Source organism: Macaca mulatta, chromosome 19, assembly GCF_049350105.2.
Source record: "Macaca mulatta isolate MMU2019108-1 chromosome 19, T2T-MMU8v2.0, whole genome shotgun sequence".
Taxonomy (NCBI): Eukaryota; Metazoa; Chordata; class Mammalia; order Primates; family Cercopithecidae; genus Macaca; species Macaca mulatta.
In genome coordinates, this window is record NC_133424.1 from 40,912,538 (window position 1) to 41,054,023 (window position 141,486).

The 141,486-nt window shown below is 50.6% G+C and overlaps 4 protein-coding genes and 2 long non-coding RNA genes across 31 annotated transcripts; 3 read left to right on the forward strand and 3 right to left on the reverse strand.

The window, feature by feature from the left end:
• Nucleotides 1-25,913: 25,913 nt before the first annotated feature.
• On the reverse strand, nt 25,914-32,753 carry LOC114673999 (uncharacterized). Its single transcript, XM_077978028.1, has 3 exons — nt 29,854-32,753; nt 28,875-29,722; nt 25,914-26,887 (listed from the first exon to the last, which is right to left on the reverse strand). Exons 1-2 carry the CDS (start codon nt 30,072-30,074, stop codon nt 29,257-29,259), a joined length of 687 nt encoding a protein of 228 aa, XP_077834154.1. The 5' UTR covers nt 30,075-32,753; the 3' UTR covers nt 25,914-26,887; nt 28,875-29,256.
• Nucleotides 29,426-39,626, forward strand: PLEKHF1 (pleckstrin homology and FYVE domain containing 1). 3 transcript variants are annotated; one of them, XM_077976058.1, is made up of 3 exons: nt 29,434-29,506; nt 33,963-34,083; nt 38,002-39,626. In XM_077976058.1, exon 3 carries the CDS (start codon nt 38,018-38,020, stop codon nt 38,855-38,857), a length of 840 nt encoding a protein of 279 aa, XP_077832184.1. In that variant the 5' UTR covers nt 29,434-29,506; nt 33,963-34,083; nt 38,002-38,017; the 3' UTR covers nt 38,858-39,626.
• A 14,578-nt stretch (nt 39,627-54,204) lies between these two features.
• Nucleotides 54,205-61,432, reverse strand: LOC144336784 (uncharacterized). The gene is made up of 2 exons (XR_013409106.1): nt 61,216-61,432; nt 54,205-55,065 (listed from the first exon to the last, which is right to left on the reverse strand). It is a non-coding gene; the product is annotated as an uncharacterized LOC144336784 (long non-coding RNA).
• Nucleotides 61,433-64,099: 2,667 nt separating this feature from the next.
• On the reverse strand, nt 64,100-78,969 carry C19H19orf12 (chromosome 19 C19orf12 homolog). Of its 24 annotated transcripts, none has more exons than XM_077978034.1 (6): nt 78,034-78,188; nt 75,460-75,563; nt 74,966-75,086; nt 70,988-71,157; nt 68,347-68,436; nt 64,100-66,219 (listed from the first exon to the last, which is right to left on the reverse strand). In XM_077978034.1, exons 4-6 carry the CDS (start codon nt 71,145-71,147, stop codon nt 65,954-65,956), a joined length of 516 nt encoding a protein of 171 aa, XP_077834160.1. In that variant the 5' UTR covers nt 71,148-71,157; nt 74,966-75,086; nt 75,460-75,563; nt 78,034-78,188; the 3' UTR covers nt 64,100-65,953. The 24 variants fall into 24 exon arrangements, with proteins under 24 accessions (XP_077834160.1, XP_077834159.1, XP_077834161.1 ...); XM_077978033.1 differs by having other exon boundaries at nt 75,460-75,866; XM_077978035.1 differs by having other exon boundaries at nt 78,028-78,188.
• On the forward strand, nt 69,044-69,959 carry LOC144336783 (uncharacterized). Its single transcript, XR_013409105.1, has 2 exons — nt 69,044-69,164; nt 69,302-69,959. It is a non-coding gene; the product is annotated as an uncharacterized LOC144336783 (long non-coding RNA).
• On the forward strand, nt 71,983-84,491 carry LOC144337085 (uncharacterized). Its single transcript, XM_077979908.1, has 4 exons — nt 71,983-72,007; nt 73,106-73,169; nt 77,955-80,360; nt 84,276-84,491. Exons 1-3 carry the CDS (start codon nt 71,983-71,985, stop codon nt 78,733-78,735), a joined length of 870 nt encoding a protein of 289 aa, XP_077836034.1. The 3' UTR covers nt 78,736-80,360; nt 84,276-84,491.
• The last annotated feature ends 56,995 nt before the right edge of the window (nt 84,492-141,486 follow it).

The window sequence follows — 141,486 nt, forward strand, 5'->3', positions numbered from 1 at the left end:
GGACGCGAGTGCCAGCTCGGCCACTTGGGAAAGTCCTTAAAACTCGTCTCATCTGCGAAATGAGATCAACCATAAGATTGGTCACAGAACTAACTTCACAGGGATGTTTTAAGGCTTGAGTGCACTGTCTATGAAAGCACTTAGCACGCTGCCTAGCACATCGCAAATGCTCAGTTAAGTCACTGGTATTGCTGCTTGAGTGGAAAAAACACAATTATTTTTCCTCTGCTCTCCCCCACGATAATCGACACAGAAAACTGGCCAAATATGATGGGGGTTTTCCCCACACACCCAGAAGGCAATCGGTCCTGCAGCGGATGCTAACAGAGTGTCCTTTACTTCAATTCTGACACCATCTACCCGGAGGTGGCATCAGATCCCACAGGTGAGGGCTCTGTCCTCAACACCACCCTCCACTTCTGGGACCAATCGCAAGCCCGTTATTTTTCCTGTGCGGCTGCTCTGCTGACTATAAACCAGGGTTCCCACAACCCCTTCCTGGGGTTCAGTTAATTTGCCAGAGCAGCTCACAGAACCCAGGGAAACACATTCACCAGTTTATCACACAGGCTATTTTCAAAGAATAAACAGCCAGATGAAGGGGTATGTACTGCCAGGCCAGGAAGGGTCCCAAGTCCAGGAGCTTCTGTTCCCGTGGAGTTGGGAGGCACCACCCTCCTGGCTCATGAATACACAGTATTAATGAATATATAGAATATCAGCTTTCAATTAAGATGACTTCTGACCACAGAGCTCTTTAAAAAAAAAAAAAAAAAAAACTTTTCAGAGCTCAGGCGCAGCGGCTCATGCCTGTAATCCCAGCACTTTGGGAGGCTGAGGCAGGTGGATTACTTGAGGTCAGGAGTTCTAGACCAGCCTGGCCAACGTGATGAAACCCCATTACTACTAAAAATACAAAAATTAGCTGGGCGTGGTAGCGGGTACCTGTAATCCCAGCTACCCGGGAGGCTGAGGCAGGAGAATCGCTTGAACCCGGGAGGCGCAGGTTGCGGTGAGCCGAGGTGGCGCCACTGCTCTCCAGCCTGGGTGACAGAGCAAGAGTATGTCTCAAAAAAAAAAAAAAAAGTTTCAGATCAGGCACCGTGGCTCACGCCTGTAATCCCAGTGTTAGCAGTGGAAGTTATCCGAGTTCCCCAAAATATGTTACCGGCAGCGAATCCGTACAGGTCCGCAGCAGCCTTAATTCCTGCCTCCCCAGCGGAAAGAATTTGACTGAGGGACAGAAGGCAGAAAAAAGACCAAAGCAAGTTTCAGAGCAGGAGTGGAAGTTTATTAGAGCAGGAACAAAAGTAAGGAAAGTACACTTGGAAGAGGCTCAAGCACGCGACTTAAAGGGCAAGTGCAGGGTTTGACCTTTTGACTTGGGGCATGCTTCTGGGGTCTTGCATCACTTCTCCCCCGATGCTGCCCGTGCGTTGGGCTGTCCACATGCGCAGTGGCCTGCTCGCGCTTGGGAGGGGAGCATGCGCAGTGTGTTTACTGGAGTTGTACGCATGCTCACTTGAGGGGGTCTCCCCTTACCAATCTAGCATTCCTTGAGGAAGGTCATAGACCAGTTAAAGGAAACCATTTTGTCTCTCAATGTGCGTGCTTGAGCCCATTTGCCCAACTCCTGAGATTTTTTGTTGTTGTTGTTTTGTTTTCTTTTGTTTTAATGATTGGGGATTTCCAATCCACACTGCCGACTCCTTTTTATTTCTTTTTCTTTTTCTTTTTCTTTTTTTCAAGAACAGAGTCTCGCCCTGTCCCCCAGGCTGGAGTGCAGTGGCACAATCTCGGCTCACTGCAACCTCCTCCTCCCGGCTTCAAGCCATTCTCTTGCCTCAGCATCCCGAGTTGCTGGGACTACAGGCACGCACCACCACGCCTGGCTAATTTTTTGTATTTTTAGTAGAGACGGGTTTCACCATGTTAGTCAGGATGGTCTCGATCTCCTGACCTCGTGATCTGTCCGCCTCTGCCTCCCAAAGTGCTGGGATTACAGACATGAGCCACTGCGCCCGGCCCCAACACCTGGGATTTTATCGGAATCTGCTGATCACCAGGTTCAGGTTTTTTCTATCTGTAGGGAGACTGCCTTTCCCTAGCTCTGGCTGCCACCAATTATTATTTTAGAGAGGCAGTGTAACAACTCCCTGACCATCACCTGATGATCGCCTGACATTCCTGGTGGGGTGGGGTCCTCTTCTGCCACGCTCGTGTCTGACTAGCCACTCACTGTAACACCAGCACTGTGGGATGCCAAGGTGGGAGGATCACTTGAGCCCAGGAGTTCAAGACAAGCCTGGGCAACAAGGTGAGACCCTGTCTCTTAAATAAAGAAAGAAAACTTTTCAAATTTCTAATTATCAGTTTTTAGCCAAGACAAATTCCTGGCTTTTTCACTTTTTTACCGAAGGTACCCTCCTATTTTGTAAGATCCAGAACCACCCCTAAAGACATCTCAAAGAAAAGAAAGGTCTGAGCACAGTGGCTAATGCCTGAAATCCCAGCACTTTGGGAGGCCGAAGTGGGAGGATTGCTTGAGCCCAGAAGTTCGAGACTAGCCTGAGCAACATAGGGAGACCTCATTTCTACAAAAAAAAATTAAAATTAGCTGGGCATGGTGGTGTACACCTTTGGTCCCAGCTACTCGGGAGGCTGAGGTGGGAGGATCACTTAAGCCCAAGAGATGGAGGCTGCAGTGAGCCATGATTCTGTCATTACACTCCAGACTGGGCAACAAAGCAAGACCCTGTCAGAAAAGGAAGAAAGAGAAGAAGAAGAGGAGGAGGAGGAGAAAGAAGCAGGAGGAGGAGAAGGAGGAGGAGGAGAAAAGAAGAAGGAGGGGAAGGAGGAGGAGAGAAGAAAAAGAGGAAGAATAGGAAGAGGAGGAAGAGGAGGATGCGGAAGAAGAAGAGGAAGGAGGAGGAGAAGGAAAAGGAGTGGGAAGGAAGGAGAGTTTTGGTTGCTGTTAGGGTCTCAGCTTCTCAGCTAACCATCTACACACAAAGGATGTAAAGTCTCCTATCTCCCCACAGACAGGAAATCAAAAGCTGTCTGTGGAAAAGGATCAATAACAAATGGATACTCCCAAAAGTCAAAGATCACACAAATATCAAACCAAAAAGGGACTTTCTGACTGGAAAGCAAATCCAAGCCATGGAAGAGGGAGCATGGAATTTTAGCTAAGCTACAAGGTGGATCAGCCTTCACTGTGAGTCCCACAGGGGACCTACAGTGGGCGGTTTAGCAGACAAAGGATTATAACTTTGTTTTCAAAGTGAGATTTTTTACTCTTTCATTTAGCTGAGAGTTGCTAAGGCTAGCCATGACACTATATGTGTCTTTCTTTCGTTTAATCTTCCCATAAATACAAATAAAGCAGTTGTTTAGAATGAGAGATCTCTAATTTTTTTTTAAGATTTAGGAGTTTTTCTCATTGAAAGGATTCATCTTTTGGCCACTAATGAGAATTTCCAAGGGTGTACTTCTTCCAATAGTGACTCAATTCAATAGCCTCTTCATGGAAACGCGGGGGTGTGATTTTTCAGGTTTAAAACAAGATGTTTCCTGGAGAAGGCAATATCAAAGATTTCCTCCAAAAAAATTCACTCCTAGGAATAGTCTAAGATAGAAAAAGACTTTTTTTTTCTCTTTTTTTTTTCCTTTGAGACAGCATCTTATTCTGTCACCAGGCTGGAGTACAGTGGCATGATCATAGCTCACTGCAGCCTCAAACTCCAGGGCTTAAGTGATCCTCCCACCTAAGCCTTCCAAGTAGCTGAGGCCACAAGTGTGTACCACTATGCCTGGCTAATTTTCTTTATATTTTGTAGAGACAGGATCTTGCTATGTTGCCCAGGCTAGTCTCAAACTCCTGGCCTCAAGTGATCCTCCCACCTCTGCCATCCAAAGTGCTGGGATTACAGGCATGAGCCACCATACGTAACCACAAAAGACTCTTGTTACCACAGATGGTTAAGGATGGTGTTTGCACGTAAGATGGCTCCAGTAACCCACAAATTTGTGGAGAGCCACCAGTCACAAACTCGTTAGTCTGTGACACCAGGCAGGCCCTCCTGGGATTGGATTTTCGCAGGACTAATGAAGCAACAAGGGTTGAGACAACAGAAGCCACCTAGGGATGGGATCTCTTTTTTGGGGGGTGGGGGGGAGTGGGGGGGAACAGGGTCTCCCTCTGTCACCCGGGCTGGAATGCGGTGGCTCAATGTCAGCTCACGGCAGCCTCCACCTCCCAGTTTCAAGTGATTCTCATCCCTCAGCCTCCCATGTAGCTGGGATCACAGGCGTGCACTACCACGCCCAGCTGATTTTTGTATTTTTAGTAGAAACGGGGTTTCACTATGTTGGCCAGGCTGGTCTCAAACTCTTGGCCTCCAGTGATCTGCCTGCCTCCACCTCCCAAAGTGCTAGAATTACAGGCATGGGCCACTGTGCCCAGCAATGCTGGGATCTCTTACGATAAACTTTCCTGAGAGATTGACACACTCAGAACAAGGTATGTGCTGCTTAAAATCTTACATGTCTTGTACTTCCAGCCATTGTCAGACTGGCCACCTGACATGATCTATGAATATCAGTCCTCAGTGGCAAAGACAAGAGAGTGTTCCCATTTGGTCACAAGTCAAGCTCTCAAGAACATAAAACAAGATGAGAAGGAACCTCATCTGGTTTTTATTTTGGGGACCCACAGTGAAGTTTATACTCCAGTCTGACCAGAACAACAAACTGACCAGTCTGCAGGGCTGGCTGGAACAATGAGCTTGAGAGGGTTCTGCCCCATGTCCCCCACATTGGCAGAGAGACATTTGAACCAGAGTGACTCCATCTTGAATAGACTCTGGGTAAAATAAGGTTGAGACCTACTGGGCTGCATTCCCAGGAGGTTAAGGCATTCTTAGTCACAGGATGAGATAGTAGGTCGGCATAAGATACAGGTCACAAAGACCTTGCTGACAAAACAGCATGCAGGCCAGGCACAGTGGCTCACGCCTGTAATCCCAGCACTTTGGGAGGCCAAGGTGGGCGGATCACCTGAGGTCAGGAGTTCGAGACCCGCCTGATCAACATGGTAAAACCCTGTCCCTACTAAAGCTACAAAAATCAGCTGGGCATCGTGGTGGGCGCCTGTAATCCCAGCTACTTGGGAGGCTGAGGCAGGAGAATCGCTTGAACCTGGGAGGCGGAGGTTGCAGTGAGCCGAGATTACGCCATTGCACTCCAGCCTGGGCCACAGAGCGAGACTCCATCTCAAAAACAAAACAAAACACCAGCATGCAGTAAAGAAGTGGCCAAATCCAACAAAACCAAGACGGCATGAAGGTGACCTCTGGTCTTCCTCACTGCTCATTATACGCTAGGTATAATGCATTAGCATGCTAAAAGACACTCCCACCAGCACCATGATGGTTTACAGATGCCATGGCAACGTCAGGAAGTTACCCTACATGGTCTAAAAAGGGGAGGAGCTCTCAGCTCTGGAACTGCCCAGGCCTTTCCCAGAAAATTCATGAATAATCCACCCCTTGTTTAGCATATAATCAAGAAATAACCATCAAAATAGGTAGCCAGCAGCCCTCAGAACTGCCCTGCCTATGGAGTAACCATTCTTTATTCCTTGACTTTCTTTTTCTTTCTTTTTTTTTTTTTTTGAGACAGAGTTTCGCTCTTGTCACCCAGGATGGAGTGCACTGGCGTGATCTCGGCTCACTGCAACCTCTACCTCCCAGGTTCGAGCGATTCTCCTGCCTCAGCCTCCTAACCAGCTAGGATTACAGGCACCTGCCACCACGCCCAGCTAATTTTTGTATTTTTAGTACAGATGGGGTCACCATGTTGGCCAGGCTGATCTTGAACTCCTGGCCTCAAGTGACCCACCCGCCTCCCAAAGTGCTGGGATTACAGGCATGAGCCACTGCTCCCAGCCTTATTCCTTTACTTTCTTTTTTTTTTTTTTTTTTTTTTTTGAGACGGAGTCTCGCTCTGTCGCCCAGGCTGGAGTGCAGTGGCGCGATCTCGGCTCACTGCAAGCTCCACCTCCCGGGTTCACGCCATTCTCCCGCCTCAGCCTCCGAGTAGCTGGGACTACAGGCGCCCGCCACCACGCCCGGCTAGTTTTTTGTATTTTTAGTAGAGACGGGGTTTCATCATGTTAGCCAGGATGGTCTCGATCTCCTGACCTCGTGATCCACCCGCCTCGGCCTCCCAAAGTGCTGGGATTACAGGCTTGAGCCACCGCGCCCGGCCATTCCTTTACTTTCTTAATAACTTTACTTTCTTAATAACTTTACTTTCACTTTACTCTATGGATTCGTCTTGAATTATTTCTTGCGTGAGATCCAATAATCCTCTCTTGGGGTCTGGATCGGGACTGCTTTCCAGTAACACTATGGAACCCCTTGTTACAACAGAACAACACAAAAAGACAAAAACAAAGAAAAGGACTATTTCTGGGAGGAAAAAAGATCAAACAATATTGATATTCCTACCAAAAAGTACACCAGAGTCACCACATCCAAGACTAGTCACACAAATCCTTTTCTCCCATCAATCAAATTTTGCAGAGGGAAAAATGACAGTAATTTTTACTATTTGCTTGACTGGATTTTACAGAGAGAGAGGCTGGGAGCCCGGCTGGTAAGAAATTCTTACCCTTCTGGCCCGGCGTGGTGGCTCAAGCCTGTAATCCCAGCACTTTGGGAGGCCGAGATGGGCGGATCACGAGGTCAGGAGATCGAGACCATCCTGGCTAACACGGTGAAACCCCGTCTCTACTAAAAAATACAAAAAACTAGCCGGGTGAGGTGGCGGGCGCCTGTGGTCCCGGCTGCTCGGGAGGCTGAGGCAGGAGAATGGCATAAACCCGGGAGGCGGAGCTTGCAGTGAGTTGAGATCTGGCCACTGCACTCCAACCTGGGCGACAGAGCGAGACTCCGTCTCAAAAAAAAAAGAAAGAAAGAAATTCCTACCCTTCTGCCAGTTTGTCAGGTCCTGAGTTTCCTTCACTGCGGCTCCCAGGAGAGCAGAATGCGGTCGGTCTCCTGCTCACAGTGCCAAAACTGTAAGGGCCAAGGGACAATTTCTCCTTCTTCTGAAGGTTTACTGGAAAATCAACTGAACAAGGCAGATTGATTAGAGAAAAGGCAGGCACATGTATTAACATGCATGCGGACGGGCGGATCACGAGGGCGGATCACGAGGTCAGCAGATCGAGACCATCCTGGCTAACACGGTGAAACCCCGTCTCTACTAAAAAATACAAAAAACTAGCCGGGCGAGGTGGCGGGCGCCTGTAGTCCCAGCTACTCGGGAGGCTGAGGCAGGAGAATGGCGTGAACCCGCGAGGCGGAGCTTGCAGTGAGCTGAGATCCGGCCACTGCACTCCAGCCGGGGCGACAGAGCGAGACTCCGCCTCAAAAAAAAAAAAAAAAAAACATGCATGCGGAGAACCACAGAGTGATTACCCTACCCCCCGTGCTGTACAGAAGCTTATATGCCATGTTGGGGTTACAGAAAGAACGGGCGGAGGGGGCGCTCAGAGCACGTCCCAAAACGGGTTATGGCAGCAAATCAGGTTATAGCGGCAAGGTGGAATTGAAGGGGAAGGAGTCCTGGCTAGCACAGGTGGGCTTGTTATGGAGATGAAGCCTCCCAGGTAGCAGCCCTCAGAGAGAATAGATGGTGTTTCCTAAAGATTTTTTTTTTTTTTTTTTTTTTTTTTTTGAGACGGAGTCTCACGCTGTTGCCCAGGCTGGAGTGCAGTGGCGCGATCTCGGCTCACTGCAAGCTCCGCCTCCCGGGTTCCCGCCATTCTCCTGCCTCAGCCTCCTGAGTAGCTGGGACTACAGGCGCCCGCCACCGCGCCCGGCTAATTTTTTGTATTTTTTAGTAGAGACGGGGTTTCACTGTGGTCTCGATCTCCTGACCTTGTGATCCGCCCGCCTCGGCCTCCCAAAGTGCTGGGATTACAGGCTTGAGCCACCGCGCCCGGCCATCCTAAAGATTTTTAAAGGTATCAGATTCTTTCCTAGATCTGGACAGGGAAGAGACTCAGAGAAAACCTGGCTGCATCAATGCAGATGTTTTTTCTACAGATGCCAATCTCCCTCGTAAAAGACAGCTTTGCCACTTCTATTCACAGGCCCTCTGAACAGCCATCTCAGAATATGTCAAAGAAGTGTATTTTGGGGTGAAATATTTTGATTTCCTTCACCCCTAAAGAAAGATTCAACCCAAATCAGCCAAAAACTGTATTGAGCCACTACTGTGGGTGTGCACAATGGGAACGGAGCCCAACTCCCTGTCCCCGGGCCTGATAGCCTCCAGGGAGCCAAAACCACAGAGAGAAATTGTATCGTGCCAAGAGATAGAGCAGGAACACGAAAGAGCATGGATGCTTTGAGACTGTGTGAAAAGAGTGAGAAGTGCACCCAGCTCGTGCAGCCTAGGAGATGCAGCTTGCCAAGTGGAGTGAAGGCTGCCTTTCAGTGCTCTCACCTCTGCTGGGCATGTTTGTGCAGTGACCAACTTGCTCAACCGTGTGCAATGACCTTGAAAAGAAATCTCCTCTCTGAGCTTAGAACTGAGTAATGTCTCAAACCGAAAGAGAATAAATACCTGCTGGACTCGAGTTTGATGAGACACTGACCATTGAGAAAGTCAGTTCTATGCATTATGGGATTAATTCAGGAATATGTAAATTGAGTAAAGAGATTTGAACTCCAGATATTCAAAGAGCCTTTGACAAGGTAAAACCCTGCCTCTGATTGACACTAGCGAGAGCCAGGGGTCCTGTGTGAGTCTGATGCTGATGTAGGGGATGTGAGGTAGAACAGGGAAATCAGGACAGTCTTAATACCACAGAAAGGAAACAAGGGATCTACTTTTTTTTTTTTTTTTTTTTTTTAGATGGAGTTTCACTCTTGTTGCCCAGTCTGGAGTGCAATGGTAGGATCTCAGCTCACTGCAACCTCTTTCTCCTGGGTTCAAGCAGTTCTCCCGCCTCAGCCTCTTGAGTAGCTGGGATTACAGGCATAGTGCCACCACGCCTGGCTAATTTTTTTTGTATTTTTAGTAGAGACAGGGTTTCACCATGTTGGTCAGGCTGATCTCGAACTCCTGACCTCAGGTGATCCACCTGCCTCAGCCTTCCAAAGTGCTGGTATTACAGGTGTGCACCACCATGCCCAGCCTGAGATTCACTTTTTTTTTTTTTTTTTTTTTGAGACAGAGTTTTGTTCTTGTTGCCCAGGTTGGAGTGCAATGGTGCAATATCAGCTCACTGCAACCTCTGCCTCCCGGGTTCAAGCAATTCTCCTGCCTCAGCCTCTCTAGTAGCTAGGATTACAGGAGCCCGCCACCATGCCCAGCTAATTTTTTGTATTTTTAGTAGAGACGGGGTTTCACCATGTTGGCCAGGCTGGTCTTGAACTCCTGACCTCAGGTGATCCACCCGCCTCGGCCTCCCAAAGTGCTGGGATTACAGGTGTGAGCCACTGCGCCCGGCCGGCATTCACTTTCTTAAACAGGATATAGATATTCCAAAATCACACCCTGATCGCAATGCAGGAAACAGTAATAAGAGTAACTGATCCTTACGCATGGTTGCTATGTGCGTATGCTGCCTTAGTCCACAGGCATTAATCCATCCACTCGGAGCTCTGCCCATCTCCACCTTGAAGAAGCTGCTGTTGTCTTTCACTTCATGCCCAGTCCCCTGGACCTCCAGATGCTCAGAAACCCTCAGTCCTGTCTGAGGCAGACTCCAGGCTTTTAAAAACCCTAGATGGCTAAAATGCAATGGCTAGAAGAAATAACAGTGCCTGCCTCAGGGACAAGAGGAGAGAAGAGGTGAAGGCAGGGAATTCACGATAAGTCTTTGGGGACTGTTGTTTCATCTGGTTTTTTAAACTGTGCAATTTAATTTGATGAAACTTCTGAGGATTCTTTGTTGCTGTTGTTTTTTTCTGTTGTTTGTTTAGAACAAGTGTTTTATTTATTTATTTATTTATTGAGACCAAGTCTTGCTCTGTTGCCCAGGCTGGAGGTGAGAGGTGGGGGCCGTGTTAAGAACTAGGCTTAGGCAAGTGCAGTGGCTCATGCTTGCAGTCCCAACACTTTGGGACGCCGAGGTGGGAGGATCTCTTGAGCCCAGGAATTCGAGACCAGCCTGGGCAAGATAGTGAGATCCTATCTCTACAAAAAAATAATAATAAAATTAGCTGGGCATGGCGGCACACACGTATGGTCCCAGTTACTTGGGAGGGAATCCCAACACTTTGGGAGGCCGGGGTGGAAGGACTGCTTGAGCCCAGGAGTTTGAGACCACACTGGGTAACATAATGAGACCTCATCTCTACAAAATATTAAAAATTAGCTAGGTATGGTGTGTGCCTGTAGTACCAGCTACTCGGGAATTTGAGTCAGGAAGATTCCTTGAGCCCAGGACTCAACCACGACTGCACCACAGCACTCCAGCCAGGGCAACAGAGTGAGACCCCACCTCTTTAAGAAAAGGTTTAAAAAAGAGGACAGGCACAGTGGCTCACGCCTGTAATCTCAGCACTTTGGGAGGCCGAGGCGGGCAAATCACGAAGTCAGGAGATTGAGACCACGGTGAAACTCTGTGTCTACTAAAAATAAAGAATTAGCCAGGCATGGTGGCGGGCACCTGTAGTCCCAGCTACTCGGGAGGATGAGGCAGGAGAACGACGTGAACCCCGCAAGGCAGAGCTTGCAGTGAGCTGAGATTGTGCTACTGAACTCCAGCCTGGGTGACAGAGTGAAACTCCATCTCAAAAAAACCCAAAAAGTTTGATAAAGGAAAAGAAAAGAGAACCAGGCCCATTTCTGGAATCTTGTTTCTCTTCATTCTAGTTGCCCCTTTTGAAAGATTTTTAGTAGGATAGTTTGTCCTCGCTTTGCAGGGCAATTTCTGTGCCTGAGTTGTTTCTTGTTTGGTTTGTTTTTTCCAGTTTCATTTTATTTCTTTTGCTATAAAAGGTTTGGGAGTTTTATTGTTTGGGTGGTTTATGTTTTTTTGTTTTTGTCTTTGATTTTGTGATTTACTTGTTTTTACTTATTCAGGGTCCTGTTTGGGAAGGTTTAGAGGAGGGAGGTCCGAGGTTGAGCTTCCTCCTCTGCCTTCTTAACCAGGAAGTTCCCTCTTGTGGCTTCAGAAAAGAGAAGGGAAGTTCTGACCCCCAATGTCGCAGGAAAGCTGAAGAATCCCTTAGGAGGGCATTAGAGGAACTTGCCCAAAAATATACTAGGAGAGAGGTTCAGACAATTAAAGACTGTGCTTCCTTTTTTTTTTTTTTTTTACACGGAGTCTCACTCTGTCACCAGGCTGGAGTGTAGTGGCGCTATCTCAGCTCACCGCAACCTCTGCCTTCTGGGTTCAAGCGATTCTCCTGCCTCAGCCTCCCGAGTAGCTGAGACCACAGGTGCACACCACCATGCCCAGCTAATATTTGTAATTTTAGTAGAGATGGAGTTTCACTATGTTGGCCAGGTTGGTTGAACTCCTGACCTCATGATCTGCCCACCTCGGCCTCCCAAAGTGCTGGCATTACAGGCATGAGCCACAGTGCCCGGCCTTGTGCTTGCTTTTTTTTCCCCTCTTGTAACAATAGGTAACTTGGAAGTTTTCCAGTGTGACCTTCATTCATGCCTAGATGGCCACCAAATCCCAACTCCAAGGCCTTGCCAGTCTTTTAAATTTCTAACACATTGAATGAAATAATGGCATTCCCAGCAACCTGGATGGAATTGGAGACCATTATTCTTTTATTCTTTTTTTTTTTTTTTTTTTTGAGACGGAGTCTTGCTCTGTCTCTGGGCTGGAGTGCAGTGGTGCGATCTCGACTCACTGCAACCTCCACCTCCCGGATTCAAGCGATTCTCCTGCCTTAGCCTACCAAATAGCTGGGATTACAGGTGTGCGCCACCACGCCCTGCTAATTTTGTATTTTTAGTAGAGAGGGGTTTCACCATGTTGGCCAGAATGGTCTCGATCTCTTGACCTCGTGATCCGCCCGCCTTGGCCTCCCAAAGCGCTGGGATTATAGGCGTCAGCCATTGCGCTCGGCCATTATTCAAAGTGGCGTAATTCAAGAATGGAAAAGCAATCATATGTTCTCATTCATAAGTGGGAGCAAAGCTATGAGCTTACAAAGGCATAAGAATAATTCAGTGGACTTTGGAGACTCATGAGAAAGAGCGGGATGGGGGTGAGGGATAAAAGACTACACATTGGGTACAGTGTACACGGCTTGGGTGAAAGGTGAACCAAAATCTCAGAAATCACACCAAAGAACTTATCCATGTAACCAAACACCACTCGTTCCCCAAAAATGATTGAAATTTTTGGCCGGGCGCCGTGGCTCACGCCTGTAATCCCAGCACTTTGGGAGGCCGAGGCGGGCGGATCACAAGGTCAGGAGATCGAGACCACGGTGAAACCCCGTCTCTACTAAAAATACAAAAAATTAGCCGGGCGTGGTGGCGGGCGCCTGTAGTCCCAGCTACTCAGGAGGCTGAGGCAGGAGAATGGCGTAAACCCAGGAGGCGGAGCTTGCAGTGAGCCGAGATCGGGCCACTGCACTCCAGCCTGGGCGACAGAGCGAGACTCCGTCTCAAAAAAAAAAAAAAAAAAACAAAAACAAAAAAAACCCTCAAATACTAAAAATAAAATACAAAATCCTAACCCATTAAACTTTTGAAACATGTGCACATACACACACACACACACAAATCCCAATTAATCAGCAACCATGTAAAGAACAAATGTGGGAAATGCTGTATATGCTATGAGAATTTCAATTACAAATGACAACATTATACATCTTACTAATATTTGCTTTAAAATTTTTTAAATTTACATTAAATGTAATTCTTTAGTGTACAATTCTATTTGTTTTGGCAAATACATAAAGTAGTGTAACTACTCTGTCAACAAAAAGAGTCAAATGACCGGGTGCGGTGGCTCACGCCTCTATCAGCACTTAGACAGGCCGAGGCAGGGGGATCACTTGAGGACAGGAGTTTGAGACCAGCCTGGCCAACATGATGAGACCCCGTGTCTACTAAAAATATAAAAAATTAGCTGGGTGTGGTGGTATGTGCCTGTAATCCCAGCTCCTCAGGAGGCTGAGGCAGGAGAATCACTGGAGCCAGGGAGGCAGAGGTTGCAGTAAGCCGAGATTGTGCCACTCTACTCCAGGCCTGGGTGACAGAGCAAGACTTCATCTCAAAAGAATTTTAAAAAGGAGTCAAACTCTGTAAAATATTTTAAGAGATTTATTCTGAGCCACATATGTGTGGCCAGTGGCCTGTGACACAGCCCTCAGGAGGTCTTGAGAATATGTGTCTAGGATGTTCAGGGCCCAGCCTAGTTTTGAACATTTTAAGGAGACAAGCAAGAGACACCATGCAGGATATACATCAGTTCAGTCCAGAAAAGTGGGACAACTGAAAGTAGGGGGACTCGAGGTTATAGGTAGATTTTTAAATTGTCTGATTTGCAATTGGTTGAAAGAGTTATTATCAATAGAAAGCAACGTCTGGGTTACAAAAAGGGGTGGTCAAGATCAAAGTTTTATCATGCAGATGAAACCTCCAGGTAGCAGGCTTTGGAGAAAAGAAATTGTAAATGTTTCTTAGCACACTTAAGGTCTGTGTTGATGCTATTAAGTTGGTACAAAAGTAATTTGCCATGACCTTTAATGGCAAAAACCACAATTACTTTTGTAGCAACCTAATAAATGCTGGTCAGCTTTTCCTGAATTCCAAGAGGGAGGAGGGTATAATGAGGCCTCTCATCATGGCCTGAACCTATTTTTCAGGTTAATTTCGGAGTATCCGGGCTGAGAGGAGGGGTCCATTTAGACTGTTAGGGGGCCTTTGAATTTTATTTTTGGTTTACAACTCCCACAACCAAAATACAAAAGAGTTTTCCATCATCCCAAACTACCCCCATGCTACCCCCTGTGGCTACCCTACTCCTAAAGAGAAGCTGCTGCTGATCAGTCATCCATCCTGACAGTTCTGCCTTTTGAGAATGCCATAGAAATGGTAACATAGAATATGTAGCCCTTGGAGTCTGACAGTTTTTCTCTTAGCATACTGTATTTGAGATTCATTCTTTTTGCTGGGTCAGTAGTTTGTTTCTTACTATGGTTGAGGTCCTTTTTATTTCATTGTTTAGATAACATATTTTATTCATCTATTCCACACTTGAAGGCTATTTGGGTCATTTCCAATTTTTGTGGGGGTTTTTTTTTGTTTTTTGTTTTGCCCAGGCTGGAGTGCAGTGGCATGATCTTGGCTCATGGCAACCTCTGCCTCCTGGGTCCAAATGATTCTCCTGCCTCAGCCTCCCTAGTAGCTGGGATTACAGGCATGTGCCACCATGCTTGCCTAACTTTTGTATTTTTAGTAGAGACGGGGTTTCACCACGTTGGCCAGGTTGGTTGGTCTTGAATCCTGACCTCAGGTGATCTACCCCCTTCAGCCTCCCAAAGTGCTGGGATGATAGGCATGAGCCACCGCACCTGGCCTAATTTTTGTTTTTTAGCCATAAAGCTATTATAAGCATTGGTTAACAGGATTTTTTGTGTGAACGGAAGTTTTTATTTATCTTCAGTAACCATCTAGATGTGAGATTGCTGAATTATCTGGGGAGAGTAGGTTTAACTTTGTAAGAAATTGACAAACTGTCTCTGAAGTGGTTGTGTCCTATTGTGTTCCCAGTAGCAATGTATGAAAGATACAGTTGCCTTGCATACTGTCTAGAACTTGCAATTTGCATTATGGGTTTGGTTTGGTTTTTATAGCCATTCAGATAGATATGTAGTATAATAGTATCTCATTGTGGTTTTAATTTTCATTTTCCTAATGTCTAATGATTTTGAGCATTTTTCATGCCTTTATTTGTCATTCATATATCTACATCACCCAGGCTGCTAGAATACAGTGGCACCATCTCGGCTCACTGGAACCTCTGCCTCCCAGGTTCAAGCAACTATAGACATGTGCCACCATGCCAAGCTAATTTTTGTAATTTCTGTAGAGACAGAAGTCTCCCTATAGTGCCAAAGCTGGTCTTGAACTCCTGGGCTCAAGCAATCTGCCTGCCTCGGTCACCCAAAATGTTGGGTTACAGATGTGAGCCACCGCACCTGGTCTCCCATAAATTTTAGAGTCACTTTGTCAATATCTGAAAAAAAAAAAAAAAAACCTGCTACACTTTTTATCGGGATTGTGTTGAATGTATATACACCAAGTTAGGGGAAGTGCAATTTTAACAATATCAAGTTTTCCAATCCACATATGTATTATATGTCTACATTTATTTAAGTTTTCTTTGATTTCTCTATTTTTTTTTTTTTGTCTTCTCTGGGTCAGAGTTGAATTATTTGATTTCTTTAGTTCATGTTTTGTAGTTTTCAGCATACAAATCCTGCATGTATTTTGTTAGACTTACATCAAAGCATTCCATCTTTTGGTGCTATTGGAGATGGTACTGTTTTTAAATTTTTTATTCTCAATTTTTTATTGCTATATATAGAAATATAATTGGGTTTTGTATATTGACCTTGTTCTTGTGAACTTGCTAAGCTCACTCATTAGTTATGGGAAGTTCTTGTAAATTCCTTGAGATTTTCTATGCAGACCAGCAAATCATATGAGAATAAAGAAAAATTTCTTTCTTTCTGACTTGTATGCCTTTTATTTCTTTTTCTTGCTTTATTGCACCGGCTAAGACTTCTTAACTTAAACAATGTTTATCCTATTGATATGGTGAATTACCTTAACTGATTATTTAAAATGTTGAATCAGCCTTGAATTCCTAGTATAAACCCAACTTGGTCACCTTGTGTTATCTTTGAAAATATTGCTAGATTTACTATGCTAATATTTTGTTGAGGATTTTTGCATCTAAGTTTATGAAGGATGTTGGTCTGTAGTTTTCTTGTACTGTCTCGTTCTGGCTTTGGCATTAGGGTAATGCGGGTCTCATAAAATTTTCTGGAAGAAATTTTGTAGCATCGTTGTTAATTTATTCCTTTAATGTTTAATAGCATTCACCAGTGAGACCATCTGGCATGGAGCTCTTTGTTGTTGTCGTTGTATGACTTTTCCATACAAAATAAACTTCTTTAATAGTTATAATGCTTTTCAAGGTATCTCTTGTTTCTTAAGAAAGTCTTAATGGTTTGTATTTTTCAAGGAATTGGTTCATTTCATCTAAGTTGTCAAATTCATGGACATAGATTTATTCATAGTATTTCTTTATTTTTTAAATGTCTGTAGGGTCTGTAGTGATATTCCCTCTTTCATTCCTGATATTAGTAATTTTTGTTTTCTCTCTTTTTTCTTCATCAGTCCAAGTAGAGGTATACCAATTTTATTAATCTCAAAAATCCTGATTTGGGATTTCTTTGTTCTTTTTCAGTTTTCCTATTTTATTGATTTCTACTCCAATTTTTATTATTTCCTTTCTTCTAAATACTTTGGGCTTAATTTGTTCTTTTTTCTCGCATTTTTTTAAGGTGGAAACTCAGATGATTGATTTGAGGCCTTTTTTTCCATTCATTGTGGAAGTGTTTACCTTCGCCTCCTGGAGAATGCTATAATCATGGGGACATTTGCTCCCAAGACAGAAGTTTGCTCTCTTTATCCATTTTCTCAGAATAAAAGACTTCCCTGCTTCAGCCTTCCAAGGATTGTAAGCAAGGAGGTTTTATGGGGCGTTCATGAAGATGCTGCTGGAGTTTGTCTTAAGAAACAGGAATAAAATTCATCATGAAAAAGATGGTGATTTTTACGTCTCAAGAAAACATCCCTAAGATGTGAAGAGAAAATGTGTGAAAGCTCTCTCATCACCTCAGCTGGAGAGGAGACAGTGAGGGTTGGGGAGACAGAAAGCAAAGTGGGGAAGAACAAAGGTGAGGAATCTAGAGGCTTAAAAGCTGGCTAGAGACTGGAGTCTTGAGTGGTGGGAGAAGGGCACCACTGGTGTCTGTGTCTTAGTCAAGGTCTTCCTAGAAGCAGACACCAAGACAGGATCAGATATGTAGACTGACTTGAGGACATCAGTGAAGGATAAAGAAGAAGTATTCAGAAAAGATGGAGAGACCCTTCAGATGACTTTGACAGCCTGACACCAGGAGAAAGGAAGAAGAGTCTCAAACTGCAGTACAGTTCCAAGAAAGTGTCAATCAGGCCAGTGGGGAATCTCTGAGCCAAGGTAGCCCAAGGTCCCACATCTCACATAGATGGACCAGTCTCAGCACCCATCATGCTCAGACATTGCCTGGGAGCAGCCTGGAGGAAGTTGGGCACTGGCACGAATGCAGGGGTAGGTCACCAAAGAGAGCACGTGGGGCTGTCAGTCAACCACGCTCCTACAGCAGAAGAGTGAGCTGTGCATTTTCATTGGCTGCCACCGCAGTATGGGGACAGTGTACAATGTGGGGGTGAAAAGCCCAGTTATGCATGCCCTCCTTTGTCCCAAGCTGCCCACCCCAACCCCAACACCAGGGGCACTCTGGAAAAGGCACCCAGGCCCCTGTTTGGAGAAAAAGAGGAAACATCATGAAAGGGCACCTCCTGCAGGAACCGAAAACGCAAGGCAAACTTGTCAGCCTCCAGAGGCCCCAGGGAGGGCAGCCAAGTGGGGTGACAGCAGGCAGCAGGGAGCTGTGCGGAAGCAGGATGGGCACGTCCTCTAAGAGAACTCAAGCTCAGCTTTTTAGGGAGGGGAGCTTTTATCCTATTTTATTTTCTTGAGGTATAATATCCGTACAATAAAGTGTACAAATCTTATGTGTACAGTTTGATAATTTTTTACACATAAACATACACACCTAGAATCATCAGAGGATCAAGATACAAAATCATGTACAACATGTTCAGCACCTCAAAGGGCTCCCTTCTATTCTCTCCCAATCAATACCAGACCCTTCTGAGGTAAGCACTATTCTAGTTCCTTCCTTCCTTCCTTTCTTCTTTCCTTCCTTCCTTCCTTCCCCCTTCCCCTTCCCCTTCCCCTTCCCCTCCCTACTTTCTTCCTTTTCTTTGAGATGGAGTTTCACTCTTGTTGCGCAGGCTGGAGCGCAATGGTGTGATCTTGGCTCACCACAACCTCTGCCTCCCAGGTTCAAGCTATTCTCCTGCCTCTGCCTCTTGAGTAGCTGGGATTACAGGCATGGGCCACCATGCCCAGCTAATTTTATATTTTTAGTAGAGACAGCGGTTTCTCCATGTTGGTCAGGCTGGTCTCAAACTCCTGACCTCGGGTAATCCTCCCACCTAGGCCTCCCGAAGTGCTAAGATTACAGGTGTCAGCCACTGCGCCCAGCCTCTTTTTTTGTGTGTGTAATGTATTTTTTTTTTTTTTTTTGTAGAGACAGGAGTCTTGCTATGTCGCCCAGGCTAGTCTCGAACTCTTGGGCTCGAGTGATCATCCCACCTCAGCCTCCCAAAGCGCTGGAATTACAGGCACCAGACACCACAACCGGCCCACTATTCCGATTTCTCTCACCATCAGTTGGTTTTGCTTTTTTTGAACTTCAAATAATACAGAACGTACTCTTCTGGGTCTCGCTTCTCTCACTGAACATTAGCTCTGCGATTCATTCATGCTCTTTTGTGTAGCAGCATTTTTTTTTTTTTTTGACAAAGTCTCACTCTGTCACCTAGGCTGGAGTGCAATGGTGCAATCTCGGCTCACTGCATGCAACCTTCGCCTCCCGGGTTCAAGCAATTCTCCTGCCTCAGCCTCCCGAGTAGCTGGGACTACAGTTGTGCACCACCACCCCTGGCTAATTTGTATATTTTTAGTAGAGGTAGGGTTTTACCATGTTGGCCAGGCTGGTCTTGAACTCCTGACCTCAGGTGATCCACCTGCTTGGCCTCCCAAAGCACTGGGATTACAGGCATAAGCCACTGCGCCTGGCCTAGCAGCACTCTTTTAATTGCTGAGGCGTATTCAATTGTAAGAATATAGCACTATTTATTTACTCATTATTACTATTGATGGGCATTCAGTCTGCGGCTATTACAAATAAAGCTCTTACAAACATTCTTGCACGTGTATTTTGGTGACTGTGTGCCCTCATTTCTCTTGGATACTTACTTAGGAGAACAATTTCTGGGCCATAAGATAGTGAATGCTGAGCATTCAAAGACACAACCAAATGGCTTTCCAAAGTGGTTGTCCCAGTGTATACTTCTCTCAGCAATGTTGAGAGTACAACTACTCTGTATCCTTGTCCACACATGATATTGTCAACATCATTTTAGCAATTCTGGTGAATGTCAAGTTCAGAATTTTTTTTTTTTTTTTTTTTTTTTTTTTTTTTTTTTTTTTTTGAGACGGAGGTTTGTTCTTGTTGCCCAAGCTGGAGTGCAATGGCGTGATGTCGGCTCACTGTAACCTCTGCCTCCTGGGTTCAAGCAATTCTCCTGTCTCAGCCCCTTGAGTAGCTGGGGTTACAGGCGCACACCACCACGCCCAGCTGATTTTATGTATTTTTAGTAGAAATGGGGTTTCAGGCCAGGTGCAGTGGCTCACACCTGTAATCCCAGCACTTTGGGAGGCCGAGGCGGGCAGATCACGAGATCAGGAGTTCGAGACCAGCCTGACCAACCTGGTGAAACCCCATCTCTACTAAAGATACAAAAACTTAACCAGGCATAGTGCTGCATGCCTGTAATCCCAGCTACTAGGGAGGCTGAGGCAGGAGAATCGCTTGAGCTCAGAGGCAGAGGTTTCAGTGAGCCGAGACTGAACCATTGCACTCCAGCCTGGGTGACAGGGTGAGACTCTGTCTCAAAAAAAAAAAAAAAAAAAGAAAAAGAAAAAGAAAAGAAAAGAAAAAAAAGAAAAGAAAAAGAGAAAAGAAAAGAAAAGAAAAGGGTTTTACCATGTTAGCCAGGCTGGTCTTGAACTCCTGACCTCAGGTGATCCACCCGCCTCGGCCCCCCGAAGTGTTAGGATTACGGGCTTGAGCCACCATGCCGGGCCCAAGTTTAGATTTTTTAAAACCAGCATGCTAGCCGAGCAAAACGGAACTGTGGGACCTGCAGGCAGCCAGTATGCAAACCTTGCACCTAGGAGTTTTTCATTGCCTGTACAGGTGCCCGCAGCACACACACATCTGGAAGTGAGGCTCCTCCTCCACTTCTCTGAATACTCAGGTGCAGTCCCTGCGGAGGGCAGGGCTCATTGCCCTTGCAGTGGATCCCATCTCTCCAGCCCACGTCTACCCAATTTTAATACTCCCAAATTATCAGTCACACAAGGTCATGGTGTGTATTAGGTTATTGTTATGATCATCATCATCACCACCACTGTTAGGATGCACAAATGCCAAAGGTACAAAATTCAAAAGACAGAACATGAGTTATCTGTTGCTGCCTAACAAATCACCTCAAAATGTAGTGTCTTGAAGCCTGGGCAACATAGCAAGAACTTGTCTCTACAAAAAATAAAATCAGCCAGGTGTAGGGGCATGGACCTGTCATCCCAGCTACTCAGGAAGCTGAGGTGGGAGGATCACTTGAACCCAAGATTTCGAGACTGCAGGTGAGCTATGATTGTACCACTACATTCCATCCTGGGTGACAGAGCAAGACCCTGTCTCTAAAAAGAAAAAAAAAAACTAGTTGGTGGCTTGAAACAAAACAGATTTACGGCATCATAGGGCTTCTGTGGGGCAGGAGCCAGGGAATGACCTAGCCGATGGCTCTGCCTCAAGGTCTCCCATGAGGTTGCAGCTAAGATGTTGGTCTAAGCCACAATCACCTCAAGGCTTTCTGGGGCTGAACAGTCTTCCAAGAGGCTTCCTCACCCCCAGCAAGGGGTTGGTAGCTGTTGGCTGGAGGTCTCAGTGTCTCCCATGGGCCTCTCTGTAGGGCTGCACGGACGTCTTCATGACTCAGTAGCCAGCTTCCCCTGGAGTGAGTGATCCTGGGAAGCAAGGCAGAGGCCATGATGTTCTTTGTGACCTAGCCCTGGAAGCTGTGCTCTGTCATTTCCACAGTACCCTGTTGGTTACATGGGTTAATCCTATTCCATGTAGAAGAGAACTATACCAGGGCGTGAATACCACAAGGGTGCCAGGCATAGTGGCTCACACGTGCAATCCCATCACTTTGGGAGGCTGAGGCGGGCAGATCTCTTGAGCCCAAGAGTTCCAGACTAGCCAGGACAACATGGTGAAACTCTGAATCTACTAAAAATACAAAAATTAGCCATGTGTGGTGGTATGCACCTGTAATCCCAGCTACTTGGGAGGCTGAGGTGGGAGGATCACTTGGGTCCAGGTGGTAGAGGTTGCAGTGAGCCATGATCGTACCACTGCACTCCAACCAAGGCAACAGAGCACGAATCAGTCTCAAAAAAAAAAAAAAAAAAAAAACCAGAAAAAAAACGCACACACAAAACAGTAACAACAAAATAAACAAGCAAAAAAAATACCACAAGGGTATACAGTAAATGGAAATATTTCTCTCACCCATCTAAGCCACCCATTTTCCCTTCCAGAGGTAAACCCAGGACCAGTTTATTGTTAATTCTGCCAGCAGTACACACACACACACACACACACACACACACTCACACTATACGTCCACTTGTATACCTTACTTTTTTTTACTCAATATATCCTAGAAATCCTTGCATTTCAGGACATAAAGCCCTGCCTTGCCGGGTGTGGTGGCTCACGCCTATAATCCCAGCACTTTAGGAGGCCGAGGCGAGCGGATCACCTGAGGTCAGGAGTTCGAGACCAGCCTCAACATGGAGAAACCCTGTCTCTACTAAAAATACAAAATTAGCCGGGTGTGATGGTGCACGCCTGTAATCCCAGCTACTCGGGAGGCTGAGGCAGGAGAATTGCTTGAACCTGGAAGGCGGAGGTTGTGGTGAGTCAAGATCATGCCATTGCACTCCAGCCTGGGCAACAAGAACGAAACTCTATCTCAAATAAAAACAGAAAACAAAACAAAACAAAACAAACAAACAAACAAAAGACCTGCCTTATTCCCTGTAACTGTGGAAAGCCATTCCATTGTACGAACAAATCATAATTTCTTTGGCCAGCCCCTGTCAATGGATGTTTGGGCTGTTCCCTGCACTTCCCTACTGTAAGCAATGCCACAATAAATGAATGAATGTTTATATCCTTTTGCACAAGGACATGAGTATTTAAGGATAAATTCTGGAAGTGGACCAGCTGGACAAAAAAGCCCTGTGCTTTTTTTTTTTTTTTTTTTTGACAGAGTCTCACTCTGTCACTCAGGGTGGAGTGCAGTGGCATGATCTCAGCTCACCGCAACCTCCATCTCCTGAGTTCAAGCAATTCTTCTGCCTCAGCCTCCCAAGTAGCTGGGACTACAGGCACCCATCTTCATGCCTGGCTAACCTTTTTTTTTTTTTCTTTTTAAGAAGTGTCTTGTTCTATTGCCCAGGCTGGAGTGCACTGGTGCGATCTCAGCTCACTGAAACCTCCGCCTCCCAGGGTCAAGCAATTTTCCTGTCTCAGCCTCCCAAGCAGCTGGGATTACAGGCATGCACCACCACGCCCAGCTAATTTTTGTATTCTTAGTAAAGACAGGGTTTCACCATGTTGGCCAGGTTGGTCTCGAACTCTTGACCTCATGATCCGCCTGCCCCGGCCTCCCAAAGTGCTGGGATTACAGGTGTGAGCCACCGCGCCTGGCCCTTGCCCAGCTAATTTTTGTATTTTTAGTAGAGACGAGGTTTCGCCATGTTGGCCAGGCTGGTCTCGAACTCCTGACCTCAGGTGACCCGCCTGCCTCAGCCTCCTGAAGTGCTGGAATTACAGGTGTGAGCCACTGTGCCTGGCCAAGTCTGTGCATTTTAAAATGTGATCGATGTTGCCACGTTGCCCCCCATGAAGGTTGGCTGTAAAAATTTATGCTCTCACCAGCAAGAAAATGGATTCATGAAGCCTTGGGTGGTAATGACCAAAATGTAGGGCATTCCCTGGGCAGCTCAGTAAGTAATTAAAAATGAAATATCACCTGTCCGGTGCAGTGGCTCATGTCTGTAATCCCAGCACTTTGGGAGGCTGAGGCAGGAGGATTGTTTGAGGCCAGGAATTTGAGACCAGTCTAGGCAACATAGCAAGACCTCTATCTCAACAAAAATTTTAAAAATTAGCTGGGAGTAGTGGCGTGCACCTAAAGTCCCAGCTACTCAAGAGGCTGAGGCAGGAGGATTACTTGAACCCAGGAGTTCAAGACTGTAGTGAGCTATGATTGCACCACTGTAAGCCAGCCTGAGCAACAGAGCGAGTCCCTGTCTCAATAAAAGAAATTTTTAAAAGAATAAAAAGTAACATGGACTAGCACCCAGCCCCATTCCACAACCAGAGAGCCTCCCTGGCCCTCTCCCACACCATGTGCTGGACTTTTTCTCCCTCTGGCTTGCTTGTTCTTGGCCCCTGGAATTTCTGTTCTTGCCTTAAATGCAGCAGGTGAGGAGGCATTTGCCAGCCAGGCCTCAAAGACTGACACTGAAATGCCAAATGGTTCTCCAAGATGTGTCATCCAACCAAGACAGCTCTCTCCTGCACGGACCTCGGCCCTCTACTCGGGGTGGGCAGCCTTCTCTCCTCATGGATAAATACGATGTGTTCATGGGTTTGCCCCAACTGGACTGTGAGCTCCCCAAGGGTAGAAGTAGCGCCATATTCATCCCTGGATCCACTGCCCGGGTAGTGGCACAAAGAGGGATCCAGTAATTGCTGAATGAATGAATGAATGAATGAATGAATGAATGACCCAGACAGAACTTTGTCAAACCAGTGCTGTCAAAAGCCTCTTGGATGTACTCCATTGACACTAGGTGGGTCTAATACACTCAAGATTATATTGGCATGCAACATTTATTTCACCCCTCGAAGGCATTTTTCAAAAAGGATCGCTTCTGTTTTATTTATGTTTAGATATATATATATAACGGTCTTGCTCTGTTGCCCAGGCTAGAGTGCAGTGGTGTGATCTCGGCTCACTGCAGCCTCAAACTCCCAGGCTCAAGCGATCCTCCCTTCTCAGCCTCCTGAGTAGCTGGGACTACAAACATGCACCACCATGCCCGGCTAATTTTTGGTATTTTTGTAGAGACGGGGTTTCACCATGTTGCCCAAACTGGTCTCAAATCCCTGGGCTGAAGTGACCCACCCGCCTCAACCTCCCATAGTGCTGGGATTCCAGGTGTGAGCCACCACACCCTGCCTGCTTCTGTTTTCTTATATTTCTCCTTTCCTCCTTTGGCCTGGTTGGAGCCTCTAGGAGAAAAATCCATGCTGGGAAACAAACACAGTAATGCCCATAAACATGAAGCAGATGTGCAGACAGCTGGAATGATAAATGCAGGGCATACACACGCAGAGAGAGAAAGGAATAAACAGGCAGACAGGCAGGGTGAGTGGGTGCGGGGTCGTCGCTGCCATCTCATGGTTCCCTGGAGTCCTGTTGTAGTCTCAGCTTCAAATCCAAGGCCACTGCAGCAAGCCCGCCCTCAAGATTTTCTTCTGAAGTCACGGTTTCCCAAACATCTCTGGGTTTTCTCCTTTAAAACTAATCTTCTTAATCATTTCAGTAGAAATCTTTTCAAAATGCCCCACATTGTATGACTTTGAGACTCAGTGTCTTTAGCATGTTACAGTATCTATAAAGAAAGCAAGGCCGGGCGCGGTGGCTCACGCCTGTAATCCCAGCACTTTGGGAGGCCGAGGCGGGTGGATCACGAGGTCAGGAGATCGAGACTATCCTGGCTGACATGGTGAAACCCCGTCTCTACTAAAAATATAAAAAAATTAGCCGGGCGTGGTGGCGGGCACCTGTAGTCCCAGCTACTCAGGAGGCTGAAGCAGGAGAATGGCGTGAACCCGGGAGGCGGAGCTTGCAGTGAGCGGAGATCGCGCCACTGAACTCCAGCCTGGCGGACAGAGCGAGACTCCATCTCAAAAAGAAAAAAAAAAAGAAAGCAGCATTTAGGCCAGGCGCGGTGGCTCACACCTTTGGGAGACTGAGACAGCAGGATCTTGAACCCGGGTGTTCGAAACCAGCCTGGCCAACATACTGAGACCTGGTCTCCACAAAAGATTTTTTTTTTTTTTTTTTTTGAGACGGAGTCTCGCTCTGTCACCCAGGCTGGAGTGCAGTGGCCGGATCTCAGCTCACTGCAAGCTCCGCCTCCCGGGTTCACGCCATTCTCCTGCCTCCGCCTCCCGAGTAGCTGGGACTACAGGTGTCCGCCACCTCGGCCGGCTAGTTTTTTGTATTTTTTAGTAGAGACGGGGTTTCACCGTGTTAACCAGGATGGTCTCGATCTCCTGACCTCGTGATCCGCCCGTCTCGGCCTCCCAAAGTGCTGGGATTACAGGCTTGAGCCACCGCGCCCGGCCAAAAGATTTTTAAAATTAGCCAGGTGTGATGGTGCCTGCCTTTAGTTCCAGCACTTTAGGAGGTAAAGGTGGGAGGATCATGAGGTCAGGTGTTCAAGACCAGCCTGAGTAACATAGACAGACCCCTCTCTCCCCCACATCTCTACTCAAAATTTAAAAAGTTAGTTGGGCACAGTCGCGTAGGCCCATAGTCCCAGTTACTCAGGAGGCTGAGGCAAGAGGATCACTTGAGCCCAGGAGGTCGAAGCTGCAGTGAGCCATGACTGCGCCACTGCACTCCAGCCTGAGTAACAGAGCAAGACCTCATCTCTAAGAAATAAATAAATTGAAATAAAATACAAATAATTTTTTAAAAAGAATGCAGCATGTAGTAGTTTGGGAATCGGACAAATTGAGAGTCAGTTTCAGGATCTGCCCAATCTAAACAGTAGGACCTCTGTTTCCTTTGTTTTTCTTTAATTTGTTTTCCCAATTTTTTGTTTTGAAAACTTTCAAACCAACGGAACAGTTATACGAAAAGTTCAACAAATAGTCAGAGATCAGGGATTGGTAAACTTCAGCCCACATCCTGATTTTGTATGAGCTAAGAATGGTTTTTAACTTTTTTAAATGGTTGGAAAAAAATTTTTAAAGAATTTTTCATAACACATGAAAATTACAGGAAATTCAAATATCAGTGTCCATGACGCTAACCCTCTTGTTTAAGTATTGTCTATGGCTGTTTTTGCTTTGCAGCGGTGAAGTTCAATAGTTGCCGTAGAGATCCCGGCTCTCAAAGCCCAAAGTACTTAACATTTGACCCTTTACAGAAAAAGATTGGAGACACCTGACCCCAATTTACCTATTGCTAATATTCTGCCTCCTTTGTTTTCTCTCTCTCTTGCTGCAACATTTGTTTTCATCCTTAAATACTTCAGTGCCTATTTCAGTTTCTTAAACTGAAAGCTGGGAATGACAGTTTTAGTGTGGGAAGAGATAAGATAACATAAAATGTTTAGCACACAGTGCTTGGCATGTAGACAGAACTTAATAAACGATCCAAAAAAAAAAAAAAAATTCCTGGCGTTGGGCGCAGAGGTGGTTGCCAGAATCCCTAACTTGAAAATCCCAAGCCCCGCTGCTTTCCTGAAACCCGGGTTCCCGCAGTCTGGAAGCCAGCTTCTCCGCCGAAAGGGCTTCTTTCCCGAGAAGTAGCAAACGCCTCGGAGAAACCTCATTCTTTCCACAGCTTGTGGCTTGGCTGACTCAACTTCTGCCTGCCCCTGAGTCACGAGTTTTTCCTCTCTTATTTGGAGGAGCGAGGCCCTCCACCCAGCTGTCCCCACGCACAGCCAGCCTCGCTGGGAAGTGGCTGGACATCTGGAAACCAGTGTGTGCTGCCTCTGGGGCGTTTCTCGGAACGTCACTCAGATCCATAGCTGGAAGGAAGGACAGAAGAGGAGACTAAGGTCCAAGTGAGTCCTGGACCACCAGCAGGACAAGGCTAGGAGGGGTCTCCTGATTGCAGGACCAACACATCCTCCCTCTAGTTTCCCAGAGTCATGAAAAGGCTTCCTTCTCCCGAGGCCTCCTCTCTACGGATAAGGTGTTAAATGCCAGGACACTGTCACAAACAAGACAGCCCTGTCTTTCCAGGGGACTTCCAAGTCTCATGGCCACCTCCACCCCAGCCAGGGACTACCCTCCCTGAGAAGCAGCCTCTTGCCGGGGAGGTGGTGGAGCTGGCACTGAGCAGTCATGGATCGCAGCCTTGAAGGCTCAGCTTGAAGTCGCCCTCCACCCGCTGGTGACAAGCAGTGTGTACACTGGAGACAGTGTTTCCCAGCATCCCAGTGGCCCCACTAACCCTCCTGGTTATTACTCAGCCTGTGGGATCTCAGACCTTGTGTTTTCTGCTCTCTGTGGTATAGAGGCCTGGCTGCCCCTTCAGGACTTGTAAACCCAAACGTATATTCAGTTGGAGGCGCGGAAGCAGATAAAGCGCCCCAAGGGGGAAACCAGAGGGAGTGTGGGGACCATAGTGGAGGGGAGAACACAGGGCCCCTCTAAAGAGGACCCACATTCTCAAATCTTCTGATTTGAGAGGAGCTGAATATCCTGATTTTTATGTGAACTCTCCCCATATGAAATGTTCACAGCAATGCATTTTAAAAATGCTTAAACACTTTGAAAGCAAACAGACATTATTCGGGTCTTGTGGGGTTCAGGGTTACTTACCAGGTGGTGGCTTCTGTTGAATGCTCATAAATGCTGACCTTGCTGATCAAGGCAATGGTATGGTGGGCGCCATAAGGTGGTAGTGGGGAGGGGTCTCCCCAAGGCCACAGCTGGTGGCCCTCTCACTTGCCTGTCCCCTCCCCCTCCCCCTCCCCCCATCCCCTTTCCCTTCCCTTTTCAGCTGGGAGAGGCCGGTCTCCAGCACTGGACCCACCTCACAGCCTCACCCATACCCCCCGCCAGGACAGCAGGCACCTCTTCTAGCTCCGGCCCCACAGCCCATCAGTCCTCCCGCTGCTCCCCTCTCGCCTGGTCCTGGCCCAGCAGGCACTGCCCCGGCCTGAGCCAGACCCTCTCAAGGTACCCAGGTGGAGTTCTATTTGGCAAGACAACCTGCATCTATGTGACAGGTACTGACTGCATTCCTCCTATGCACTACCCATTCTCAGCACTCGGGATGCAGGGGTGAATGAGAATAAAGTCCCGCCTGAACGAGAAGAAATTACCATCTGGCCCGTGGGGCTCACGGCCTGGGTGGGAGGCAAGCCACCAGCATGACTTGTTGATGAGCATTCCACAGAAGCCACAGCCTGCTAGGCAGCCCTGAACCCCACGAGTGGCCTCAGGAGAGGACTCTGGGTTGGGAGAGATGCTTTACAAAATGATAAACACGGGTGACTGTGGAGGGAGATGGGATGGAGACAGGGAACCACTTTGGGTGGCCAGGGCAGCCTCCCTGAGGAGGTGACAGTCTGAGGCCTGGTAGGTAGAAGCAAAGGCCTGGGGCTTTAAGAAATAGGAAGAAGCCCATTTGAGAGGACCTCTGGGAGGAGGCCAGGGAGGGCCAGGAAGGCCTCCCGGGCACTGAGGCCTGGGAATTTCCTTCTGAGTCACACAGGAGGCTCAGGTACAGTTGAGCCAGGGGTGACATAACTTGCTACTAGTGTTGGACTTGGGTGATGGGCACCAGGGTCCCCTGGACTGTTCTCTTTCCTTCAGTTTGAAATTCGCCACTATAAAAAGTTTAAAATAGGTCAGGCACGGTGGCTCACTACTGAAATCCCAGCACTTTAGGAGGTCAAGGCGAGAGGATCGCTCGAGCTCAGGGGTTCGAGACTAGCCTGGGCAACATAGTGAGACCCTACCCCCCCCCCGCCCCCCCGACAGTACAAAAATACAAAAACTAGCCTGTCCTGGTGGGCTAATTCTCCTGGGGTCAGGATGATTTCTGTGCAGGCTGCAGTGAGCTGTGATTGCGCCATTGCACTCCAGCCTGGGCATCAGAGGGAGATCCTATCTCAAGAAAAAAAAGGTTATAAAGTGCTGCTGCATTTTCATATTACGATTATTGACCACTGAGGGTGACTGTGCTGTGAGGCCCGCCGGAGGCACCAGAAGGCACAAGCCTCCCACTGCCCGTTTCCCCGCAGAGCCCCGCAGATCTCGCAGTCGCGGGCGCCCCCACCCCACCCCTGCCCAAGGCCAGGGTCGCAGTCCCAGCAGGTGACAGCAGTCGCGCTCCGCGTGGGGCAGCGGCGGGCGGAAAGGGAAGCCGGGCGGGGCCAGGGGGTCAAACAGGGGCGCCAGTCCCGCCCAGCCCCAGACCTGCGGCGCTCAGGAGCCCGGGCGCCCTCCCGGAGCCGCGCCCAGGCCCCGCCCCTCCCGCTTCCCGGGCTCCGATTGGCCGAGCCACCGTGGGGGCGTGTCCGGTGGAGCCGGCTGGGACCTGGGCGGAGCGGGTTGGGACCTGGGCGTAGCAGGCGGGGACCCTGGCGGCCGCGGTGCGAACTCGCGGGCTGGGCACCGGGCCGGCGCAGGAGGTGAGTCCCCCACCGTCCCCAGGCCGGGCTGCGGGTCGCGGGGCAGGCGCAGGAGGGGAGTCTCCCATCCCGACCCCCGGGGCAAGCGAGCTCCCTCGGGCCGCGCCGTCTTGGCGGCTCCTGGGCGGGCGGGGCGCAGTGCCGCGGACTCCAACCCGAGAAGAGGCCGTGGAAGGGCGCTCCTGGGCGGCTTGCTGGGTGAGCGCTGCAGGGAGCCTGGGGAGAGCGAGGGAGAGCGGTCAGGGGTCAGAGGGGCCGAGGCGGCGTCCTCGGGGAAACGCGCAGGTGTAAGGTGGTGGAGGCGAGGGGTTCGCGGGCCACCCGGGACTGCAGGGGTCTCAGCGCACCCGGTTGATGGTGGTGTTTCCAGGATCCTGGCCTCGTGTGGCCGCCGGGACCTCTCTCTCTTCTCGGTCCCAGTCTGCAGTCTGGAGGCCTGGATGGGACCACTGTCCCTCTGGGCAGGGGCGCGGCGGGGGGCGTTGGGGTCCCAGTTCCTCTGGAGCAGTTGAGTTTGTGAATCTTGGTGGGAGTTGTCAAGAAAAACAGGGTCGGGCACGGCTCCCATCTTAGAGAGGAAACTTGAGCAGGCCAGCAGAGAGAGGCTGCCTGGAATCTCCCTCCTTTCTCATTTCCCCAACTCTTGGCGGGCCGTTTAGGGCAGAGGTGTGGTCAGCCTCTTGGCAGGTGGGAAAGCAGAGGTTCCCAGCCGCCCTGAAAGTTGGTCTCTGCAGCCCAAGGGGAGCCCTCCTTTGGAATTTGAACACCTCTGGTATCTCCCACTCAGAGAGGGTCAGAGGCCAAGGAGGTGGAGAGATAGTCCCCTAATGCGCTGGGATCGCCCATCTGCACAGCGTCATTCCCACTGGAGTCTGTGTGAGCTGAGATGACTGTGACTTCGGCCTGCGTTCCTGCACAGGTCAGCCCTCAGGGCTGCCAAGGCACAAGTCAGGCGGCCCTGGGCGAGCTAGGGGACCTGCCCAATCCAGTACCCCCCGCCCCCCGAGGAAGGAAGGGGGATTGGCCAGTATGGCCTGGAGGGTGGGACAGCCCAGCCAAGCTGACGGACCTGCTCGGGATGGGGTGGGCATCAGGCATTTGGAGCGCCAAGCAACACCCGCTGGACTCTGACTTGTGGAGTTCTGATTTGGTCTCTGGTTGAGTGCAGCTTTCCACAATTCATGGTTATTTTGAAGCCGGGCTTCCTCATCACTCAGCAGGGACCTTGGGCAGTGACTTTGATGTGGTGGAAGTACCTTCCCCAAGGGGGGCTTTTGTGAGGATTAAGTGAAATAATGCACGTAATATGCTTAACGTTGTGCCTGGTGAGTTCTAAGTGCTCAGTCGGCGGCACTTCCAGTTTTGTTTTGCTTTGTTTTTCATTACTGGTCTCTTCCCGGAGGAGGGCCTTCCAGAAGTCAGAGGGCTGGACAGAGCCGAGGGGCGGCCCTCTGGAGGGAGAGGAGGCTTGGCACCTGGTGCTGCGGTCTCAGTGCACATGGAGAAAACCTCACATCCTCGCGCTGGCCTGGGAGCCTGCAGGATGGCCCCTTCCAGCACTGTGACCTCATCTGTCCCCCTTGCCCCATCCCCATCGCTCCTTACTCCACAGCCTGACTTCACCCTTTCCACCTTGAGCTGCTCCCCAGGACCGGAGCTCTGCCCCTAGATCTTTGCACAGCTGACTTCTTCAGGCTGGAGGGAGTTCACTTCCTCCCAAGGCCTTCCCTGATCTCCACCGTCCTCCCAGCCCCTGCCCTGCTGGGCGCACCAGTCTTTCTTCACAGTGCTTAGCACTGGCTCTCAGAAAAGACCCTGTGAATGTACTTCTAGTCTCACTGGAAAGAAGTGTGCATTCCTGAAGGGCCTGGTCTCCAGCTCCCGGCTTTAACCTCACACAGTGTCTGGCACACAGTGGGACTCATAAATATTTGGAAAATGAAATCAGGCAGGCATAGAAGCAGGGTGGGCCTGCGTGGGGTCCAGGTCCCTGCAGGGAAGGAGCAGCCCTGATCTGGAAGTCAAGGGAAAGTCCAAAGGGCTGAGCTGCCCCCAGAACTCTGATTTCCTTGGTGACCCTGGCCCTGCACATCCCTGAGCAGGTTCTCCACGTGTAAGCCGAGGCAGAGGAGTTACAGCTCCCACTCCACCCCCGACCGCTGCCCAGCTCCTACTTTCCAGGGCTACCATATTGGGGCCCCACACATCTCTCATTTATCCAAAATGCTGTGTCCCGAGTAGGGGAGAGGACAGGACAACTCCCATCAGGACAGTGCCCTGCGTGGCCTGTTCAGCGTGCCCTGCAGTGTGTGTGTTATGCATTTTACAATGTGGCGTGGTGTAGATCAGGAGTTGGCTAACCTTTTCTGTCAAGAGCTGGTAGCAAATAGTTTAGGTTTTGCCAGCCATACAGCCTCTGTCCCGCATGACTGTGTTTGAGTAAAATTGGATTTAGAAAAGCTGGCAGTGGCCCGGATTTGGTGTAGCTCTCCAGCCCCTGCTGTTGAGCACATATCACACCTGGGCTGTAACATACAGAACCTGGCTTCATGGCTTCTACAGCCACGCGGTGGCTCTCAGGATGTGGCTCCCAAGCCGCAGTGCTCACGTGAGCACCTCCAGCCCCTGTGCAGGCAGCAGGATTGCTGAGCCTGAGAGTCCCCACCCCTCTGAACCCTCAAAGAAAGATGCAGGTCTGTTCGTTGCCTGACTCCCAGGCTTACTGAGACTGCGCCGCGGTCACCCCTCTACCAGCAGCCCTGGGGCCAACACAGGCACTCTCTGAGTCCCAGAGGCTGCCCGGAAGCTCTGTCACCAACATCTTCCCGAGGCAGGCCAGCCCCAAATGAATAAGGACAGGACTCAGCTTTTTCCTCCCCTGTGCTAGGCAAGGGAGGTTCACTTCCCTGGTGAGAACAATAAAAAAAAAAAAAAGAGGATTCCCAGTTGGGCTCAGTAGCTCATACCTGCGATCTCAGCACTTTGGGAGGCTGAGGAGGGAGGATTGCTTAAGGCCAGGAGTTCAAGACCTATCTAAGCAACACAGCGAACCCTCGCCTCTACAACAAATTTAAAAATTAGCCAGGCATACTGGTGCATGCCCGTGGTCCCAGCTACTCAGGAGGCTGAGGCGGGAGGTTTTTTTGAGCCCTGGAGTTTGAGGCTGCAGTTAGCCCTCATTGCACCACCACTGTACTTCCGCCTAGGCAACAAAGCAAGACAATGTCTCAGGAAAAAAAAAAAAAAAAAAAAGCATTCCCCATCTAACTCAGGGCTGCTGTATTTGCCAAGAAAAACCTACAGACCAGGTCAAAGCGGGGTGTGAAGTTGTGGTCCTGTAGAGAGGGCGTGCATGCAGGGGCAGCCCCCAGGAGGATGTTGTCTGCCCTACCCCTTGCCCAATCTGGGACCCTCTGCAAGTTCACAAAGGGGGGCACATGTGAGCCCCTGGCAGCCCCAGTCAGTGTGTGGGGTCAACTCTCAGCCCAGCCCCCTTCATCGCCAGCAGATGCCCCTCCTTGCCCTTCCCGGTCCACATTTTACCATCAGCAGCTGGACACTGGCTGTAAGGGCCTAGAGGGGGTCTTCAAGTCACGGGCGGGGGCAGAGCAGCAAGGGGGTCCCATGTGGAGCGTTCTGTGCCTCCTCCAAGGGCTGTAGAGACAGTGTTATGGGCTCTGCCCTCTGCTGGCCGGGTCTGGGTGGATTGGGCACCCCTGCCTACGGCTCTCTTCCGCCTGGTGCTGTTCCTTCCCTTCCTCTGTGCCGTCCACTTGGCTGGCCCAGTATCCAGAGCTCAACAAGCCCCCAGGGTTGCGGGAGGGCTACCTGCCTTCTGGGCACAAAGCCCACCTGTCTCAGCTACTGAATATGGAGGCTTTGGTCTGCAGTCTCGGGACTGGGTTTGCATCCCGTTTCGCCAGCGGCCTGACTTCCCAGCACATAGGTGGGCTGGGGCCATACGTGGCCTTGCTTCTTCGGGTCTTGACATCCCCTGCAGGTGCCCAGGCCCGGATGCCATGCGGTCACCCTATCAGGCCCAGCCAGGTGTCCCATCGTGAGACATGCTCAGCGGCCCCCAGCCCATGGAGCCCAGGACTCAATCCATACACTGGCCTGTAATTCTTTTCTTTTTGAAGACCTTACATTAGAAGAAGCAACACGTGTTCCCATTTCTTGAAATTGGCAGATATTCGGATTTCGTCATGTTTGCTGCTACCTTTTTCTAATTAAAAACAAAAAAAATGAAACCTTACAGACGAAGATGGAATCCAATCTGAGCCCCCCATTCCTGGTCACATCTAGGTCCTCTCCCCAGACTACTTACTCCTGACTTTCTCCCTCCTGTCTTTTATTTTTACCATTCGAATCACTTTCAAGTGTACAGTTCAGTAGTGTTAAGTATATTCCCATTGTTGTGTAACAGATCTCCAAAACCTTTTTTTTTTTTTCCGAGATGGAGTCTCACTGTGCTGCCCAGGCTGGAGTGTGGTGGCATGATCTCAGTTCACTGCAACCTCTGTTTCCTAGGTCAAGTGATTCTCCTGCCTCAACCTCCCGAGTAGCTGGGACTATAGGTACGCGCCACCATCCCTGGCTAATTTTTGTATTTTTAGTAGAGACAGAGTTTCACCATATTGGCCAGGCTGGTGTCGAACTCCTAACCTCAAGTGATCCACCCGCCTTGGCCTCCCAAAATGCTGGGATTACAGGCATGAGCCACCACACCCAGCCTCTAAAACTTTTTAACCGTTTAAAACTGAAACTCCATACCCAGACAGCCTCCCCATACCCCTTCCAGCAGCCCCTGGCAACCACCATTCTATTTTTACCTCTATGAATTCGATCAGTTTGTGTATCTCATATAAGTTATTATTATTTGTCCTTTCGTGATGGGCCTGGTTCACTTAGCATGATGTCCTCAGGGCTCATTCATGTTGTAGCATGCGTCAGAATTTCCTTCCTTTTCGAGGCTGAATAGTATTCATGGTAAGTATGTTCCACATTTTGTTCATCCATTCTCCCATTGATAGATATTTGAGTTGCTTCCACCTCCTGGCTATTGTGAATGATGCTGATATGAACCTGGGAAAGCAGATATTTATTTTAGTCCCAGCTTTCAGTCTGGATATATATCCAGAAGTGGCATTGCTGGATCATATGGTAGTTCTGTTTTTAACCCTTTTTTTTTTTTTTTTTTTTTTGAGATGGAGTCTCTCTCTGTCGCCCAGGCTGGAGTGTAGTGGCTCGATCTCAGCTTACTGCAAGCTCCGCCTCCTGGGTTCACGCTGTTCTCCTGCCTCAGCCTTCCGAGTAGCTGGGACTACAGGCGGGGCCCACCACCACACCCGGCAAATTTTTTGTATTTTTAGTAGAGACGGAGTTTCACCGTGTTGGCCAGGATGATCTAGATCTCCTGACCTCATGATCCGCCCACCTCGGCCTCCCAAAGTGCTGGGATTACAGGTGTGAGTATTTTTAACTTTTTAAGGAACTTCCGTACTGTTTTCCTTAGGGCCTGCACCAGTTCATATTCTCATCAGCAGTGTACAGGTTCCAGTTTCTCCACACCCTCACCAACACCTATTATTTATTTTTTGTTTTGTTTTTTTTTCCCTCCTTTTTTTTTTTTTTTTGAGATGGAATCTCACTCTGTCACACAGGCTGGAGTGCAATGGCACAATCTTGGCTCACTGCAACCTCCACCTCCCGGGTTCAAGCGATTCTCCTGTCTCAGCCTCCCAAGTAGCTGGGATTACAGGCATACGCCACCACGCCCAGCTAATTTTTGTATTTTTAGTAAAGATGAGGTTTCACCATGTTGGCCAGGCTGGTCTCGAACTCCTGACCTCAGGTGATCTGCCCACCTCAGCCTCCCAAAGTGCTGGGATTACAGGCGTGAGACACTGTGCCCGGCCTTCCTGCTACCTATTTTTATTCATAGATATAGTTCTTGAACACTTTCAGAATGTTATGTAATTCCTGCATAAGTGGTGTCACTTTACATACAACATTCTACAGGTTGTGTTTTTCCACTCCGTGTTTGTTGTTTGCCATCAGACCACATTGATCTGTATCTCTCATTGCGTGAGTAGCCCTGGGTTTTTGTGGTTTTCCCTGCTGGTAGGCATTTTGGTTGTCTCTGCTGTGCGGTCACCGCTCTTTGTGGAATGCAGTTCTGGTTTTGTCAGATTGTCCATCAGCCAGGTACTCGGTGATCAGTCATGGAGAGACGGGTCAGATCTGTCACTGGTAATCCCCTAGGTTTGCAGTATACAGCCAAGATCAGCAACCTAAAAACAGCAGTTCTTACGTAAGGCGGTGTGGGCAGCTCTTCTCAGGACACTTGTGATCTACAGGGGCAAGTGGAACGGGACTCGAGGGCCCAGCATCTTCTCTTGTGCAATGCATCCAGCCGTCACACTGGGGCCCCACTGTGGCTTTCTACTGGTGGCCAGGCTCAGAACTGCAGCTCAGTGACCCAGAAACACTATGGGTGTGATCAGCTCAGCCCCAGGCGTGCCGTGTGTGCCTGAACGCATGTGTGCACGTGGTGGTGGTGGGGCCAGCTCTCACCTCTTCCTCTGTAGAAGTAAGAGCTGAGTCATGCATGGTGGGCCTTGGGACCTGCTTGGAACCGTGCCAAGCTACTTATGAAGCACCTAGTATGTGCTTGGCATGGCTCCGAGAACTGTGGACACAACAGGAAGAGGCTCGTGTTCTCACGGAGCTAAGAATTGAGTAGGGGAAGCAGAAAACACACAAGCAATGACTAGACGAGAAAACAGCAGGTCCTGTTAAATCCCGCAAAGAAAAAACAAAATAGGATTGAATCCCAGAGAAGGGGCCAGCAGACCCTTTCTACAAAGGGCCAGGTGGTAAATATTTTAGGCTTTGTCACCATGTAGTCCCTGTCACCAACACTCAACTCTCCCATTGCAGTGTGGAAGCCACCAGAGACAATAATAAATGAACGTTATCTGGCTGTGTCCCAATAAATCTTTACAAAAGCAGGCTGAGGGCCGGATTTGACTCAGACCATGCATTACCAATGCCTGTCCTGGGTATGGGGAGAGACTGCCTGAGCTGGGGTTGTCAGGGAGAACCCTTTTGAAAAGGAGACAGACGGGAACTGAGAACCTGTTGCAGGAAGGAGCCGACCCTGGGACAGCCTGTCTCAGGTGGGACGCAATGGCACCTTGCCGCCGATATGGTGGTGGAGTCGTGTGCTGAGAAGTGGGCGGGCTAGATTTGAGAGGAGGAAAAGATGATGAGATTTGCTCATGGCTTGAATGCTGGAGGTACAGGAAGAGGGAGATTCAAGGATGCATCCTAGATCTGGGTTTGAACTCTTGGGTGAATGGCGGTGTCACTGAAGGAGAGGAAGAGGCGCAGGTCTATGGGGACTGGGTTTAGCATTGGATGTGTTGCGTTTGAGGAGCTTGTTAGACAAGCAGGTGAATATCTATGCTGAGAGCCCTCTTAGAGCTTGGAGAGGCCAAGACCGGAGGCTTGGACTGGGAAATCTGTGGCATTTAGGGGGTCTTCAAGGTCGTGAGTCTGGTGGGCTGGTGCATGTGTGGACTGAGCAAGGGCGCCCAGCATGAGCTCTGAGTTAGTGCTTAGTGCTTAGGGCACCAGCAGAGGGGCCTGTGTGGCCTCCCACTCCACTCAGGAGGACAGCATAGTGCGAGCTCCAGGGCCCCTGCCTCCTAGCATCGCCTCAGTTCCCCTCCTGTAAAGTGGGGATTCTGCCTCCTGGGGTCAGGTGGGAACTAAATGAGATAGTCAGGCTTGGTTGAGAAGAAGCACTCAGCGCCTGTGCTTGTGATGGTGGTGGTGACTGCTGCACTCACTGGGTGGGTGCATGGGTTGCAGGGCCTGTGATGGCTTGGTTTGGTGAATGGCAGAGTCAGGGATGGGTTGGGGGTGGGGACACCCAGGTCTCCTGGCAAGGACCGTTCTGATGTCCCGTTGAGGCCTATTCCACCCTGTTTTTCAAGGCTCCCCAGCGCGGCTGGACCTCTGCTGCCCACAGTGGTAGCCCGTTTAGTAGAACATTTTTTTTTTTTTTTAGGAGATAGAATCCACTCAGTCACCTAGCTAGAGTGCAGTGGCGTGATCATAGCTCACTGTAGCCTCAAACTCCTGGGTTCAAGCTTCCTCCTGCCTCAGCCTTCCAAAGCGCTAGAACCACAGGCATGAATCGCTGCACCTGGCCTAAGTAGCACACTTTATCACTGCTTTCCCAGCCCTGTCTGGCCACCACCTCCCCTTTACTGGGGAATCTCCCTTCCCTCCCCGTAGTTCCCTATACTCCCGTGGAAGGGTCAGCTTCTGGGGTGATGCCGCTCAGTGCTGGCAGGCCTATGGGGTACTGTGGGTAGTCAGTGGGCTGCCTGGTGTGGTGGGTTAGTGAGTCGGGGATGGGCAGCCTGGTTCTGACACTCCCATGCCTGAGCCTGGACTTACTCCCCGTCTGTCTCCTCCTGCAGCCGGTGGCTGGAGACGATGGTGGACCACTTGGCCAACACGGAGATCAACAGCCAGCGCATCGCGGCCGTGGAGAGCTGCTTCGGGGCCTCGGGGCAGCCGCTGGCGCTGCCAGGCCGAGTGCTGCTTGGCGAGGGCGTGCTGACCAAGGAGTGCCGCAAGAAGGCCAAGCCGCGCATCTTCTTCCTCTTCAACGACATCCTGGTGTATGGCAGCATCGTGCTCAACAAGCGCAAGTACCGCAGCCAGCACATCATTCCCCTGGAGGAGGTCACGCTGGAGCTGCTGCCGGAGACGCTGCAGGCCAAGAACCGCTGGATGATCAAGACAGCCAAGAAGTCCTTCGTGGTGTCGGCCGCCTCCGCCACGGAGCGCCAGGAGTGGATCAGCCACATCGAGGAGTGTGTGCGGCGGCAACTGCGGGCCACGGGCCGCCCGCCCAGCACTGAGCACGCGGCGCCCTGGATCCCCGACAAGGCCACGGACATCTGCATGCGCTGCACGCAGACGCGCTTCTCCGCCCTCACGAGGCGCCACCACTGCCGCAAGTGCGGCTTCGTGGTCTGCGCTGAGTGCTCGCGCCAGCGCTTCTTGCTCCCGCGCCTGTCCCCCAAGCCTGTGCGCGTCTGCAGCCTCTGCTACCGCGAGCTGGCTGCCCAGCAGCGGCAGGAGGAGGCGGAGGAGCAGGGCGCGGGGTCCCCAAGGCAGCCGGCCCACCTGACCCGGCCCATCTGCGGAGCGTCCAGTGGAGATGATGATGACTCCGACGAGGACAAGGAGGGCAGCAGGGACGGCGATTGGCCCAGCCGCGTGGAGTTCTACGGCTCGGGCGTGGCCTGGTCTGCCTTTCACAGCTGACCCCCGGCCTGCAGAACATCTGTCCCCAAGCCAGCTCCACTGCCCACGCCCCCAAGAGGGCAGCTCCAGAAGCTGCCCAGGGCTCCGGGAGCCCACCCCATGGTGGCAGGGGCAACGGTGGGGAGTGGCTCTTTCTGGACTCCCAGTGCCTTTTTGCTGGACACTGTGTCCTTCTGACTTCACTGCAGGTAATGCCTTTCCCTTCAGGAAGCCCCAGAACACCCAGACCTCTTGGGAACCAATGCCAACTCCCGCTCTGCAGGCTGCTGCAGCAGCTCCAGATGGCCTCCTGAGCTGGACCACCCCACGTCTCCAGACACCTAGGGACCAGAGGGGGTTTTGGAACATAGACGGAAGACAGCAGGGGAATGTAGCTGAAAGCCACAGAACCCACCATCCCCCCGACAAGCACACCCCACTGAAGAGCCTGAATCCCAGGAGGCCTCCTGGAAGCTCAGGCCTGCCCACCCACCACGCTGGTGCCCACTGCCTGGCCGGCAAAGCCCTGCCAATCAGACATACGGGCTCCCTGAAGCCCAGCCAGAGATTGCCATGCTGTGGATGCCACCAGGCCCAGGGACTGCAGCCGCAACGCCCAGGGCAGGCGGGTGAGGACTCTGTCCTGTGTCACCTCTCTCCAGGTGTCCAGCTGTCTCGTGCCTTTTTGTCCTGTGAAACCAGTGTTTTCTGTTAGGACTAAGTTGTAAGAACAGAAACCCTGCCCACACTTAATAATAAAAAAGGAAGTTTATTGATGGATGGTTGCAAAGCCCAGGAGTGTCCTTGCTTCAGACATGGCTCTGTCCATGGTTGAAAATGTGCTAGGTGGCCAAAATCTACCACTGTCCCCCACACTGGGCGTTCTTGGGTATTTCAGCTGCCCGACGGAGACAGATGCTCATGCCGTGCCTTGGCCAGGCCTCCCCAGGACACAGGTCAGTCTGGGTGCCATGACTGTGGCCTGATGCCTGCTGCCCTATTCACTTTGGTGTGGGGGATCTCAGTGGATGGAACTGAGGAAACAAATAGCCATTTGTGTGGTTCTGCCAGGCCTCGCAGGCTGAGAGCTCCCCCGTGCCGTCCTGCCTGGCCCTGGGGCTCGTGTGTGGAGAGGAAAACTGGGCCCCAGGTGCACCAGCCCTGCTCAGAGTGAGTGTGCATTGGGCCTGGGGCCAGCCTCCTGACACTTGGCCACGGAGCTGGGGATCCTTTCACAGTGTCCCACGAGTGTTTCTGCACTGCTCTTTCCCAGCGCCTTGGCCTTGGCCAGACTGGGGCATGGACTGGTGTTGCTGTCAGCTAGAAGTGATGACCGTGGGGCTGGGAGTCTCCTGCCCGTGCAGCACAGCATCTGAAACCCCACTGACAGGGCGTCTCCCCGGCCTAGCGCCATCCTCCTGGGGCCAGTTATCGGAGGGTCACATGCAGACAGAACCCTGGAGGGTGCAGTTTGAGTGCAGATTCTGATTCAGCAGGTTGAGGCCCAGCTCCCAGGGCCTGCTGCCACCACCGCCCACGGACCACCCTTGAGGTGACAAGGCCTGCTGGTGGCCTGTGGGCACCCTGCAAGGGAGGCAGGAGGGGTCAGTATTTTTTTTTTTTTTTTTTTTGAGACAGAGTCTCGCTCTGTTGCCCAGGCTGGAATGCAGTAACGCGACCTTGGCTCGCTGCAACCTTGGCCTCCCAAGTTCAAGTGATTCTCCTGCCTCACCCTCCCAAGTAGCTAGGATTACAGGCGTTTGCCACCACACCTGGCTAATTTTTGTATTTTTAGTAGAGATGAGGTTTCACCATGTTGGCCAGGCTGGTCTTGAACTCCTGACCTCAGGTGATTTACCCACCTCGGCCTCCCAAAGTGCTGGGATGACAGGCATGAGCCACCACGCCTGGCTGAGGGGTCGGTATTGAAGCACCTTCGACCTGCTTCAATACCGAAAGTATTTGGCAGAGTAACCAGTGTGGGAGGCCCAGTGGCCTTCCAGGAAGGACCTATTTGTTTACAGTCCCTTTCTGTCCCTTGGCCTGTCTGAACCACGCAAACTGGTTCAGGCTGGTTCTGCCTGGGCAGAGGGCACAGAGTGAGACAGGTCACGGGGCTGGGGATGACTTCCTGGACAGATCTAGTGCCCTCTCCAAAACCTAGGCCGGGCGGCCACGTCCCTGCACCCTGGCACTGAAGCCAGACCAGGGTGTGCTGGCTGCTGCCGCTGGCCTCCCTTCACAGACCACTCCCCTGCCCGGAAACCCTCTGAGCCTAAAAGGCAGCATTCACTAGGATGGGAGAGGGGACCACGTGCAGCTGAGCCTGGCTACCACCAGCCTCCTCTACAGCTTCCTGCCAAAGGGGTCTGTGCACAGGACCCCAGGCTGACTGAGTGCAGTGTCGTCCTCTCCAGGGCATGGCGGGCAGCGCCCTGGGGTCTGGGGCTGACTAGGTGATTCTCAGCCCTCAGCCCAGGACTCAGGTCTGTGTCCCTCTCCCCTGCAGGGCTGGGACAGAGCTGCTACTGCCCTGAGTCCCAAGGTGTTAGGGCCTATAAGGACCCAAGGCTTGGGGTGGCCCAGGACCTTCGCAGAGCTCTCACACATGCAGCCTTGCTCCTGCAAGGCTGGGGACACAGCTGGGAGTGAGACGAACAAGGCCCGCACAGCATGGTGGGGAGACACAGGCGCAGAAGCCGGGTTGGAAGGTGCTGTGATGGGGGCATACTGAGAATAAGTGAGTGACACCTGCCGGGTGGGGAGAGGACATTGCAGAAGAGGTTAATAGGCAGTACAAAGGCAGGAAAGGAACCCCTGTGACCTGAGCAGCGTGGCTGGAGCTGAGCCCCCAGAGGCGCAGGGCAGCCACCCCGGGTGCCCCGGAGCTACGGGAACCTTCAGCACGCAGCAAGGCTGCTCTCGGCTTTTGAGAGCTTGCCCTGACTGCTGTGTGTGGGTGGCTGGTATGGGGAGAGGGGGTCGGGCAGCCATGGAGGCTGGCAGCTGTCCGCTTCCCTGGGATCCCCAAGGGCGGACCTGGGCTTCACTAAGGTCACATCTGCCTCTGATTCTGCCTCTGGCTGTGGACTGGAAGCCTTAGCTGCCCTCCTTCCCATCCTCAGCTCCTTCCAAGGGGCAGGCCCCTCCCCTGTTCTGCTGGGATGTTTTGTTTGTTTTTTTGAGACAGAGTCTTGTTCTGTTGCCCAGGCTTGGAGTACAGTGACACAATCACAGCTCACTGCAGCCTCGACCTCCCAGGCTCAAGCCATCCTCCCACCTCAGCCTCCCAAGTAGCTGGGACCACAGGCACACACCATGGCACCCAGCTAATTTCTTATTTATTTATTTATTTAAAGAGACAGGATTTCCCTATGTTGCCCAGGCTAGTCTCGAACTTTTGGGCTCAAGCAATCCTCCCACTTCAGCCTCCCAAAGTGCTGGGATTATAGGCGGCAATCACCGCACCCAGCTTATGCTGAGACGTTCTACAGGCACTGAGTCTCAGCTTCCAAGCTGACAGCAGGAAGCAGAACGCCCCCCCCCCAGACTGCATGGTGCTTGGGGCCGGTGTGAGTTTGAATGAATCAGGGCCCCTGGCCACTGAGGCACAGAGGGCAGTATGCTAGGAGACAGCAGAGTCACCCAAAATGGAAGATGCGGGCCTGGCCCGTGGGCCCACGAAGGGAAGGCGCTGCCCTGGAGGCCCTGTCTCCAACTCCTAACAGGTTTATTTTCCACCAGAGATGGCTCAGGTCGACAGGTGAAGCTAGGCTGGCTGCCTAGGCCGTTCCCAGAGAGGGCCCTGCCTTAAGGAGCAGGCACGGAAGGCCGGCCTGTAGAGCTCATGACCATCTCCCCTGCTTTGCCACGGTGCTGTTGCCAGTCCCCTTCTTGGGTGGGGAAGCTCCTTGGAGGCTCTGGGAGTTGTCCTCAGTCCCAGCCATGCAGCTGAGCTTTGCTCATGGCCTGCACTCCGCCCCCATGCCTGGGAAGGTCAGGAGGCCTCTGGCCAGGGCCTCTGCTGTTTGCAGATGCTCCCTTTCCCCAGAGCTGAGCCTGAGGTCTGGCAGGAGTATGGGGCTGCTGGGCCAGGGTCCAGCCTCACGCTCCTGCCTGGGGCTTTGCTTGCAAGGCCTGGCAAGGACACGGGAACCAACTGTTCTGCCAGCCGAGTGTTGCTGTCCACCTCTCAAATCTTCCTCCCAGCTGTGCCTGGACTCCATGTCCCTGCCAGAAGCCGGTCCTTCACACAGGCAGCATGGGATTCCTGGGAGGCGCCTGCCTCGTCCCCTGCCTCTTCCTAGGAGATGCAGAGGGGTGAGGAGAAGGGCATCAGAACCCCACCACCCCACCCACAGGGGCAGGACCAGAACTGCTCTTGCAGGAATCAGCCCAGAGCAGAGCAGCTCGAGATGGCAAGTACAGTCACAGCTGTGACCCCAGGGCTCTTTGGCACTGATGACAGCTCCTTTATTTATTTATTTACTTATTTATTTATTTATTTATTTTTGAGACAGAGTCTTGCTCTTGTCGCCAGGCTGGAGTACAGTGGCATGATCTTGGCTCACTGCAACCTCTGCCTCCCAGGTTCTAAGCGATTCTTCTGCCTCAGGCTCCCAAGTAGCTGGGATTACAGGCGCGCGCCACCACGCCCGGCTAATTTTTTTGTATTTTTGGTAGAGACGGGGTTTCACCATGTTGGCCAGGCTGGTTTCGAACTCCTGACCTCAGGTGATCCACCCACCTCAGCCTCCCAAAGTGCTGGGATGACAGGCGTGAACCACTGCACCCAGCCAGCTCTCCCTTTGGCTGCAGACACTAAGGCAACTTTCACAAAGGTCAAGTAGACCCTCCCTGTGAGCTTTGGTGGTTGGGATTTTTCGATGCCAAGTTTTCTCAAAGACGGGCCCACCAGCATGTATGCTGGCAACATTGGAGAACACTCCAATGTCTGCCAGAGGCCAGGGAGCCAGGCAAGGGGTTCACAGGACCCCCAGAATTTTGTCCCTCCTTGATGATGGTGGGGTGCAGGTGCTGATGGTGACAGCAACTACCACTTACTGAGGCCCATCTGTGTGCTGGTTCCAAGGAGACAGAGACAGGTCACATGAGGCCATCCTAAGGCTAAAGGAGATGTGTCATGAGCCCTGAGAGAGAGATAGACAAAGCCAGAGAAAGGAACTCCCAGGACAGCTAGGTGGGCTTCCTGGAGGAGGCTGTGTTTCGTTGAGCCTCAGAGGATGGTAGGACTTTATCAGAGGATTGTAGTCTCCACGAGGACTGGGACTCTGGGCCTTTTTGGTAACTGTCTTTTCCTGTCCTTGGCACGAAACATTTGTTGAATGAATGAGTCAGGTAGAAAATGGGCCTGGGGGTGTCGGGATAGAGAGGATGATAATGAAAGGAACTGAGCTTCACCCTGGAGCCTCCAGGCCAGGCTGTGGAGAGGAACCGGTGTTCCTGGTGTATTTCTACAGGAGCAGGGCCAGCAGGAGGGCTCAGCCTGGCCCAGGGTTTGGGGAACAGTCCCCCTCCCAAATGCTAAATGTGAGTGGCCTTCTCAGGTGGGGACAGGAATGCCCACCCCACCCCACCCAAGTAGTGCTTTCTGGAGCCAGGTCTGACTTGATCACAGGCCGGGCTCCAGGCTTCCGAGGGGCTCTCGTCCGGACTGGCACCAGACGGTTTCCGTCGGCCTGGCCACTTCCCTGCCCAGCCTGTTCTTTGAACAAGGCCAGAAAGAGGCCTAGGGGAAGGCAGAGCCGCTCTTGGGCTCAGCCCCTGGGATGGGGCCTGGAGGTACCTCGAAGGTTAACCCAGTTCCCAGCCAGGATCTGCTGCCACCCGGGCCACACGCGCAAACCAAGGCAACCACTTCCGCTGGGGCCGTCTCTGAGACATACAGGAAGTGAGCCTCCTGGGGCTGGGGGCAGGGGAGAGGCCGCCTTCTAACACCTCACGCCCACAGGCCCAGGGCTGCCCCTCAGCCCTTGCTGGCTGGGAGAAGAGGGGTCCTCTGCCTCTGTCTGCATCTAGGCTCTTCACCTGGGAGGCGCCCACGCCATCCATGCCCGTGCTCTGCCCCTGCCCTCAGCAGACTTGATGGAACCGGTGCCCAGGAGCAGAACCTCGGGCCATGCAGGGGCCCAGAGTGGGCAGGGGAGGGGTCTGCCTCGCTGGCCCAGCAGATCTGGGCTCTGGCCTGTCCTGGGCTGCTTGCTGACCCCACACCCATTTTCCCAGCTCTGCCTGTGAACTTTGGCCCGACCCTCCCTGTGAACCTGGCACAGATGCCACCTCCTCTCTGAAGCCTTCCTGGCTTGTCCCAGGTAGTGTGGATCGCCCATCTGTGCCCCCAGAGGCCCGGTGGCCCCTGCTCCAGCTCTCCCACCTCCACTTTTCACAAGGAGCCTCAGGCAGTGCATGCCTCCCAAACCTAGTCTTGGCATCTGAGCTCCTTGAAAGCGCAGGTGTTTCTCATTTGTTTTTGGCCTCCGTGGCCCCCAGCCCATGGTCCTGCACCCCTGGACATCACACAGATGCTTCCCTTGCAAGGAGAAATTATCACCTCCCCTAGCTCCTGGAGGACACTGGGAAGATGTCACAGGGGTCTCAAAGCCCATGTGTCCCAAACTGACACCATTGGCTTTGCCCAACCTGCTTGTCCTACCTCTGCCAACACCTACACCCGGGCATCCCAGCCAGACCCTAAGGTGTCTCTAGACCATTACTTGCCTCTTCCACCTCCTCCCGCATGCCTTCCAGGGCCCCAGGCCCAGAATGGAGGCATCTGTGGTACATTCAGGCACCCGAAGGAGTAGACCTGCAGGAGTAGCTCAGGTGAGGCCACAGAGGCAGGTGTGGGCCAGTGTAGAAGGGAGGAACAGGGAGTGACCCCAGGGAGACTCCAGCCTCCTCCCCATCATCCCCTTTGGCATCAGGGCTGGAAACTGGGCCCAGAGGGAGGGTGCGCCCTGCACTTGTGTATCAGGGTCGGGGCAGGAGCAGAGCTGCGGCCAGCTGTGTGGCCTCTGGCCTCCCAAGCCCCCTCTTCTGCTGGCTTCCGTCACCACCACCAAGTCCAGCTCCGACTGGAATGTTCCAGCGCTCAGAGCAGAGCAGCAGGCAGGGCAGGAATGGGGGTGTGGGCAGGCAGAGCCAGACATTTCTGGGCAACAACAAGGGGAAATTTCAATCCTTGGAACATCAGCTGAGGGTTCCTGCCAGACATTCTGACCCTGAAACACAGGCTTTCTGAAGAGGGCCTGCCTACTGTGGTCCTGGGCTGGGAGGGAGAGAGCCTGGGGCCTGGGGCTGGTCATCTGGGCTACCCAGAAGCGCCCCGAGGCGGTCCCCATCTCCCGCAGCAGCATGGCTATGCCCATTGTGCTTCCTCTAGCTGCCCATGGCAGCATACAGGCTATGGGGACCTGGAGTCCAGGATGCTGGAGCAGCACACTGGGATACTTCGTGCAGTTTGCAAATTACCAACACCCTTAAAATACCAAAATACCTTTGGATTTCAGCAGCCACCAGACCTCCTGGGGGCCCCCTCCAGGAAGCAGAGGCCTTTGAACCTTGCCTGCCCTGGCCATAGCCACTTGCTGGCACAACCCAACGCCTGAGGGTTCCTTTCCCCCACGCCAGAGCTGGAGTTGGTTCAGAGAGAGAGCGAGAGTCAAAGCGGAGCTGCTCAGCAAGTTGTTGGGGTGGGGGAAGGGTTGGGCTTCTGACAAGACCATTTTGTGGGGGCCGGGGGGTGCTGGTCATACACCCTGGGGCAGGCCACAGGCTCCCCAAGCCCCCTCTATTCTGCGTTCATGCTGTTTCTGCACCTTGAAACCTGGCACACTCACAGCTCCGTGCCCACGTGTGGCTGGGAGCGAGCTCCCAGGTTGGTGGCTGCCAGTGGCACAGCACTTCTCCACCCGGAGCCTCCTCTTCCTCACCTCCCGCTGCACAGCCTGATACAGCTGACCACCACCCCCACCACCCACATCCTGGCTCTAGAGATGGGCACAGGACAGTGGTCTAGGCAGCCAGCACACCCATCCCCCGACGATGGTCTTTGAGGGTCAAAAGCCTCTACTCCCACGGTGCAGAGGGAGGAATGTTCCCTGGGGCCACACCAGCAGGTGAGTCACGGTGCGGGGCGCTCAGGAAAGTCCAGGGAAAGGGATGGCGGTGAGGATCTTGGGGTCTAGATTCACTCCCAGAATGAGCCTGTCCACAGGCAGGTGTAGTTGGGGAGCACTGTGGGGTTTTAAATCAGTTACGGAGAAATCCACCCAGCAATGAGCAACTCCAAGATGTGAAGGCGAGCATTCAGTAGCACAATGGACACAGTGACTGGCGCCTTTGTGCAAACCCAAAACAATGGACTCTCACTCAGCAGGTCTCCTCCGCGTGGCTGAGGCTGATGATCACATGAGTCAAAGCTGGAGGAGGCAACAGAATTCAGAGGCAAACCTCAACTCAGGGGACACTGACGTGGAAGGACCCAGCGACTTCCAGTGCTTACTCTGTTAAAGCGCCCGTGTCCCTACTACTAGGTCCAAGGTATTTCTGCATATTGGTGTCCTCTCCAAAGGTCAAGGAGCAAGCAGTTAGGGAAATCAGTAAGTCCTCAAAGAGGTACTGGGAGAAATTAGCATGGGGGCTGGACAAACAGTTCAGAGCCGGGGGGACAGCCAGCCATGTGGCGATGGGTCATCGCTGCCTTGGGACTTTTGTTTTCTTTTCTTTTTGTTTTGTTTTGAGACAGAGTCTCGCTCTGTCACCCAGGCTGGAGTGCAGTGGTATGATCACAGCTCACTGCAGCCTCGACCTCCTGGGCTCAGGTGATCCTCCCAAGTAGCTGGGACTACAGGTGTGCGCCACTGTGCCTGGCTAACTTTTTAATTTTTGGAAAGCTGGGGTCTTGCTCTTGCCCAGACTGGCTTCAAACCATCCTCCCACCTCAGCCTCCCAACATGTTGGCATTACAGCCTTTTCTTTCTTTTTTAAATTGAGGTAAAACCTATATCCAGTAAAGTGCACAGATCTTAAGTGTGCACCTCAGTGAGATTTTGCACAAACACGTAAGTGTGTAAGGCACCATCTAGATCTCCAGCAGCCCCAGAAGGCTCCCTCTAGCCCCTCCCCATGGTACCTGCCTCCAAGGGTTACTTGGTGTTCTGATTTGTATCAGGAGTTTTTCCTGGTGTTTTGTTTTGTTTTGTTTAGAGACAAGGTCTTATCACCCAGGCTGGAGTGCAGTGGTGCAGTCTTGGCTCACTGTAGCCTCCCAGGCTCAAGGGATCCTCCCTACTCCCCCTAGAGTAGCTGGGACTACAGGCATGTGCTACTATGCCTGGCTAACTTTTTTTCTAAAGATGAGATTTCAATTTGTTGTTCAGGCTAGTCTCAAATTTCTGGCCTCAAGTGATCCTCCTGCCTTGGCCTCCCAAAGTGCTAGGATTACAGGTGTGAACCACCATGCCTGGCCCTGTTTTTTTGTTTACTTGTCTGGTTGGTTGTTGTTGTTTGTTTTGTTTTGTTGTTTTGTTTTTGAAATGAAGTTTCACTCTTGTTGCTGAGGCTGGAGTGCAATGGCGCTATCTTGGCTCATTACAACCTCCGCCTCCCAGGTTCAAGCAATTCTCCTGCCTCAGCCTCCTGAGTTCATGCCCGGCTAATTTTGTATTTTCAGTAGAGACCGGGTTTCTGTTGATCAGGCTGGTCTCAAACTTCCAACCTTAGGTGATCCACCTGCTTTGGCCTCCCAAAGTGCTGGGATTACAGGCATGAGCCACCACGACCAGCAACCTGGCCCTGTGTTTTAAAAACATCATATAAATAGAATCACACTGTGTGCATTGTGCTGTCTTCTTCTTCTTCTTTTTTTTTTTTTTTTTTTTTGAGGTGGGGTTTCGCTTTTGTCGCCCAGGTTGGAGTGCAATCTCGGCTCACTGCAACCTCTGCCTCCCGGGTTCAAGCGATTCTCCTGCCTTAGCCTCCCAAGTAGCTGGGACTACAGGCGCGTGCCACCACACCTGGCTAATTTTTGTATTTTTAGTAGAGACGGGGTTTCCCCATGTTGGCCAGGCTGGTCTCGAACTCCTGACCTCATGTGATCCACCGGCCTTGGCCTCCCAAAGTGCTGGGATTACAGGCGTGAGCCACTGTGCCCAGCTATGCTGACTTCTTTTACTCAAACTTATGCCTGTGAGATTCCTCCAAATTGTTGTGGGCGTCTGTCGTCCGTTCTTTTTTATCATGGTAAAGTATCCCGTTTTATGAACCTTCCACAGTTTCTTATCCACGCACTGTTGATGGACATCCAGGTGGTTTCCAGTTTGGGGTTGTCAAGAATAAAGCTGCTACAGGCATTTCTGTAGATGTCTTTTGGTGGGCAGAAACACTAGGTACATTAACTAGAAGTGGAACTGGCCAACGGGGTATTTGCGTGTTTGATTGAGTAGACGCTGCCAGTTTTCTGCGGTTGTTACAGGAATCCACACTCCACCGGTGTGTATGAGGGTTCCAGTTGCTCCACACCCTCAACAGCACTTGGTGCTATCCGTCCTTCCACTGTGGTCATTCTGGTGGCTTACTTGGAATACAGGTCTCAGACACTGTCCTGGAATCAGAGCTCGCCTCACCAGTTTCGTGAGGTCGGTCTGGGGATGGGGGAGGCAGATGTTCCTCCAGCACTCAGGCAGAGCGGGTGCCTGAGACTGACATCGTGTGGGTGTTAGGCCCAGGTCCAAACCAAAGAGGTAGTCAGCATATTTACGGCATGCACAGGTTAGCATTGATGCAAAAAATGAGAGAGGAGAAAACTGCCTGCCAGCTTTTAAATATTTTATTTATTCATTCAACAAATATTTGAGTACCTGCAAGCACTGGGGCTACAACTGTGAATAAGACAAAAATCTCTCCCCTCTGGGAGTCCACTCCAGTGAAGGGAGACAGACAGTAACTACAACTGAAAGTGTGTTAGAGTGGCCGGGCGCGGTGGCTCACGCCTGTAATCCCAGCACTTTGGGAGGCTGAGGTGGGTGGATCACAAGGTCAGGAGTTTGAGACCAGCCTGACCAACATGGTGAAACTGTCTCTACTAAAAATACAAAAATTAGTTGGGTGTGGTGGTGCATGTCTGTGAGCCACCACACCGGGCAGGAACTTTGTTTTTTAATGACAGGGTGGAGATTCCTACTAGATATGGAGACGCTGAGTGGGCCAGAGAAAAGTCCAGGCTGCCAAACACATTTGGGAGTTACCAGTGAGTAGGCAAATCAGGGGCTGGGTGAGTGTGGATAGGAAGAGAAGGCTCCAAGAAATGAGCCCTGGGACACCCCAGGGTCTGAAGGTCAGGCATCGGAGGTGGGAGCAGCAGAGGAGACGGAGAAGGAGCAGCCAGTCCTGCTGCAAGGGGAAGGCCGGGAGAGCCTGGGGCCAGAGGCGCAGCCAGGAGGGAGGGGCCAAGGAAGGGAAGGACTGGAAACTGACCTCGGGCTTAGGAACATGCAGGTCAGTGGTGCCCTTGAAGGATCTTGGTCGGGTGGTCGGAGCAGATGCCTGTGGGAAAGGAACGAGAGGACGGAAGAAACAGATTAGCAGCAGCGAGCACAGAAACTCACTGGAGGAATTCCGATGCAAACGGAGAGGGAAGTGGTGCCAAAGCGAGTTTGGGGTTTTTAAAAAATGGCATTTTTGAGATATTGTTCACATCCCATAAAATCCGCCCCCTCTTTGGAATATCCAACTCAGTGGTTTTTAGTAGTCACAAGATTGTGCAGCCATCACCACTATCCAATTTCAGAACATTTTCATCACCCCACAGAGAAACCCTACACCTATGACGAGTCACTCCCTGTTCCTCCCACCTCCCAGCCCCTGGCAACCGCGAACCTACTCTCCACCTCTGTGGATTTGCCTTTTCCACACATTTCACGTAAATGGAATTATATAATACATGGTCTTTTGTGACTAGTCTCTTTCACTCTCTGTGTGTGTGTGTGTGTGTGTATATAGTTTTTTTTTTAACGGAGTCTCACTCTGTCACCCAGGCTGGAGTACAGTGGCATGATCTCGGCTCACTGCAACCTCCACCTCCTGGGTTCAAGTGATTCTTCTGCCTCAGCCTCCCGAGGAGCTGGGATTACAGGCATGTGTCACCATACCCAGCTAATTTTTGTATTTTTAGTAGAGACAGAGTTTCACCATGTTGTCCAGGCTGGTCTTGAACTCCTGACCTCAAATGATTCACCCACCTTGGCCTCCCAAAGTGCTGGGGTAACAGGCGTGAGCCACCGCGCCTTGCCTCAGTATAATATTCAGGATTCATCCATGTTTAGTGTGGATCAGTATGTAATTCCTTTTTATGGCTGAGTAATAACCCATCGTATGTTATACACATTTTGTTATTATTCATCAGATGATGGACATTTAGGTTGTAACGCTTTTTGGCTGTTGTGAGTAATGTTGCTGGTGAACACTTGTGTGTGTTTTTGTCTGGACATATGTTTTTCACTCTCTTGGGTATATGCCTAGGAGTGGAATTGCTGGGTCACGTGGTCACTTTGTTTAACGTTTTGAGGAGTTGCCAAACTGTTTTCCAAAGCAGCTACATCATTTTACGTTCCCACCAGTAACATACAAAGGTTCTGATTTCTTCCCAACTTCATCAATACTTGTTATTCTCTTTATTTTAACCATCCTACTAGGGAAGAAGTGGTATATTGTTGTGGTTTTGATGGCTGATGGTGTTGAGCCTCTTCTCATGTGCTTAGTGTCCACTTTTAAATTAGGACATTTGCCTCTTTTTTGTAGTGATGGGGTGTCATTATGTTGCCCAGTCTGGTCTCAAACTCCTGGGCTCAAGCAATCTTCCTCCCTCTGCCACCCAAAATACTGGGATTATAGACATGAGCCACCAAGCCCCGCCACATTTGTCTTTTTATTGCTGAGTTGTGAGCATTCTTTACATGTTCTAGATACTAGTTCCTCATCAGATACATGATTTGCGGTTATTTTCTCCCATACCATGGTTTGTTTTTTTCACTTTCTTGATAGTGCCTGATGCACATAAGTTTTCAATTTTTGATGAAATCCCATTAACCTATTTTTTAGTTTGCCACTTGTGTTTTTATGTCATATCTAAGAAGCCATTGCCTAATCCAAGGTCATAAAGAGTTATTCCTAAGTTTTCATCTGAGAGTTTTATAGTTCTTACATTTAGGTCTGTTTAGACTTAATGTTGTTGTTTTGTTTTGTTTTTCTAACGGAAAAAAAAAAAGGAGGATTGCTGGATTCAAACAATCCTCTCGCCTCAGCCACTCAGGTTGCTGGGACTACAGATGCATGCCACCACACCTGGCTAATTTTTCTATTTTTTTGTAGAATCAGGGTCTCACTATGTTGCCCAGGCTGGTCTTGAACTCTTGGCCTCAAGTGATCCTCCCAACTTGGGGTCCCAAAATGCTGGGATTACAGGTGTCAGCCACTGCAACTGGCTTTGACATAGGTTTTTTTACATAGTATAAGGTAGGCGGTAGACTTCATTATTTTGCATGCAGTCACGCAGTAGTCCTAGCAGTACTGGTTGAAAAAACAATTATTCCCCAACAAAATTGTCCTAACACTCGTTGACATTTTGGTTTTTTTAATATTGGAGAACGAATGTGCATGTTCATGCTGTTGAACCTGTGGAGCCTGTGGAGAGGAGGAATCGGTGACACAGAGAGAAAGAGCAGAATGGCTGGAGTGGCGTCCCCTGGTGGTGGGAGAGGGGTGGACCCTGTGTCCAGTGGAGGAGGTGGCCTTAGACCAAGGTCAGTTCACAGTAACAGAAGAAAGATGGTTGCCTGCGAGCAGATGGAGGTGGTAGGCATTCTCTTCTGGCGGCTTCATTTTTCTTAGTGAAACGGGAAGCAAGTTCACCACCGGAGAGAAAGGACAGAAGAGGAAGCGTTGGGAGCCCAAGAGGGAAGAGGTTAGAGGGAGAGGAAATGAGCTCAGAGGGGGGCTGCCGTGTTGCTGGCAATTATCCTGTATTTTCTCAGGATAATTGCCAGCAACATGGCAGCCCCCCTCTGAGCTTAGTGATGAAGAACTGAAAGTGAGAGAAGGCCGGGCGCGGTGGCTCACACATGTAATCTCAGCACTTTGGGAGGCCGAGGCAGGCGGATCACCCGAGATCAGGAGTTCAAGACCAGCCTGGCAAACATGGTGAAACCCTGTCTCTACTAAAAATACAAAAATTAGTTGGGCGTGGTGGTGGGCACCTGTAATCCCAGCTAGCAGGGAAGCTGAGGCGGGAGAATCGCTTGAACCCGGGAGGCAGAGGTTGCAGTGAGCCGAGATCTTGCCACTACATTCCAGCCTGGGCAACAGAGAGAGACTCTGCTTCAAAAAAAAAAAAAAAATCCAGATGCAGTGGCTCATGCCTGTAATCTCAGGACTTTCGGAGGCTGAGGCGGGGGGATCACATGAGGTCAGGAGTTCAAGACCAGCCTGGCCAACATGATGAAACCCCGTTTCTACTAAAAATACAAAAATAAAAACCAAAAAATTAGTTGGGCATGGTGGCAGATACCTGTAATCCCAGATACTTGGGAGGCTAAGGCAGGAGAATCGCTTGAACCTGGGAGGTGGAGGTTACAGTGAGCTGAGATCACTCCACTGAAATCCAGCCTGGGTGACAGAGCGAGACGCTGTCTCAAAAAAAAAAAAAAAAGTGAGAGCAGTCAATGTGGTCAGGTGTTTTTCTTCAGCCATAATTGGCCAGGCAGTTGGAGGGAGAGGGGATAGGGACCTGGGGATGCCATCATCCAAGGCCTCCACAGCAGGGCTGTCTGTTCCTGGGGCAGGACAAGGCTGGTGCCCAGTGGCTGCAGTAGGTGACCCTCTCACTGGTGAGGCTTGGGGTCACTCAGGTAGGTGGTCTTCACCCACACACCAGGTCTATTTGACATCTCAAGGGAGGGGAAAATGCTCCTGTCTTAGGTCTGGTTAGAGACCACAGATTAGGGAAGCCACCAGTAAGCCCTCAACTCTCCCAACTCCCAACCTGTCAGCTTGGGCTGCCATGACAAAATGTCATAGACTGGGCAGCTTAAATTTATTTTCTCACAGTTCAGGAGGCTGGAAGTCCAAGATCTGGGAGCCAGCATGGTTGGGTTCTGGGGAGGGCTCTCTTCCTGGCTTACAGATGGCCACCTTCTTGCTGAGTCATCACATGAAGGAGAGAGCAACAGAGCCGTCTAGGACACTAATCCCAGGATGAAGGCCCCACCCTCATGGCTGTATCTGAACCCCCTTACCTCCTGTATCAAGTCCACTTTCACGCTGTTAATAAAGACACACCTGAGACTGGGCAATTTACAAAAGTAAGAGGTTTAATGCGCTTACAGTGTCACATGGCTAGGGACAATCATGGGGCAAAACAATCATGGGGCAAAACAAAGAAGAGCAAGTCACATCTTACTGGATGGCAGCAGGTACATAAAGAGACCCTGTGCAGGGAATTTCCCATTTTTAAAACCATCAGATAGGCCGGGCACGGTGGCTCATGCCTGTAATCCCACCAATTTTGGAGGCCGAGACGGGCGGATCACCCGAGGCCAGGAGTTCGAGACCAGCCTCGCCAACATGGTGAAACCCCCCTCTCTCCTAAAAATACAAAAAAGAAAAATTAGCCGGGCATGGTGGTGGGCACCTGTAATTGCAGCTACTTAGGAGGCTGAGGCAGGAGAATCATTTGAACCCAGAAGGCAGAGGTAGCAGTGAGCCAAGATCAGACCATTGCACTCCAGCCTGGGCAACAACAGTGAAATTCCATTAAAAAAAAAAAAAAATCTGATCTCGTGAGACTTATTCACTATCACGAAAACAGCACAGAGAAGATCACCCCACCCATGATTCAATTATTTCCCACCAGGTCCCTCCCGTAACACATGGGAATTATGGGAGCTACAAGATGAAATTTGGGTGGGGACGCAGAGCCAAACCGTATCACCTCCTAAGATCCCATCTCCAAACACAGTCACTCTGGGGGCTGGGGCTTCAACACAGGAATTCTAAGGGGGACACGATTCAGTCTATAGCACCTCCCAACCTGCTCTTGACCTCTAACAAGGATCTCAAACAAGCCCAGATGCCAAATTTCAGAACAGAGGAGAGACAGAAAAAAAAAAAAAAAAGTGTTTCCTGGTTCTTAGAGTGTCTGTATCACTGGCAACCTGAGTGGAAAAGAAAAAAGAAATCTTTCATTTTTATACTTTCTGCTGTGTATCTTATAGAGTTGTGATTCCCAATATGCTAGCCACTGGCCACATGTGACTAGTCAGAATTGAGATGTGCCAGCAAGTGTAAAATAGACACCAGGTTTCGAAGGCTTAATATGAAAAAAAAAATGGAAATCATCTCAATCATCTTTTATATTAATTACATGTTGAAATGATAATATGTTAGATATCAGGTTAAATAAATCATATTATTAAATTAATTTCTTCTATTTGTTCCTACTTTTTAAAAGTGTGGGTTACTAGAAAATCTCAAATTACACGTGTGACTCACTGTGGAGGCCAAAGCAGCTCCGTCTTGGATACTAATCTGCCAAGTTGGCTTCTGATGAACCCCCATTCCAGGAAAGCTTCTAAGATCCCCATTTCTCGATCGTTTCTTGTGTAATTGCAGATACTTACCATATATCCTTAAGTCAAACAACCTTGATGTTATCCTACTTCAACTGTCTACACATCCATTCTGAACCACCCTCCCCTCTGGTATACAAGTCCTGGGTCTTGGGAGTGATGGTGCGGGGTCCACCCTCTTGTCTTGCCACTGCCAAGACACAGACATGGCTTCTGTCCGTAAGTCCCTATTGAATGTTTGTTTCTAAGGAACTAGATATGCCAGCCTCTTTCTTTGGCCTCTTAGCTTCCTCAGATGTTGGAGCAGGTTTCTATACATCTGCCCATGGTAAGACACTCACGTTCGGCTTGTATTCTATTCATGTTGGATAGCGCTGACATAGAAGAATCTGAAACAGCCCGCAGCACAGCCGGCCCTCCTGCCCTGGTCAGTGGGCACAAGCACATCAGATCAAGCTTTCATGGGTCTCAGGATCTGGGATGGTGCTTTGGAACTGAATGTTGTGGTGGGACCACTCCTCTAAGGAGGGCAGGATCCAAGGTGGGCTGTGAGCCCTCTTCCTAAGTGACAGCCTTCAGTGGTCCCCAGAGGCAGCCCCAGGGAGATGAGGACCTGGCTGGCTCTCCAAAAATCTGAGCAGGCTGGCTCATGTTTGGTTTAGGGATACATAAATCACTCACATTTTAAACACTAGAACCCCTCAGGCACGAGATGCCCATGCCCTGAGATTCATGCCTGCCCGTCTGTTCCCTCTGAGTCATGCCTTCATTGGGTGGAAGACCACTAGGATCACAGCACGGTCTGCAGTCCCCCTTTTTTTTTGAGATGGAGTCTTGCTCTGTCTCCCAGGGTGGAGTGAAGTGGTGTGACCTTGGCTTACTGCAACCTCCGCCTCCCGGGTTCAAGCAATTCTCCTGCGTCAGCCTCCCAAGTAGCTGGGATTACAGGCACCCACCACCACGCCTGGCTAAGTTTTGTATTTTTAGTAGAGATGGGGTTTCACCATGTTGGCCAGGCTGGTCTCGAACTCCTGACCTCAGGTGATCCACCCGCCTCGGCCTACCAAAGTGGTGGCATTACAGATGTGAACCACGGCACCCAGCCTGCAATCCCTCTTTCTTTTTTATTCCCTCCAAGCACTGAAGCATGAATTTGTGGTAAGGTAAATAAACATGTGTGTGTTGGGGTGGGGGGGGTATATCCACAGAATGTCACGTGCCCAGCCCTGTTCTCTATTTGTTACAGTTGGCTATTAGGATTCCAGCCTCTTGCTCACACACATAGTCTAACTATTTCCCTTTTGTTCAGAATTGGAATTCTTTCCCTTTTTTTTTCCTGCTATTATAAACAGCAGTGCTATGAATATCTTTATTTTTTTCCACTTGAATTATTCTACTGGAATGTTTTCCCTGAAGTGAAATTGGTTGGCTGGAAGGTATATATAATTTTATAGTTCCTGTGATTTTTCACCAAATCATTGTCCTAAAAGACTGCATTGCTATGTATCGCCTTCTGCGTGTACGTGTGTGTGTATGCATGTGCGTGTGTGGACATACGTGTACACCGTTTTCCCTCAGCCCTGCCAGCTGTGGGTTTGATCCCTTGTATTTATTTTTACTAATTAACTGGTACATAACAGATATCTCCTGGATATTATACTTGCATTTGCTTACTTGCTAACAAGAATGAGTAAAGTCCTTCTCTTAACACCCAGAAGAATAAAATAAACAGCCACCACATCCATGGCTTAGAGAAACACCTCTCAGCTCCCTCCTTTGCCAGGACTCGGGGGCACCCACAGCTGACGCCGAGGCTGTGACGCGGCTGGCCAGGCTCGATCTCGGCCTGCTGACCTGTGGCTGTCATCGTGGTCCTAGAGGTCTCCTCCAGCTAATAAAGCCATTTCTCTCCTCCAGCCAACTGAAGGCACATGAGGCAATGCCCTCTTCTGCACGGTTTAGATGAGTCCTGCATTTTTTTTTTTTTTTTTTGAGACGGAGTCTCACTCTGTCGCCCAGGCTGGAGTGCAGTGGCGCGATCTCGGCTCACTGCAAGCTCCGCCTCCCGGGCCGACACCATTCTCCTGCCTCAGCCTCCTGAGTAGCTGGGACCACAGGCGCCCGCCTCCGCGCCCAGCTAATTTTTTGTATTTTTAATAGAGACGGGGTTTCACCGTGTTAGCCAGGATGGTCTCGATCTCCTGACCTTGTGATCCACCTGCCTCAGCCTCCCAAAGTGCTGGGATTACAGGCGTGAGCCACCGCGAGTCCTGCATTTCTTAATTCCCATATGTTCGTTGTTGGGATTGAGAGACATTCTGTTTTACATGCAAAAAAGGTTGCCGGAGATGCGGCTGATGTCCTGTCCACAGCTTATGAAAACCTCAGGGCAGTCTCCGCACCCTCCCCCTGGGGAAGTTACAAAACACTATCCTCTGATTGCCACTGTCTGGGCCTGGCCTGGCCCAGACCTGGGGAGAGGAGGAGGAAGGCCTTGACTCGCTGGCCCGCCAGAGGGCGCCTCCCACCGCAGATGCTAGGCCGTGTCCCCAGCCCTGCAGCCTCCTAGCTCTGCGCACCACAGCCAAGCCTGCATCCCTCCAGCCAGACATCTCAGCCCAGAGACACAAAGCAGTCATCCAGCTAAAATGTACCATCTGCCTGGGAATGGCAATGCTGAAGCAGGTTAATAGCTGGCCCTGAGCAGATGGTTTATTCCAATGATGACTGTGTCCCTGCACCCAGTCCTCTTCCTTAGCGCTGCCTCACCCATCGGCAGCCTACAGCTCTCCTTGGGCCAGGCCCCACTGGAAGGGCCAGCCCTGCTGCCCAGAAATCCTGCCACCCTGCCACCCAGGCACCAAACACCCAGACACCCAGACATCTAGCATGCAGTCACCTGACACCCAGACACCCGGACACCTGGACACTCAGTCACCCAGACACCTGATACCCAGATACCCGGACACCCAGACACCTGACACTCAGACACCGAGACACCTGACACCCAGACACCCAAACACCCAGACACCTGACACCTGGACACCTGACACCCAGACACCCAAACACCCAGACACCTGACACCCAGACACCTGACACCCGGACACTTGGACACCCAGACACCTGACACCTGGATACCTGACACCCAGACACCCAAACACCCAGATATCTGACACCCAGACACCTGACACCCAGATACCTGACACCCAGATACCCAAACACCCAGACACCTGACACCCAGACACCTGGACACCCAGACACCTGACACCCGGACACCAAGACACCTGACACTCAGACACCCAGACACCTAACACCCAGAAACCTGACACCCAGACATCTGACACCCAGACATCGAGACACCTGACACCTGGACACCCAACACCCAGAAACCTGATACCCAGACACCTGACACCCGGACACCTGACATATGGACACCTGACACCCAGACACACGGACACCTGGACAGGCAGACACCCAGACTCCTGGACACTCAGACACCTGACAGTGAGACATCCATACACCCAGACACCTGGAAACTCAAACACCAGACACCCAGACACCCAGATGCCCAGACACTGAGACACCTGACACCTGACACCCAGACAACTGACACCCTGACACCTGGACACCCAGACACCTGACACCCGACATCCAAACACTCGACACCCAGATACCCGACACCCAGACACTTGGATACCTGGACACCAAGATGCCTGACACCCAGACACCTTACACTCAGGCACCTGGACACCCAGACACCCAGACACCTGATACCTGGACACCCAGACAACCTGACATCCAGACACCTGGACACCCAGATACCCAGACATGCAGACACCTGACACCTAACACCCAGACACCCAGACACCCAGACACCCGGACACCCAGACACCTGACACCTGGACACTTGGACACCCAGACACCTGACAGCCAGACATCTGGACACCCAGACACCCAGACACCCAAACACTAGATACCCAGACACCCAGCCACTTGAGATCCAGACACTCAGACACCTGACACCCAGACACCCACACACCTGGTGGGGTGTCCGGGTGTCTTGGTATCAAGTGTCTGGGTGTCTGGGTGTCGGGTGTCTGGGTGTCCAGGTGTCAGGTTTCTGAGTGTCTGGGTGATAAGGTGTCTGAGTGGCTGGGTGTCTGGTTGTCCAGGTGTCCAGGTGGTGGGGTGTCTGGGTGGTGGAGGGCCTGGGTGTTTGGGTGCTCAGGTGTCCAGGTGGTGGGGTGTCCAGGTAGTGGAGTGTCTGGGTGTCTGGGGGTTGGGGTGTCTGGATATTCGAGTGGCAGGGTGTCTGGATGGTGGGGTGACTGAGTATCCAGGTGTCCAAGTGACCCTCAGACACCCAGACACCCGACACCCAGACACCTGACACCCAAACACCCAGACATCTGACACCTGGACACTCAGACACCCAGACACCAGACACCCAACACCCAGACACCCAGACGCCCAGAAACCTGACACTCAGACACCCAGAAACCCAGACACCCAGACACCTGACACCCAGACACCTGACACCCAGACACCTGACAGCCAGACACCTGACACCCAGACATCCGGACACCCAGACACTCGGACACCCAGACATCCAGACACCTGACACCCCACCACCTGGACACCCAGATACCCTGCCACCTGAACACGCTGCCACTCAGTCACTTGGACACCTGGATACTCAACCACCCCACCATCCAGACACCCTGCCACTCCAATACCCAGACACCCCAATCCCCAGACACCCAGACACTCCACTACCTGGACACCTGGACATTCAAACACCCAGACCCTCTGCCACCTAGACACCCTGCCACTCAGACACCGAGACACCCCACCACCTGGACACCTGGACACCCAGACACTCAGACACCTCACCACACAGATACCCAGAAACCTGACACCCAGAAACCTGGACACCCAGACACCCAGACACCTGACACCGAGACACCCAGACACTTGACACCAAGATACCTGGACACCCCACCACCCCACCACCTAGACACCCTGCCACTCAGATACCCAGATACCCTGTCCCCCAGACACCAAGACACCCAGATACCCCACCACCTGGAAAATGCTCCACCCAGACACCCTGCCACCTGGACACCTGGAGACCCCTCCACCCACAGACCCCACCACGAGGATACCCTATCACCCAGACACACAGACACTCAAATACCCTGCCACCCCACCACCCAGACACTCTGTCGCCTGGACACGCAGACACCCTGCTGTCCCACAACCCAGACACCCTGCCACCCTGCCACCTTGCCACCTGAACATGCCACCACCTGGACACACAGACATCCTGTGACTCAGCCACCTGGACACCATGCCACCCAGCCACCCGGACACCAAGCCACCCAGCTGCCCCGCCGGCCACATGTGGCTGACTCCCTGCTCACCCTCCCACTGCGTCAGCCACAGGGAACTGGGGTGGGGTCCCAGCACCCCTAGGCAGGCAGTTCCATAGGGGATTACCGCCAGCTGTCTTTCACAGAGAGACAGCCAAGCTACAGATCGATCAACCCCATTCATAATCAAACGAAAATGAACCAAACCAGATGTCAGTAGTCACCCATGAAATTAATCAAGGCGTAAGACAGTAGCACTCTGCTCCTTAGTAGGGATGTAATGAGATGTGTGCCCCCTTGTTGGGAGAGTAAGTTAATGATAACACCTCTCCAGAAAGGATTCTGACCTAATAAAACAACTCACCTTAAAAAATGTCGCATACGGCCGGGCGCGGTGGCTCACGCCTGTAATCCCAGCACTTTGGGAGGCCGAGGCGGGCGGATCACAAGGTCAGGAGATCGAGACCACGGTGAAACCCCGTCTCTACTAAAAATACAAAATAAAATTAGCCGGGCGCGGTTGTGGGCGCCTGTAGTCCCAGCTACTCGGGAGGCTGAGGCAGGAGAATGGCGTGAACCCGGGAGGCGGAGCTTGCAGTGAGCCAGAGATCGCGCCACTGCACTCCAGCCTGGGCGACAGAGCAAGACTCCGTCTCAAAAAAAAAAAAAAAAAATGTCGCATACTTGGCGGGGCATGGTGGCTCACGCCTGTAATCCCAACACTTTGGGAGGCCAAGGTGGGAGGATCACTTGAGGACAGGAGTTCGAGGCTAGTCTGGCCAACATGGCGAAACCTGGTCTCTACTAAAAAATACACAAATTAGCCAGGCGTGGTGGCAGGCACCTGTAATCTCGGGTACTTGGAAGGTTGAGGCAAGAGAATCATTTGAACCCAGGAGGCAGAGGTTGCAGTGGGCTGAGATCACACCACTGCACTCCAGACTGGGCGACACAGCAAGAATCCGTCTCAAAAAAAAAAAAAAAAAAAAAAGCTGCATACTTTTAAATCCAGCAATTTGACTTTGAGGAATGAATCCTAAAGACTAGAATGCAATAAAGAAAATATTAACACAGGAGTACTGTAATACTTCAGCATTACAGTAGTAAAAACCCACAAATGGAAATCACACCAGGCACATGGTTAGGCACAGTGGAATATTATGCAGCTATTACAAATATTTACAAGGAATTTAAAATTACATCAAAAATATTATTTAACATTCATTGATAAAGGTGTTCAAAGAGGTATACAGGAGAAGAAGACAAGTACGTTAGAAACATACATACATAGGCTGGGTGCGGTGGCTTACGCCTATAATCCCAGCACTTTGGGAGGCTGAGATGGGCAGATCATGAGGTCAGGAGATTGAGACCATCCTGGCTAACACAGTGAAACCCCATCTCTACTAAAAATACCAAAAAAAAAAAAAAAAAAAAAAAAATTAGCCGAGCATGGTGGTGGGCGCCCGCAGTCCCAGCTACTCGGGAGGCTGAGGCAGGAGAACGGCTTGAATCCAGGAGGCAGAGCTTGCAGTAAACCGAGATTGTGCCACTGCACTCCAGCCTGGGCGACAGTGCGAGACTCCATCTCAAAAAAAAAAAAAAAAAAGAAATATACATACATAGCATTAGAACAATTGCAGGAACGACACCAAATCTGTTACCAGCAGTTTTCTGGGCGGTGAATCTGTGGTTTTTATTTCATTATACTTTTCCGGGTTTTTCTAGGTTTTCAGCAAGAAATACTGACAAAAGGAAATGAACACTTTTCAGAGACTTAATTCAAAACAGAATTAAAGGAATACACATGAAATTGGTAATAGTGGCTGCCTCTGGGGTTGGTGTGGGAGAAGGCCTTCCTTTATAGCTTGCACCCTCCTGTACCTTTTAAATTTTGTACCAGGCAGGTATTACTTATTCAAAAATAAATACATTTCTACAAAGAAGATACAGATATATAAATACTAAAACCACAGGAGCCGAGAAGTAGCAGCTTGATTTCCTGAGGGAAATCAAGAAAAGTGTTTTCGGCTCCTGGGGGAGATGAGACTCCAGGTTCAGGCTGCCCTTTTAGGCCCAAAGCCTCCAAGTCACCCCAGGACCCAGCTAGTCCCAGTGTCTTCACTCAGCAAGGCCTGCTCCATCAGACACAAAACTGGTCAGGAGTTGAACCATCTCCTCCCTGGGCATTTTCCCCTGCAGTAGGGGTGGGCAGGCTGTGGGAGGGGCTGCAGAGGACACTGGGCCTCTGAGCTGGGACCATCTGTGTCCCCTAGGCCTGACACAGATCAGGACGTCATGCACGAGTACGAATGAGTGGGGCCCAATCGCCTAACAAAGGGAACTCGATTCCAGCCCTGATTGTTCCAGGAGGATTTGCTGTAAGCAACTGGAGAAGTTGGCATTTGTTCAACGTGGAAAAAGTGTCCCCCAACTTTGAAGCACTGAACCAAACATCTTTGTTGACGTTTCATTCTCGTGCTATCTGCAAATCAATGTCTTTTCCTTTACACTAAAAACAGGGCAACTTTAGAGCCCACTAAAGCTACACAAAATTGGGAGGGGCCATGCTCTGATTTCCCACTTTCAGTTCCAGGGACCGTATGAAGGACTTATTTGCGGGAAGAGCAGGAATGATCAGTTCAACAAGAAAGGCCACACTCAGTTTTCATAGACAGACAACCCCTCCTTCCCAATCCTACCCTGTGCCCCATCAACTTAAGTGGTACAAAAATGATTAAAGTGGCTTCATTAACTCCAGGAGTGTGGCTTGTGCTAGGGCACCTGATTTGTGCTAGACAAGGCCAGCGGAAGAGCAATCGCTCTGCAAGAGAAAGGCTTGGCCCTTCCTTAATCACCATGGGTTATAATTCACCCTGAAGTCCTTACACACATGGAGGTGCCAAGATACCGAGCTTTCCTCTAAGCGGGGCCTCAGAAGTGCCTCCCTCTGAGCCTCCAGGGGCTGAGAGCCCCAAGTCCCTGCCCTGCCCCAGGACCTGGGGACCAAGAAATAACATTTTTTTGTAGAGATGGAGGTCTCACTATATTGCCCAGGGTAGTTTCAAACTCTTGGCCTCCAGTGATCCTCCCACTGTGGCCCCCAAAAGCGCTGGGATTACAAGCATGAGCCACCTCTCCTGACCTACTCTTGCATTCTTTAAAGCCACAAATGTGGTACCTTCCCTCCCGTTCCATTTGTAAGACTTTGAATGTTAGAGATACCTTACACATAATATGTGGGAAAATGACTTTTTAGAAAAACATTTATTGTAATCGATCACACTCAAGTTGTAGTTCTGAAAGCAAAGTGAAAACACACAGTACAGCTATGCCTCAGTATCCATGGGGGATGGGTTCCAGGACTGCAACCCCAACCCTCCGGCACTAACATCTGAGGATGCTCAAGTCCCTGATGGGCAATGGCATAGTGTTTGCTTATAACCTATGCACACCTTCCTGTATAATTTAAATCATCTCTAGATTTCTTACAATACCAATACACTATAAATGCTATGTATGCTAAACCATATCGTTTAGGGAATAATGGCAAGGAAAAAAAGGTCTGTATGTGTTCAGTACAGACGCAATTTTTTTTTCAAATATTTTCTATCCGAGGCTGGTTGGATCCAGATGTTGAGTCCACAGTTATGGAAAGCTGATTGTTCTGGGGAAATCTTCAGGGGAGAAACATTTCTTAGAGATGGTTTATATCACACCACTTCAGTAAGAGCAATACAGGCATACCTCATTCTACGATGCCTCATGGATACTGTTTGTTTTTGTTTTTATTTTGGAGACAGAGTCTCACTCTGTCACCCAGGCTGGAGTGCAGTGGCTCCATCTTGGCTCACTGTAACCTCTGCCTCCCGGGTTCAAGCAATTCTCCTGCCTCAGTCTCCCAAGTAGCTGAGACTACAGGTGAGCACCACCACGCCCAGATGATTTTTTGTTTTTTTTAGTAGAGACGGGGTTTCACTATGTTAGCCAGGATGGTCTCGGATCTCCTGACCTCATGATCCGTCCGCCTCAGCCCCCCAAAGTACTGGGATTACAGGAGTGAGTCACCGCGCCTCGCCTGTGTTTTTTTTTTTTAATTGAAAGTTTGTAGCAGCCCGGCATCAGGCAAGTCTATTTGGCACCATTTTCCAACAGCCGTGTGCTCACTTTGTGTCTCTGTATCAGCATTCTGAACAATAAATATTTTTAAATTAAGGGTTGTACATTTTTTAAACATAATGTTATTGCACATTTAATGGACTGCAATATAGAGTAAACATGACTTTTATATGCACTGGGAAACCAAAAAAATGTGTTTCCTTGCTTTACTGTGATGTTGGCTTTCCTGAAGTGGTCTGGAACTGAACCCACAACATTTCCGAGATATGCCTGTACTTTTTACTAAAAATATTTCATTTGAGAAATAAACCTCAAGAACTACCATGACTTTTCAGATGGGAAGAGTGAGGCCCTGGCAGGGCGAGTCTAGGTGTGCAGCCTAGTGGGGGGTGAGGTCAGGTCCACTTGGTATTTGAGGCTTCACTCAGCAGGCCGCCCGTCCCCTCCACGGGGCAATTCAGCAGTCCCTGGGTAGTGGAGGGTTGCACTAGGAGGTAAACGTGATTCCAGCATGGGCTGCTCCAAGGCCCTGAGACCCCGGGGCCTACGGGGGCGTGGGATCCAGTACTGCAGCAGGTGCTTGGAAGCGGGGTCATCTCCCAAGATGAAAAGGCCCCTAGGGGAGGATGAGGTGCCGTCAGACCGTCGCTGAGCATGATCACTTCCCCAGACCCGTGTGGGTGAGAGGACTCAGCAGATGCCTCCAAAGCCTGCGGCAGGCAGGCCTTTACTCTTCACCGGCGGGCAGTCAGAGGGCTGTCATGGCACACCAGTGCACATGCCACCAACACACGCTGCTTCTTAAGTAATTTCTGAACGTGACACTGCACGGCGGTGGCCTCTCCAGCAGGACGTTGCTAGTAATACACTGACAACGTGGAGATTCCCCAGGGGCATCCACTGGGCTTCTCCCAACTCCCAAGCCACCTCTTCAGAGTCACAGAGTCATCTAAAGGGGCCCCCCACCTCCCCGGAGGCGCGGCCTAGTCATCGTACTGGATCTCGGCCCGCAGCTCCTTGGTGATGTAGTTCACCAGCATGGCCAGCAGCTGCTGCTGCAGGGCCTTGCTGCCCATGACCAGCGCGGTCAGCTGCACGGCATCCGTCCACTCTAGGTGCCTGATGATGGCCATGGCTTCCTTAAAGAGCTTCTGTTGCTCGGCAGGGGGCAGCTCCATTAGGATTTGAGGAATTGGCTTAAACTGTCCACTTGTCATCCAGGCACCTAACAGCCCCCCGACAGCCCCCCCTAGAAAACAAGGAATCGTTCAATTAGTGGGGTCTTATTCATAAGCGATGGCCTTTCTTAAGTTCCCACTGAGCACACATCACCATTACCATGAGCAGGCGCATTCATGAGCGAGCCAGAGCGGGCTTGGTGCCACGCCTGCTCCGCCAGCCAGCGTAGAGGGCAAAGGTTTATACAGTCTTCTGTCCATTTGGCTCAGATAATTGACACCCAACACACATTCCCTAAGCTCCACATTTTTAGGGATGCAAAATGATGCCTGCCTGCCCCATCTCCCACCTCAGTGCTGGGCCCACTAAGATCTTCTTCATGACCTGATGGAGGTTCCTGGGCTTACTGCAAAAATCCCTTTCTCATCACAAAGGAGAAGGCTGAGAAACAAACGTATTTTCTTTTTTTTTTTCTTTTTTTTTTAGACCGAGCCTCGTTCTGTTGCCCAGGGTGGAGTGCAATGACATGATCTCGGCTCACTGCAACCTCTGACTCCCGGGTTCAAGCCATTCTCCCACCTCAGCCTCCTGAGTAGCTGGGATTACAGGTGCACACCATCACACCTGGCTAATTTTTGTATTTTTAGTAGAGACTGGGTTTCACCACGTTGGCCAGGCTGGTCTTGAACTCCTGACCTCAGATGATCTGCCTACTTCAGGCCCCCACAGTGCTGGGATTACAGGCGTGAGCCACTGTGACCAGCCACAAATGCATTTTCAAGAGAAACCATCTCGGGCTGGGTGCAGTGGCTCATGCCTGTAATACCAGCGCTTTGGGAGGCCAAGGCAGGTAGATCACCTGAGGTCAGGAGTTTTGAGACCAGCATGGTCGATATGGTGAAACACCATCTCTACTAAAAATACAAAAATTACCTGGGCGTGGTGGCGCACACCTGTAATTCCAGCTACTCAGAAGCTGAGGCAGGAGAATCACTTGAACCTGGGAGGTGGAGGTTGCAGTGAGCCGAGATCACACCACTGCACTCCAACCATTGCACTGAAGACAGAACGAGACCCTGTCTTCAAAAACAAAACCATCTCAGTGGTGAGACTGAATTTCCTCCACTAGGCAGCTGATAAGCTCCTTGCCCCTGAACTTACGAAATATCCTGTGAGCCCACGTGGTTAAAGGGCCTGGGGACAGATAAGGAGGCTCTTTCCTCTTGAAGCAGTGCTTTTCATAGAACCCCTCCAAGTTGTACAATGATAAATAACAAATCTGGCCGGGTGCAGTGGCTCATGCCTGTAATCTCAGCACTTTGAGAGGCTGAGGTGGGCAAATCACGAGGTCAGGAGTTCGAGACCATCCTGGCCAACATGGTGAAATCCCGTCTCTACTAAAAATACAAAAAATTAGCCAGGCATCGTGGTGGGCGCCTGTAATCCCAGCTACTCAGGAGGCTGAGGCAGGAAAACACTTGAACCTGGGAGGCAGAGGTTGCAGTGAGCCGATATTGCACCACTGCACTCCAGCCCGGGCAACAGAGTGAGACTCCATCTCAAAAAAATAAAAAATAAAAATAAACAACAAATCTAAGGTAGTTTACTATTTCTCCTTCTGCCACCCTAAAAGGGCAGAAACAATATTTTTAAATGTAAACTCATTGCCAAGGTTAGGTCATGCTATTCTGGGACTTAAAGACCTTGTATCCATGGAAAGTTCTACCTGAAGAGGCCACGTGCAGGATATGGTGCGGAGGAAGGGAAGGTGCCCTAGGGAAGGGGTCCAAAGTCAAGTGCCTCCAAGAGCCAGGGAGGAACTAAGAAGAGTGAGGGGGCGGGTGGGCCTTACCTGGCCCCTCCTCTGCTGAGGTCGGATGGCTGGCAGGCTCTGATTTCATCCCAGCCTACTGTCTGGGCCAACCAAGCCTTGAACCGCATAGACCTTCTGAGGCCCAACACACAGAAGCAATCCTCCCACCTTGGCCTCCCAAGTAGCTGGGATTACAGGCTTGCACCACCATGCCTGGCTAATTTTTTTTTTTATTTTTTGTAGAGACAGGGTCTCATTATGTTGCCCAGTCTGGTCTCAAACTGCTGGGCTCAAGTGATCTTTCAGCCTCAAGCCTCCCAAAGTGCTGAGACTACAGAGGCATGAGCCACTGCACCCAGCTGGTTTTAGCTTTGACAAACATACCGTAATATACGTGAACGCCAGGAGAACCAAAACTGGGTTTGGAGGACATACGGGAATCCTTTGTACTATCTTCGCGACTTCTCTGTAAACCTAACATTATTGCGAAATGAAAAGTTTCTTTCAAAAATGCAGCCCAGGCCAGAGAGAACCCACTGGCTGGCTGGAAGCAAAACCAGTGCTTGCTGCTTCTGGAAGCCAAGCACCGAGGCCTCTGGAGCAGACACCACCCCGGGTATGCAGCTGGGGCCAGCCCCATAACCCAGAGGCTGAATGCGACATGCAGACAGCGTTCCTCTCCTCTGCAAAAGAAAGGTACATTCTGAGGAGGGAGAGCCAGCTAATTTACAAGTTTTACTGAACTTTTCCCCACGACACCAGTGAAATGCTCAGAGTCGACAAGAGTTGCACTCATGTGCACTAAACCTTTATGAGAACATCAATATTTGATTTAGAGCAGCACTTAATGCAAAAAGTCGCCAGGAATATCGACCAGCAAATTACTGGCTCTTTGGAGAGGAGAAAATTCCTTTGTTTTCAGGGTAAAATGATGCTCCCGCCCGTGAACAGGGGCTGGAAGCAGTGAATCCCCCCGGGCTCTCTTAGTGGACATCCTGTTCTCCACCAGCTTTTACTCAATCTGAATAAAATATGTGCTCCCAAAATAGCAGCTGGGCACAGCTACATGATAAAATGATCCCCAAAGCCTTCTCCTGAGCACTGATGGAGGTGGGGGCACAGATGCAGAGTGTCATAGAGGAAGAAGGAAACGGTCCTGTCTCCCCCATCTCCGGTTCCTTCTCAGATGGCAAGATGCTGAAGTCAGGCCTCACTAATTCATGGGGTTTGGAAAGGAAAATATGGAGAGGGAAGGTCTGGGGCCACCCACATATTTATTTTTCTCCCCAATGTGAGCCTCAGCTTAACGAAATGTCCTTGAATGTCAATCCCACTACAGAAGGGAAGAACAGAGCAGGAACCCCACCAGCGAGCTGGAGAACGGAAGGCAACCTCAGCAGAAAAGCGCTTCTCTCTCCCGCCTGTGAGCATGGAGACTACGGGCCACACAGCAGGGATCTCCACCAGATGGTAAGCTCTCCAGGCCCTGTGTCCCCAGCTCAGGCTGGCCAGCACAAAGCAGGCATGTGGCACATATCTGCCATGCCCGATGTGACAAATGCAGTCATCATAAGAATCCCTGTTAAACAGAAGCAGGTCCCTGAAGCCACCTAGAAGCCACCAGGAGGCCTTGCTTGGCCCCTGCCCAGCTCAGGTCTGAAGGAGGGTCAGCTCTCTGACTCCATCTATGGTTTGAGCCACAGCCCCAGGGCAGGTAGACCTTCTGAGGCTCAGGACACAGGAATTCTTCCTTCCCCAAGCCAAAGAAAGTCACTTCATCCTAGCTGCAAGGAACAGTGGAAAAATGAGCCAAACTTTCATTCATTGCCAGAAATTGATTTTCAAATAAAAGCAGGTGGTAAATGGCCAGGCACAGTGGCTCATGCCTGTAATCCTAGCACTTTGGGAGGCCAAGGCGGGTGGATCATTTGTGGCCAGGAGTTTGAGACCAGCCTGGCCAACAGGGCAAAACTCCGTCTCTACTAAAAATACAAAAATTAGCTGGGTGTGGTGGCGCACACCTGTAGTCCCAGCTACTCAAGAGGCTGAGGCAGGAGAATCACTTGAACCCGCAAGGCAGAGGTTGCAGTGAGCCGAGATCATGCCACTGCACTCCAGTCTGGGCGACAGAGTGAGACTCCGTCTCAAAAAAGAAAGAAAAAAAGCAGGTGGTAGAGGTGGGCAGGCCCTCTAGGGGTGAAAGGCCGTTCTTTGGGTAGTCTCTTTCAGAACAGGGGAGCTCTCTCAGAACGAGCCCGCTCACATGAAATGGCCACACCGCATGTGCTGAGAAGGTGCATGGCCCCTCCCAGCCTCCTCCCCGGTTTCCTTTCTGCAGGGACCTTGCAGTCATGATCAGGGTGAGGGAGGCCACCATGGGACCCAGGACACCCTGGGATCTTCAGAGGCCTGCTGCTCTGATACTTATTCGGGGATCCTAGCACTGGGGAAAAGGTGCCTCTAGGCCCAAATGACACAGATGCCATTTTCAAGAGTGCCCCACACTTCTGAGACATTCACACAGAAGCTTGCATTTCCAACGGACGAATTATATCTGCAAAGAACATTTCTCAGAGGCAAACTTAACTCCACCAACTCCTCCCACGAGATGCATGCCACCACTTGTACGAGTTCATTTCTCCCTGTGTTTATTTTCTTTTTTCCTTTTCTGAGATGGAATCTCGTTCTGTCGCCCAGGCTGGAGTGCAATGGCACGATCTTGGTTCACCGCAACTTTTGCCTCCCGGGTTTAAGCGATTCTCCTGCCTCAGCCTCCCGAGTAGCTGGGATTATAGGCATGCGCCACCACGCCCAGCTATTTTTTGTATTTTTAGTAGAGACAGCGTTTCACCATGTTGGCCAGGCTGGTCTCGAACTCCTGACCTCAGGTGATCCACCCGCCTCCGCCTCCCAAAGTCCTGGGATTACAGGTGTGAGCCACCGCGCCTGGCCTTCTCCCTGTGTTTCAACAGCCCTTTTATGACATCCCCGAGGCTGGCTGTCTCTGTGAGACACCTGCACTTACCAACAGCGAGTCCCGGCGGGCCGCCCACCAAACCCCCGACGAAGGCCACGGCCCCTGTGACCAGGGCACCCTTCCCAGAGTGTTTGACAGCCGCCTTCATCTTCCTCTCCCCAGAAAGGGAGCACAGCAGCTTCATGATGTCCTCCACCATGATGGTCATCGTGGCGGGCCTTCAAGGGAGAAGTTCAGAGGGACAGTTTTAATGAGCGTAAGAGTATTAATGCCACTCTAGTTCCTAGAGTTGTAAGGAAGGGTCCCCCTTTTCAGGAGAGCACAGCAGCTCCAAGCGCCTGTATGAGACAGCATCCAGACGGTGGAAAGTTCCCACAGACAGGGCAGGCGGCAGTTAGTGAATAAGCAAACAGCAGCGGCTGAGTGGGTGAAAGGTCTTATTTGCCCTCTGATTAACTTCTGACTTAGGACAGATTAAGGAGCAACCCGGCCACATGTTCTGCTGGTTCATCACGAGGGAGGTGGTCTGACCCTTCTGGTATCAGTGGCCTTTGCACTGGCCCGGGGAATGCCCTGCACACAAAGTCCAGCAGAGACCGGGAAATCCTGGCATGAGGCATCTGAGCTGAGGCCAAGCCAGAGCCGGGGAAGGGATGGGACTCTGTGACTACACGGGAACTCACCTCCGGTGGGCCCTGAGCAGAGGATCAGATACCTTCCTTCTAAGACCGAGACAGTCCCTGTAGGCTGGACTCTCAGATGGTGCCAGCAGGATGGGCAGGAAGCGCCTGGCATAAGTCTGGAAGCCTGCAGGCTCCCGACCCAGGATGGCTCTGAACGAACACTGTTACTAACGCACACACTGGGCTGCCTTAAGCAACTGCTCTTAAAAGTCAACACAGTTGTACCCATGGGACACTAAAAGCAGGGACAAGACAAAGCAGGGAGACAAAGCAACTGCAGAATAAAATACATGAAAGCATTCCCAGGCTTTGCGATATGTATGGACAGAAAGATGGACGGGCAAGTGGACCTTCGGCACAATGACCTTTAGCACAATCCTCCAGGGTAGGGAAAACGTGTGCCACGCTGGAGCCAGAGCAGGGAGGGATGGGCTCTAGAGAGCCCAAGGGCTGAGAAAATCAAAGGGGCCACGAGTTGGGGGATCTCCTCAGAGCTCTGGCTGAGCCCAACGCTCCAGCAGTACTTCCCTTTCTCACCGGCACTTCCCATTTCATTCTAGGTGGAAATATTGAAACAGGTGCTACAGCAACTCGACTGAGGAAGTTATGGATAGATTCTATTGTTTATTATCTTTTTTTGTTTTTTGAGATGGGGTCTTGCTTTGTTGCCCAGGCTGGAGTGCAGTGGCACAATCACAACTCACTGCAGCCTTGACCTCTTGGGCTCAAGCGATCCTCCCACCTCAGCCTCCTGAGTAGATGGGACTACAGGTGTGCAATCACCACGCCCAGCTAATTTTATTTTTATTCTTAGTAGAAATGCCTACTATGTTGCCCAGGCTGGTCTTGAACTCCTGGGCTTAAGGGATCCTGCCTTAGCCTCTCAAAGTGTTAGGATTACAGGCGTGAGCCACTACATTTGACCTTAATATCTTTGGGTTATATGTTATATGAGGGTTTTTTGTTTGTTTGTTTGTTTTTTCAGAGACAGTATCTCTTGTTGCCCAAGCTGGTGTGCAGTGGTGCGATCATGGCTCACTGCAGCCTTGAACTCTTGGGCTACAGTGATCCTCCCACCTCAGTCTCCTGAGTAGCGGGGGCTAAAGGCATGCAACACCACGCTCAGTTAATTTTTTGTTTTCATACAGACAGGGTCTCGCAGTGTTGCCCGGCCTGGTCTTGACTTCCTGAGCTCAAGCAATCTTCCTGCCTCAGCCTCCCAGAGTGCTGGGATTACAGGCATGGGCCACCACACCCAGACATGTGTGCTTTTCTGACCCAAGGAAGATCCAGAAGCAGGAGTCCCTACTGTACAATTGCTCTCCCAATCCTAGGATATAATTTTGAGCCCAGAGAACAAACCCATGAATCCATGAGAAGACCACAAAGTCAGGTTCTCAGAACTTCTCTGCAGTCCCAGGAGAGCATCCTGCGCTCCTGCCCCTGTCCATTTCCCTTCTTTTTCCCCTTTGGTACACATTAGACCTGTTCTCCACAAGTGCACAGGAATCACTGAAAACCTTGTTAGATGCAGCCAGTATGGGAGGGTAAGATTCTGCATGTCCAACAAGCCCCCAGAGTGCTCCTCTGATCTCACTGTGGGCAGCAAGACCCCAAGAGGGCAAACCCCAGGACTCTGACATTCGTTACTCAGTCTTCCAATTCAGAAACTGCAAACAAGCACCCCTAGATATGTCTTTTTGGCCCCGTGAAGTATAAGAGGCAGTGGGAGGGCAGGCCTTGTAAGCCCTGCTCATATAAGGGACTGGGGGAGCACTCAGGCCTGTGGGTCCCTGCTCTGACTACCCTGTGCTCTGGGTCTCCCAAAACCTGGTCTCCTGGTTTCCAGGTCCTGCCCAGCTCCTTTGCTTGCTGACAGGTCAAATGCCTCCTCCTTCTCCCCAGAGGAGAACCCCCTTCCACTATTCCAGTGTCAAGATTTGTTTACACACAAATGTCTAAACGATAAAATGGCATTATAACAGCGTCCCGACTGAACAGGCAGAAGCCACTCGGAAATGCGGAGACAGAAGGCAGAACCTGATTTATCCAGTCACCATGGTCCTGAAACAGAATGACATAGATAGATAGAGATATTGACAAAGATATTTTTATTTTTATTTTTTTTTGAGACAGAGCCTGCTCCGTCACCTAGGTCACCTAGGCTGCAGTGTAGTGGCACGATCTTGGCTCACTGCAGCCTCCACCTCCCAGGTTCAAGCGATTCTCCTGCCTCAGCCTCCCGAATAGCTGGGATTACAGACATGCACCACCACACCTAGCTAATTTTTGTATTTTTAGTAGAGATGGGGTTTCACCATGTTGGCCAGGCTGGTCTAGAACTCCTGACCTCAGGTGATCTGCCTGCCTTGGCCTCTCAAAGTGCTAGGATTACAGGCGTTGAGCCACCACGTCCAGCACAAAATGAGATATATTTCAAGTACATATTAAGGTAACCAAAGAAAATAATTTTACAGTAAAATCTTACAAAAAGCTCAAAATCCTGGTGTAAAACATCTAATCACCTTTGAGCTTAGTTCTGGTTTATATCCAGCTTTTCATCTGTCAATTATATTGGAAAAAGGGAAGGCCCCTTTGGAGGCTGCAAGGAACCTCCCTTTCCCAGGGTGTGAAGACCCCGAGCCCTGCCATGCTTGGTCTGCAAGACCGGCTTCCAGGTCAGTGCCTGGACACCACTCCCACAACAGGTTTTCTGCAGTTTGGGGAGTGGTGTTTTGGGTCTGCACTCTCAAAACAGTTTCTGCACAGCAAGAAAATGCATGTAGAGGTGGAAAGAAGGCAGGCAGGAAACAGATACATAAACACTTTAGCTCTACTGGCTACCCCAAAAAAAAAACCTAGCTTCCGACCTGCTCCGAATGACTTGACTTTAAGAGGCTCAAGAGATGTCCTTGCAAAAATGCTACTTCCAACCCTACCTGGCCCAGCCAGGCCGGCATCAATGTGAGAGGAGAGAGAGCAATCAATTAGGCAAATAGTTAGGGCAAGGGTCCTTGGCAGAATTCCCTTCTAACACAAAGCAGCCTAAGAGGTTGTTTCCCTTTCAGAAAACACAGATAAGGAAGGCAAGCTCTAATACAGAAACGGGTCCCCTGTGTGACATACAGACATACGGTGGGCCCCAGTATGCACAGTCCTCTCCCTACTTATAAATACTCAGACACAGCTGGGCACGGTGGCTCATGCCTCTAATCCCAGCATTTTGGGAGGCCAAGGTGGGCGGATCACGAGGTCAACAGACTGAGACCATCCTGGCCAACATGGTGAAATCCCGTCTCTACTAAAAAAAATACAAAAATTAACCAGGTGTGGTGGTGCTCACCTGTAATCCCAGCTACTCGGGAGGCTGAGGCAGGAGAATCGCTTGAACCCGGAAGGCAGAGGTTGCAGTGAGCCGAGATCACGCCACTGCACTCCAGCCTGGCAGCAGAGCAAGACTCCGTCTCAAAAAAACAAAGAAATACTCAGACACAGAGGCTTGCATGGCACGGATAAGAAGAGCTACCCTGGACCAGGCATGTCCATCTTGGAGTGTTCTACCCCCCCGCCCCCCAACCTTTTTTCATACATGCACAGTAAAGAAATAAGCAACATGGAGTAGTAGTAACTCAGGCTAAGAAGCCGGCATGTGCACTAGAAAGGGTGGGGTGGAGGACTCAGAAATTCACACCTTATGTAAATGAAGCACCCCTCCCACCAGCTTGTCTATAAAAACCCTTGCATTTCACTGTAAAATGGCAGCCCATCTTTCTGGGACCCCTCTCTGATCCAGAGAGCTTTCTTTATTTCGTTTATTAAACTTCTCCTCTAACCTACCCTCTGGAGTGTCTGCGTCCTTGATTTCCTTGGCCGTGAGACCAAGAACTTCCGTGACATCTCAGACAATGAGGCAGGTTTCACTGAGACACAAGCCCAGGGCTCTGCAGAATGGGAGGGCCAGCAGCTATCACTGCGTGTGTGAGGGCAGGTGGAGGAAGTCACTGCGTTGTAATAGCTCTGCACCATGGGTAGAGACGTTGTGGCTGACTCCATCCAAGGTTTAATTTATTTGCAATCATCATTTCAGAAGTTAGAGCATTAACAGGCTCTTGTTGAGGAAGAAAGGTTAGTAACTCCACCTCCTGAGCCCTTGCTAAAAAGCTCAGCTTCCTGAATTCTCCAGGCTCGCCAGATTGAGAGGGAAGCCCACCCTGCTCCTTCTCCCACCGCAAGACTGTCTTTGTCTGTAAATGACAGGGAAGTGGGTGAGGAGGGAGGATGGGGACAGACCTCAGGGGGTGGGAGTGTGGCTCCCCCCTCTCCACTGTATCACACCTATTTCACACTCAGATTTGCCCACATACCAGGCCCTGATCACAGGAAGCCCATCTGCCAGCCACAGGGAAGGCAAATGACAACTTGAAGCCCCGCTTTCTTGCAGGTGCCCAGGCTGCTCTGAGAGGTACAGAAAGATGGAGACAAGCCCATCCCACCGACAGCAGCCTAGCTTTCTGAGTTTGGACCAGATTGTAAGAGATGAGGGAGAGGAAGACTCTCTCTACTCCAAGTACCCTGTTCTTTAACAAAAAATTAGGTCTGGCTCTTGTCAACATTGACCTCCCACCTCTCCATACCCCAGCGCAAAGGCAGTAGGTGGATCCCACTAGCAAACATTTTTAGATTAGCTCATAGTTGTTTTTTAAAAACAAATTAGTTGCCAATATTTTAAAATCAGGAGATTTTGCGTGCACCTCTGATTCCTGATTTCTCCTGAAAAACCAGAAGACCAGATCACATTGGACCTGCCATTCTGTGTAGCAATGGAGGCCAGGGCTGAGCAGGGGCCATCCGCTGCCCACCCCCATACAGCAGGGCCCTGCCCTCTCTACCCCAGCCCCTCCTGGCAGCATGCACCTTACCTACCTACTTGATCCATAAACAGGTCACTTCAAAGCTTCTCCAAGTATCCCTATTTCTTTCTTTCTCTTTCTCTCTCTCTTTCCTTTCCTTTCTTTCTTTCCTTTTCTTTTCTTTCCTTCTTTTCCTTTCTCTTTCTCTCTCTTTCGTTCTCTTTCTTTCCATCTTTCCCTCCCCCCTTCCTTCCTGCATTTTTTTTTCTCCCTAGAAACGCAGTCTCCCTATGTTGCCTAGGCTGGTCGGGAACTGGCCTCAAGCAATTCTTCAGCCTGGGCCTCCTGAGTAGCTGGAACTACAGGTGCTATTTCAAGATGGTGAAACCCCAACTCTACTAAAAAATACAAAAATTGGTCAGGCGCGGTGGCTCACGTCTGTAATCCCAGCACTGTAGAAGGCCGAGGCAGGTGGATCACAAGGTCAGGAGTTTGAGACTAGCCCGGCCAAGATGGTGAAACCCCGTCTCTACTAAAAAAAAAAAAAAAAAAATAGCCAGGCATGGTGGTGTCGCCTGTAATCCCAGCTACTCAGGAGGCTCAGAGGCAGGGGAATTGCTTGAACGAGGGAGGTGGAAGTTGCAGTGAGCTGAGATGGCGCCACTGCACTCCAGCCTGGGTAACAGAGCGAGACTCTGTCTCAAAAAAAAAAAGAAATTAGCCGGGTGTGGGGGCGGGTGTCTGTAATCCCAGTTACTCGAGAGGCTGAGGCAGGAGAATCGTTTAAACCCGGGAGGTGGAGGTTGCCGTGAACCGAGATCGCGCCATTGCACTCCAGCCTGGACAACAGAGCAAGACTGTCACAAACAGACAAACTCAACAAACTACCTGTCACCCCCAAAACTAATCTCACCTCCTAAATCATTAATGGCCCTTCCTGACCAAATCTAAACTAGCGCCCAGATCTTCTTCCCATATGGCTCAGCCAGCTCTGCTGCCCCACAGGTGTCCTGTCAGGATCCACTTCATATTTATAATACCTAGTACCCCACCCCCAGCCCCGCCCCTGCCCCACCAGCCACCACCTCTCTACCCCACGGCTACCCATCACATTCTGCACCCCACCCCCGCCTTCTCCGCCCCCCACCCATCACATCCTCCACCCCACCCCCGCCAAACCCACATCCCCCACTCCACCCACCACCCCACCCAACCTCACCCACTCCCACCACGTCCACCACTCGCACCCCACCCCCACCCACCACACCCACGCCTACGCCACTACTGGGTGACACCAAGCCAGGGCCTGGGACTCTAGTCCCAGCTCTGCTGCTTACTTGTGTCACTTCAGCCTCTCCATGCCTCAGTTTCTCCATAGGGACAATGACTACAATAACAGTGTCCATCCCGGCACTGGGAGGGCCGGGCTCCTGGCAGGGCGGGGACCCCCCCCGCGACCCCTAGACGCTCCCGGGCCTCCAGGCCTGTTCTTGGGGTGCCCCCTCCCCTCGCGGGGCGCGGCCTGGAAGGCGCCCCGCCCCGGCTCCGGGCGCACCTTTACCTGGGGGAGCCGAGGCCTGCGGGGCGCGCTCGGCGATCAGAGGCGGCTGCGGACCGGGCCTGGTTGGCCCCCGGCTCCCCGCCCGGCTCCCCGGCCCCGGCCCCGGCCCCGCGGAGGGTCGCGCAGGCCTTGGTGGCGGCCCCGGCGCTGGCCCCGCCCTGCCTCCCGCCTTCCGGCTGCGCCGGGCCTTCCGGGAAGCCACGCGCCGGGCCGGCTTCTGGCTACGAGTTGCGCACGGCCTTAGGGGGACCCAGGGGTCGCGGCTGGGCACCCCCTCCCCGGTCCCGGCCCACCCCGCCGCTGACACCGGGGCCCTGGCTTGGGTTACGGGTGAAGCACCGAGACGAGGCGCCCGGAGAGGAGTCCCGGGGACTGCAAGGCCGCGCTCCCGCAGGCCCAGCCCTGCCCTTCTCCCTTGCGCACGCACGATCAGATCCGGGCCCCGCGCACCTGCCTCCAGGACCGCGGGGACCTCCCGGAGACCTCCCTCCCTTTGGCCTGGAGGACCCCTTCCTCCCCGCAGTCTGGGCGCGGAAGAGAGCTCAGGGGCATCTGGAGGTCAAGGGTGCTGTGTCAATATTTGGTGAATGTGTGGGCCGAAGCCAGATTTCCGCTGTTCCAGAGCTGCTCTGGAGCCTCTGGGTCTGGGGGTTGCACAAGGAGAAGCAGGCTAGGCGGGACCGTAATTCCAGCTGCCAGTGAGGCTGAGGAGGGAGGATTGCTTGAGCCCAGCAGTCCGAGCGTGGGCAACACAGTGACATCCCATCTCTACAAATAATAATAAAAGTTAGGCCGGGTGGGTGACTCATACCTGTGATCTCAGCATTTTGGGAAGCTGAAGCAGGAGGATTGCTTGAGCCCGGGAGTTCGAGGCTGCAGTGAACCATGATTGCACCCCTGCACTCCAGTCTGGGAGACAGAGTGAGACCGTCTCTTAAAAAAAGAAAAAAGGAAAAGAACTGCCTTTGCTCCTAGGATTCTTGGATGGGGGCCAAAGCTGAGGCTAGGCAGCCTCTTAGGAAGGTGCAAAGGGCATGAGGCTGGGGTTGCAGAACTGCCCAGGAATACTACTGTATTGAGACCTATGGAAAGCTGTCCCCACTCTTGTCATGCAAGGTCTGGTCTTGAAACATCTCAAATCCAAAAGCGGCTTCTGGGGGGCTCTCTATAGAGAATTAATCCTAACAGGAACCCTGCAAAGCAGGCATGGTTGTCATTGCTGTATTACAGACGGGAAGCTCTAAACACAGGCTGCTCTGCCCAAGGCCACCCTGGTTAGAAAATTTCAGGGCCCAGACTCCAGCCGGGGTCTCGGTAGCTCAAAGCCTCTGTCTGTGACCAGCACTCTGCCTGCTTTCCAGGGTGCTGTGGGCACCCAGAGGACGGACCCTTTTCCATTCTTAAAAGAATGGAACAAAGGCTGTTAATAGCAAGCTTCCCCAGGCCTTGGCTGGGGTAAAACAACGCCATTTATTCCTGAATCAGAGCTTTTGCTTGAGTTTGGGTGACCTTCAAGAAGGAAAGTGAACTGAGGCCAGGGGAACTCAGCCTGCTGCCTTCCTGGGACCTGAGTGCGGCGCTCCCGTTTCTCTGCAGGCAGCTCCCTCTGGCGGCACATTGCAGAACTGGCCTGCAGACTCCTCCCCCAGAGATAGTGGGGAGAGGGCCCGAGCAGCGAAAGATGCTGGGAGTGAAAGAAGCTTCAAAGTCCAGGCCCTCCAGAGAAGGCACGCATGTAAGAAGTTCATGCAGCCGAGCGCGGTGGCTCACACCTGTAATCACAGCACTTTGGGAGGCCGAGGCGGGCAGATCACCTGAGGCCAGGACTTTGAGACCAGCCTGGGCAACATGGTGAAACCCCATCTGCACTAAACATGGAAAAATGAGCCAGACATGGTGGTGCACGCCTGTAGTCCCAGCTACTCGGGAGGTTGAGGCAGGAGAATCGCTTGGACCCGGGAGATGGAGGTTGCAGTGCGCCGAGATCGCGCCATTGCATGCAAGTCTGCAACCCATCAGCCTCCTGGGCCTCATTCTGATACGAATACAGGCATAACATGACCGCACACTCTGAACCCCAGAGATGGAGCACACGGTGCCTCATGCTCCTAAAGGCAGCTGGGGCCTCCTGCACAGTAAGCAAGGCGTGCAGTGGGGTGACCATGATGGCGCAGAAATGACACTGGCCCAGCACACAGCGATGCTTTAGGCTGCTTACAGTGACCGAGGGAAAGTTCTTCCACGTCTCCGTGCCTCAGTTTCCTCATCTGGGAAATGGCAACAAGAGTAGTGCTTATCCTATAGGATTGTTCTGAACATAAAAGGAGGTAATATGTATGAATCTAGATTATTCTTGTTTACATTACAGAATGTGAAAATGAGCGGCTTCTCCAAAGTCCCAAATATGAGCCTCGTGGGCCCAAGGTAGTGGGAAATCCAGTTCTATCCCCACCTTGACAAAACACTGTCTTGCCGATGGGCCCAGTGATGCCCTAGGGTGCTAGGTGGTGTTCACACAGCCAGCCAGAGTCAAAACTCAGACGGGGCCCCTGAGGCCAGCGTTCTATGCCCTCACTTTCTCCCAAGGCTGAGTACACCAGCTCCTAAAAATTCCATGGCTCCTTCAGGTTAAAGCCACCTACCTAGACCAGGGCTGGATGATCCACCATGTGGGCCACACCCAAAAACCCTGTAGCTTCTTTTGTTGTTTCTTTTGGTTGTTATTCTGAGACAGGAGTCTCCTCTGTTGCCTAGGCTGGAGTATAGTGGTGTAATCTCAGCTCACTGCAACCCCCACCTCCCGGGTTCAAGTGATTCTCATGCCTTAGTCACCCGAATAGCTGGGATTACAGGTGTGCACCACCATGCCTAGCTAATTTTTATGTTTTCAGTAGAGACAGGGTTTCACCATGTTGGTAAGGCTGGTCTCGAACTCCTGACCTCAGGTGATCCGCCCACCTTAGCCTCCCAAAGTGTTGGGATTATAGGCGTGAGCTACTGCACCCAGCCCAAACTTCTCTCTTCTAATAGTCATATTGGATTAAGAGCCCTCCCTAATAACTTCATTTTAACTTGATTACATCTGCAAAGACCCTATTTCCAAATAAGGTCACGTTCCCAGTGATGGGGTTAGGACTTCAACACATCTTTATACAATTCAAACCTTAATACCAGCTGTCTTAATCTGTTTTCTGCTGCTATAACAGAATGCCACTGACTGAGTAATTTTTAAAGAGAATATATTTATTTGGCTCATAGTTCTGGAGGCTGGAAGTTCCAAGATCCAGCGGACACATCTGGTGTGGGCCTTCTTGTTACATGATAAGATGGCAGAAGGTATCACATAAAGAGGGAGCATGAGAGAGGGAAGAGGGCTGCCCTAATCCCTTTATCAAGAGCCCACTTCTGTGATCACAGCATTAATCCATGCATGAGGGCAAAGCCCTCATGACTTCACGACTGCTGAAAGGTTCTCCTAGCAATTTGGGAGGCCAAGGCCAGCAGATCACCTGAGGTCAGGACTTTGAGACCAGCCAGGCCAACATGGCAAAACCCCATCTCTATTAAAAATTAAAAAATTAGCTGGCCATGGAGGCACATGCCTGTAATCCTGCCTACTCAGGAGGCTGAGGCAGGAGAATCTTTTGAACTCTGGAGGCGGAGGTTGCAGTGAACCAAGAAAGCGCCATTGCACCACAGCCTGGGTAACAGAGTGAGATTCCATCTCAAAATATATATATAGAGAGAGCATATAATATCTTATATGTTATATAATATATAACATATTATATATAATGTATATATTATATAACATTATGTTATATATTTTATATAACATGTTGTATTATATATAATATAATTATATATAACATGTTATATATAACATATAATATATAACATGTTATATGTAACATTATATAATATAATATATAACATGTTATATATTATGTGATATATATTATATATGTGATGTATAACATATATGTGATATATGACATATATGTGATATATAACATATAATATATAAATTTGGGCAATATAATATAATATATTATATATAATTCTTATCTTAAGAATTATATATAATTCTTATCTTAAGAATTATATATAATTCTTATAGCAGTAGAAAACAGATAAAGACAGCTGGTATTAAGGTTTGAATTGTATAAAGATGTGTTGAAGTCCTAACCCCATCACTGGGAATGTGACCTTATTTGGAAATAGGGTCTTTGCAGATGTAATCAAGTTAAAATGAAGTTATTAGGGAGGGCTTTTAATTAAGGGCTCTCTATATCTTATTACATATTATATATATTATTATAAATTATATATAATATATAATTATATATAATATATAATAAAATAAATATATAATATATAATAAATAAAAATATATATATATATATATAACCACAATGGCCATTGACTTTCAATATGAGTTTTAAAGGAAACATGCAAACCCTAGCACGAAGTATTCACCAGATGCCAGCTGTGATTATTATAATCTGAGCATGTGTATAGTACATACATGTCCACCCATGGCACAATAAAAATAACAGCCTTGGGCTGAGCGTGGTGGCTCATGCCTGTAATCCCAGCACTTCAGGAGGCTGAGGCAGGCGGATCACGAGTTCAAGAGATCGAGACCATTCTGGCCAACATGATGAAATCCCGTCTCTTCTAAAAATACAAAAATTAGCTGGGTGTGCTGTCGCACGCCTGTAGTCTCAGCTACTCGGGAAGCTGAGGCAGGAGAATCGCTTGAATCTGGGAGGCGGAGGTTGCAGTAAGCTGAGATGGCACCACTGTACTCCGCACACCAGCCTGGGTGACAGAGCGAGACCTCGTCTCAAAAAATAAAAATAACAGCTCGGGTTAGGCGCGGTGGCTCACGAGTGTAATTCCAGCACTTTGGGAAGTCAAGGTGGTAGAATTACTTCAGACTAGGAGTTCAAGACCAGCCTGGGCAACATAGCAATACCTCATCTTTACAAAACATTAAAATTAGTCGGGCATGGTGGCATGCGTCTGTAGTCCCAGCTACTTGGGAGGCTGAGGTGGAAGGATGGCTTGACCCAGGAGACTGAGGCTGTAGTGAGCTGTGATAGTAATGCTGCACTTTGGCTGGGCGACAGAGTGAGATCCTGTCTCAAAAAAATAATAACAGCCTTGGGCCATGCCTATGTCAAGACTGTTGTGTGCAGGGGAACCATCCTGCCACCTCCCTTCGGTCTTGGGAGAGCTTAATCCTGAAAGGGCTGTGGAAGGACAAGGTGGCTTGGGGACTGGTAATGATCTCCTCCCAGGCTTCATCACTGTTCTTTTAAATAATTAATTCATCTTCTTCCTTGGTGTTTACATCCTTCAAATATTTGTAGATGGTTATCATGTCCCTTTAGTCACCATTTAGCACCACTCTGCATATTTGCTGTCATGTTGAATGTGTGTTATCATCATTGTCATTATTATTATTATTTCCTCCCAGCTCCCTCCCTCAGTCCCTCAGCCACCATCATCACTCAGTGAATTTCTTACAGGTTCCCAACCTTTCAAGTACCAGGTTACCCAAGATGGAACACTAAAAGTCAGTAGTGGTGACAAGCCCTACTTGTCACAGAGGGCTTGCAGGCCCTCTGGTTCCTCACTAATTCTCATCAGTTTCTCCAAAGCCACAGGGGGGGAAAAAATAGACAAACTAAGTGAAAAAAGCGTGCTTATGCTGCAAACACAGCTTCCAGATAAATCCCCCCAGTCCCTGCTCCCAAACAGATAATCCTTAATTTCCTCAAATACAAAAGCAGGATGAGAATCCCTGCTCTCAACAACCTGGGATTATTGTGAGAACTCAAAGAGGAAAAAAAAAACCTGAAAGGTGCTTTGTAAACTAAAAAACAGGGAGGGTGGTAGTACCAGCAATGCCTTCCACACAGGATGGGATTTCTACAAAATGTTCCAGAGGTCAACTGTTCTAAAAAGCTAAAAATTCTACGTTAGAATTTACAAATGAACTCGATAGAGCCAAGATTCACCCTAAAATCTGTCTATTGAAAGACTATAAAGAGATGCCCTACTTAAAAATCTACTCATAGATGTTAGTATTCCAAATAAAGTGTGGAACTCAGAGTTGGATGCTGGTGAGGCCTTGGATAAGTTTACAGATGGCCCTGACGAGACTTTAGAAGGTCACGCTGCTATAAAAGACTTAAAAAAAAAAAAAAATTCCACCTTGTCTTGCATTTCAGATCTCACTGAAGAGTTCTTCTGTGCCTGGAAGACTTATTTTCAGTCTGAGAAGAATGATTTTTCAATGGTTCTGTTGAACATGCAATTCTCACGCAAGTATTTCTATAATTATCCTGTTTCAGTTATAATAGAGTTTCTGGAACAATAGGACTTTTATTGTATTGCCATATCTGTTATAATAGATGTTTTATTACAGAAAGTTATGGTAGAGTCACTATTATGATTCTGAAGTTTTTATTTCAAATTGCTCAGAGGATGGAAATTCTTTCTCCCACTAGTTTTACTTTAAGGCAGCTTTGAATTTGGGGTGGGGGTGGTTAGTCTTTTCTTCTATTGGAGCTTTGGTCTGTTTGAGATTTTGTTCTTTAGCAGAACGTTCTCTTTCGCTCCAGTGTACATAAATGAAGCCACCCTTGGTATCTGTTTGTTTGTTAGCCTGTGGTGCACACAAGTTTAAAAATAATGTCACCTAGATTGTCTCTATATATCTGCAAAATTTATTTCATTATTGCTGAAACGATCTCCATAACCCTGGTATTAATATTTTTTGAGACAGAGTCTCACTTTGTCTCCCAGGCTGGAGTGCAGTGGTGCAGTCTCGGCTCACTGCGACCTCTGCCTCCCAGGTTCAAGCAATTCTCTTGCCTCAGCCTCCCTAGTAGCTGGGACTACAGGTGTGTACCACCATGCCTGGCTAACTTTTTATTTTTTATTTTTTTAGACGAAGTCTCACTCTGTCACCCAGGCTGGAATGCAGTGGCGCAGTCTTGGCTCACTGCAACCTCTGCCTCCCAAGTACAAGCCATTTCTGGCTAATTTTTGTATTTTTAGTAGAGACGGGGGGTTTCGCCATGTTGGCCAGGCTGATCTTGAACTCCTGACCTCAAGCGATTTGCCCTCAAGTGATACACCCGCCTTGGCCTCCCAAAGTGCTGGGATTACAGGCATGAGCCACCGCACCTGGCCGATAAACTATATTTTGAGAAGGTAAATACTAGTGATCATGAAACACTAATACTAGTGATCATGAAAACAGGGGAGCTGAAACTTCTAGGTGCATTCAGGCTAGGTCATATCCTATTTCAGGTGGTAGCTCCACCTCGAAGAGCAGGGGGCTGGAGATTTTCTTAGTTAAATCAGACGCTGCAGAAACCCCAGCTGCTAGAGGCAGAGCTGGGATTCAGGAGTGGGTTTGCTGACTCCAACAGTGAAGGTCTTCCCTTCCAAGAAAACCCCACCCGTGGGGAAGGGTGACCCTCAAATCTTGAACATCAGGTCCAGCTTTTGGCCCAGTTGACTTTTCCACAATGAAAGGATTCAGGTCTCCGAGAAGTCGCAGAATATCTGCCCACAGCAGTCTAGCCTCATCAGAACCCACCTTCATGTGTAGCCACCCTGTCTCCATGTTCCTGGTAATGCGCGCTCCCAGGCTCAGAGTCTGGAACTGCTGATGGAGCGGCAGGTCCTGGACCCTGCGAAGAATCGAGGTTCCCCAGTCACAGTCTTAGATTAGACAGAGCTCCTCCAGTTCTCAGAGGATTTCTTAGGCTACCCTGAAAATAGAGAGAGGAAGGGACCTGCCCTTGGTCACACTGTCAGTAACAGAATCAGAACAGAAATCCAGGGCTCTTGGTCTTCCAGCCTCTGTTCTTCCCTTAACCCAAGGCTGGCAGAGATGGGGAGACTGCAGAGGGCCCTGAAGGTGGGGGCATTTGCACTGAGTGTAGAGTGCCTTTGGAAGGCAGGGAAGCCCAGGAAGGTAAACACACACACAACGTTGCAAATGTGGAGAAAATCAGAGAGGAGGAAATGTCAGGGACTCTCCAGCACGGAAAACATCCTGATAGTTTGGAGCGCCCGGAAGGAAGAGTAGGGAGCGCCCGGAAGGAAGAGTGGGCACCTTGGAATCTGGAAGGCGTTCTTTTGCGTTTCACCTGCAGTGGGGTGGGGTCTCTGAGGTCTGCCCTCCCTCCTACTCTACATGCATTACCCATCCTATAGCCGGGCCGTCCCTGCAAAATTCCAGCCGCACTGGGGAACCACACTTCTGACTTCAGAATGAAACCAGTGTTTTGCACACATTCGTTCCTCAGTTCCCTTGCTGGGACCCTCCTGTTATGAAAGCAGAGATCCCACCCGAATAGGGTGACTTTGGGGCGATAGATTACCTTTGGCAGTTCCTGTGGGTCAGGAATTTAGGGGTGCAACGTGGGCCCACAGCATACCCAGTAGCCAGGGAAGCCCCTCCCCTACCTGAGGCTTAAGCTGGCGCCAGGCCCCAAACCCTCGCTCTTCTCTGGTCTAAATCCCCGCCGTAGGATTTTATTTTTCGGTGCTGCGGTGCTTCGCTGGAGGAGCTGCCAGGGGGAGCTGCGCGGGGCAGGCCCGGGGGACCAGAGTCCCTTGCTTTAGCGGCGGCCCTGCGGGTGCCAGAGGCTTGCAGAGTGATCTGAGCGCGCCAAGAGATTGCTGTCAAGTAAGCTCCTCCACAAATCTGCAGAAACCTCAAAGATTACAGAGCTCGCGCGGCGGGAGCGCAGCGGCTTCCCATACCCCGGCAGACAATGGGGCGCGGGAAGGAAGGGGACGGCGGCCTGGAGACCCCCGCGCCCGCAGCACGTGCACCGTGCCTGCGGCGTCCGCTTTACAGATCGTGTCGCTCCACCCCCAAAACAAAGGCCCCGGGGCCCCATCTGTGCCGGGCGCGGGGGAGGGCGCCGCACTTGCTGCCCGCCGCGTGCAAAGAGAGCCAGACAAAGGGCTCAGCCCTGCAGACGCGAGCAGTGGGGAAATAATTAAGCACTAAGGAAATATTGCATGTGGATTTGAGACCAACGGGAGACGCGCTCCCAAACAATGCCCGTTGTTTGCACCGATCCGCTTTTCTGCTAAGTTTCCTCAAGTAATTTGCATGCCATTTCAATAAAACTAACGAATTATGGTCGAGTTTTCTGTTTTATTGACATAAAATTAAAATCTTCCTTTCCTTTATTATTGAAATAATTCTCTCCGCCCCCGCCGGCCCCACTCCCCGGGCAGGCTGCACAGAGCGCCAAGGAAATCCGTCCTCCCAGCCAGACGCCAGCGGCCTTCTGCTGCGCTCCATAACTAACTCCCCGGAAACCCTGCGTTTGTTCTGGCTGCCCCCTTTGACTGTGATAATAACTAGAACTTCAACCCTCTCACTTTCTTACGCCTCCTTTTGTGACAGTGAAAGCACCAAAATTTCCGCGTAGGAGGGACTCAGGGACAACGATGCAATTGGAAGGCGCTGGAAGGTAAGGGGCTTCTCTTAAAGCTGCATTTTCAAAGTGAGCACACTGTTTGCTAAGGTTTTATATTGTACCTTTTAAAAAAGGTAATGTGGGGCCTGGCGTGGTGGCTCACACCTATAATCCCAGCACTTTGGAAGGCCTAGAAGTTCAAGACCAACCTAGGTAACATAGTGAGACTTCCTCTTTACAAAAAATTTTAAAAAATTAGCCGGGTGTGGTAGCCTGTGCCTGTAGTCCCAGCTACTTGGGAGGCTGAGGCAGGAGGATCACTTGAGCCCAGGAGCTTGAGGCTGCAGTGAGCTATGATTGCATCACTGCCCTCCAGCCTAGGAGACATAGCAAGACCCCATTTCTTAAAAAAAAAAAAAAAAAAAAAAGACTAAGACTAAGAAATCATCACTAGCTGGTATTATTAAGGAACAACATCAGCATCACTGTAGTTGTTATTTATTGCTGCATATCAAATACAAAACTTAGTGGCTTAAGACCAATGTCCTCTCTCACAGCTCCTAAGGGCCAGGAATTTGGGAGTGCTGTAGCGGGGCGGTTCTAGATTGGGCCCTCTCTCGAGGCTGTAGTCATCTGAAGGGGTGCTTGGGCCTGGTGATGTGCTTCCGAGAGGACCAGTTTCTGATGTGTCTGGGCTCTTGACCATGAGGCCTGCGTGCCTCAGCAGATGGGGCTCTCCACAGGCTGTTCCAATGTCCTCTTGATGAGGAAGCTGGTGTCCTCCAGAGGGAAGGATCCAAGCAATGAAGCAGAAGGCACAGCATCTTCATGATCTAACTGAAAGGTTGCACACCATCACTGCAACACCCCTACACATTCGTCCATGTGGCTGGGAATGCACAGAGGCATGGAGGCTGGTAGGCATGGATTACTGGAGGCCAACTCAGAGACTGGTTACCACAAGTGATTATCACTAATATGACTTGGTAGGGCTGTTTCAAGTGCCCGGAGGAGAGTATTATACAGCTAAAGCAATAATTTCTTGTTTATCTTTGTGGTTAACGTAAGCGAAAGTGGTCAGTTACCTTTAATGGTACTCCCAGACAACAAACATGGACTCAGGGCCTTCCCAGTGCCGGCTCCCCTTTCAGACTGGGGAATAGAACAGTAGCCAAGAGAGATAAGGCGCCCCTCTGGCGTCCCTGACTTTCCAGAGAAAGAAAACATAAGTGTCCGCATGAACATAGCAACCAGGGCTACAAAACTATCAAGACAGTGCTGCCAAATGGGAAGTACAGGCCAGGTGTGGTGGCTTACGCCTGTAATCCCACCACTTTGGGAAGCTGGGGTGGGAGGATCGCTTGAGGCCAGGAGTTCAAGACCAGCCTGGGCAACACAGAGAGCCCTCGTCATTACAAAAATAAAAAGTTAGCTGGGTGTGGTGGTGCATGTCTGTAGTCCCAGCTACTCAGGAGGCTGGGGCAGGCGGATCGCTTAAATCCAGGAGCTCAAGGGTGTGATGAGGTATGATCATGCCACTGCACTCCAGCCTGGATGACAAAGCAATTTCAAAAAAATGAGGGAATTTCAGGGAGGAGACTAAGCTCTGAGTGCCAAGGTTGGAGGTCTGTACACCCTGTTCCTCCCTAAATCGCAGATCTGAAATGTCCCAGGCATTGCAGATTTCCTGCAAGCCAAACCTTTTAGTAGAACAAGAGACTAGATAAGACAATTGTTTTTTGTTTTTGTTTTTTTGAGATGGAGTCTCGCTCTGTCGCCTAGCCTGGAGTGCAGTGGCGCGATCTCGGCTCACTGCAATCTCCGCCTCCCAGGTTCATGCCATTCTCCTGCCTCAGCTTCCCGAGTAGCTGGAACTACAGGCACCCGCCACCACGCCCAGCTAATTTTTTGTATTCCTAGTAGAGACTAGGTTTCACCGTATTAGCCAGAATGGTCTTGATCTCCTGACCTCGAGTGATCCACTCTCCTCGGCCTCCCAAAGTGTAGAGATTACAGGCGTGAGCCACCGCGCCCGGCCTAAGAGGGATTTTTTTTTTTTTTTTTGAGACGGAGTCTCGCTCTGCCGCCCAAGCTGGAGTGCAGTGGCCGGATCTCAGCTCACTGCAAGCTCCGCCTCCCGGGTTCCCGCCATTCTCCCGCCTCAGCCTCTCGAGTAGCTGGGACTACAGGAGCCCGCCACGTCGCCCGGCTTGTTTTTTGTATTTTTAGTAGAGATGGGGTTTCACCGTGTTAGCCAGGATGGTCTCGATCTCCTGGCCTCGTGATCCGCCCGTCTCGGCCTCCCAAAGTGCTGGGATTACAGGCTTGAGCCACCGCGCCCGGCAAGACGGATTCTTGATATTGTCACACCTTCATGGAACACCAACACTCCCGCTTCCCAGAAGGCAGGCTCCACAAGGGAGGAGGCTAATATGTCTTATTTATCCCTATAGCTCTCATGCCTGGAACTATTGGTACATAATTGGTACATAATTGGTATCACTAATGACTGTCATTAATAATAATTATCTAATGGCTATCAGCCTCGTTGGTGTCCCCAAGTCTTTCAGGTTTAATGGACGTCCCCCTTAACATTAATAAATAAAAGTAATTTAAGCCCTCAGTCTACTTACAGTGAAACATGAGAACTAAAAATGAAATCCTCAGCGCCCCCCCCCCCCACTCAACCAACTGGACAGACCCCCTCTTGGCCAAGGGAACCCCAGAGGAACCTTAACAACAGAGTTCCCAGCCATGACGGGAAGGGAAGTCAGACACACCCCGCTCTACCCTCTCCTTTTTGTGGCTTAAACACAAATGAGCAGCATTCATGTTAAAATAGAGGTCATGGCAGGCACAGTGGCTCACACCTGTAGTCCCAGCACTTTGGGAGGCTGAGGCGAGACTGAGGTCAGGAGTGCGAGACCAGCCTGGCCAACATGGTGAAACCACTTCTCTACTAAAAATACAAAAATTAGCCGGGTGCATGGGTGCCTGTAATCCCAGCTACTCAGGGGGCTAAGGCAGGAGAGCTGCTTGAACCTGGGAGGTGGAGGTTGCAGTGAGCCAAGATCACACCACTGCACTCCAGCTTGGGTGATGGACCGAGAACCTGTCTCTAAAAAATAAAAATAAAATAGAGGTCATAAGACTGGCAGAATGGACTCTGTGACAGTAAGATACCAAATCATAACCAGGACCTAAGGGTCATATCAGGGAAGGGTTAAGTCACATACACTTATACATAAAGAATAGTTTCTAGCTGCCACAAGTGGTTTCTTTTTCTCTGGTAGCTAAACAAACCAATGGCTTGGAGATAGGTGTTATTAAAATAATTGCAGCTCGTTCACTGCTGGACACTAACTGACCCTCCTTCTGCCAGCCAGAACTGCAGCTTTGATTGGACAAGAGACTGATTCAGTAACTTTCTCCTGATAAGAGACCACCAAGCATGGCCTGGTTCTGCCCATTTACAGAGACTGTGCAATTGCATGCCCTCACATCCCTTCTTCACCTTTTGACGTCTACAGCCAGATTATAATACACTTAAATGTGTAGTCTCCACCCCAAGGTGAACATGGGATGCATGTAACATGCATGTTTGCTTATCACACATGTGCATGGCCTCATTCCATGAATATTCATAGCTATTCCTATCTCATGTTGAATACGTACACCTGGCCAACCCATTCAGCTTGAATTCCTGTCTTATCCCCTCCCACCCTTTCTTAAAGTGCTTGCCTGTTGGCTTCTACCGGAGACTAAACTTCTTAGCCGGTCAGGGTGGCTGCCTTCCAGGTTGTAACCCTGTATGAGAAATAAAGCCCTACTTTTCTAAATGTATATATTGGGTGATTTTTAAGCTAGCAAACACCAGCCCAGAATCTCTAAAGGTTGCTGAGAGAGGTTGTAAGAGCCACCTGTGCGTTTCTCCTGATCAGGAGCCTCTAAACCCTGACTCTCTGGGGTTCGCCTCCTCGCCTCCCTTCTCAGCTCCTCCAGCCCTCCCTCTGTTCAGTGTGCCTAGCCCAGATGAACTGGGAGCTCCAGATCTTCTCGGGAACTTCCCCGGAGCCTCTCTAACACAAGGTGTTGGTGCCACAGACTTTGACTGTTGGGTCTGCAGTGGCCAGTGAGGGTTCAGTGTAGCAGCGTGGGGAGGGAATATTGAGACCGCCTGGTTCTTGAGAGTTACTTGGACCCAGCCAGGCTCTCACCGTCTTACAGGGTCTCCTGCTACTCTCTTATCTGTGGACCAGCCTCCAACTCACTCTTCTGCTCTTCCTGGACTCCTTTTCCCATATCAGGGCCAATAAAACACTCACCCACTCCAGGCAGCAGTGTTTGGGGTCCAGAGCTCTGAACTAACACCTTATGTTGAGTGTGGTCGAATTTTTAGGCTTAGTGCCCATCTTTCTTCTGTTTAGTTTTATTTTAAATTATTTTTTAGAGACAGGGTCCCACTCTGTCACCCAGGCTGTAGTGCAATAGCATGATCTTGTCTTACTGCAACCTCCACTTCCTGGGTTCAAGTGATTCTCCTACCTCAGCCTCCTGAGTAGCTGGGACTACAGGTGTGCGACACCACACCCGGCTAATTTTTAAATTATTTTTAGAGACAGAGTCCTCCCTATATTGCCCAGGCTAGTCTTGAACTCCTGGCCTACTGCCTTGGCCTCCTAAATTGCTGGACTACAGGCACGAGCCACCACCCCCAGCCCCACTCTTCTAAGTGGAGGGAAGGTTTAGTCCGCTCCCATAATGAATTATGCAACACCCCTTCCCTCTTAGAACATACAAGCACTCTAGTCAAAGTTTCTGAGTTTTTTATTTTAGGACCGTTTTTCATTTTGGCTAAACATAGACATATGTGCCCACAAGAATGCCGGTTAAAACAAAGAAAAAATCATCTTGAGGAAGCAAGCACATCTTGAGTAAGTTTCTTTCAAGATGTTTTGGTGCATTCTATGCTATCACTTTGCAGAACAATTTGTGGTCCGTGCGGTAACTTTAGGGGCTGTCTGAGATGGTCTGTTCCCGAAAGACTGTGGATCAGAGAAGTGGCAGTGAATCCCGGAGAGTGGAGTGAATCCCAGCCATTCTGTGGACAGGTGGGCTGAGGGAGAAGTTCAGAGGGCACCCTAGAGTGATTTGCAACGTCTCATACAGAAATATAACATCTTCTTTCATCCTCTGCAGAGTCTGGAGCTAAATTCACACCTTTTTTTTTTTTCCTTCCCTCACTTAAAATCAAATTCTCACCCTTAATACTTCCTTTCAGAACTGCACCGCAAATGACAATGTCTTCTCATGCATATGAATTACCCAAAATGTAGGAAGATGAGCCCCCATTGGAGTGCGCTAAAGCCTTTAACCCAAGTACATCTAATGCTGTGAAGCCCTGAGTAAAGCAAAGTTGTCTTTTTATTTTAGAAGACATTTAGGACAGTTCATGTCATCCTGCACAGATGCACTGAAATTGATCACGGGGCAAACTATAAAGAGAGCAGATGCTCCCCAAATCTGTTTCCGAGCCAGGTAGGATGATGAATTCTGAGGTGAGACTGATGGGGAACGGTGGCAGCTGTCTCCCCTGCACGCACCGGGCAACTACTTCCCCGTTTGGACACTGGCATGACACCCTCCTTCCCTGTTCATCTGTGAAAATGTGCAGCGTTTTCATTTAAAACTTCCTGCTCCAACTTGGGGCCTTCTGCAGACCGCAGGGATCCCTAACAATTACTTGTTGGAAGAACAAATGAAACATAAAGCATGATACTTTATTTTAAACACACGGGTGGCACAAATTTATTTCCAAAGATTTAAGCACCTGATGACTTCTCCTTAGAGAAAAAACAATAAAAGGGGCCTCTCCTATCACAGATTTCCACTAACCATAGTTTGTGCAGAGGCAGAATTTCAGGCTTTTACCACTGAGTTCTGGACATGAAGCAAAGCTAACACTAGAGGGTGCTATAGATCAGGAAATCCAGGGACCACGGGCACTGGCTCGCGTTCAAGACGCTGCGCTCCCGATTGTAACCTAACAAACTAAGCGTGTCACTTTGCCAGAATTTACCCCTTCACCATTTCTGCTATGATGAAATTATCCAGATACGCTTAATTTGAAATTTTGGCTTAGCCTGTGATTATATGGAATTTCAAGACTGGCTGTGGCCAGGTGCAGTGGCTCACGCCTGTAATCCCAGTGCTTTGGGAGGCCAAGGCCTGTGGATGATTTGCGGTCAGGAGTTCAAGACCAGCCTGGCCAACATGGTGAAACTCTGTCTCTCCTAAAAATACAAAAATTAGCCGGGTGCCTGTAATCCCAGCTACTCGGGAGGCTGAGGCAGGAGAATCGCTTGAACCCTCAGGAGGCAGAGGTTGCAGTGAGCCGAGATCGCGCCACTGCACTCCAGCCTGTCTCAAAAAATAAAAATAAAAATAAAAAGGCCTGGCTATGGGTTTCAGAGCCCAGGTCTGTAGGACAGACACTTCATATTTGTATCTTAAGTACTTTGCGATCTCACCCTTACAAACCTGATACTAAATCCCACTCACCTACTTCAGTCCTTCTCTGAGGGAAGGTGGAGTTTGGGGTCAATTTTAGGAAGCAGGGATGAGGAACCAGGGAAGGTGACACACTGAAGGACAAGCCAACACAAGGGTGCATTATCAAGGCTGGTCCCCTCTACAGGCACCCTGGACTCGGTCCCATGCGGACTGCTGAGTAGACAGAAGACCTTTCAGAATCTTCTGCCTCTCCCCCATTGGCTGAGAGCTCCCTGGGAAGGGTAACCCCGTACCTTCGGGGGGAACATATGTTTGCATGCTGAAAGGGCTGTTTCTGCCGTCCCATGCCACAGCACTCAGGAAGCCCTAGGGCCAAAGCAAACAGCATGCTTGAGGCAAGGTGCTGTGAGGCCCAAATGAGCTGAAGCTTCGCACAAAACTGCTCACCACTGCCATAGCTGAATCAGCAGAGGCCAAGATGATGCGAGGCAGTACCCGCGACTGTCTCATCATCTCCCTCTTGGACCACTCAGACTTAGGCATGCCCTGCATCAAATCCAACCTGTCACCAGGTCTTCAAGGGGAGGCCTGCGGAAACCCTACTGTGAATGAAGCTACAGTTGCTATCCATCGTCTCCCTCCTGCACTGACCACTCCAGATGTCCCTTACTCATGGCCAGCACTTTGACTTGTTTAAGTTGTGTGCCAGGTGAGGTGACCACACCTTCCCCCCTGCAGTTTCTGAGTCTTTCCTGAGCTTGTCTTGGTTGGCCTTTGGCTGCTCTGACTGCCTATTTTGTCTAGTTGCAGGTTCAAGATTCACCAAGAAGGCAGGGCACAGTGGCTCACATCTGTAATCCCAGCACTTTGGGAGGCCGAGGCAGGTAGATCACTTGAGCCCAGGAGTTTGAGACCAGCCTGGGCAACACAGCAAGACCCCATCTCTAAAGAAAAAAAATTATTCAGGTGTGGTGGCACATGCCTGTAGTCCCAGCTACTCAGGAGGCGGAGGTGGGAGGATCGCTTGAGTCCAGAAGGTCGAGGCTGCAGTGAGCCGTGATTGTGCCATTGCATTCTAGCTGGGCAACAGAGCAAGACCCTGTCTCAAAAAATAATAAATAAATAAATAAATAAGATACTAAGAGCCATCCCAGTGACTCTCCTGAGTCCCAAACATACTCATCCATCTCTCACGGAGAAACAATTCTATCTCCTTGCAATAATCAGAACTAGTTTCTCCTGCCAGTTTAATCAGTACCTTTTTTATTGCAGTAAAATACACACAACATAAAATGTGCCACTTTAACCCTTTTTATTTATTATTATTATTATTATTATTATTATTATTATTATTATTATCATCATCATTATTGAGACAGAGTTTCGCTCTTGTTGCCCAGGTTAGAGTGCAGTGGCGCAATCTTGGCTCACTGCAACTTCCACCTTCTGGGTTCAAGCGATTCTCTTGCCTCAGCCTCCAGAGTAGCTGAGATTACAGGCGCACGCAGCCATGCCCGGCTAATTTTTGTATTTTTAGTAGAGATGGGGTTTCACCATATTGGTCAGGCTGCTCTCAAGCTCCTGGCCTCAGGTGATCCACCCCCACTTGGCCTCCCAAAGTGCTGGGATTACAGGCGTGAACCACCACCCCCAGCCCATTTTAACCATTTTTAAATGTTCATTCAGTGACCTGAATTATATGAACATCGCTGGACAACCATCGCTACTATGTATTTCCAAAGCTTTGTAATTGCCTTGAACAGAAACCTTGTAACCATTAAGCAACGGCTCCCCATCCCCTCTCCCCTCAGCCCCTAGTAACCACTAGCCTACTTTCTCTGTGACTTTGTCTCTTGTAGATGTTTCAAACAAGTAGACTGATATGATATTTTTCCTTTTGAAACTGACTTACTTTACATAGTATAGTGTTTTCAAGGTCCATCCATGTGGTAGCAGGTATTAAAGCTTCATGCATTTTTATGGCTGAATAATGTTCCATTGTATGTACAAGACGTGCCACATTCTGTATTCATTCACCTGTTGATGGCAGCTTGGCTTGTTTCCACCTTTGGGCCCTCATGGATAATGCTGCAGTGAAATAGGCACGGATATCTCCGTCTGAGTCTTGCTTTCAGTTCTTCAGGATATATGCCTAGCAGTGGAGTTGCTGATTCTGTGTTAATTCCATGTTTAATTTTTTGAGAAACTGCCATATTGTTCTCCAGGCTGACTGTACCATTTCACATTCCCACTAACCGTGCACAAAGATTCCAATTTCTCACCAACACGCTCTCATCAATACTTGTTATTTTGCTTTAGTTTATCATGTTTTCATTTTTCTTTTATTATCTATAGCAGGCATTCTAATGGGTGTGGGGTGGTATCTCATTTTGGTTTTGATCTGCATTTTCCTAATGTTTAGTGATGTAGAGTACACTTTCCTGTGGTCATTTGTATATTTTCTTTGGATGTATACCTGTTCAAGTCCTTTACTCATTTTTAATTGAGTTGTCTTTTTGTTATTGAGTTGTAGGAGCTCCTTATATAGTCTTGATTTTAAAACTTTATCAGATATATGATTTGCAAATATTTTCTCCCATTCCGTAGGTTGTTTTTTCACTTTCTTGGTAATGTCCTTCCATGCACAAAAGTGTCTAGTTTTGACGAATTCCAATTTATCTATTTTTCTTTCTTTGCTCATGTTTTTGGTGTTGTATCTGAGAATCCATTACCAAATCCAAGGTCATGAAGATTTACCTATAGGTTTTCTTCTAAGAGTTTTGTGGTTTTAGCGCTGATGTTTGCCATTGATCCATGTTGAGTTAACATTTATATTGTAGCCGGGCGCGGTGTCTCACGCCTGTAATCCCAGCACTTTGGGAGGCCGAGGTGGGCGGATCACAAGGTCAGGAGATCGAGACCATGGTGAAACCCCATCTCTATTAAAAATACAAAAAATTATCTGGGCACGGTGGCGGGCGCCTGTAGTCCCAGCTACTCAGGAGGCTGAGGCAGGAAAATGGCGTGAACCCGGGAGGCGGAGCTTGCAGTGAGCCGAGATCGCGCCACTGCACTCCAGCCGGGGATACAGAGCAAGACTCTGTCTCAAAAAAAAAAATAAATAAATAAATAAAATTAAATTAAAAAAACATTTATATTGTATAATGTAGAGGCTACCTCTTCATTCTTTTGCATGTAGAAACTGGCCCACTGACTTGAGAAGCCTAAGAGGACCAGGCAGTATTTATATTTTCAAGTTCCGTGGAATTGGTGATTCCCTGGTGGAGGAGTCCACTCTCCGCCGCTTCTCTTCCATCAACAACTAAGACGTCGAATTTGCTAGAGCCCCACCCAAAGCTGTGGACACAGGGAGCACACATTTCTCAAGGTGGTCTCTGAGAGTGATGGTGAGAACATCCGATTTCACTACTCCGCCCTCAACCCCCTGGGTTTCCAGCCCCATGTCTTTCTGCTGTTGGGAACATAGCGCCATGTGTCTGCTCTTCATAAGGCACACACACCGCAGTTTCAAGGATAGCATCCTAACTATACAGGGTGTGGGCCCACACTTTCACCCTGGCATAGCCTTGGCACAGGTCATCCTGATGTTCTCGTAGGCCTGCTGCTTCCAGAGGAATCTTGAAGCCATAGCCTCTTTGTTGTAAAACAGACCCCTTGGCTTGAGGCAATGTTGTTCAAATCCCTTGCCAATAAATCAGAGATGTCTGTAAGGGCTCTGTTGGTGACGCCAGTGAAGGCAATGTTGCAAGGAAGGAAAAATTCATACCCATAGTAGGTGTTGACTCTGGTAGGACTCATCACTGTCTCATCAATGACAGAAGGGGCCTGATATAATGAACTTGGCACCGTGGCTGCCTGATCTCCTTGTGAAATGGCGCCATCTTGAGGGCTCATTATTAGTCCCTGTGGTTGGCAGGTAGGGCGTTCAGTAGTGGCAGCAGCCAGGTCATCCCTAGCAGGAGGGAACTTGTGGTGCTGGGCTCATGCCTCCCTTGACTTTTGCCACCATGGCCACACCATTCATGGAACTATCTATTGCTCCTGCCGTAGGATGGCTGATGCCGGCTGATGCCCAGAGGCTGAACCATCCTATCCACCCACTTGCTGGGTGCCTCCTCTGCAGGAAAGGCTTTCTGGCAGACTTTAACGGAAGTCCAACGATTGGCACACTAGTGCCATTTCCATAGGTCAGTAGTGCTGGTTTTTCTTTTGTCTCAGATTCCAATATGGCTCGGCACAACAGTTACAAGCTGGTACCCCTTTGGCCCCACCAAGTGTCAAAGCCTTCATGTCTGCTCATCAACACACCCGATCCCAGGGCTCCTGTCCCTCCACAGCCTCCGTGTCCCGTCCCCAGGGCCTTTGGAGCTGCTGATGCTCTTCTACACCCCCTTCAGAGGACTGCAGGGAACTGGGGTGGGCGTGCCCCACCTTTGAATTTCAGCCCCCATCTGAAATTTTAACATTTTGCTCATCATGGATTTTTGTATTAACTCTTTAAAATACTGCATTAGCATATTATGCATCTTGACTACTGAAAAATTTTCACCTAAGGGGAGTGCCACCTTTGTCCCTGTCCTGAGGGCAGCAGTTTATTTTTAGTTCACGCCATCATGTTGAACATGTTAAACACAGTCTATCCGCCTGTGAACCGGATCCAAGTTTTCTCGTCTAACAGCTCATCCTAGGGGCGCCCTCCCCCACCATATGTCCATAAGGCCATAGGTGTGCGCCGAGAGAGAAGGGTCACTGCATCAGAAGGAGGTGATGTGGGGGTCGAGGCCACCTGTTCATGTAACTTACATGTTCCCACTGAACTTCCTGGGCCTGATCCCAAATGCATCATTTTATTTTATTATTATTATTATTATTATTTTGAGACAGAGTTTCACTCTTGTTGCCCAGGCTGGAGTGCAATGGCACAGTCTAGGCTCACTGCAACCTCCGCCTCCCAGGTTCAAGCAGTTCTCCTGCCTTCGCCTCCCAAGTAGCTGGGATTACAGGCACCTGCCATCATGCCTGGATAATTTTCATATTTTTAATAGAGTCAGGGTTTCGCCATATTGGCCAGTCTGGTCTCAAACTCCTGACCTCAGGTGAGCTGCCCTCTTCAGCCTCCCAAAGTTCTGGGATTACAGGCTGAGCCACCACGCCCCGCTCAAATGCATCATTTTCTCTGCTGATGGGTTGCCAATCTACGACTTGATGGGTCTCACTGTAGTCAGTTCCAGGAACAAAGTCACTCACTGTCCTGTGGGTAGTCTCCAAGTCTCTGCCAGGACCCATTGCACAGCAGGAGCTAGTCTCAGACTGAGAAGAGTTCTCGGCAGCAGAAGGCACCACCGCACTCCCAAGGGCTAAAGGTTTACACTGCACCTCTCCTACTGAAGCTTGCAGAGAGTTGGCATGGCAGCCTTCTTCATCATAGGAGACTCTAAGACTGTTACCTTTGGCTCCTCTGGGTCGTGCAGCTTGAGTGGAAGAGCAGATCCTCTCACAGCCTAGACCTCCTGGCCAGCCGTCTCTTGCCCTAGACTCCGTTATGAGTGGCAGTCTCCCAAGTTGTCTGATAGGCGGATGGGAGAAGTATCAGCAAGTATGCTACTTCTAATGTCCCGGGGGTGCACCCAGCACTGTACCTCTTCCCTAGTGCAGCTGAAGGAAAGCTGCCACTGCCTGTGCCTTCCTTTACAAGGGTTGTCCTGGCATGTCTCAGACCACTGGGTCTCCTAACAACCTTGCCAATGTGCCAGTCCCCTGAATGTCTCTGGGCTTTAGCCCCTGCCCTTGGCTTGCACGTGTCTTCTTCCTAGGACATCCAGGGTGCTTATGTCATATGCTGGTAGCATAATGTCATCAACAGTGCACCAGCGTGCCATGCAAACTATCCTGAGACAGCATGTGTGCATGCAAAGTATGCTCAAAAGCGCCCAAGGCTGAGGCGCGGCAGCTCATGCCTTTAATTCCAGCACTTTGGGAGGCTGAGACTGGTGGATCACTTGAGTCTAGGAGTTTGAGACCAGCCTGAGCAAAATAGTGAGACCCTATCTCAACTAATAAAAAAAAAAAAAAAAAGAAAAAGAAAAAGAAATTAACTAGGTGTGGTGATATGCGCCTGTGGTCCCAGTTACTGGCAGGCTGAGGTGGAAGGATTCATTGAGCCCGGAGGTTGAAGCTGCAATGAGCTGTGACTGCATTACTGCACTCCAGCCTGGATGACACAGAGACTCTGTCTCAAAATAAATAAACTTATTTATTAATACCGCATCAATCGGTATTTCCCGATTTTCATAATTGAACGGTGGTTGTATAAGAGAATGCCCGTGGCCAGGCGCAGTAGTCCCTGCTACTCGGGGGCGGAGACAGGTGAAACCCCGTCTCTCTAATAATATAAAAATTAGCAGGTCATGGTGGCACATGCCTGTAATTCCATCTACTCAGGAGGCTAAGGCAGGAGGATCGTTTGAACCTGGTAGGTGGAGGTTGCAGTGAGCCAAGATTGCGCCACTGCACTCCAGCCTGGACTGTTGAGTGAGACTGCATCTCAAACAAAAATAAAACTAAAAGAAGTTGCCTGGCTTAGTTGTGCTTACTGGACTCAGAGCCCCACATGGAGGTTGCTGACGTGTCTTGGGATTGAAGGGTGATGGGTGAGAAGGATGGAGAATTTGTAAAGGGCCGGCAGTCTCCCTGATCTATCTCTTCTAGTTTTGTAGTCAGACTCCTATTTGGTTCCTGGGCAACCTTCAATTCTTGAATTTTAGGGTTCAAAACAACAAGTGTGAAGTGAAGCTTGGGGCCTTTTAAAAGGTTTCAGTGCTTGAAATTTGAGACAATATTAATAGCTGCCATCTTAAGGTGAGTTTGTCAACTCTGGGTTGTGAATTTTATGTCTGTGACTGTGTCTCATCTCATTGATGTAAAAAGTAAAATTGCTTCCTTTTGCCAAGTACTGCCTTCAGTCATTGGATGTTGAATTTCCCTGTTCCCATCCCTTAAGGAGTCTCTATGGGGCCAATGTGTCAGCATCTCCTTGGCCCCTTCTACACCTTAATGCCCTTGCTGAGGGGCAAGCTGGGACGCCTTTGGCCCCACCAAGTTTCAAAGTCTTCATGTCCTTTCATCAGCACTCCCCATTCCAGGGCTCCTGTGCCTCCCCAGCCTCCACTTACCGTCCCCGGGGCCTCCAGAGCTGCTGATGCTTCTCTACACCCCCTCAGAGGGCTGCAGGGAACTGGGGTGGGCGTGCCCCTGTCTTTCCTCCCCAGGCTAATCCGCCTCACGCTCTCTTCCAGCCTCCTGACTTGGGACATTCCAGTGTCCTCCACCTTTATACCAAAGACTGTGCCCCTGTCACTGTATCCATGTCAGCCTCTAAGGCCCCGGCTCCCAGGATCACACGCCAGGCCCTCTGACAAGGTCCCCAGCCACCCTCCTGTAAGGGTCTGCAGGTCCTGAGCGCAGCAGGCACCCAGGCTGGAATGAGGTATGAAGCACCGCTTCCCAACGGCACCCCCAGTCTCTGCGTGTGGCTCTCTGTACTGGAGTTTGGGAGGCCAGGGCAAGCATCTCCCTCAGGCTCCCCCGACAGTGTGGGGAGACCTCATCACTCCCACCAGCCTGAGTGGTCCCAAACTCAGCCCCCGGCCACAAGCCCCAGGTTTGCTGCCCAGGCCCAAGCTACCCACGGGCAGTGAGAAAGGTACCATCTCCCAGAACGGGGCCCTCTTGCCTGTGTGGTCAGCGCCCTTTCTCCTGGATACAGACCTTCCTGAGCAGCCAAAACTTCCTTCTCGCCCGATGGGCAAAGAGACCTGAGGATTAACTGCATGCTTAGCAGCTTCCTGGAGGCCCCCCTTGGAACTGGAAATAGTCCTGGATGCAATGATTGAAGCAACTCAGTCTGCACCGAGCCCACGCCTGGCTCTGGGGTTGCCCTCCTCTGCACCTCCTGTCTGGCCACCTCTTGCTTTTCCTATGCTATGCAGCCAAGCAGGTGACCAGGAAGGCCTCTCACCCAGAAGCCCCCCGGCTCCTGCTACCCACTGTGAACCTGTTCCAGGTGGATTCCCAAGGGCCGACTTCCTTGGCTCATTTTGACAAACTTTGAGGTTGCTCGTCATAGCCCTTAAGAATGGAGACAAACATTCTCACTCATAGGTGGGAAGTGAACAATGAGATCACTTGGACTCGGGAAGGGGAACATCACACACAGGGGCCTATTATGGGGAGGGGGGAGGGGGAGGGATGGCACTGGGAGTTCTACCTGATGTAAATGACGAGTTGATGGGTGCTGACGAGTTGATGGGTGCAGCACACCAACATGGCACAAGTATACATATGTAACAAACCTGCACGTTGTGCACATGTACCCTAGAACTTAAAGTATAATAAAAAAATAAAAATAATTTTTAAAAATGGAGACAAACACCCGCCCTCCCGCATTTTCCAACCCCTGATATACACAGGCAAAAACCAGAAGCTCAGAGAGGGTGAGGAATTTCCACAGGGTCACACAGCTGGTGAAGTCGCTGGTCTAAGCCCTTAACTAGGGCCAACCTGACCCTTCACCTGCCTACCTTTTCCCACCCCCACCCTCCCTACAGGTGCTGTCTGCATGTAGAATCCCTCAGGCCCAGATTCATGATGTCCAGACAAGTGTGAGAAGAGTGGCGTGATATGGGCCCAGCCACATGGCAGCTGATAGGCTCTGGGACCAGGGGGTCCTAGCTCCCAGCCCTCCCCCTTAGAGCCCCACCAGGGACTGAGTCTATTGACACAAGGGCCAGCACCTGTCACGACGTCATCTTCCCTAATATATACTTTCGTTTAGGGGCAAAGAAGTTCTCTTTTTGTTATTTTGCGTTAAAATAACCAAGATCCAGCCAGACATGGTGGCTCACACCTGTAATCACAGCACTTTGGGAGGCCAAGGCAGGCAGATCACTTGAGGTTAGGAGTTCGAGACCAGCCTGGCCAACATGGTGAAACTCTGTCTCTACTAAAAATACAAAAATTAGCAGGACATCGTGGCGTGTGCCTGTAATCCCATTTGCTTGGGAGACTGAGGCAGGAGAATCACTTGAACCTGGGAGGCAGAGGTTGCAGTGAGCCGAGATAACACCACTGCACTCCAACTTGGGTGACAGAGTGAGACTGCGTCTCAAAAATATAATAATAATAATAAATAAAATAAAATAATCAAGATCACTGGGTGTGATGGCTCACACCGGTAATCCTAGCACTTTGGGAAGCTAAGGTTGGAGGATTGCCTGAGTCCAGGAGTTAGAGACCAGCTCGAGCAACATAGTGAGACCCCATCTCTACACAGAATTTTAAAAACCTCCAAAGAATTTTAGAAAAAATTAGCCAGGTGTGGTAGCATGTGCCTGTAGTCCCAGCTACCGGGAGGCTGAGGATCGCTTGAGCCTGGGAGTTTGAGGCTACAGTGAGCTGTGACTGCACTACTGCACTCTAGCCTGGGAGACAGAGCGAGACCCTGTCTGAAAATAGTCAAGATCAACCCTGGACAGAAAGGAGTTGCTAGAGAAATACCCTTTCACTGGAAATGCTGTCACCACCAGCAGCCTGGTGGGGTCTGAGGAGCTGTCTCCCCCTCCACCCTGTGTGCTAGTCCTTTCATGTTAAAACTCAGTAGTTCCCATATCCCAGTCAAAAGGCAGTGGGAGGATGATGGGTACACGAAAATCCCAGTCTCAGGCCGGGCGCGGTGGCTCAAGCCTGTAATCCCAGCACTTTGGGAGGCCGAGACGGGCAGATCACGAGGTCAGGAGATCGAGACCATCCTGGCTAACACAATGAAACCCCGTCTCCACTAAAAATACAAAAAAAATTAGCCGGGCGTGGTGGCGGCGCCTGTAGTCCCAGCTACTCGGGAGGCTGAGGCAGGAGAATGGCGGGAACCCGGGAGGCGGAGCTTGCAGTGAGCCGAGATCGCGCCACTGCACTCCAGCCTGGGCGACAGAGCGAGACTCCGCCTCAAAAAAAAAAAAAAAAAAAAAAAAAAGGAAATCGCAGTCTCCACCAGTACACAATATACTCAGGTGACAAACATGCACGTGTACCCCTTGAATCTAAACTAAATTAAAATTTAAACAAAGGCAAGGGTGTGACCTGGATGGAGTGGTACAGTCACCCCCTGGCACTGAGCAGCCCATTAGCTCAGAATGGTTATCTGATCAGATGCCTGTCTCCTAGGGACCTATGGGAGCTGGACACAGGGAAGGCGGCTTTGATGCTGTGGAACGAGGTGGGGGAATTGCCCATGCGAAGTGGCCCCTGAAGAACTGGTACAAAGGGGTTGGCTGCAGTGGTTTGAGAGTCAGGGACTGGGGCTGGGGGGCCTGGGCCCAGAAGGCCTTCTAAACCCTCTAGGACTGAGGACTTTGTCCTAGATGCTATGGGAGGCCACTGAGTGGGAGAAGGGACAGGAAGGATGGGTCCATAAGAAAACTGATCAGATTGACTTTCTTTTTTTTTTTTTTTTTTTTTTGACATGGAGTCTCCCTCTGTTGCCAGGCTGGAGTGCAGTGGTGCGATCTCAGCTCACTGCAATCTCCAACTCCCCGGTTCAAGTGATTCTCCTGCCTCAGCCTCCTGAGTAGCTGGGACTACAGGTGTGCGCCACCATGCCCAACTAATTTTTGTGTTTTCAATAGATACAGGGTTTCATCATGTTGGCCAGAATGGTCTCGATCACTTGACCTTGTGATACACCGGCCTTGGCCTCCCAAAGTACTGGGATTACAGACCTGAGCATGGCAGCCAGCCCAGATTGACTTTTAAAGGCAGGACCCAGGGCTGGGCTCAGTGGCTTACACCTATAATCCCAGCACTTTGGGAGGCTGAGGCGGGCAGATCACTTGAGGTCAGGAGTTTGAGACCAGCCTGGCAAACATGGTAAAACCCCACCTCTACTAAAAATACAAAACTTGGCCGGGCGTGGTGGCTCAAGCCTGTAATCCCAGCACTTTGGGAGGCCGAGATGGGTGGATCACGAGGTCAGGAGATCAAGACCATCCTGGCTAACACAGTGAAACCCCATCTCTACTAAAAAATACAAAATATTAGCCGGGCGTGGTGGCGGGCGCCTGTAGTCCCAGCTACTCGGGAGGCTGATGGAGGAGAATGGCGTGAACCCGGGAGTCGGAGCTTGCAGTGAGCTGAGATCCGGTCACTGCACTCCAGCCTGGGCGACAGAGTGAGACTCCGTCTCAAAAGAAAAAAAAATACAAAACTTAGCTGGGTTTGGTGGTGTGTGCCTATAGTCTCAGCTACTCAGGAGGCTGAGGCAGGAGAATCGTTTGAGCCTGGGAGGTGGAGACTGCAGTGAGCCAAAATCCTACCACTGCACTCCAGCCTGTGCGAGAGTGAGGCTTCATCTCAAAAAATAAAAATAAATATAAAAATAAAAAATAAAATAGTACAAAAAATCCTGGCCAACAAAACAACAACAAAAAAGATCCTGGAACCCTTCTTTCTCCCTCTTGCTCCCTCTCTTGCCACATGACATGCCTGCTTCTCCTTCACCTCTGCCACGACTGGAAGCTTCCTGAGGCCTCACCAGGAGCAGGTGCTAGCGTCACGCTTCTTGTACAGCCTGCAGAACCGTGAACTAAACCAACCTCTTTTCTTTTTAAATCACTCAGCCTCTCGTATTTCTTTATGGCAATACAAAATGGACTCAGACCCTCCTTGATCTCAAACGTCCCAGCTTTCAGAACGATGAAGCGTAACTGTTCATTGTTGAAGCCCCGGCTCACGGTATTTTGTTATGGTGGCCTGAACTAACACAAGAGGCTGGCTGGGCGCCTGGCCCTATGAGAGATGGGGGCGGCTTGGAGCACAGGTGCAGGGGAGTGGGGAAGAAGCAGATAGGCTAGAAGATACATTCTGTAGTGACAGACCCACTCACCGGTCGTGGTCTGGAGACTGAGATGGAAGCAAAAGGACCTCAGGAATGACTGTCAGGTCTCTGTGCTTGAGCTGCAGGGGACGTGGAGACACTGTGTCCTGGGCAAGGAGTTTTGTTGTGAAAGTTCCAGCTCTGGAGCACTCCAGCCTTTAGAGATCTGGTTAAGGAGGGGCCCAAGAGGTGGGAGGAAGACAGGAGGGTGGAGAGTCACTGAGACTGGTACAGAGTGTCTCCAGAAGCAGGGAGCAGCCCCTTTCGATGGCAACCTGGCTTTGCAGGACTTTTGACGCACTTAACCCCACCGGCTTTTCCCGCACCTGCATGGCCGCTCTGACCATCCATACTCATGGTGAGGGTCCCTCCCTTGCCCGCCATCGCTCCATCCACCCAGTCCCCGACTCAGCAGATTCATATTGTGTCCACCCTTTGAGGCTCTCCTCCACTCCCCCAGCTCCTGTCTCAGAGTCCCCCAGCCTCTTGGGTCCCCCTCTGTGTCTCGTGTAAGAGCTGAGCGTGCTCTTGTCTGTTTCCCAGGAGGTGAGCTCCTCGCGTACAGGGGTCCCGCTGCCTCCTCCTCTGACTCCCTGGCTCTGAGCGAAGGCTCTGGCGTCGCTAGCCATGAGAGGAATATTTGCCGAGTGACCCTAGGAGCGAGTGGTGTCAGCATAAAGGCCAGTGCACCCAACGCTGGCCCAAAACATCCTCTGGAGACCAGAGCTGCCCAGCTGCGGGATGCATTCTGCCTTTGAAGGTAGTGAGTAGCACATCCTTAGAAGTACCCAAGACAAGAAGGATTGGACACTATTCAGGGTGGGAAATGGATGAGAGGACTCCTGCAATGGGGGAGAGGGTCTGACTATCCATCCCCTAAGGACAGCCCCCGCTCTGGGGCCTCCCAGCCTGAGAACGAGGCAGGAGCCACCATCATCGGAAGCTGTCAGATTCACAGTCATAATTCCAGAGTGTGACACTTAGTTAATCTGAAAATATTTGCTAACCTATTATGAATAACAATATTTGCAGCTTAAAATGCTTACCCTCCATAGCTCCAGAGTGTGAAGATGTGCTCCCACCCAGACAAAGATGTACTCACTACCATCCAAGCAAATTGACACAGGGAGCTTATGAGCCTAATTGTTGGCATCTCAGGCTGATTTGCATCCCCCGGGGCCACTCTGATAACTTGGCTAAACAAATACAGGAGGTGCTGTAGGGACAGGCTCACAGGGCCACAGGGTTCCGTGGAGCCGGAAAACGGATGACGGGGAAGTTTTTCAGGCCCCTCACCAGAACTCCTGCTATGCTCTGAATGTCTGTGTCCTCCCAACATTCATATGTTGAAATCCTAATTCCCTACGTGAGAGTATTAGGAGGTGGGGCCTTTGAAGGTGATTAGTTCATGAGAGCAGAGCCCGCAGAAATGGGGTGAGTGCTCTTAGAAAAAGGACCCCAGGCTGCGTGTGGTGGTTCATGCCTGTAATCCCAGCACTTTGGGAGGCTGAGGCGGGAGGATCACTTGAGGCCAGGAGTTCAAGACCAGCCTGAGCAACATAGCAAGATCCCATCTTTACAAAAAAAAAATAAATATAAATAAGTAAGTAAAAGGGATCCCACAGAGCTCTTTGCCCCTTTTCTGCCAAGTGAAGATGCATATGAAGTCTGCAATCTGTAACCTGAAGGAGAATCCTCACAGAACCTGGCTGCCAGCCTCCAGATCAGTGGGAATCTGATTTTTTTGTTTTGTTTTTTGAGGCAGAATCTGGCTCTGTCACCCAGGCTGGAGTGCAGTGGCGTGATCTCGGCTCACTGCAGCCTCCACCTCCCCGGTTCAAGTGATTCTCCTGCCTCAGCCTCCCGAGTAGCTGGGATTATGGTGTGCACCTCCATGCCAGGCTAATTTTTGTATTTTTAGTAGAGATGGGGTTTCACCATGTTGGCCAGGCTGGTCTCAAACTCCTGACCTCAGGTGATCCACCCGCCTTGTCCTCACAAAGTGCTGGGATTACAGGCCTGAGCCACCACTAAATTTCTATTTCTGATAAGCCACTCAGTCTATGGTGCTTTGTCAAAGCAGTCTGAACAGACTAAAGTACTCCCCTCACCCCATCTCATCATGGTGTCTCTGGACTTTTTTTCTTGGCTGCCCATATGGTTCTTAGGGTCATCTTCACAGTCAGCTATGGGGTGTGGCCAGGCCCTGTGGGTATGTGGTTAAGGTCATTGGCTAACATGGATGACCAAGGCCATTCCAGTTCCCAGACACTGAGAGGCTCCACACATCTGTGGATGGGGGTCTGTCTTTCCTGAGGAAGGATCAATGGCCAGCTTGAGCTTGTGTCCACAGATAAAGATGCTGGCACGGAATGTGGAGCCCAGAGAAGACAAAGATCTATCAAGGGCCTCCCGGGAGCTTGTGCCAGAATGTGCAACTCAAACCAGTGTCGGCAGGAAGGAAACTTGTTGGCATAACTGCAGAGACCACGTCTTGCTTCAGAGCCTCGCGTCTCCTGTGTTGGTGCCATTGCAGCTGCACAGCCTCCAGCCCCGACACCCAGGACGGCCGAAGCAAGAGCACCTTCCTGTGGCTCCAGTTGAAATCCAGGGGCCTCTCCTTTCTCTCCCTGGCCCATTTCATGCCTCCTCTAAACCTTTGCTGTGACCAGGGTTTAGAGGGGGCATTGCTGGCCCCACCCAAGATGCAAGGTCTGAAAACGGAGAAAGACGGCTTCCCCAAGACAAGCTGGGATGCTCTTACAAGAAAGACAGAAAAGAGATGCTGGGGCTGGATGCAGTGGCTCACACCTGTAATCCCAGCATTTTGGGAGCCAAAGATGGGCGGATCACCTGAGGTCAGGAGTTCGAGGCCAGCCTGGTCAACATGGTGAAACCCCATCTCTACTAAAAATACAAAAATTAGTCGGGTCTGATGGTGGGCGCCTGTAATCACAGCTACTTAAGAGGCTGAGGCACGAGAATCACTTGAACCCGGGAAGTGGAGGTTGCAGTGAGCTGAGATAGTGCCACTGTACTCCCACTGGGGCAACAGAGTAAGACTCCGTCAAACAAAGAAAAGAAAAAAAAGAGAAAAGAGATGCTGGGCAGGAGAAAAGGTTCCCTTGAGGGAAAAGGGAAGGAAAGGACCAGCTGCCTTGGCCCATTCAGTGATCTGGCCATGAAACCAGGGGCTGGCTGAAATGTCATTGTCCAAGAAAAGGTGCTGGCTGTGCACGGTAGCTCATGCCCATAATCTCTGCACTTTGGGAGATTGAGGCAGGCAGATTGCTTAAGCCCAGGAGTTTGAGACAAGCCTGGGCAACATAACAAGACTCTTGTCTCTACAAAAAATAACAAAAATTAGCTGGGTGTGATGGTGCACACCTGTAGTCCCAGCTACTCAAAAGACTGGGGTAGGAAGATCACTTGAGCCCAGAACTTGAGGCTGCAGTGAGCTATGACTGCACCACTGCACTCCAGCCTGGGCAATACAGCAAGACCCTGACTCTTAAAAAAAAATTTTTTTTTTAAAAGAGAGGTGCTGGCGACCATGATAGATAGCAGCTCAGAGCAGAGAGAGAGGAGGCCCAAATAGCTTAGTCCTGTCCATAGTGGCAGAGGAAATGGGAGAATTAAGGCAATTACAATGAAAACAACAATTAAAAAAGAAAAAAGAAAAAAAACTCATGCCCCACCCAGTGCTTATACCTCAATTATCTAGATTTGCTCGGACCGGAATTATCAGAATAACTTAGGAAAAGCTTCTTTTGGGAGTAAGGACAAGAGGACAATTGTGGCCGGGCGTGGCAGCTCACACCTGTAATCCCAGCGCTTTGGGAGGCCAAGGTGGGTGGATCACTTGAGATCAGGAGTTTGAGACCAGCCTGGGCAATAGGGTGAGACATTGTCTCTACTAAAAACACAAACAACTCTCCAGGCATGGTGGCGTATCCCTGTAGTCCCAGCTACTGGGGAGCCCGAGGCAGGAGAATCACTTGAATCCAGCAGCCTAGATGGCGCCATTGCACTCCAGCCTGGGTGACAGAGCAAGCTCTGTCTCAAACAAACAAACAAACAAACAAACAAACAAACCAAAGGGCAGTCACCTGTGTCAACATCCAGAGTTCCTGTCTCAGCTACGTGCACAAGAAGAGCTGATCTTTCCTTTACTCTCATTCACTCTACAGATGCCTACCGGGTGCCTGCCAGGAGGGCCGGGCCCTGTTCTCACCACTGCTCTGAATGGTCGCCACAGAGAATGGTCCCTGCTCTAAGGGAGCCCATGTCCCGCTTGGGGAAGGCAACCAGCAAGATCTAAAGCAGTCACGCATCACTGAGTGACAGGGACATGTCCTGTGAAATGCATGGTGAGGTGATGTTGTCATTGTGTGGACGTCCCAGAGTGCACTACACAAACCTGGATGGGGTCGCCTACTGCACATCTAGGCTGCATGTAGCCCGTGGCTCCTAGACTGCAGACCCAGACAGCATGTTACTGCACCGAATGCCGCAGGCAGCTGGAACCCAGTGGTTAAGTATCCGTGTACCTAAACACATCTCAACTTAGAAAAGGTACAGTAAAAATATAGTATTATCATTGATGGGACCACTGTCACCACTGCACACTGCCTTGGACCGAAACATTATACAGTGCATGGTTGTCGATGATGGAGATTGAGATTTGTGCACTGGAGAAAATAAAGCAAGGTGGGCTGAGAGTGGGAGGCCCGCAGGGCAGGGCACTTTGGAGCAGGTTGTCAGGAAATGCCTCCCTGAAGAGGGCGCATTTGCACTGAAAGCCAAGTGACAAGAAGAAACTGCCATGCACGGATCTGGGGGCTAGAGGGTGGGACAGGAGGGACAGCAAGAGCAAAGGCACTGGGGACGGAGGGGCTTCATGGGCAGCGGGGAGCTCCGCAGGAGCCCGCTGGGTCTGGCTTGCAAGCTCTCTGGCCCTTTGCTGGACACCCCAGAGCAAGCCAGCCCCTGCCTGGGACTCCCTGAACACACTGCCCCCAGAGAACCAGAGGCAGAGGGGCTGGCTCGCCTGAGTTCCACAGGAAAGACAGACTGTCCTGAGAACAGACAGTGGCTCATTTTCATCACTGTTCCTCAAACAAGTAGATTTTGTTTTAAAGCAAACAAATAAACAGAGTTGTCAAGTTGGTCAAGTTTGTTGCTTCTTACCCACACTTCCCCTTTAAATCTTCGGCAGGACAGAGAAGGATCCCGGGCCTCTTGTCAATTCTCTGACTTTAAGGAAGAGTGTGATCAACCCAGGCTCACCCACTGGCTTGAAAGGGGCCTCTGGCCAGGCCAGGGTGGCAGCAGAGACCATAACAGGGCCTTTTCTTTTTTCTTTTTTCTTTTATTTTGAGGCAGCATCTCACTCCATCACCCAGGCTCAAGTGCAGTGGCACAGCCTCGGCTCACTGCAGCCTCTGACTCCCAGGTTCAAGAGATTCTCCTGCCTCAGCCTCCCGAGTAGGTGGGACTACAGGCCCATGCCACCACACCCAGCTAATTTTTGTATTTTTAGTAGAGACGGGGTTTCACCATGTTGGCCAGGCTGATCTCAATTTCCTGACCTCAAGTGATCCGCCTGCCTCAGCCTCCCAAGGTGCTGGGATTCCAGGCATGAGCCACTGCGCCTGGCCATGTATCTTTTTCGTTATTTGTAATTGTCACTTGTCTGCTGTTTTGGTGCGCACACTTACAGAACAAAGCCTGCTGAAAAGCTTTAAAGTACAGCACACTAATGATCCCTGAGATAGATATAGGTATAGATCTCTATCTATCTGTTTGTCTATCATCTATCTATCTATCTATCTATCTATCTATCTATCTATCTATCTATCTATCTATAATCTATCATCGAGAGAGTGATTGTAGATAGATGGAGGCATAGATACCGAAACTGGAAGCTATCTTCTGAAAATACAGTGGCATCCACCACTGTGGTCCATGGTGATGCAGCCCTGGAGGTGGGTTTGGAGACATTAGCAGGCAGGTCAGGAAGAGTCTGGGAGGCAGGGAGCCTTCCCCAGACCTCTAGCATCCACTCCCCAGGCTTTTCCACTGCACTCTCAACACTGAAGGTCACGCCCACTTATGCCCCAGACTCCTACTGCTGGAGGGGCTTGGGCCATGTTCCCAGGGCCAGCGAGGCCAGGAAGCCAGCACTTCCATTAGCTAAGAAGTCACCAGGCACAGGACCCCAAGACTCAGGGGCACTCGCCAGCAATGGCTGCAGGGAAGGTAGGAGACACACGGCAGCAGGCCACCGGGCCGGGCTCCTACACTACCTGGAGGAGATGTAACAGCCTCATATCCAGGAGCCTGGCCCTGGCCGGTGGCGTCTGTGGTCCTTCGGCAGGCAGCTGGATGTGGCTGCTTTGTAGGCGGTCTTTCACAGCGCCTAGAATCCCCCTGCTCACTCATCTGTGAAGCAAGGACGCCACTCACTCTGCCTGTCTTGCTGTCACTCAACACTCAACAGGTAACAGGCACGGTGGCTCACGCCTGTAATCCTGGTGCTTTGGGAGGCCAAGGCAGGAGGATCTCTTGAGGTCAGCAGTTCAAGACCAGCCTGGGCAACACAGTGAGATGCCATCTCTACCAAAAAATAAAAATAAAATTAGCCTGGAGTGGTGGTGCACACCTGTAGTCCCAGCTGTTTGGGAGGCTGAAGTGGGAGGATCATTTGAGCCCAGAAGGTTAAGGTACTATAATGCTACTGCACTCCAGCCTGGGAACACAGTCAGATTCTGTCTCAAATAAATAAATAAAATAAAAACTAGGGGCCGGGCACGGTGGCTCAAGCCTCTAATCCCAGCACTTTGGGAGGCCGAGACGGGCGGATCACGAGGTCAGGAGATCGAGACCATCCTGGCTAACGCAGTGAAACCCCGTCTCTACTAAAAAATACAAAAAAATAGCCGGGCGAGGTGGCGGGCGCCTGTAGTCCCAGCTACTCGGGAGGCTGAGACAGGAGAATGGCGCAAACCCGGAAGGCGGAGCTTGCAGTGAGCTGAGATCCGGCCACTGCACTCCAGCCTGGGCGACAGAGCGAGACTCCGTCTCAAAAAATAAAATAAAATAAAATAAAATAAAATAAAATAAAATAAAAACTAGGCCAGGCATGGGGCTCATGCTTGTAATCCCAGCACTTTGGGAAGCTGAGGTGAGTGGATCAGGTACTCGTCATCTGAGGCCCAGGCATGAGGCACCTGTCACCACGACCAGCTAATTTTCTATTTTTAGTAGAGATGGGGTTTCACCATGGTGGTGGTGGGCTACGTTCCCAGGGCCAGAACTTCTCATCTGAGGTCAGGAGTTCGAGACCAGCCTAGCCTGGGGTCAGATTGCTTGAGTTTGAGAGAGCCTGGGCAACATGGTAAGACCCTGTCTCAAATTTAAAAGTAAAAACAAAAATAAATAAAAGACATTCAACATATATGTTTGGAGCATCTACTATGTGCCAGACCTCAAGGTCATGAGAAACAAAGGTAGATGAATGATTCGAAGACCTGCCCCTGGCCTCCCAGCACTGACAGGATGGGCTTATGACAGGCCTTCCAGCCTGCTCACCACTGGCCTGCACGTGGGACACGGGACCTCCTCTGGGACATGGAACCTACTCTGAGGGCAGAGACCGAGCATGGTTTACAGCAGGTGTGCCACCCTCCAAGCCAGCGTAGGGCCTAATGAAAATCCCATGCTGAAATATTTCTGTATTTCATAAGGAATGTTCAGTGTCACAGGAATGTGAAGCTGTGGGATCAGATCGTTTCATCCAGCTTCTGGTACAATTCAGTGTTCTTGGGGGAGACCCGGGAGGTTTAGGAATAGAAAATGGATGGGACTGGCCAGGTGCGGTGGCTCACAGCTGTAATCCCATTATTTTGGGAGGCTGAGGCAGGTGGATCACCTGAGGTCAGGAGTTCAAGACCAGCCTAGCCAACATGGTGAAACCCCATCTCTACTAAGAATAGAAAATTAGCTGGGCATGGTGACAGGCGCCTGTAATCCCAGCTACTCAGGAGGCAGGAGAATCACTTGAACCTGGGAGGTGGAGGTTGCAGTGAGCCGAGATCGTGACATTGCACTCCAGCCTGGGCTACAAGAGCAAAACTCTATCAAAAAAATAAAAAGAAAGAAAAAAAAGAAAAAGAAAGGAAGGAAGGAAGGAAGGAACAATGGACAGGACTATACCAACTTCAAGGTCTTTTTGGAGTCCAAAGATTCTCCAAGACTCACTCCTCTTTCCCGGTCTAGAAAGGCTGATTCTAGCCAGGTATGGTGGCTCATGCCTGTAATCCCAGCACTTTGGGAGGCTAAGGGGGGAGGATTGCTTGAACCCAGGAGTTGAAGACCAACCTGGGCAACATAGGGAGACTGCATCTCTATGATTTAAAAGATAAAACTAAAAATGCAGGTTCCCGATGGCCCAACCTTGCCTGTTCACGCCGGCTCTTGGCCTGCCCCCTTGGACCAAGCTCCGGATTCCTTGAAGGGCACCACTCTCCAGTTTCCAGTCCAGAGTCACTGTTCCTAAGGGCGTGCCCAGCCTGACCAGATCCTCATGCCAGGGAGGCAAAGGGACAATGTTCCAGGATGGGCTGTTATGCCTGCTGGTGATGTCAGTGACAAGCCCAGGGCCCAGTCTGCCCTGTGCCCTTCTCCAGGTGGATTTGGGCAGCCTGGACCAGAGGGTGCCGTGAGCTTGTCTGACCCCATCTGTGCCGGGAGGGAGGGGGCCTGCGTTGCACAGTCTGGTCGTGGGGGCCCTCAGTTTCTGGTCTGTATTTTTACATTCTAATTATTTCATATATGGCCTTCTGATGGACTCATTTACTGGGAAGCTAAAGATACCCTTCGATGCCTAAAAATAAACCTGAACTGCTAAAAATTCAGCATTTCTCTCCCTCGCCTCCACCAGCTGGGCCTGTCTGCTTTCACTCCAACACCATCAGGAGCTACAAACAAGATTTACAAAAGCCAGCAAGTTTACACGGGCCTGAATAGCAGATTCTCTTTTATCTTCAATTTGCCAAAACATTTTGGGGTTGTTATTATTGAGGCTTTCTTTTCTTTTCTTTTCTTTCTTTCTGTCCTTTGTTTCCTTCCTTCTTTCCTTCCTTCCCTCCTTCCTTCCTTCCTTCCTTCCCTCCTTCCTTCTTTCCTTCCTTCCTTCCTTCCTTTCTTTCCTTCTTTCTTTCTCTTTCTTTCTTTCCTTTCTCTTTCTTTCTTTTCTTTCTCTTTCTCTTTCTTTCTCTTTCTTTCTCTTTCTCTTTCTCTCTTTCTCTCTCTTTCTTTCTCTTTCTCTCTTTCTTTCCCTTCCTTCCTTCTTCCTCTCTTTCTTCTTCCTCTTTCTCTTTTTCTTCCTTTCTTTTTCTTTCTCTTTCTTTTCTTTCTTTCCTTTCTTCTTCCCTTTCTTCTTTTTTTTCAATCACATCTCTTGCTCCTTTAGTCCAGTATTTAGGAAAACTTTCATCCAAATGCAAGTGTCCAAAACGTTCTCCCTCTGGTCTGCCGCACCTCCTTTTCTTACTTCAATTATTTTAAGACACTCTCCCAATTTCTATGAGTACCATGTGGATCGCCTGAAGGCCAGTTAAGAATAAACCTGCTAAACCAATAAATTACATTCACCCTCATTTCCAGAGGAACCCTTTTACATAAATATCTGCCATAGAAATAAATCAGATAAATTAATAAGAACTGCCTCCTCCCCCTAAACCAAACAGTGAACAGTAATGGTTATCAGACCAGTTAAAAGAATAAACCTATTAAATAAATAAATTTGCTCTATGCCAATTTATGTCACCAATGTACTTAAGGGGAAACCTTTTAAAAGAGTAGATTTACAGTGCACACACAGATCTCCACTGGGTATGTGTAATTATGCATAAGAAAGACATTACTTTTAAAGTGGATGAATGGGCGATACTTTTTTGATTTACTGCTAGAAACAGAAAAATGGTAATGGCATGAAATAAGCGTTTGCAAACCCATTTCGGAAGACAGGAAATGCTTGATTTACCTAGGGCACCCATCATGTTCTGTATTTCAGATCGAAGTAGATAAATGGCAAGGCAAATGGATATTTGGGGGGAAATCTATAGCCTTTCTGTCAACTCTGCAAGTTAAATGTTTGGAATAAAAATGCAGAGAGTGTCTATGTGCAAGGAAGAAGTCATGATTTATTAGCAGTCGAGCAAATGGAAGTGGGCAGTGCTTACGTGGAAGGTGAGGATTTCTCAGATATGAGGGTCCTGGGCTGCGTCCACAATTCCTGATGTTTTTAACTATGAAATCTGGTGGCCAGCTATGAAATCTGAAATCTGGTGGACTATGAAATCTGGTGGTCCTTCTCACCCCCACCAACCCACCTAAAAGCTGCCCCAAATGCTGTTCTTATTCTGAACTCTTACTTGCACTTTATTTTATTTTACTTTATGTTTATTTTTATTTTTTGATGCAGGGTCTCGCTGTGTCGCCCAGGCTGGAGTGCAGTGGCGCAATCTCGGCTCACTGCAACCTCTGTCTCCCAGGTTCAAGCAATTCTCTTCCCTCAGCCTCCCAAGTAGCTGAGATTACAGGCATCTGCCACCACACCAGGCTAATTTTTGTGTTTTTAGTAGAGATGGGATTTCACCATGTTGGCCAAGCTGGTCTCAAACTCCTGACCTCAAGTGATCTGCCTGTCTTGGCCTCCCAAAGTGGTGGGATTACAGATGAGAGCCACCACACCCAGGCTCTTACTTGTACTTTAAAACTCTGCCTGCAACACCACCCATCAAAAAAAAAAAAAAAAGATGGACGCTCTTTAAAGTGGTTGGACATTGTTTTCATGGAGGCTACATGGAGCTACGGACCCTAGTCAATATCATGTCCGAGCCTTTGTTGAACACCAACTGTACATGAACCTGTGTCGGTTATGGCTCACAGTGTTCTACAAGATTTTCCTCCAACTCAGTATCTTCCAAAGCAGAGACTAATGTCTAGACCCAAATTTACCCAGTATTCCAGGAGCCATGTCTACATTCAAATAGAGAATTGAAAGTGGAGCCCAAGACCAGGCTTGGTGGCTCACACCTGTAATCCCAGCACTTTAGGAGGCTGAGGCGGGTGGATCACTTGAGGTCAGGAGTTTGAGACCAGCCTGGCCAATATGGTGAAACCCATTTTCTACTAAAAATACAAAAATTAGCCGGGCGTGATGGTGTGGGCCTGTAGCTCCAGCTACTTGGGAGGCTGAGGCAGAAGAATCACTTGAACCCAGGAGGCGGAGGTTGCAGTGAGCTGAGATCGTACCACTGCACTCCAGCCTGGGTGACAGAGTGAGACTCTGTCTTAAAAACAAACAAACAAACAAAAACAAAGAAAGTGGAGCACAAATCTTGTGTTCCTAAATGCAACCCTCCCTTCCTGAATTAACTAAGCCATCTTAGCAACTATGTCCCCTGTGGGTTTTACCTTTTTGGACACAGGGACATGTGTCCAGAGTCAAAGTTAACCAGGTTGGGATCATGGCCCCAATTTTTTTCTTTTTTTGAGACAGGGTCTCACTCTGTCACTCAGGCTGGAGTGCAGTGGCATGATCTCCACTTACTGCAACCCCTGCCTCCCAGGCTCAAGCAATCCTCCGACCTCAGCCTCCTGAGTAGCTAGGACTATCAGGCGTGTGCCACCATACCCGGCTATTTGGCCCAGATTTCCTTCTCAGCTCTGTTAGTCACTAGCTAGATCACACTTTCTCTCCAAGCCTCAGTTTCCACATCTCCAAAATCGGCATAATCATCTCTGAGCCTGTGATAGTTCAATGAGATAATATATTTTAAAAACGTAACAATGCTGTGCAGTCAGTAAATAGTGACAGTTACCGTGTTGCTTTTTTTTTTTCATCATCAGGGAGAAATGCAAAGAGTGCTGACCAGGTGATGGGCTAGGTGCCCAGCCCTGTGCTAGGTGCTCTTGAGGACTGCGAGATGCAAGCCACAGGGCTCTGCCTCAGGAAAATTACATTTGCTCTTGTACACGAGAAATAGGAAATAGTGGGTGGTATCCATTAATGCCACAGCAGCTCAGTGAGAAGGGATGCGAGTTGAGCCTTGACTTGCGAGGAGAGTCAGGATAGGCAGAGGGAGGACATTCATGGAGGCTACAAGCCTCTGCATAGGCAGAGGCCTGGGGGCAGCCTCTGGCAGGTGGAAGGGAGAAGTGTCTCTGGAGGTGAAGATGTGGGGAGGGTCAGAGAGCTACGGCCAGAACAGGAGGAGCCCCGGGGACTGCCCCTCAGAAGGTGCTCTCATAACAGCCAACATGTGACCCACCCCACCACCATCAGGAGCCTGGCTTGTCCAACTGGTCCGGTCTCCGCTGAGCAGTCAGATCCTGCTGGCCTCTCTTGCTACTCTCCTAGCCCCAGGGACTACTCTCTGTGCGAAGGTTTTCATTGATGGAGCCAGAGCCACCCCGCCTTTCACCTGTATGACTCAGTCACCAGGCAGATACCCCCACCACTGCTCAGGGTCATGAACACCCATGCCCAGCTCCGGCTGGCTTGGCTGGCTTGCTCATGCCCACATAGGAGGGCATGCCGGGAGCACGAAGGAATTCAGGAGTTGACAGATTTACACAGTCAGAACGCACTAATATCTTTTGACCAGCTTAAGAATAAATATGGCCCAACAAATTGTCGTTTTTATGGATATTTACAACCCAGGCACTTTGTAAACCCAAGAACTAGTATTTCCCAGAGGAAATCTGGCTCTCGATTCTTGATAAATTATTGGAAACTCAAACCAGCCCCAGCTCAGGGGTTTCTCTCTCTTATTAGTGGCTCCAGAGGTGTGGCCTGAGTCAGAATGAGGCTTGTCGGGGACTGAAGTCTCTGAAGGGGGTGAGCAGCCCCCAGGTACTTAATGATCACACCAATGGTAATAACCACAAGCATGTAGCTAGCAATTACTTGGTCCCGGGACACTCCTTCAAGCCCTTCCCAAGTATTAACTCATTTAATCATCAAAACAGCCTTACAGCGTAGGTACTATTATTATTCCCATTTTATAGATGAAGAAACGGAGGCACAGAGGATTCCAGTAAGATTCAGGACAGCTTCTCCAGGGTAAACGGGAATCCAACTCGGGTAATACTCAGAGTGCTTTCTGTTGCAAGTTTAAAAGCCCAAATGAAACTGACATTTAAGCAAAAACAACAATGTACAATTAGCTCATGTACATAAAAGGTGCATGGGGGTGGGGTGGGGCAGGATCTCCTCCACCTGTGTCATCAGTTTCCTAATATTTCCCAGTTCCTGATCCTTTGCTCCTTGGTCATCCTTACAGGGTGCGCCTTTCTTGCAGGGGACCCAGACTTTAAAATCCAACCCATGCAAACCAAGCAAGAAGGCAGAAGTCAAGCCCCTGGACTCGGCTGTTTTCATTGGTCAGATTAGATCCCATGCACTCTAGCCATGACCCACTCAGAGAGGCCGGAGGATGCTGTTTGCTGATTGGCTGAGCGTGGGGGCGAGGCCCCCGCTGTTCAAGGCTGGGCTAGACCTGGCACTGTGCTTCACCTGGGAAGTCCCCCTCCCTGGGTCAAAGGACCCAGAGTGCAGTCGCCACCCCAGGGGCCTGCCACCCTCCTGGCAGTTCAGTTTGCCTCCGGTGCAGGGATGCTGTGCCTCTTCCCCAGGTCAGAGACCAACAGTCGGCCCTGCCTCAGTTTCCCCATCCTCTAGCATCACCCTTGAGGTTTCTGGGGCTTTCCTGAGGTCGAGGAAACCCAGCGGTTTCCTCAGCGGCCGGACTACCCAGCCACCTGCAGGGAGTTTGCAGACACTGGGGCCCGAGTGTGCAGGTGTTGGGCCCAAGGTCCTCCCTTAGTTTCGCACCTGCCCGGCCCTGGGACCTTGTACCAAGAAGTCATTTCCGTGGCAGAATGCATGTTACATCAGCGTTACCGGGTTTTACTTCTTGCATTCTCTCAAATCTGATATTGTCAAACGTCTGCTTTACAAATCATGACACACTGTGTCACTCAAGCCCAGTTGCCACCCGGGGCAGGGAGAGTCAAGACAAGTGCAGCAGCCAAGAGGGGGCAGCCGTGGCGAGACCGATTCCCCAGATCGAGCTTTGCCTGCAGGCGGCTTAGTGGATTTGATGAGGAACAGTCCCAGGCTCCACACTGTGCCGGCTCACTGTGTCCCAGTCATGAGGTCCAGATGCTTCGGGCACTGGGTCCCCCAAGCCCACAGGTGTGTGTCTTTAGAATCTGTGCTGGATAGCCCTGCAGCGCACTGCCCGCCATGCTGGCTGCGTACAACAGGCATCTCCATCCCTCTTCAATGTTGCTCAAGAGAACAACATTCCAACACAAACATCCAAACTCAACAAACATACTTTTTTGACAGCTTGAACATTTTTTTAAAAAATCCAACAAATGGCCGGGCGCGATGGCTCAAGCCTGTAATCCCAGCACTTTGGAAGGCCGAGACGGGTGGATCACGAGGTCAGGAGATCGAGACCATCCTGGCTAACACGGTGAAACCCCGTCTCTACTAAAAAATACAAAAAACTGGCCGGGCGCGGTGGCTCAAGCCTGTAATCCCAGCACTTTGGGAAGCCGAGATGGGCGGATCACGAGGTCAGGAGATCGAGACCATCCTGGCTAACACGGTGAAACCCCGTCTCTATTAAGAAATACAAAAAACTAGCCGGGCGAGGTGGCGGGTGCCTGTAGTCCCAGCTACTTGGGAGGCTGAGGCAGGAGAATGGTGTGAACCAGGGAGGCGGAGCTTGCAGTGAGCCGAGATCTGGCCCCTGCACTCCAGCCTGGGTGACAGAGCAAGACTCTGTCTCAAAACAAAACAAAACAAAACAAAAAAAACTTCCAACAAATGTTGCATCAAAGCAAAGCCCTTTCCCCACTGTGTTCACAGTGTGGGGACTTTCCCTGTCACAGGTGGAGGCCAGGGGAGCCTCAGTCCTGTGAATACCTGCCTGCTCGTTGGCAGCCCCCGTGGGCCTGAGTCCTGGGGGTGACACCTGGGCCCTGCCAGCGACACCACAGCCTCAGAGTGCCCAAGAGGACATAGAGTAGGGAAGGTCCCAATGCCGGAGCTCTCCCTGCCACAAGTGAGAGGCAGAGATGGCTGGGCTGGGGGCAAGGGCTCGTCAGGATCCTGGGATGGGTACTGAAGTGACCCAAGTGACATCCACAGGTCCCAGGGATCAACTGGATGTGGGGAATGAGGGTGGAGTCAAGATGCTGCCTGGGGCCAGGCATGGTGGTTCACACCTCTAACCCAAGCACTTTAGGAGGCCAAGGTGGGTTGCTTGAGGCCAGGAGTTCGAGGCCAGCCTGGGCCACATAGGGAGATTACATCTGTAATCTGTACAAGAAATACAAAAATTAGCCGGGCACGATGCCCTTGTAGTCCCAGTTACTCCAGAGGCAGAGGCAGGAGGGTGGCTTGAGCCTGGAAGGTGGAGGCTGCAGTGAGCCATCATCGTACCACCACACTCCAGCTTACATGACAAAGTAAGACACTGACTCAAAAAATTAAGAATTAGCAAATGCAGTGACTCACGCCTGTAATACCAGCACTTTGGGAGCTGAGATGGGAGGATGGATCACTTGAGGCCAGGAGTTCGAGACCAGCCTGGTCAACATAGTGAGACCCCCCCATCTCTAATAATAATAATTCTTAAAAATTAAAAATTAGGCTGGGTGCGGTGCCTCACACCTGTAATCCTAGCACTTCGGAAGACCAAGATGGGTGGATCACTTGAGGTCAGGAGTTCGAGACCAGCCTAGCCAACATGGTGAAACCCCATCTCTACTAAAAATACAAAAATTATCTGGGTGTAGTAGTGTGTGCCTGTAATCCCAGCTACTTGGGAGGCTGAAGTAGGAGAATCGCTTGAACCCAGGAGGCGGAGGTTGCAGTGAGCCAAAATTGTACCACTGTACTCCAGCCTGGGGGACAAGAGCAAAACTCCATCTCGAAAAAGAAAAAACAAATTAAAAAATTTTTTAAAAAAGGATGCTGCTTGGGGTTCTGGGGACAGAAACATGACAGGAGTGAATTCACAAGGAGAGGGCCCAATCCCTCCCATGGCCAAGGACACATGGAGGGCCCGCCCCATGTTCAGGGTGACATGGTTGGCCTGGGATGGGCTGAGGTTGTACGAGAGGCACTGGGATGTGCTGAGCAGCTCCCGATGGTGGGACTCCCTCTCTGAACACCTGGAAGGACATTACTTACCCAGGTCCTGAACCTGGAGCTGGCTTCGGGGGATTCAGAGACTCCACCAAGAAGGCCTGGAGGTGTGCCGTCCACCCCATACCTCCTCCTCTCATCTCACCAGCAAGGCCAGAGCTCTGAGCGGGCCTCCCGGGCTGTTCAGCTATCAGTAAAGGAGTTAGTTCCCGGTGCCCATGTGCTCTGTACCCCACTGCATAGGGGAGAGGGCAGGCGCCAGGCATCCTTCCATACTTGTCCTTGATGTCACTTTAACACCATCGGAACCTTGACATCCTTCACACATTCTTCTATAGACAGTGCTGGGGCTTCAGCACCGAGAGGAGACGGTGTGTGTGTTTGTTTGTTTGTTTGTTTGTTTGTTTGTTTTTGAGACAGAGTCTTGCTCTGTTGCCCAGACTGGAGTGCAGCGGCATGATCTCAGCTGGGATCTGCCTCCCAGGTTCTACCAATTCTCCCGCATCAGTCTCTCAAGTAGTTGGGATTAGAGGCACCCGCCACCACGCCCAGATTAATTTTTGTATTTTCAGTAGAGATGGGGTTTCACCATGTTGGCCAGGCTGGTCTCGAACTCCTGACCTCAGGTGATCCACCCAGCTTGGCCTCCCAAAGTGCTGGGATTACAGGCCTGAGCCACCGCGCCTGGCCTACCAGTTTTTAAAATAATGATTCTGGACAGGTGCGGTGGCTCATGCTTGTAATCCCAGCACTCTGGAAGGCTGAAGTGGGTGGATCACTTGAGATCAAGAGTTCGAGACCAGCCTGACCAAAATGGTGAAACCCCGTTTCTACTAAAAATACAAAAAATTAGCCAGGCATAGTGATGTGCCTCTGTAATCTCAGCTACTCGGGAGACTGAGGCAGGAGAACCACTTGAACCCAGGAGGTGGAGGTTGCGGTGAACCGAGATCATGCCACTGCACTCCAGCCTGGGGACAGAGCAAGACTCCGTCTCAAAAAAATGAATAAATAAAATAAAACAAAATAATGAATTTGAAATCCAAGGCAGGGGTGTCGTGCTCATCCAAACCATGACACTTCCAAGGGCGAAAGGGCAACAGGCATGAGCCATCATGCTCCAGGGCGAACCCTAATGCATGTTCATTCTGTTCCAAGGTGACTTGTGAGAGTTCCTTTGGCTTAAGTGCCATTCTAAAGTCACAGCTTTGAGCATATTTCATTTGTTTCAGTTCGTTGCAGCCATTCTTCTTACTAATATTTAAATTGTGCCATCTTTGGCCTGTGGGAAAATCAACACTTTGAATCACCTATCCTTATCCTAAGGCCGTGAAGTCACAGGCCTGATGTACTACTGTATTCCGAGTACATGTGCGCACCTCTTGGAACGATTAAAATAAGCAGCGTTCATCCTTGCCCTTCCAAAGTGTCCTGGGCACCTGTGGAGGCCATGCAGTGCCTGAGGGCGTGCTGAAGGAGCCGGGGGCATCGGTAAAGACAAGAGATCACTTAGGGATAGCCCAGGGGACTACAAAGACCCCACGGGCAGTCAGGAAGGAAGAAGCCCCACTTACACTTGTACCCGGCAGGCTGCTGATGGGGGATGTACCTGCGCTCTGTTAGGAAGCTCTTTGAACTGATCGGAGCTGGGCCACACCATGAGGGAGCCGACGCCCCCGTGGGTTCCCTGGAGCTGTGGGTATGCACGTAGACAGGGCAGCCATCCAGCAGCCTTCCTCAGGCCAGCCCCTCCCTACAAGGGAATGTTCCCCCCACCCCACAGCCTCGGCCCCCTTCATGACCACCTGCTGGGTACCTAGCACCCCAGAATGCCCTGTTCTAATGGCCCTGGACAGTGTACCCCTATGTCAGTGGTCCTGAAAGCAGGGGAGGTGATTTTTGCACCCTGGAAGACATTTGGCAAGGTCTGGAGACATTTCTGGTTTTTACAGCACGGGGTACAAGCTAAGAAGGCTGCTAAATAGCCTACGATGCACAGGATGGCCTCACAATAAACGGCTATGGGGCCCAAAATGTCAACAGGGCTGAGGTTGACAAGCCCTGCCCTAGGCCCCGGGGGTGGCAGAGGGCTGTGTGTGTGGGAGGTAGGGACAGAGCCTGGACATGCAGCCTGCGGTGTCCTCCCACATAAGGGGCAATTGAGGGTAGGGTGGAGGGTGGGTGGAGAGGCCAGGGCTGCCGTGTTCCAGACTGGAACTCCCAGAGCCTGAGATTTCCAAAATTAAATCTGGCTTTCTAGGTCTTTTTGAAGTTATATTGGTTAGGGCAGCGGAAAAGAACATAATTTATTTAAGTGTTTGTTGGCTTGATTTGTAACTGTTAAATATGTAGATGTAGGACACGTGGGCTGGGCGTGGTGGCTCACGCCTGTAATCCCAACACTTTGGGAGGCCGAGGCAGGAGGATTGCTTGAGCTCACAAGTTCGAGACCAGCTGGGCAATACGGCAAAGCCCTGTCTCTACAAAAAATACAAAAATTAGCCAGGCATGGTGGCACGCGTCTGTGGTCCCAGCTACTTGGGAGGCTGAGGCGGGAGAATCACTTGAGCCTGGGAGGCGAAGGTTGCAGTGAGCTGAGATTATACTACTGCACTCCAACCTGGGTGACAGAGTGAGACCCTGTGTCAAATTTTTTAAAAAATGATATGTGGGTCAGGTGTGGTGGCTCACGCCTGTAATCCCAGCACTTTGGGAGGCTGAGGCAGGCAGATCACTTGAGGTCAGGAGTTTGAAACCAGCCTGGCCAACATGGCAAAACCTCATCTCTACTAATAATACAAAAATCAGCTGAGTGTGGTGGTGCACACCTGTAACCCCAGCTACTGGGGAGGCTGAGGCAGGAGAATCGCTTGAACCCAGGAGGCAGAGGTTGCAGTGAGTGGAGATCTCACCTCTGCCCTCCAGCCTGGGCGACAGAATGAGACTCTCTCTCAAAAAAAAAAAAAAAAAGAAAAAAAAAGTGACCTCTGCTTATCACCTTGCTTCAGGTGGGCACCTGTGAAACACTCATGCACAATCTGTGCTCAGACAGAGACCCCGGAGGGAGGCATGGAGCCTGCAAGGAGCCCGTGGGTCCCGCAGGAAGGGGCCTGGCGGGGATGGTTATTAGATTCCACCCAGACATTCCCCACTCATGCAGGTATCTGCAGAATCCCAGCTGTGTGCAGGCAACTGGCTGAGTGCTGGGGATGCTTATCCTCTAAGACAACAGGACAAGAAACCACCAATAATGAAAGAGACAGCGGGGTGCTATGAGATCCCAGGGCTGGGGCTTGGGGCTCTGGGGCAAATAATTCCATGGAGCTCCCGGCTGCCTTCTTCCTGGGTCCTTACCTTGGGTCTCATGGGTCTTCACACACCTCCATCCCCCACCCTACCACACTGTGCCTGCAGTTGAACTCCCCTTTTCAGAGTACCTGGGCACTGCCAGGACCACCCTAGGGAGCGGTGTCCACTGGAATCTGAGTCCAGAGCCACCATGCAGGGACCTCTGAGATCACCAATACGCCCATTTCACAGATTAGAAAACTGAGACATCTCAAGTTGTACAACGCCTTGCAGGGCGGGATGGCAGGGTCTGGCTGGTGGGTTAACCAGCTCCCATGGCACTCTGCCACCTGCCAGATGCCCTTCCCACCGGGCTGCTCCCAGGACTTTGGTGGGGAGGGCTTTCACACATGTCAGCATTCTTGAATCCCAGAGGTCTCCTCCTGGTTCTGCTGTACTGGACTGAAGAAGAGGCCAGGTGCAGCAGCTCACACTGTAATCTCAGCACTTTGGGAGGTCAAGGTAGGAGGATGGCTTGAGCCCAGGAGTTTGAGACCAGCTTGGGCAACATAGTGAAACCTCACCTCTCCAAAAAACAAAAAAATTAGCCAGATGTGGTGGTGCGCACCTGCAGTTCCATCTATTTGGGAGGCTGAACTTGAGCCCAGGAGGTCAAGGCTGAGATCAACCCACTGCACCCACCCCAGCCTGGGCAACAGAGAGTGACCCTGTCTTAAAAAAAAAAAAAAAAAGTTGCAATTGGAGTCCCCCTTTCTCTAGCCCGGCCTATGCTGTGTGAGGATGGCCCTAACCCTCAGAGGGAACGAAAGCTTCGTTCCTCGGTGGGCAGCGTTGTTAACCATGAGTAAGAGGAGGAAGTGCCCATCAGCTCGGGCCTGCCAGGGTTCCGGCCCCAGCTCTCCTCCTGCCCAAGGGCAGGGCTGGCTGCATGGCCGCCACTGGCCAGCAGAGGGCGCGGCCCAAGGCGCCCAAGGAGGGCAGCAGGAGGAAGCAGGAGGCAGGCGGCGGCGAGGCGGCGGCGGCGGGGCGGCGGGGCGGCGGGGCGGCGGGGCGGCGGGGCGGCGGGGCGGCGGGGCGGCGGGGCGGCGGGGCGGCGGGGCGGCGGGGCGGGCCCGTTCCTAGAGCAGCGCTGAGGAGGCGGGAAGTGGCAGCCAGGCCGGCCCTCTCTCCGGACAGCCTGAACCCCTCCACACACCTATGGCTGATAGGTGCTGTCAGTTCTGTTTGCTACGCTTTCTGCCATCACTATTGTTATGTTAAACTCCCCTGACCAGGTCTCCACTTTCTGTCCCATTTTGCACATTTTGCATTTTTTTTGTTTCGTTTTGTTTATTTGAGACGGAGTCTCGCTCTGTCGCCCAGGCTGGAGTGCAGTGGCGCGATCTGGGCTCCCTGCAACCTCCACCTCACAGGTTCAAGTGATCCTCCTGCCTCAGCCTCCCTAGTAGCTGGGATTACAGGTTACCACCGCCCAGCTAATTTTTGTATTTTTGGTAGAGATGGGGTTTTGCTATGTCGGCCAGGTTGGTCTCGAACTCCTGGCCTCACAAGATCTGCCCCCCTCGGCCTCCCAAAGTGCTGGGATTACAGGTGTGAGCCATTCTGTAAAAATAAAAATTAGATCCCTCACACGGAGTCCAGGGAGGGAGACTTCCGTGGGCTGGGAGCTGAGAGGTGGGGAGAAAGGCTGAGCTGAGCTGTCGAAGTTAGAGGTTGACTCTGGACTCACACTTCCCTGCTGTGTGGCCCCAGGCAGGTTACTTCACCTCTCCATGTCTTGGTTTCACCTCCTCCTGTAAAATGTGGCACTGGGACTCCCTCTCAGGAGAGTCCCGCAGAGCAGCCTGGGGAGGTGCTTGGCAGGCTGCTGGCACCTGCTCACCATCATCACATGGGGACTGAGTCTTAGGAAAAGGGGACTGGAGGCGGGGCACGGTGGCTCATGCCTGTAATCCCAGCACTTTGGGAGGCCGAGGCAGGTGGATCACCTGAGGTCAGGAGTTCGAGACCAACCTGGCCAACATGGTGAAACCCGTCTCTCCTAAAAATATAAAATTTAACCGGGCATGGTGGTGTGTGCCTGCAATCCCAGCTACTAGGGAGGCTGAAGCTGTAGAATCGCTTGAACCCAGGAGGCAGAGGTTGCAGTGAGCCAAGATCCAGCTACCATACTTCAGCCTGGGCAATAGACCAAGACTCTATTAAAAAAAAAAAAAAGAAGGAGAGAAAGAAGAAAATAAAAAAGAAAACGGGACTAGAAGCTTACAGCCAGAAAGGGAGACACAGGCCGGGTAAGTGGGCCAGGTATCACTGAGAGACAGGGCAAGGGCTTCAGAGCTGGAGACGGGGCTGCGCTTCAGAACCCTGGGCTCTCTTGGGCAGTGGGGGCCCCGCACCGCCATCCCCAGCACTGGCCCCAAACAGGCGGCTTCTATTTCTTTCTGCTTTTTCAGAGAAGGAAAACTCATCCTGCCTCAGTATGAAGCAGCCAGTAAAAACACGTTAATCTTTAACGTGTTAGCAAAACAGCCTCCAATTTGAATATCGGCTCTTCCATCTGTGGCAGTTTGCACAGATTTTTTTTTTAGAGTGGCAGAATGCCTCATCTATGCACCAGCCGGCGGCAAGCGCCATTCACGGCCACAGAGCCTCCCCCAGGGCCGTGAAGAGCCCCCATCCCGGACCACGGTGTGGAGTCCCAGCAGAGGGGCCCATCTAAGCTCTACTTTAGCACAAGAGGGCCCCAGATCTGAGGATTCTGCAGACCAGTAAAAGTACACCCAAACCAACTGGGAAGGAACATAGGGATACTGGCTCATGATTTTGCCCAAGAAAGCCATTTGAGAGAAAAAATAGATGATCATCCAAGAACCTCTTCAATTCACTGGAGAAATAAAATTTTGACATCAAAAGGGGGAGGCAGACAGACTGAAAGAATAACAGGTCTTCAAACTGAGCAAATTTAGGGAGACTTACCGTGTTGTCTTTATTTTTATCATTTGAACATTTAAAATAACCCCGGGCAAGGAGGGGCATGGTGGCTCACACCTGTAATCCGCATACTTTGGGAGGCTGAGGTGGGAGGATCCCTTGAGGCCAGGAGTTCAAGACCAGCCTAAGCAACAGAGCAAGGCGCGCCGTCTCTCAAAGAAATTTTTATGTATTTATTTTTATTTTATTTTATTTTATTTGGAGACACAGTTTCACCCTGTCGCCCAGGCTGGAGTGCAGTGGCATCACCTCAGCTCACTGCAACCTCCTCCTCCCGGGTTCAAATGATTCTCGTGCCTCAGCCTCATGAGTAGCTGGGATTAGAGGTGCCCGCCACCACGCCTGGCTAATTTTTGTATTTTTAGTAGAGACGGGATTTCGTCGTGTTGGCCAGGCTGGTCTCGAACTCCTGGCCTCAGATGATCCGCCTGCCTCGGCCTCCCAAAGTGCTGGGATTGCAGGTGTGAACCACCATGCATGGCCTCTGAAAGAAATTTTTAGGTTAAAAAAAAGAAGAAGAAGAAAGCCCTGGGGAATCTGCAGGCCTAGCCGAGGGGGACAGTGAGTTTAGTACCGTAGGAGTGCCCAGTTAGGCCCTGGGCCTGAGCTACTCTGGGCTCTCTTTCCCCCCGCCCGCAGCCCCCTCAAGAGAATTGTGACCAGAAACTTAGTCCTTGGGAAATATGCGCTACTCCACAACTTGTCAAATGGCAAAGAATCAAGGAAGGAATAAATAGCAATATTTTATAAGTTTTAAAATGCGATTTTAACACAAATACCAGAGCAACTATAGCATAAATCAACAGAGACACCCAGAAGTATGTTTGTACAAGAAATGTAATAAGCTGGTATGAAAAACAGTGTCAACTGGTACAGATGGCAGAAAAAGCCAATATTCAAATGTATGCTGTTTTACTAACACATTAAAGATCAACATTTTGGTACCTGCTGCTCGCGATAGCAGGATTAAAAAAACACACAACACACACATATCCTCACGCGTGATATTCTAACCCAGAGAATGCAAGATTCTTAAAGAAATTGTCAAGTACTTTCTATACTTCATCTGGTGGTTTTAAAGCTTCCGTGGTTCGGGGGAAAATTTGCATCTGAAAATGCAGTTTTTCCCCTAGCTGCCTGATGTTGGAGGAAATTAGAAAAACAAGATGAGAAAATATTGGGATTGTAGTCCTTAGAAGTCTCCTTCCGGATTAGTAATGGGAACAGAATTATCCCAAGTGAATGATTTTGGTAGTACCTCTCCTCTCTGAGCACAGGACAGGCTATTTTTTTTTTTTTTTTTTTTGAGACAGAGTCTCACTCTGTCACCCAGGGTAGAGTGCAGTGGTGCGATCTTGGCTCACTGCAACCTCTGCCTCTCAGGTTCAAGCGATTCTCCTGCCTCAGCTACTTGAGTAGCTGAAATTACAGGCACGTGCCACCACACCTGGCTAATTTTGTGTTTTTTTAGTGGAGACGGGGTTTCACGACGTTGGGCAGGCTGGTCTCGAACTCCTGACCTCAAGTGATCCGCCAACTTCGGCCTCCCAAAGTGCTAAGATTACATACATGAGCCATCATGCCCCGACAGCACGGGCTATTTTTAAGATGCTTACAAGCATTGCAGCTCTGGGGGCCCCAAAGAGCCCTCTGAGGTGGGCAGGCTGGGGAGCACCACCCCTGCACTACAAATGGGCACTACAAATGGGCCAACTGAGGCTCAGACGTGGTGTGCAGCTGACCAGAGATCACAGGACCTAAAGGAAGCACGATGGGCATGCAGACCAGGCACACAATTCAGCAAAAAGTCCCCAAGAAACTCTCAGCTCCCTCTTGGGGTGTCACCTCCTAAGCCCATGGGCCTGGGAATTGGACAGCCTGAGTTCCAACCTCCACTCCCACCAGGCCTGACCTTAGACACAAGATCGACAAAAACCTCCCCGCAGCACTGGCATGAGGACCGAAGGAGATGCAGTGGGTGAGCGTGGTCAGTGTGCATGGCAACTGTGATGTCATGCTTTGTCCAGAACAGAGACAGTCAGCCAGTGACCTGGGAGACTCAGCTGGCCGCAGATGCTTTACTTGGCTTACCTAGTGTTTTTTAAAGTCTTTTTGTTTGAGATGAAGTCTCATTCTGTTGCCCAGGCTGGAGGGCAGAAACAACATCTCGGCTCACTGCAACCTCTGCCTCCTGGGTTCAAGCAATTCTCCTGCCTCAGCCTCCCAAGTAGCTGGGATTACAGGCACATGCCACCACACCTGGCTAATTTTTGTATTTTTAGTAGAGGTGGGATTTCACCATGTTGGCCATGCTGGTCTCAAACTCCTGACCGCAAGTGATTCACCCGCCTCAGCCTCCCAAAGTGCTGGGATAGCAGGCGTGAGCCACCACGCCAGTCTTTGTAAAGTCTTGATTAAAGCCGGGCTTGGTGGCTCATGCCTGTCATCCCAGCACCTCGGGAGGCAGGAGGATTGCTTGACCCCAATAGTTTGAGACCAGCCTAGGCAACATAGTGAGGCCCCATCTCTACAAAAAATAAACAATATTAGCTGAGCTTGGTGGCACACACCTGTAGTCTTAGCTACTTGGGAACTGAAGTGGGAGGATTGCTTGAGCCCAGGAGTTTGAGGCTGCAATGAGCTATGATCATGCCAGTGCACCCCAGCCTGGGTGACAGAGATCCTGCCTCTAAAACAAAGTGAGATATCCATGCAAGGAAGTAGTATGTGGCAGTGAAGAAGAATGGGGTACACCTATCTGTACAACATAACTGTTGGCTGGAACAGAATGCCATGCACGTGACACCACCTTATTTTTGTTTTTTAGGAAAGCTACCCCCACAAAGTCATACTCCAATCACATGGGCAGTGGCTCACAAGCAGGAGCAATTCTGCCCCTTAGGGGACATGTGACAATGTCTGGAGACATTTTTGGCTGTCACACCCAGGCAGGGGTGCTAGTTGTGTGCCTAGTGGGTAAGAAGCCAGGGCTGCGGCTGAACATCCTGTAATGCATGGGATGGCCCCCACCACAGAGAAGTCCAGCCCCATGGCCAGGCGCAGTGGCTCACATGTGTAATCCCAGCACTTTGGGAGGCCGGGCAGGTGGATCACCTGAGGTCAAGGGTTTGAGACCAGCCTGGCCAACATGGTGAAACCCCATCTCTACTAATAATACAAAAAATTAGCCAGATGTGGTGGCGTGCACCTGTAATCTCAGTTACTCAGGAGGCTGAGGCAGGAGAATCACTTGAACCTGGGAGGTGGAGGTTGCAGTGAACAGAGATAGCACCGTTGCACTCCAGCGTGGGCAACAAGAGAGAAATTCAGCCTCCAGAAAAAAAAAAAAAAAAAAAGAAGTCCAGCCCCAAATGCTAACCATGCCAAGGTTGAGAAAGCTTGCTCCAAATGAGGACGATATCTGGAAGGAAACAAGTCCAGTTGATGACAGAGGCTACCTCTGCGGAGGGGACTGGGTGGTGCTGGTCAAAGAGAACTTGAATCCCATGGGTAATGTCTTCACTTTCTAGAATCATACATTTGTGCGCTGTTGTATTGGTAAAATCACCAAGGAGGCCGGGCGCGGTGGCTCAAGCCTGTAATCCCAGCACTTTGGGAGGCCGAGGCGGGCAGATCACAAGGTCAGGAGATCGAGACCACAGTGAAACCCCGTCTCTACTAAAAATACAAAAAATTAGCCGGGCGCGGTGGCGGGCGCCTGTAGTCCCAGCTACTCAGGAGGCTGAGGCAGGAGAATGGCGGGAACCCGGGAGGCGGAGCTTGCAGTGAGCCGAGATCGCGCCACTGCACTCCAGCCTGGGCAACAGCGTGAGACTCCGTCTCAAAAAAAAAAAAAAAAAATCACCAAGGATAGAAGGAAGGAGAGAGGGTCAGAGCGGACCACTGTGGACTGGGCCCTGCCCCCACATCTTCAGAACAGCAGAGGGGTTGGGAGAGGTGGGAGTGCCAGAGCTCATGTAGTCACTGCTGTCCTCACACACTCCCCCAGAGGGCCCCTCCTCCCCACAGTGACACTCGCTGGAGTCTCTGTGACTGCTCTCACAGACACTAGCAGCAGGTTAGGTTTTCACCTTTCCCGTAATGATTGTGACTTTTAACAACTGTGCTGAGTGTTTTTAAAACAGCCTCTTTCACCAAAGCATCATTACCAGCAAATTTGTTATAGTTTCCAAACCAACTCCATAAAATCGCCTACGGCCCATGGTGGTTTTCTTCTTCTCTTTCTCCTTCTTCCTTCTTCCTTCTTCCTTCTTCCTTCTTCCTTCTTCCTTCTTCCTTCTTCCTTCTTCTTCCTCCTCCTTCCTCCTCCTTCCTCCTCCTTCCTTGTCCTTCCTCCTCCTTCCTCCTCCTTCCTCTTCCCCTTCTCCTTCTTCCTCTTCCTCTTCTTCCTCTTCCTCTTCCCCTTATTCCTCTTCTTCTTCTTCCTCTTCCTCTTCTTCTTCTCTTCCTCCTCCTCCTCCTTCTCCTTCTCCTTCTCTTCTTTTTTTTTTTTTTTTGAGACAAACTTTCACTCTTGTTGCCCAGTCTGGAGTGCAATGGCATGATCTCGGCTCACTGCAACCTCTGCCCTCTGCTGCCTCCTGGGTTCAAGCGATTCTCCTGCCTCAGCCTCCCACGTAGCCGGTATGCCCAGCTAATTTTTTTTAGTAGAGATGGGGTTTCACCATGTTGGCCAGTCTGGTCTCGAACTCCTGACCTCAGGTGATCCACCCGCTAGGCTTCCCAAAGTGCTGGGATTACAGGCGTGAGCACTGCACCCGGCCTGCACCTCCATCTTCGCAGGCCTGAACAGAATTCTCCAATTAACTGGGACCTGGTGACATTCGTGGTACTATGTGACGCTCACAGCACAGATGCACACTCCCTCTTCTGATTCCAGCAGGCACCAAGACCCAGGGCCAGGGAGGGCCGGGATGCTTCAGTATTGCCTATGCACCCTGGTGACACCTGGACCTCCTCGTAGCAAGGCGGAAGCCCCCTTTGACCCCTCTCCAAAAGACAACCACTATCACCCAGTTTGAGTAATCACTGTTGCCCAGTCCGGGTAGCTGGGCTCACTACCAGCCTTTTATCCTAAATTTTACACAGATGATTGCCAGATAGATAGATAGATAGACAGATAGATAGATAGATGATAGAAAATTGATAGGTGGATAGGTGATTGATAAATAAGAGAGATGATAGATAAATAGATTATAAATAGAGATTATTTAGAGAGAGATGGATAGACACATGACAGATGGATAGAGGCATAGATACATAATACATTTGCAGCCACACACATTTTACTGTCCTCTGGGGCTTTGGCGCCCCCATACATGGTACTGAATCACACATGTTCTTCCTTTTCTTGCTTTTTCCCCCAAGGCACTCACTGGAACTCTCTCTTTGCCCATTACATTCTACTGCTACCCTTATGTCCTAAAGCAAGGAGGCAGCAGGGATGGGGGCTGACGTGGCCTCACTTACTCACCAGACATGGCTGTGTCAGCCAGCGGTGGGGACACCCCTTGGCTGTAATTCACCTGCCCAGAGGGGATGACTTTCCGGGATCCACACGGGTGCTGAAGGGGCTGGAGGCGGTGACAGCTGGCTGATCCCAAGGACAAGCAGGGACCGCACTGGGACTTAAACCCTTAGGGGTGTTTCCAGTTGTTGGTCATGCACAATTCCACCACGAGCAGCCTTGTCCTTCCTTCCTTGGGAAACTTCATCTCCAGGTGGGAGCTCTCTGAGCCACCCGGAGCAGTCACAGGCACAGACCAGACCTTTTTTAATTTAATTTTATTTATTTATTTATTTATTTATTTATGCCCTTGAGACAGGGTCTTGTTCTGTTGTCCAGGCTGGAGTGCAGTGGTGTGATCATAGCTCACTGCAGCCTCACTCTCCTGGGCCAAGGGATCCTCCTTTCTCAGCCTCCCAAGTAGCTGGGACTACAGGTGTGCACCACCATACCCGGCTATGTCATTTTTTTGTAAAGATGAGGTTTCACAATGCTGCCCAGGCTGGTCTTGAACTCTGCCTCAGCCTCCAGAGTGCTGGGATTGTAGGTGTGAGCCACCAAACCCAGACTAACTGGATCTTCTTTGAGCCTCCCCCACCCCGTGGGGAGGGCAGCCTGGGGATAATAATTCATAAATGACAGAATCGGGTCCTGGGCCCAGATGAACAGGGACTTTCCTGAGGTCCCCTGGTGAGTGAGTGACCAAACCCCAGGCAGAGCTGGCCCTGATGCTCTGGGAAAATGCCTGGGGACGAGGACAGCCTCTGAGCAGCAGCGGGCCCTCCTTTCCACCACAGTTTCCAGCCAGAGACCCTGCACACTTCTGCGCGTGGCCACACCCGACCCAGTGGGCCTTTTCACTGCCCAAAGCCAATGCCGCCCATCCATCCACCACCCGTGTCACACTCACTGCACACATAATTCCTGAGTCCCTGCAATGCACAGGCGCTGTTCTAGGCACTGGGGAGAGAGCAGGGAATGAAACAGTCTGGATCCCTGAATCCAGGGAGCTGACCTTCTGGGCCTGGGGAAGCCAGTGGGTCCTGTGAAGACAGCAAAACAAGTGACGTGATGTACAGGGAGGGGAGAGAAAGGCTTGGTGGAGAGTGACGCCCTTGCACATGGAGAAGAGAGCAGTCATGTGCACATCCGGAGGAAGGGAGTTCCAGGCAGGGAACAGCATATGCGAAGGCCTGTAGTCAGGAAGTGCTCAGCTGGGAATGGCCTGAAAGACCAGTGACTGAGGTGCCCTGAGGGAGAGGACAACCCGGAGGAGCATCCTGAGCTCTCCCAGGCCTGGGAAAATCTCCCTTCCTCTCCCTGCTCTGTTATTCCAATAACTCAGACACCTGTGTGTAAGGCCCTCCCTGAGCAGGAGCCCGGCCAGAAAGTGTCAAGGTGACAGTGACTCCCAGCACCACCTCTTCAGGGCCATCCTGTGGCCTCCTCCGGCTGGACCCACAAAGCCCACTTCACCCCCAATCTCCAGAAGTGTCCCAGCCCTGGGGGCTCCCCTTGGCCCAGAGAGGTCTGGCCCCACCCCTCACCCTCACCAATCTTCTCTGGGCCTCTTTGACAGAACACGGGGCCACTGCTCTGAAAACACAACAATGGCAACAGAAAGTCTGTGATCAGGGCCCCAAATTGCTGTCCCCAAAGTGACCTTGACCACACCACTCACACGGCCATTCCTAAGGAATGGGGTGGCTGGTGGGTGAGCCAGGTGTTGTGCTGGGACCCACCTCTGCCACCAACTCCCTGTGCACCCTCAAGCCAGCCACCACCCTCTCCAGCTTCAGTTTCCTCCTGGGTATGGGGAAGGATATATCAATATTAACACCCCCTAGGGTGCACTTGTGAGCTCCATAGGGCAAATCCAGTATCCCAGGCCCCTGTGCTCTACACTAACCGTCTCTGAGACAAGGCGTGGCCTGCTTCACGCTCTGTTTCACTCCCCACAAAAATCCCCTTGACTTCTCTGGATTTAGATTCCTCCCCCAGGAGCTCAAACTGAGTCAAGGCTGCAAATAATCTGCTTTATTTATTTATATTTATTTATTTATTTATTTATTTATTTATTTTTGAGACAGAGTCTCACTCTGTCACCCAGGCTGGAGTGCAGTGGTGTGATCTCAGCTCACTGCAACCTCCGCTTCCCAGGTTCAAGTGATTCTCCTGCCTCAGCCTCCTGAATAACTGCACCACCACCCCCGGCTAATTTTTTGTGTGTTTTTAGTAGAGACGGAGGTTTGCCATGTTGGCCAGGCTTGTCTCAAACTCCTGACCTCAAGCTATCTGCCCACCTCGGCCTCCCAAAGTGCTGGGATTATGGCCTTGCACCACCATGCCTGGCTAATTTTTGGTTTTGGTAGAGATGGGGTTTCCCCATGTTGACCAGGCTGATCTCGAACTGACCTCAAGTGATCTACCAGCCCTGGCCTCCCAAAGTACTGGGATTACAGGAATGAGCCACCACGCCTGGCCTAAGAAGGCAAAATTTGGACACACACAGGCACCAGGGCTGTGTACGCAGAGAGCAGGCCATGTGAGGACAAAGTGAGCAGGTGGTGGCTGGAGCCTAGGACAGTGGCCTCAGGGGAAAGGGAACCTGCTGGCACCTTGATGCTGGACCTCCAGCCTCCAGCTTCTGCTGTTCGGTCTACACAACCCCCATGGACACACATACCAGCCCCAACACTGATATCATGTATACACACACACACACATACACTGACCCCAGACTCCCACTGACCCTTACACACGCCCCTGACACCCATGCCTTGCCCTATTTTAAGCTGGAGTGCAATGGCACGATCTCGGCTCACTGCAACCTCCCCCTCCAGGGTTCAAGTGATTCTCCTGCCTCAGCCTCCCAAGTAGCTGGGATTATAGGCATGCGCCACCGCACCCAGCTAATTTTGTATTTTTTTTTTTTTTTTTGAGACGGAGTCTTGCTCTGTCGCCCAGGCTGGGGTGCAGTGGCCGGATCTCAGCTCACTGCAAGCTCCACTTCCCGGGTTTACGCCATTCTCCTGCCTCAGCCTCCTGAGTAGCTGGGACTAGAGGCGCCCGCCACCTCGCCCGGCTAGTTTTTTGTATTTTTTAGTAGAGATGGGGTTTCACCGTGTTAGCCAGGATGGTCTCGATCTCCTGACCTCGTGATCCACCCGTCTCGGCCTCCCAAAGTGCTGGGATTACAGGCTTGAGCCACCATGCCCGGCCTAATTTTGTATTTTTAGTAGAGATACGTTTTCTCCATGTTGGTCAGGCCGGTCAGGACTCCCCGCCTCAGGTGATCTACCCGCCTTGGCCTCCCAAAGTGTTGGAATTACAGGCGTGAGCTGCCACGCCCAGCCGCAGTCCGTATTCTTGATTATTTATAGTTGGATCAATTCCCTTGTCACAACTGAATCAATGTATTGAATGTGCCATCATTTGTCAAATAGGAACCAAGCTAAGGTCCCTTCAAGTAATCAATCGTGATTTGTTATCCTGCAGGGTTGGTCATACCAAGAGTGCAGTTCATGACCACGCTTCCTGCACATGTTTCGCTGAAGGAGTGGCTCCGTGGTGGACATGGCTGTTTAGATTAAAACAAACACCCAGTTAGTATCGTCACCGCGGACACAAGATTGTATGACTGCTTTTCAAAAAGCACCAGTGATATAGTTATAGACAATAATGGTTTGTATCACTTTTTGTTTTTTTTGAAACAAGGTCTTGCTCTGTTGCCCAGGCTGGAGTACAGTGGTATGATCATAGCTCACTACAACCTCAACCTCCTGGGCTCAAGCAATCCTCCTGCTTCAGCCTCCCAAGTGGCTGCGACTACAGGTGTGTGCCATCATGCCTAGCTAATTTATTTTTATTTTTATTTTTCGTAGAGACAAGGTCTCACTATATTGTCCACGTTGGTCTCAAACTCCTGGGCTCAAGCAATTCTCCCACCTCAGCCTCTTGAGTAGCTCGGACTACAGGCGCACACCACCACATTTGGCTCTTTATTTTTAGTTTTAGTTTTTGTAGGGACGGGGCCTCACTATGTTGACCAGGTTGGTCTCAGACTCCTGGGCTCAAGAGGTCCTCCCGCCTTGGCCTCCCAAGTTGCAGCAATTACAAGGCGTGATCCCCTGTGCCTGGCCAATTCTCCATTTTAGTGGATTCTGCTCACTTGGGTTTCTATGGCAGTCATGGCTTCACTCAGTTAAGATTGAGGCATGCCCTGCCTCCTGCCTGGACCCCATCGAAGGCCTCTGGGATGAGACTTGTAGGTTGAAGTGTGTCCCCTAGAAAGATATATGGAAGTCCTGACCCCCAGTACCTGTGACTGTGGCCTTATTTGGAAATAGGGTCTTTGCAGATGTAATCAAGATGCAATGGGGTCATACTTGATTAGGGTAGTTTCTAAATCCAATGACAGGTGGATTGGATTGAGAGGAATTATAGTTGGATCAACTCCTATGGAGAGGGGAATTTGGATAGAGACACAGAAACACAAAAACAGGGAGGAAGGCCTTGTAAAGACAGAGGCAGAAAGTGGAACAAAGCAGCCACAGCAGAGGAAGGCCAGGGATCCCCGGAGCCTCCCCCAGAAGCTGGAGGAGGTGAGGAGGGATTCCTGCCTGGAGCCTCCAGGGGGAGCACGGCCCTGCCGGCACCTTGATTTCGGGCTCAGCCTCCAGAAGCATGGGAGAACAAATATCTGCTTGCTGTTTTAAAGCCGCCATGTCTGTGACAATTTGTTATGGTGACCACAGGAAAATAATCCAGGGACTGCATTTAGAATTTACCACGTGCCTCATGCCGCTATCACAGGCACACACTGAAGCCTTATTCTTCTTTCCTCTGGAGGAGACCATCTTTGCATCCAGTGGTCTAAGCAGTTCTCAGCCCAGGGATTCCCAGAAGTGTGTCGGAGGGATGACGGCCATATGACCTGGCTCAGCAGGTGGCTCTGCTGCCTCTCACAGGAGTTCGCCTCTCTATTCAGGGTGCCACACAGGGACAGCCTTGGGGCAGACACTCTGCTATTTATTATTATTATTGAGACATAGTCTCACTCTGTCACCCAGGCTAGAGGGCAGTGGCATGATCTCGGCTCACTGCAACCTCCGCCTCCCGGGTTCAAGCAATTCTCCTGCCTCAGCCTCCCGAGTAGCTGGGGTTACAGGTGCGCACCACCACGCCCGTTAATTTTTGTATTTTTAGTAGAGACGGGGTTTTGCCATTGTTGGCCAGGCTAGTCTCGAACTCCTGGCCTCAAGTGATCCACCCACCTCAGCCTCCTCAAGTGCTGAGATTACAGAAGTGAGCCACTGTGCCGAGCCTACTGTTTATCATTATTACATTTTTTTTTTTTTTTTTTTTGAGACAGAGTCTCGCTCTGTCGCCCAGGCTGGAGTGCAGTGGCCAGATCTCAGCTCACTGCAAGCTCCGCCTCCCGGGTTCACGCCATTCTCCTGCCTCAGCCTCCCGAGTAGCTGGGACTACAGGCGCCCGCCACCTCGCCCGGCTAGTTTTTTGTATTTTTTTAATAGAGAAGGGGTTTCACCGTGTTAGCCAGGATGGTCTCGATCTCCTGACCTCGTGATCCACCTGTCTCGGCCTCCCAAAGTGCTGGGATTACAGGCTTGAGCCACCGCGCCCGGCCCATTATTACATTTTTTAGAGACAGGATCTTGCTATGCTGCTCAGACGGATCTCAAACTCCTGGGCTCAAGTGATCCTCCTCTCTTGACCTCCCAAAGTGCCAGGATAACAGGCTTGAGCCACCGTGCCCAGGCAGCCTTGTTAAGCACACCTTGCACTCCTGCTGCTCCACTCCTGTGTGAGTCCATGGAGACGTCTGCTATGTTGTAGATACTACTGGACACTTTCAAGTATCACACAGCCTATAATTTTCAACAGTGCACTCCCTTCAGCTCCCATGGGGCGGATGGGTGTCGCAGGGCAGCCCCACACGCAGATCAGGGTGAGAGTGGATATTACCCCATCTTCCTGTGGCTCTGAGAAGCGTCAGAAGCGTCACAGGCACCTCCTGTAGCGCCAGAGAGCTCAGACAGCTTGAGGGCAGATCTCCTGGGCCCTGAGCCTGCAGCCCAGCCAGCCCCTGCCCCACAGGCCCGGCTCCAGCCCGGCCCTTGCAGGGATGGCTGAGAGGAGGGCTGACCACAGGCCCCAGGAATTCTTGAAAACGTCCCGTGTGCTGTTTCCAATGGTTGCCATGCTGTGCACATCCACAGGGCAGGAGGGAAAGCTGGGGGTTGCCGTGGGCTGCCTGGGTTGGAGGGGGCGCTGGGATTCTATGGTCACCCTCTTTCACATCTTCTGACGCATCCTCTCTCTGGACCCTCAGGCAGTCCCGTCCTCAGATAAGCCCTGCTCACTGAGCCATGAGACAGTTCGGCTTAACTCAGGTATGTGTCTAATGACAGGGTCTTGCAGAAGGGACCAGCCTGAGGGACTAGGACTGCCTCACCTTTGCAAGTCCTCAGTTGCCCAAGGCTGGCCTCCTGGAATGGGAAGGAAGCAAGGTCCCCCGAGGCATTCATACCCTTATTTCTCACACACACACAAAAAAAGTCAAGTCTCTTGCTCCATCGGGTGCCCTCTGGTACCAAGTGACTGTCTCAGAGGCAGGATGAGACAGTTTAAACGATCATGGTCTCTGCCTGACCCATGTGGCTGGATTGAGGGAGGGGCGGCTTTCCCAAGCATGCATATGTGTGGGGGGTGCTGTTTCCAGAAGGACGGTGGGGGTCCCAGGCCGAGCTTAGGAGTTCACTGCAGCCTCAAGAGGAAGGGCTTGGGGAGGTGACATTTGCATGGACTTTGAAGAATGGGCACCACCTGCATGCACAGAGAGAGAGGAGCAACACAGAGAGAAGGAATGGTGCAGTGGGGCTTTGGGGTAGGGGCTGTAACAGAGTGTGGCTGCTGTGTGGGGAGTGTGCTCTGGGGTTCCGAACACCAGAACCATGTCCCTGCCAGCTGGCAAGGTGCCCTCAGGAAAAGGTGCCCTTCTGGCCTGGTACAGTCCCTAAAAGGTACACAGCATGATAAATGGAGCACAGAATGGGTTACAGCCAGACGCTCTTATGCAGTGCACAACGTGCACAACTGTGTAGTGGCCTGACCAGGATATCAACACTGTACTGGGAAGACGTGGCGCCTCCTCTCTGGGCTGAATTGTGTGTGTGTATGTGTGTGTGTACCCAGTGCTTCACTGGGATTCAGCCTCCAGCAGCAACAAGACACAAATGGAACAAGGGTGACAGCCCCCAGCTGACAGGTGAGAGGTTGAGAGCCAGCAGCCAGCTCTGCAAGCCTGCTGCGTGCTCAGGCGCGAGCACTCCTCCAAGCAGGCACCTCCCAGAGCAACAGGAAGCAATTCATCAGCAGCAGGGGCCCTGCTCCCCAGCCCTGCAGCCCATGAGGACTCTGCAGCCCAGCGGACAGGCCT

Coding starts and splice junctions, on each gene's coding strand:
- LOC114673999 (XM_077978028.1), bottom strand. CDS start 30,074: ATGGGAGCCGTGCCCGACCCTGTTTTTCTTGACAACTCCCACCAAGAT. Junction 29,723..29,853: donor GAAACACCACCATCAACCGG/GTGCGCTGAGAC, acceptor CGCTCTCCCCAG/GCTCCCTGCAGCGCTCACCC.
- PLEKHF1 (XM_028838365.2), top strand. CDS start 38,018: ATGGTGGACCACTTGGCCAACACGGAGATCAACAGCCAGCGCATCGCG.
- C19H19orf12 (XM_077978042.1), bottom strand. CDS start 71,147: ATGACCATCATGGTGGAGGACATCATGAAGCTGCTGTGCTCCCTTTCT. Junction 68,437..70,987: donor CCCGCCGGGACTCGCTGTTG/GTAAGTGCAGGT, acceptor CAATAATGTTAG/GTTTACAGAGAAGTCGCGAA. Junction 66,220..68,346: donor TGGCGTTCACGTATATTACG/GTATGTTTGTCA, acceptor CTTGTTTTCTAG/GGGGGGCTGTCGGGGGGCTG.
- LOC144337085 (XM_077979908.1), top strand. CDS start 71,983: ATGACCTTTAGCACAATCCTCCAGG. Junction 72,008..73,105: donor CTTTAGCACAATCCTCCAGG/GTAGGGAAAACG, acceptor GGTACACATTAG/ACCTGTTCTCCACAAGTGCA. Junction 73,170..77,954: donor GATGCAGCCAGTATGGGAGG/GTAAGATTCTGC, acceptor CCGGGCCTCCAG/GCCTGTTCTTGGGGTGCCCC.